A 136,991-nucleotide genomic window follows, 5' to 3' on the forward strand; every position below is an offset into this window, starting at 1 on the left:
GGGATAGATTGTAGATCTTTCAACAGTGCGATGATACGACACAGGAGCAGCAATGTTATCCAAACCGCTGCTTCTGCTGTTGCAATCACTCCATGGTTAGGAAACACTTTAATTTCTTGCTGTGACAATGCTGACCTCTAGTGGCAAAACGGTGGAGGTGTTCAAATGTTCCACAAGGGGGCAGTGTGTGTTAGCTGAGACAAATCCACTGCACAGCCAAATCCACTGTCACTGTCTGTCAACCAAAAGCGATTAGGAAGTGGGAACATTTCTGAGACAAAGCTGTAAGTGCTCTTAGTTGTGAGGGATTTCAGGAATCATTCAGTTAAACAGTGTCATTTTAAAACTGAGTACATTGCTGGCGAATCTATGTGAGGAGAAATGCCATTTGGCAACAGCATTAAAGTAACACAGAACTTCTTTTCCTTATGCAATTCACTCCTGCAGTATTCAGAAAAGCACCTTTGAACCTTCTGTAGACACTTGTTACAGATTGCAGAGAGAGACCTCTCTTTCTTAATGGGCCTTGCTCATTTGAACTTGTCAAATGTAGGGCTTCATCTGTTGGTGCTCCCTTGGTTTTACCCATTCCCTTCTTAAGCTCTACTCACCCACTCAGAATAGGACAGCCCAAGGTGAGAGGCTCTGTTTAAATGACCACTGTTTGTAGATTATATAAGGTTAAATTATAATCAGTTCTCATTTTACTATATTACTACTGAAGGCATGTCAAAACGCACTTCACAATTCGGACACACATTACATTGAGTAATCAGTTTGAATACCTCGGGTGTTACGGCGGTTATGTAATGCTGAATAATCCTCACTGCATTAGAGAGAAAGTTAAGAGGTAACTGGGGTGTGCATGCAAGCTCTTTTTAGAAAGCAAATGTTGTGTTAGTGTTAGTCCAGAAGCCCCAGAGATCTCCGGCGGGCAGAACAGAGAATGAGACTCCCAAACCTGAGGAGGAGACAGCTGCAGGGAACACCACACAGCAGCACACATCTACTGAGCTCCTGAGGAGAGTGGACCATCCACTTACTGCCTTTGTCTGAATGAAGCATTGGTTTGAGGCAATACAGATGACTGATAACTGAATAAAGGTTGTGATTTGAACAAATTGAACCTATTCAATTGACCCTTCTCAAACGACTGGAATAAAGCTTCTTTTTCAGATGTTTACTCTAATCTTTGAGAGGCATGGGTTATGTTGGGTGGTGTTTCCCTGCAGATGACCAATCAAACAGCAAAACAAAAAGACAGATATACACTCTTGTGCTCACACAGGAAGGTGTGTCTTAGAGCTCGGAAAAAAAGCAGCGCAGAGCCCGCTCACACACACGCAAACACACACACACACACACACAGAGCATCCAGTGGACCTGAGGGTAGCCCGCAGGCTTTGAGAGCCACAGGCTGGCTCTTGGTCACCAGGTGCAGCAGATTGAATCCTGACATCGCTGCTGCTGCTGTGGCTGCTGCTGCTGCTGCTGTTGTTGCTGCTGTGGACAGAGAGCGCAAAGACACGCGCCCACAAAACAGCCCACTGGGGGGCGCTGCTGCTCACGCTACAACACAAACAGAGGCAAGGCAGAGGAAGGAGAGAAAAACACAACACAGGTCAATACAGCGGTCAGTTACAAAGACAGACATGAAGGGAGGCCAATCCATCTGTGCGGCACAGTGGACTTGGCCAATGACATTCATGCAGGGGCTGGGTTTAAGATGACATGGTCATGATGGGACAGGAGAGAGCTGGAGGAGAATAATCGGTATGACAACACAGGCAAACCAGTGGAAAACAACATGACAGAGGCTTTCCCAAGTTCCCATAGGAATGGTAAGGAGATTGGAGGTAGATTAGATTGATTGGGTAGATAGGGTTGAGTAATTTGTTAAAATGAGTTAGAGGAGAGGAATTATTAGAGAAATGTTAAGAGTGATTAACTGACCGATAATCAGGCCCGATATAAAACTGATTTTCTTACCGATTACATTCTCCATCACTATGAACATTTTAATGAGACTGCAAGAAACTGCAGCGAAATGTTTGTATGTGACTGGTCTGCACCTCTGATGCAATAATACATACTGAACGAACCTCGAACTGGTCAAAGTTGCAAAGTTCCTAATACACCTTTGACACAGCAGATGAAATAATTGTGATAGACAGTGAACATGAATATTTGACGTAAGGGTCACATGAAATGGGGGCTGTGAGCGCAACACAAAAGATGAGCACAAACAGGGCATGCTCACGCGCAGTGTTGCTGACAACAGTAAGATGATCCCATCTCGCTCGCTCCCATGCCCCGACTCATCCATTCAACACAGCGTCTGTTCACATGGCTGCAGACTGAGGGACAAAGCAGCTGGTGCGACTAACGTATGCCAGGAACGCAGGAAACTCCAGACTTGACCACTCCAATGAACACTGATGCAGTTGAAAAGACCGCACCAGAAGCACTTCAATTTGGGATCTAATTTCAAATGGGCTGTGCACCCACCAGCACCAACATGAATAATACTGTGGCTAGCCAGTCTGGAGTTGTCCATCTCTGGACAACGGCTTTATGCTCTACATCACAGGCTATGTGGAGGACTGACCAGAGAGCTCATAGCACCCCCTCACCCACCCATAAGCACCCCGTGGTCTAGTAGCCCGTGGTTACAGTACCTAGCGCAGCAGTGGGCAGAGCCAAGAGACGCCCGGCGGCCTTACAGGAGCTCCGGCAGTGCCTGAGGGCAACGGGGCCCATGGGGACCATGCATCTGAGGAGAGAGGCTGCCATCCAGGCCTAGGGCACGTGAAGAGCTAGGGGGGAGAGAGGGGGCAGGGAGTGGGGGGGGGGCAGCATCACTCGCAAGTGTGGAGGGGGACAAGGCGGACAAAGATGACTGATGTGTGTGCACATGTGAGAGAGAGGGAGAGAAGCAAGTGTGTGCATGTGTGTGTGTGTGTGTGTGTGTATGTATGTGTGTGTGTGTCTGTGTCTGTGTGAGAGAGACAGAGAAAGAGAGAGAGAATAGGAACAAGTGTAGAAATGTGACTCTATGTCAAGTGTTGAGGTCTAATAAGAGACTGGTTAGATTACATGAAGTGGGCCCTTTTGTGCATGGATGGTAGAAGCGCCAGTAGTTGTTAGTAATACAGAGCATCATCAGACAGCCTTACAATTCAGAGGGTTTTTTTCTCATGAACTTCCCTATGATACCTGACTAAACAAATGAAACCACACCAGCCATGAACCTGAGCACAGGACTTCACCCATCACATTTCTTATAGTCATGTTATGAAAAAGCTTCAGGGTTCCCACTCTAAATCAAATGTAAAATTCCATGACTTTTCCCTGACAAAAAAACTGAATTTCCATGACTTACTATATAATGAATAGTACAATATATCGACAAATGATTTCAGAGCTACCGCGTAGTGTTCAAGAATCTTTTACTTTTTTTACTTTAGAGCGGGAGATGAATAAATGGGCATTGAATAAACAAAGTTGCCCTACTCAAGCAAGAAGTAAAGTTAATAACCAGATATACACCAATTTTTCGTGGAAATATATTTGTACTAATATATTTTGGCAAGTAAGTTATTGAAAAATTGCTGCAACAAAATTCCCTGATATTCCATGACTTTGCATGTCTGGAATAGACTTTCAAAAATTCCATGATATTCCAGAAATTCCATGACCCGTGGGAACCCTGAGGCTTATAAAAGATGTCACTCTTGCCTACCATACATCACAACAAAAATGAGTCTTCAACAAAATATAATATGCCATGCACTGGAAATAAAACTACAATTACAACAAAAAGTGATGTATGTAATAAGATCAATTGCATATAAGCATTCTTCTCTTCCTGGACGCCTGTCCTTCATCTAAACATTCAGGTGCAGATCTGACATGAAGCCAAGGTTAAATCAATGTATCTGTAGAGAGGGCTTTGAGTGAGGCATGTTTTAAAAATAAATATCAGAGGTCCACTGGTATTTATAAATAGCTAGGCAGACTATCTGCTACTTCCTGCTATGTCATACCGGATTAGAGATTTTTCCCAAACAGTAATCTTAAAAAAGACTGTCACCAGCTCTCTCTCTCTCTTTCTGTGTAGGGCTTTTTCTTTATACCAAATCCACGGTCAGATATGTTTTATCTACCAATGCTAGATATACAGCTCTCCTGTAACAGGACCTCAGATGCTAAATCAAAAGCAAGACCTCTTCAACTTCAGTAAATGGTCAATTACATATCACCTTGACTAAATGATCTCTAGTAACCGATAAAACTACTTTTTCTATAAACACTGAGGTCAAACAAGTTGAGAAAAAAGTGACTTCACTTGTATTTATCCGTCTTCAGACCTTAACAGGGTTATCTGAAGCCCTTAAACCTCACTGTGGGTCTGATAGCCAACAAAACTTCACACAAATGCTCTTGCATGCGTTGTGTTGATTTAAAATATACCATGAAACAAGAGATATTGTAGCTAAAGATAAATCCCCACACCCACTGCACTCACGATGGCCTTGGTTGCAGCAAACAAAATGCCTGCAAAAGCTGTTTCTTTGTGTTAGCTAATATAATCCTTTAATCTATTGGGTAAGCATGGCAGGAGATTCCAATTGTGAGATACACTTGCAGAACAGTTTGCAGACACCTGGACCTGAATTTAGACCTAGCAAATGGGGAAGCCATTTCACCACACATGCATTTTGCATTATCATAAGCATATCACCACACATGCATTTGCATTAAAGACTCTAAACAAGTTAAGAATGATGTCGCAAAGACATTATCACATTGACTTATTTGAATATGACAATAACATTTTTGTTTATCAGTGGATATAAACAGGCAGAAATGGATCAGCCTCTATGGCAAAGCTAAGAACCTCATGCTGTTTTTCATACTGCCATATAAGGCAATTTCAGCAGAACATATTTATAATATGCAAATAAAAAAAAAACCTAGGCCCAATTCAGTAAGGTATGGGTAAACAGAGATCTCAGTGGAGAGGCTCAGTAGAGTGATTCATCGCCATTTTAACTGGAGGACATTTTAATAATCAGACAAAAACAATAACATAAACAATATTAATAACTAAACAGCACATTTGCAGGCCAACTACATCACACTTGCAGGCTAAATATTGTACTGTCATTAAACCCATAAATTTGGGTAGAATTCCAGCTGGGCATTGCCTTTGAGCTGTGTTGGATAACTAGCTAAAAGGTTTTTGGATTTCAGATCATACATCGCATTAGGGCAGTGTGAAGTGGGTACCATTCAGGGTGAAAAGCAGCTTTTGTTTAAGACACAATAGACACCATTACAACATAGAGAATGAGACAACCTCAGCTCTTTGCTGGTTGGCACTAGAATGGTCGGTCAGTCGTTGACAGATGGGCACACAGCAGCACTTCCAACCTCACACAAAACATAGCCTACACCAGGCTACATATGGCTTACAGCCCAAATCACCTTGTATGATTATGAAGAATGCAATGTGCATGTTAGTCTACTGTCTGCATTAAGCCTATGTAGTTGTCAATTCTATAATTACAAGGCTGATTGACTGTTTTGCTAAGAGTTGGGGAAAATCAGACTACTTGGTTATAATAGGATTAATGCAATGCAATGATTTTAATGAGTTAGGGACCGATGATGAATATTTTTCTAGAGTCCAAATGATAGTGGAGTAGGCTAGGCGACTGATGTAGCCTAGCTAAGAGTCTATAAATAATATCTTGGTTCAAGTGTCCTCAAAGACCTCTTGCATACGACCACGGCGCACAGTCATAAACATAACCTATTTCGCTAGGTCAGAACTCCGATTTACATCTGTTTACAGCTTGCAATGAAGTGTCAAGAGGTTTTGAACAATGTTTCCAACCATAATGTTATATTCGAAAGGGGTAAGGAACAACCAGTGCGCCATATTGAAACGTAACCCAATATTTGTGACGGGACTATAGTGACTTTGCTTAAAGCTAGGGTCAACTGTCTCAGAGTCTACTCCTACTCTTGCCTAACCTACCGAATATGTTATGGATATTTCTCCATGCACAAATACATGTATTTGTGCGAGACTGAAAAACTGCAACATCTAGCCTACTCACTAACTGTAACGTTATGTGGCTACTACGCTGCCTTTAAACGAATGACGAAGGACAAATATTACCTTATCACTTTCTCGTCATCATTGACTCTTCGCAAATAGTGAACGGTTAGTCACAATGGCATTTCATAAGCTATATTTTTCATAGGCTAAACAGAAACTTTACACTAACAAATGTGTCACAGACACGAATAGAACTGCCTGCCTACATAGCCTAATAACAGCGTAGCCTAAATCGTCAATTAAAGTAGGCCGTGCAGTCATGTAAAGCATTTTGGGAAGAAAATTATACATACCGAGTAAAAACTGAAAGAATATGATATAACTGAAGAAGGAAGAGTGTCTGGCAATTCTGAGCCGGTGCATTGGACGCTGAAACGGGTATGCTCTGTAAACGCTGGTTTGTGTACTTCTTAGGTAATGACAAGTGGGAAAGTGCATTATGGGAAATTCCTCCGTCCGCCCCAAACAATCTCCAAATATGTCCAAGAGGGTCAGCCTACATAGACAGCCAGTCAAATTGTCGTGCAGAGTACTTTGGGAGAAAAATCTCTAGAACATTAAAGATTTTTATCACTGCAACAGTCAACTACACCACACCGGACAGAACAGAATCCTAAACGCTTTCTGTGAGGTCTCTCTGAACCACTCAACTCATCAGAGGCGCATACATTTCAAACCATTCTTTTTCCTACGAGGTTTCCTATGTGGATTGTTAGTATACAGTATACCGTTTAGTAGTAAGTAGAAAGTCCCATTTCCAGATCACATCTAGGATTGGAACTTGAATTATACTTTTGATAAAATGTGTTTTACTAAAATGTATCACAACCATGATGTTTTATTTAACTGATGTAGCAAAATGTCAGCAGAATAGTGACAACTAAGAAGCTTGCTCAAACATTACCATCCATGTTAGGATTAAATAATTAAGTAGAAGCTGCCATTTCTGAGCTATGCCTCATCAAATATATGGTCTTTACCATGACCAACTGAAACTTTCCATGTACAAAATTGAACCAAAACAAACATTCAAAGTTACATATACCTCTCCAAATATTAACACAATCACTTTTTCAAAACCCTACCAAACCTTTAATTAGACTTTAAACAAGACAAGGGACAAATTACATTAAAGCATTTGAACTTTAAAATGTCTGCATTGCTGTACACCTTCCCCTCTGGCTAGCAGGTTAGGAATATTGATTGACGCAACAGTACAATTTCAGTCCTAAGCTGCAGAATAGTACATACTAGTTACATAAATGTACAGTGTACACATAAATACATCAGATTACACCACACTGAGGACCGATGGCATGACACTAACCCAACATTCATTCTCTGTACAGACAGATGCAGCACCAGTCAATTGCAGACCTAAATAAAACAGGAGGGATAAACATAATATACAGCAAGGACAACCTCTGACTTTATTTTTTATTTTGAGTTTTTATTTATTTTTTACATAACATTAGCTCTGTGCAGTTGATCGTTTAAAAATGAATCTAAGGTCTCCCTAACTGACAAAAAAAGCTGACAAACACAAGTGTGCGCAATCTGAACAGATGAAGAGACAGATCAACACACATTATTTTTTAAAACTTGTGAAAAGGCATTTGGTTGGATGCAGACACTATCATTAAGCAACTTCCAGCATATTGCTGTCAGCAGAAGGAAAAAAAAAAAAAAAAACATCCAACCAAACCCCCTGTGTAGAGTGACCTTATCTCCTCTTAAACGATTATACCCATACTGACACCTACGCAATCCATATACATTCCCCAGAAATGCAGTGTCAGTCTTTTAATAAAGCACAAAGTTAAGGCACAATGAGGTTCTCTGCTGCAGGTAGTGTGCACCAGCCTTATGACATAGTTTGTGCATCAATTGTACGCTTTGCTGCAAATACTGCACCCTGTGATCAACTACACTGCATCTTCCAAACGAGAGAGAGAGAGAGAGAGAGAGAGAGAGAGAGAGAGAGAGAGAGAGAGAGAGAGAGAGAGAGAGAGAGAGAGAGAGAGAGAGAGAGAGAGAGAGAGAGAGAGAGAGAGAGAGAGAGAGAGAGAGAGAGAGAGAGAGAGAGAGAGAGAGAGAGAGAGAGAGAGAGAGAGATCAATGACAGCAGCCAGATGAACCTAGTAGCAATTCTGTAGTAAGAAACTATTCGAAACATCTCACAAGCAACTGGACATCACAGGTGAAGTGTTTAAAGACTACATGGGGCAGAGGGCCAGGAAACTGTATCAGAGACAACAGCGATACACCACAACCCCACCCACCCACCTACCTCAAGGATTTAAAGATGTGCTCTTGTCAACTGTCCAGCAACCTCCCTCCTCGAAATAAAAAACAATACACTGAACAGAAAGCAAGCTGCTTCCAATGTCCACAATAAAACTCACATCTAATCTGATTCTATCCATTGCAGGCCATACCATCAAGATAAACTGTTTGCCTGACCAAGGAATCTGAGCCTACGAACACAAGTCCAAACAGGCTTCTTTGGAATATTTGATCAAGAAGTTATATTGCATGGTCTCATTGGAGGGAACAATCTAACGCTCTCTATGAGACCAATGGCAGATGAAAAGCAACAAAAAAAAAATAAAATTCTTTCGCAATGCATTACGAGTGTTATTGTTCTCATGTACCAGTAGAGGTCTGTGTAGACAAATGTCAATGTCATCCTGTCACCAATCATAACAAATAAACATAGTTGCTAGAGATAATATAAAATATATATAACCATGGAATACAATGGAATATAGTCTGGCTGGGAGGACTTCAGTGAATACTGAGCGAGATACATGTAGAGACGGGATAAACCCAGCAACAGCATGCTGAGGACAGCCGCTCAATCACCAGTATTTTCCTCTCGGGAAACTAGGCCGAGGTGGATCTCATCGGGTCGTTACCCTCTCAAACAACCATCGAGCCCAGCACAATCTTAGTCAATACATCTCCCTCCATCTCTGAAGAATGGATGCAAACAGTGTTACTATTTTCTTGGCAAGAAACAGAGAGCTTATGTGTTTTTTTTGCATTCTATACAGACAAATTCAACCTCCACCATTCATACATTATATATTTACAGTACCCCCAAATAAGCGTTTGTGCATGCCTTCCTTGTTTGACTAAAACTACAAAAAAAAAGGATTACATCACAAAAAAAACATCTGTAAGAAATAAACATCCACATTTTATGTTACAATTCAAAGCTTAAATATAGGCATACTTTAACCAGCACATGCAGCTATGCAGAGCCCCGACTTACTCCACTGATCATCAGGAGAGAAAGGGACGTTTCATAAAAACAGTGGGAAAGAGAGCGCGCACGCGCGAGAGAGAGAGAACTGCATCTCTCTCATATATACCTTTTTAAATATGAACATTATAACTGGAAGCCACATCTCCTTAGATCCATAGAGTTTATGTATTATAAAAAAAGAGGAGATAGAAACTGTGTCCACTGCACCAGGGAGGAGGTGAGCAGGAAAGCAGGGCAAAGCATTTGCTCGCTCGCGTGTAGCTCCGACTAGTCAGTCACCCCTTCAAGAGCACGTTCTGGAGAGGCCCTCAGGTGTGCCCTAGCAACCCCTCCCACAGCTACTGGCTGGCGGTGCCCGGCAGAGCGGCCTCCTCTGCGCTCCCCATCCCCCCCCCTAAATATGGCTGCCTCGGCCCGGAGCTCTCACGCCTCCTGGTCAGAAGAGAGGCCCGTGTGCAGCGGGGAGCGGGGAGGAGGGAGGGAGGGAGGGAGCGGGGGGAGTGGGGATGGGGGAGGTGCGAGGGGAGGGGGTGGAGGGAGGCGCAGGGCTCCTCAGGAGAAGCTGAGGGAGTTGGCCGAGCTGGTGCGGTGGCGGAGGCCGGACATGGTGTCCATGTGGCTGCTGGAGGGCTTGAGCGGCGTGGTGCAGCCCACCGCCTGTGGGAAGCGCTGGTGGTAGCGGTCGAGCCGCAGGTACTTCACCGTCACCAGCTTACCTGCAACACAAGCACACACACACACACACGAGGACTTCAGACATGCATACACACTTACTTCGATTGCATACCCATGAAGAGGATATCATGGAAACGGTTTAACTGTAGTGGGTTTGCTATAGCTGCAATATAATGATACAGACTTTCTACTTACTCGATTGCATTTTTATTGACCCTGAATACACTACAAAACTGCATAGGAAACTGAGCAAACTGATTTCCTGAGATGATACTAACATAGTTCCCCATACTTCACCCATCTGAATGTTAACAGACGTTAAGAGCAAGTATTTAAGTTCAAGGCCTTACCGTCAAACCATGAGCCATGCAGTGCCTTGAAAGCCTTGCCCGAGTGCTCTGCTGAGAGGCACTTCACATAGACGCAGCCCTGGAAAGGACCAGAGGGACAGATAGTTTGGTGACATTCGAAGAAATTTTGGGTGTGGCCATTCCTGGTCATTTTTAGCTCCCAAGACTCAAGTGATTGAACAAGAACAATAACACAGGCTTTACGCAAACAATCATTACAAAACCAGAACCCTTAAAAAGAGTCAAAGTCCTTTTAATCATTTCAGTCAGACTGAAAGAGAGCCTGAGTGATCACCAGTGACCGGGGTTCATCCCAGTATATGTATAGCACGTCATGAGGAGCGCGACTCTTCAGGGCCAGCAAACGCAACCCACCTCTCGGGAATTTTTGTCAACGGCGATGTGCACAATCCCGTCGTTGTCGCTGCATTTCTCAAGAATGGCTTCGTGGATGGCCAGGTGCCAGTTCTCCCCAACCTCCCTGAGTGGAAGGAAGACCAGAGGGAGTGGTCAATGCAATGCCATTAACATGTGCTACAGTATATTATGTGTAGTAGAGCTACTATGGAGTAATTCATTGTTTACTCACTAAAGAATCAATTACTGCATAGGAGTTCCATTACACATAATATAAAATATATAAAACTAAAAGTTTAGTGGATAGCCTGTGAGCATGTGTAAAGATGAGCTACTCACATGACAGGGTCAAACATGTTGCGGATCTTCAGACATGGCGTTAAACTGTTGGGTGGAGAGTTCCTCTTGTCCAGTGGGAATGCTGAAATAGGACACCAAATCAGGCAAGAATTAATGAACTGCATCCCAAAAGTGTTTGCATTCAGTCATTATGCAAAGACCTTACGTGAAATATCAAAAGGCTTGCAGAACCTAATGGGCAATTTAAAAGGGCTAAAGGTTGGAAAAGGGCTTATCAAGTACAACAGGGTCTGAGTGTGAACAGCAGCTGCACTGCAATTTGATTACAAACAAATACTTTGACTTGACCATGTCATGGGGCTCGGACCAGGCAGGTACATGCTGATTCTGCCCTCCCAGAATGGGACCGGTCAGTAGTGAAGTGTAATAGTCACAGACACGCAAGAGGACAGATCATCAAATCTGCTTTGCAAACCTGAAATCTCATCTCAACCTCCCCTGAAACAAGGTCATAAACGGCTAAAATGACTATGCTTATGGAATCTTTTCTAGCAAATGACATTTTGTTCATCTCAAACAGGGTATTGTACCATGAACGTATCATAAACCAGCAAGCCTGTTTCAGAACATTTAAATGTTTGTGTAAAGGCCCCAAACTATCTGAATAGAATATTCCTAACTGCCCTGTTGATGCATTTATCATATGGGGGGACAGGCGTACCTATACTTTGCATTTATTTTTTAACCTGTTGAGGAGTACGGTCACAAATATGTGATTAGAATGTTCGCGAACCGAGAGTTCCACATTATGATGTCACAATTACCCTCAGAGATTTTCCCCATAGACTGTATAAGGAACACTGAAACTATAGATTGTTTGCGTAGAATTCTAGAAGGAACCAGGAAAATAATTCACTCCTCAACAGGTCAGGACACTTGAATGCAGCTGGGTCAGTACCTTTGCCTTGCCACTGTTTGGAGGGCATCATGGACATCTTATCGCAGGACAGAGGGGGCTGCAGCCAGCGCCACACCTCGCGATCAGCTCCCTCCACCCTCTGGGTCTCGGTGCGGATGCGCGACTCATTGGCCGCCAGGAACTTCACGGATCGGTCCCACACCTTCTTCATCTTCTTCCTGTGGAAACAATCCCAAACGCACACACACACACACACACACACAATCGCTGTTATTCAGTGAGCAGGGGTCAGCCACACACATATCCAGTCAGCCAAAACAAATCAATTGCGTCCAAATGAAAAACGTGAGAACAATCAATTCTGTAAACTAGCTTGGACAGTGATTACATTATCTCTCATGTATTAAGGATGATCAACATTGCAATGATGGTACAGTTAAAGCCTTCAGAACACAATAGTGCCAACTGTTTGGAAACAATATTGCCATCTAGCATGCTAGGAGGCTTTAATAAGCCTTTTTGATGGTTAGTTCACTAGTTTTAGACAAATACTCCATAACGCTGCATCAAAACGAAGTAGGTAGCACAGGACACATCCATATTTGGACCCATGAGTATTACAGAAGGGCAAAACCAGGCGTAAACAGAGTGACAGTAGGGTTTTATCAAATGCTTCACACGTGAAGTTGTTTTCCATAAGATTGCAGACAAGGGACTGGGAAAATGCATTAGATCACTTTCAAAATACATCTGCCTGGGTAGGTGGGACAGGAACATTCTCATGACAATTCATTCGCTACATGAATGAAATTCAGGATTGCACTTACCGTAAAACTTCAAATAATAGCCGAGTCCCAAATGGACGCCTGTCTCTTTTAAAGGCCTGGCATGGGTACAGGTTTGGGTTAAAGGCCGGTCTCCAATAGACGCCTGGTCTGTTTTTTAGTTCCGGGTTGTATTAAAACCCGTCAGATCGTCTGTTTAAAGCCCGTTGCAGAAAGGAGTTCCCAGTCAGCACACATACCTCTCCAAGCATGGAAAATAACTGAACAGCTTAATTACATCGCGTTCCATTTAGAACGTCTTATTTTGATCTTACAAACAGCGGCGGCATCTCACTATCAATGCGTGTCGTAGTTTTACATCTACTGGAGATCTTCTTGTCTTAATTATGATCGCGTTCCATTTAGAACGTCTTATTGGGTGTGAATTAGATGCTGCACGTCGTTGCAAGCTGTCGCAAAGCATTCACCATGTCTAGTCACATTTGCAAGGTTTTAGAATGTTGCATCAAGTTGCTGTAATAGAATGTTGCAGCTCATCTCGTTGCTAATCTTTGGTGTGATTTGGGCTTGAGTATGGTGCAGACTGCGCACGCTAACGTTATGATTAGATGGCATTAAAAAACTGCGTCTGCTTTCTGATCTTACACATCACACTTCACCAAGATGGTGGCCATTTCAGTAGATTTACTCACTAACATTGTTGTGGAAACACAATAAGCATGGAAACTAAATGCACACTTCCTGCAACTGCATTAGCCTAGGCCTACTTGAAAAGTTACTCTAGTAAGTATTCACATGAAATAAAACAATAAAGCATTGAGACCATTCAACAAAGCACACTGGGTAATAACAAATTCAACACATTAACTTGTTGCTATGGACTCGTCTCTAGGCTTCCTCAGTCATTGTAAAGCTGCCGAAGCTGAACATTATCCAAAACTCAATTTCTCAGACGAGCGTCAATTTGGGAGCTTGCTACACTCCTTCCTTCTCAAATGACTTGAAAAGGCCGTTTGCACAATTTCACAAATAATCACAGGGACCGAAAAATACCTAACATGCCAACTTTTTCCGGGTTTATCATTTTAACGTTTCCCCGCTGTCTTGCCTTTTTAATATTTTCCCGTAGAATATCCCATATTACTGTAATACTCTCATAACATTAGTGCTGCATTCTGGCCTGTCTCTGTGTTGTCCTGTTGTTACCCCTTGCCCTTCCAGTGAAACATATGTATTCAAATCATCGTTTTGCTTGCTTGAATGAGAACTCAGAGTGATGTTAACCTAGGCCTATTTAAGTTAACGACGTGGTTGTCGTGAACACGATTCATTAGCGCTTGCAGCGTTCGGCCGTAGGCTATGCCTACGTGCGCACCTGCCAGGCTACTCAGCTAGACAAAGAATTCCCCCTGTATATTCACTCCAAGTTGGCCTACCATAACTTACCAACTACACTGTAGACCATAAACTGGCTATTTATATGACCAAATGTATTTGTTCAACTTTATGAAGCAGAATTACGCACTGCTACTTGGAACGTAACACATTTTTGTTGGCAGGAGAGAGAATGACAGCATTAACAAATTGCACTTGTTGCTGGTTACCAATAAATACTATATATTTTTTTGCAAACAACAAAAACAGAAAGGATGGAGACAGCAAAGCTAGAGATGGGCAGGAACAAGGTCAATTGGTAGAAATGCTTGTCAAAACGTTAGGAGCTGGATGTGTGGATGAATGAAGCACAAGTATGCTTTATGTTAATCATGCACACTGTTTAAAGTTAGGCTACACGGTAAACTACAAGTAAACCAAAGTTAAATTTAGCTTTTTTAGGGCTGGATAAAGTTGACCAAATAGATATAGGCTGTTAGGCGTGAATAAAGTAGGCTACTTTGTTGCTCCAACCCTTCCAACGTTAATGGGGACGAATGTTGACATTTTCCGTATTTTGCGTGAGAAACCCGGGGAATCTCCCTTATTTTCATTGTTCAATGTTGACAGAGCTATGGAACGAAAGAGAACGTTATATGGTGACAGAAATCAACAATCAAACAAGCCACTTTGATTTTTTGCTGTTTTCATTAATACAAAAGATGGGTGACCCTCCCTCCTAGACAAAAAAAAGTTAGGTGACCCTCCCCTCAACAAAGAATAAAAAGACATGACCCTCCCCTATTTTCCTCCGGTGACCCCGTTTATAAATAACGAAAGGGAATTAAAGGCCTGTCTCATATAGACGCCTGTCTCTAATACTAGCCGGCGAAATTTGGCGATTTGGGAAAATAAAAGCCCGGGCTATTATTTGGAGTTTTACGGTAATTCAGAATTACACCATTTTAAACTTTTCTGAATCCCCTAACCCATGAATATCCAACAAGATCTGCAATTTTTCAACGCACAGCACTGAAAACACTGTAAGCATTCATCATCTCCTGACTGCTTTATGTAAGAGCTAAGGCTTCCTTCATTCAAGACAGCAACCCACCTCTCTTGAGGCTGAACCAGCGAGTCTCGCACATGTGGGATGGGCAGGTAGGGCAGTAGGTCTTTATTCTCCTGACAAGCCTCACTGTGGCTCCGGAGAACGTCTGGAAAACACACACACACACACACACACACACACACACACACACACACACACACACACACACACACACACACACACACACACACACACACACACACACACACACACATCATAGATCACTGTCATTTAGTCCAAGACAAGAGTAATATGCCTTCTTTTCCAGAAGACTGAGAGGAGGGCTTCCACTGTGCCATACCTATGATTCTCTCCACCATGTCGTACATTTGCCTGGTCTCCTCCTCCTCTCTCCTCCAACGGTACTTCATGTAGCTCAGCAGGCCCCAAACAATCCCAATGCCTGCACACACACGCACACACATAACCAAACCGAGAATGAGGGACTTCAACAAAGAGTCTAACGATCCAACTATTTATAAACTGTCTCAATGTCATTTCATTTGGGTGAAACATTTTCACTGAAACCCATCCACCAAGATTCTGGTGAGTCGACTGCGTACCTGCAAGGATGAGGAGCACTCGGAGGATGACCGTGAAGAAGGCCCTCCGGAAGCGGCACAGGAAGGTCATCTTGGGGTGCGTGGACTCCAGACGGCTTATCTCGGACACGTCCGTCACCACCTCCTCCGAGGCGCCTGGGATCAACCTGAGCGGCGGGAAAAGACACAAACTCTTTAGGTGGCCCACTCCCTGCACAAACCCCTCAGCCACGATGAGATAAAACAGAGGCCCAGGCGCCTGCCATAGTCTACTGCAGCCTATAACAAAGTAGCCTGGGATCCAAGGCTGCTTTATTTCCTAGCATCAGCAGTAATCATATTAGCACAGCCCAGACAATAATCTGCAGCTAGACTTGGCTCTTAACATTACATTTCATTACATTCAAATGCAATTACTTTTGAACGCTCACTGACAATGTATGTGCACTTATACTATAACACGCATCTATTTGTGCCAACTGGCAGCGTTCTGCCTTTCCAACATGCATGACAGAAATCACAGGATTTGAAGAAGAAACATATGTGAATTTACCGTATGCCAACATCCTCTCCAGTCCGAATTATCCATTCCAAAGCAGTTTCTACAAGGCCATCATAGGCTGCATTTTGAAGCTAAAAGGGAAGAAAAAGCAATTGACAGATTGATTAGATGTTGATGTTCTACTCCAGTGATACCAGAGACATTTGTTTGCTATGGGAAGAAACTGGTAGTAAAGTTTACGGCTCTGCTTTCATACTTAATGCAAAACAGCAACCAGTGTTGGTTCAAATGACTACCCAGCCTTTGCATTACTAGGGTAGAAACAAACCTTTAAATATTCTTTAGCATCGCTCATGGTCAAGCTTCTGTTTAACACAGCCTTCTGATCTCCACAGTCATATTCACCTGTTGGATGTCAGCCGCACAGTTGGTTAGAAATGGAATCAGTCTTTAAGACATACACTACCGGTCAAAGGTTTGGGGTCACTTAGACATTTCTATTCCACTCCATTACAGACAGAATACCAGCTAAGATAAGTTTTTTTCAATCAGGGCAGCAGTTTTAACATTACATTATGTGCTTGCATAATGGCACAAGGGTTCTCCAAAGTTTTCTCAATAAGCCTTTTAAAATGATATCAGATTAGTAAACAGTTTGTGCCTTTGGAACATTGAATGAATGGTTGCTGATAATGGGCAATGTAGATATTGCATTAAAGATCAGCCATTTCTTTTTACAACAGTCGAGAACCCTTTTGTAATTATGTAAGCACATAATGTAATCTGAAAACTGCTGCCCTGATTTAAAAAACAATGCAACTGATCTCAGCTGGTATTCTGTCTATACTGGAGTGGAATGGACATTTCTAAGTGACCCCAAACTTTGGACCGGTAGTGTACAATGGAGCCAAATAAATAAGTTTTGTTACAAAGTTGTGTAGTAACTGAGACAAGCATCTTACCTGCAACACTGGCAAGGTGATCATGTAAATGAAGCAGTAGTTTGAGGATTAGGTCTTTTTCTTTGTTGGTCTATGGAATTCAAGATAGATGATTTCATTATTACAGCAATCTGACAGTACTGTCAAAAAAGTAAACATTCTGATTGCATAGTGCTTTGCAGCACATGCACATAGGAATCTTAAAACCACACTTACATAACTTTCATCAAATGCTGTGCCAAACGGGTGGTTCCGAACTGCAAAAGAGAGGGACAGAAATTCTGATCAGACGACGTTCATGTTTTTCGAACCCAGCTCCAAAACAGTCTGGCTCCACTTAAAGGGTTACATCATGTAAAAGATGAGCATCTTTCCCAACAGTGCCTTGAGTGGGAGTGACTACTGTGCAGACGCTGGTCGCCTCACACTTGAGTCACAGTCTGGACATGGAGATCACTCCACCGGCTGGATCCTGCCCAAGCTGAGCTGGGTTACAATGTGCATGCCCCGACCACAGGCACAGACAGCGTGTCTGCGGCGGCCCCGACAGCCAACACTGGACCTGACATCTGAGGACTGCCGACAGGAGTTTCATCAGCGGAGGACGACAACAAACTGTCCTCATGACCAGGAAACGCTTCACAATTTACATTCAACAAGCTCAAAGTTTTGCAACTAACATTTCCATGTATTTTACATAGAACCCATACACTGAGCAAGTGATGGTCTTCTCATTTGGGCAAAGATGGTGTAAGAATCTAACAGCGTGTCTTGTCGGCTACAGACTAGGCCTATTCCAGAAAGTCGCCTTGATAAAGATTACACTGGACGACAGGTAAGGCTATGTAACATTAAACGTCCTTATCCTGTAATAACAGAGGCTGTGTGTGTGTGTGTGTGTGTGTGTGTGTGTGTCTAGGGCTGAAATCAGGCAAACAGCCAGGGAAAAGGCTGGTCACTCACTCGCTTTCAGTTAAACGAGCCCAGACCCATCTACTCCTGGCGTCTTTGGAGAACCAAACAATTAGGCCACTTTAGCTCGTCTGTGACCTAGATGTCTGCCACTCACACCTCCGGCGTAACCCTCTCCCTGCACAACCCTCCCAGTGCACCTATGGCCCAGGCCAGGCGAGGCCAGGCGGCATTGCTCAACCACCAGAGCCCCGACTATCTGTGCCATCGTGCTGCACAGCGGGAGGCCTGAGAAGAGGAAACAGGTGCGAGCCCTATCCATGGCAACCTTATCAGGAGTCAAAAATGAGAACAAACCCAGCACGTCTGTTTGCACACGGATGTATTACAACTCTGCAAATAGTGCCCATTTTAACTGCTCGTGTATGCTTCTAGCGTCATGCTCAAGCTAACTGGATATCGTAACGATAAGCTCAGGTGTAAGCACAACAATATAGGCTTACTCAGAGCCAAATGTTAGCTAAATGAACTTGCACTTCACTGAACCATCCCAAAACCAACCTGAGGGATGACTGGCTGAAAACTGAGAGAGGAGACTTGGGGGCCTTGGGGGGAGGACAAGGCATTAGCACCTGGCAGGTGAGGTTTCCCCCAACGACTACACCACCACATGGACTGGACACCATGTCCACCATGGACTTGAGGGCACTCGCTGCTTTTGAGTGGAATGATTTCATTAGCTCTGGGAATCATGCCATACATAAAGGTAATGCTCTGTTTAACAGGTCAGAATTATCTGCCCAAAGATAATTGTTTGAGGGTGATTTAGTTTCTGCATACCACCATCATCTGAGAAGGTGTGGCAGATAGGGTGACACACCACATACCTGTTCTGGCATTCTGGTATTCCAAATTGACTCATTATTCACATTAAAATGAATGCCACACCAACCACAACTATTTTGGACATGCCTCAGACTGCAGCCTAAACATTTCAGATAGACAAAAAAATACATTTGAAATATTGGAACCCTGAACCTGAAATGACTTTAGCATAAGGTTTGGACTGTAGCATGTAAAATATAACAGCCTGAACATGAGAATATATGCAGTATTTTAAAGAAACCTGAAGTATTTAGGCATACTTACTGACAACATCCCCATCTGAAGCGCCAGACCCTCTCATGCGCAGGTACATGAGGCCAAGCAGCACGAAAAACAGACAGGCAGCAATCAGAAGAAACATGGAAAGGTAGTGAGCACTGAAACCTCCAGTTGTTGAAACCTCTTCCCTTTTAAATTGCTGCAGAAGCTCTTCTTCCGGAACAGATAGCTTCTGTTTGTGGGTCGGCTGGCTGTATGCATGGTTCGAGCCCGTGTGATTCGAATGGTTGGGCCGGTAGGTGCCCGAGAGGCTGTTGTGAGGGGAATACCTATGTTTGAACCCGATACTAAATCTGCTGCTGGTAGTTGCCCCATCTCCGCTATCAATATGATTTTTGAGATATCTGGATGGACTACTGTTACTTCCCTCCCCTATGCTTTCGTCCATGATTCCTGAGGCGTACACAGACCTTCTGGGATGGTGGCGGTTGAGCAGGCCACTGCTCAGGGAAGACTCTCCAACGCCCGTGGTTTCGTCGTCGTCCTCCTCCCCCCGCGCCCTGTCTAGACTGCTAGCGTCTGAAGTGTCATTTACTCGAATTCCGACTGCCATTTTTCCCTGACCGCTTAGAGAGCCCCTGAAAGTTTTGTAAGGAGAATGTGTGGCTTTCGTATGACTTCGCGAGGAAGTCAGTCGGCGTTCTCGCTGACGCTCTTTCTCCGTGCCCCCCTCCTCTTTCTCTTCATCCGAATCCGAGTAATCCCCGGGAAGCTTGCTGGTATGCAACGTATAAGACGCCCTGCTGCCGTTCAGAGCCCGAGTGTCCCTCTCAGTCTCCTCCTCGTATTCGTCGTCTTCATCGACTTCACCGTAAGCCCTACCGTCTGTCTCAGTGCGTGCGGTTAAGGATTTGTCTCGATCGCCCCACCAAGAAGATCCGGTGGCGCCTCTCAGACTATCTAGGAGCGCGGGCGAGGAGTTGTTCACACTGACTCCTGGGCTTCTGCGAACGCCAGTGGGTGTTCCTGTAGGCCTTGTCTGCTGGCGCTGCGAGCCGGAGCCTCGGTCTCTCCTACTACTGCTATGGTTTGGGCCTTGCTTTTTCTGAGAGACCTCGGCATCCGATTCATCGGAGCTAAATCCCAAAACGAACTTCCCACCCCCGCTTGTACGCTTTTCGTTCAGGGTCGGGCGCCCGCCGGGGCTCCGGCTTGTGCTCAGGTGCGTGACGTCATTGCTGGCTGGCCTGGCTTTGGGTCTCGAAGCTCCCGCCGCTGTGTTGCTGCTATTACCACTGCCACCGCTGTTGTTGTTGATGCTGCCGCTGTTTCGCGTTTTCCCGAATCTAGATCCACGCTGTTGTTGCTCTTCACGTAGTTTCTTAAGTTTTTTCAGGTAAACGGGCCGTGTATTCTCCGAGATCGGACCTGGGAAGAATCCAAAGCGCTTTAACTCAGAGAAAATCTCCTCATCCGTTAACTGTGCAGACGCCATCTTAGCTCGAAACTCACACAGAAAGCTGTGGAGGAAGTGACGTAGATGGAGCAAACCCAGACGGTAAACTTGAAGAAAAAAAGTAGTTCACTGAACTTCCACAGCGCAGCCGATTGTCTGCAGATGAACAACCACCTGCCCAATTACATTGCAGGGTGTTATCTTTTGTTAATACACTACGCGGCTGAGGTGCAAAATGTTTATACAAAACGGCTCTATAAGATTAGGTTAGATATGCATCCATAGTCTTTTTATTTTATTTTAACCGCATTAGCTAAGAAGACACACACCATTTCCCCCCCACAATTAATCATGCCCTGTAAAGCAATGGTAAGAACAAAAATTCATCGATTAGCCTACAAAAACCTTAAAATCACACGCTGCAATAAAATAGACGCTTCTCTGACTCTAGTAGGCTACATATGATGCTAGATGGTTATGGGATTTGGAAGACGCCTCCAAAGTGACATGCAAATACAAAACAATATAATAGTCTTAAATTTAACAGGGAACAATTTACAATGTCGGTCAGACTACATTAAGGAGAATAGCAACAGGCTAATTAACAATAATGTCCATTCAATCAATAATATAATAACAATAACTAGCATGGTAAGACTACATTAAGAAGAATATCAATAATAAACAACACTGTCAATCAACAGCCTAATGAAAAACAATAGGCCTACAATACAAACCATAACGCATAAAAAGTGCTTGAACTAAGTTGTTGAGATATGCCTTTAGACCCCTCTTGAAAGACCTAAAACTATCAAATATAAGATAGGGTAGCCTACAGAATTTTTTGTCACACAGGGCTAAATAACATGATTCGACATGATCAACTGGCATTTTTACCTAAGTCTGTGAAATAAAGATTCATGTCCATCATGTGAGAATGGAAGTCAGCCTATTTTTTAGTCCAATTCAGTTATGGCTCTTTTCTTGAAACAAATTATTATTTAGCAACAGGCTGTGTCATGACCGTATGATATTGATATAAGTGCTACAATAAATACTGTGATATTGATATACACTACAATAAATACTGTGATTGGCAATATCATATAGCCTCCCAATTGTCTTCTTGCGCCACCTTGTGGAAGACTATCCATCCTACAAAGCCCTTTGAATACAAGTAGCTTGCGACGCAGTTCTGGCATTTCATTCTGTCAATCCAGGACTAGAGGCATTCAGTTGTAAGGACACGAGGAAGAGACCCAGGCAGAGACATCGACCATTTATAGCGCAATTTAGAGCTACCTGAGCGGAATGGCTTCTAAGACACCTGCTTTACTATTCCGCCTAAAGGCGAGCTTTATTCTACTTTTGGGAAGTTTGGTAACCGAGGCTGCCCAAGAGCAAGGAAGTTTGTACATGTGGATCGATGCCAACCAGGCTAGGATACTAATTGGTAAATGGCGAAAGCAATGCAATTATCTGCATCATAGTCCCGAAAGATGTGCAACTTTGAGTATTCTTAACTACGAATTAATTTTCTGCAATAACCTGAAATATTCTGCATTACTTTTACATAGCCTACTAAACTAAAACTCGTAGCATACCTTCTATTCGTCATGTGTTATGCATGTCTCTAAGGTTGCTTAATGATTCCACAGGTTTTGAAGAGGACATTTTAATTGTGTCAGAGGCAAAAATGGCCCCATTTACTCACGACTTCAAAAAAGCACAACAGAGGATGCCAGCAATTCCTGTCAATATACACCACGTGAACTTCACCTGGCAAGCAACAGGGCAGGTACTGTATACTTTCAGTATAGCCTAGCACTGTTATATAGAGATACTTTTTATATTTAACGACCTTTTAACACGAGCATATCATAACTTTTCATGACAATGACTCATGATATGACTTGTCCAACAGAAGCTTATGGTGAAATTGAAGTTGTAGGATAGTCTTATAAAGCTGTTGCCATGAAACTGTCCTACCGGCAGTCTTGGCAACTGCTATGAGTTGAAATTGCCTAGGCTACAACTTCCGAAAACATGCGGTCTGTAAACAGATGTAGCCTATACTGTACACTTGCCATAATAGAGGGTAGGTTAACAGAGATGCTCCCCTCAGGGGTTATTTAAGTGCCACCGCATTTTCAGGTATTTATTGTTTCATCCTGCCCAAAATGTTGCTTAATCCTTTTTAATAATGTAATTCCCATCTCTTGCGGTATTTGACATCTTGGTGTGGTAGACCTGCGTCCGAGGATCAAAGCGAAAAGCTGCCGAAATCCCGCCTCTGCGGGCATGTGCCAAACATCTGGCCCATCTGCGCATCGAAAACATTGGTCAAATTCTCAGACGCGTGCCAGAAGCTCCGCTTTATTGGAAGGGGAAAGTTCCATTTGGGATCACTTTGTGTGTTGTTATTGCTTGTTGATAATCTTTTGTTAGTCACAGCTTTGGGAATGGTAGTGACAAAATGGTTAACTACAGTCCCTGTGGTGACGGTGTATCCTTATCGCATCAAAAGTTAACTGACCTGGTTTTAGGGAGCATTATGCAACCATTTCATTGTAGGCTATTTCATTATTGTTGTAGGTTGCAGATAATTCCAGGAAAGCAATACGTTTATATACAATGCAACAAAACCTTAAAATGTTTTACTGGACATTCTCAGGGGAATTGTGTAATGTAATTTTGCAGCACATCTGCTTCAAGGGAATCTTTTAGAACTCCACCCACCTTGTTGTGGTTGTTTTCTTACTCCAGGGTTTCTTCTTTTTGTTGTGGTTGTTGTTGTTGTGAAAACTATGGGGTTAGTCCCCTAATGAATGATGTGAATGAGCATTTTAGAATCCACAAGTTGCATGTCAACTAGGTGCATGAGAGAAGGAGAGAGAGAGAGAGAGAGCAAGAGAGAGAGAGAGAGACCTTGCTTTCCTGGGCCCTGTTGCCCCCACACTTCAAAGCCAGCCGCCAAGGCTTAAGAACAAAGGCTTCAGGCATAAAAGGCTGGCCGCCAGTTATCTGTGTTGGTTATTAGCATTCAGCTGCAGGATTAGCATGGCTCTCCACACGGGCTGTGTACTTTTTCCTTCATCAAACGTTGTGCTGCTTTTACACAGTGAAATTGGGAGAGAGGAGAAATCACTGCTTTTTTCCTTTCATCTCCCTTTGTGTGTTTCGCAGTTGCCATCGCTGTTATTTGACAAGTGTGTAATTTTCAAAAGACTTGAGGACATCATTTAGAGAGGAAAGACTAATGGCATGGCAATAGATGAACTTTTTCACAACCACACAAATCTCTCTCAAAGAAGTGGAATGGCTTATTCATTCAGATCTGTAGACAAGAGTGGAGACTGTACATTTTCAGGTGATATTTTCGGTTCGCTCACTCATTCATTTTCCACAGAACAGCATAAATAAACATGTGCGTTCCAAAGGCATTTCTGGTGGCACCGAAAATAACATTGTGCCAATGGTAACTTGGAGATGTTTTAATGTTGACATTTTGTAAACTAAAGTCCGAATAATTTTAGTAGTGGAAGTATCTGCGTTGGTTTTCAGTGTTTCAACCGGAAACCTAGGAACAGAATAAAATCACAATCAGCTTTATTGGCCAGGTTTGCGTATACAAACAAGGAATTTGACTCCAGTACACACTGCTCTCAAATTACACAATAATCACTTTACATATAAGAATAAAAACAGAAAGGACAGTAAGAAATATACAAAATAGGCTACTGTTAACAATATACAATATGGCAATACAATAAAATATACAAAAAATATACAATAACAATAACAATTGAAGAGAGGGAAGAAATAGTGCAATGTTAATATAGACTGAGATTTTAGATTTAAATATAAATATAGTGCAAGGCAGTTCAGTGCAGTGTATTATAACAATATTGTAATTGTAATATAGCCTACATTGTAATTGTAATTGTAATATAGCCTAGATGAGCGTAAGTTCAGTGTAAGGGTGGGGGCTATTTCTGAGAATTCAACAGAGTGACTGCATGGGGAAAGAAGCTGTCTTTGTGTCGGCTGGTTTTGGGGAACAGTGCCCTGTATCGCCTACCTGAGGGAAGGAGGTTGAACAGTTTGTGACCAGTCTGCAGAGATTTTTGCTGCCCTTTTCCTGACCCCGGACCAGTACAGATCCTGGATGGAGGGAAGGTCATCTTCAAAGATCCTCTCTGCAGCCCTAATTGGCCGTTGGCCGTCTGGCCCTGTCCCATTTGGTGGCTGACCCAAACCAGACAGTGATGGAGGTGCAGAAGACAGATTGAATGATGGCTGAGTAGAAAGTGGTCAGCAGCTCCTTAGGCAGATTAAACTTCCACACATTGAAAGGGTCTATAGGAAAAAACACCTTACACTGACTAGGAGCTGAGCATGGGTGAGAGTGGAGAGCCATGTGGTTTTGTGGCATCTATCGTTACATTGTTGTTATACTATGCACGACTATTTTGTTTCATCTTCATAATACTGCTTCAACAGTGAGTCTCCAGAGGTTTTGTGGGATCATTAACCATTTTATTCTGTACCATTCTGCATGATTATAGGACTTGAAGAGCTTTCAAAATTAACAAAGTCTCCATGTTATGTTTATTTATAGGCAGAATATTTTTACGAGTTCCAGACCCTTCGCTCTCTAGATAAAGACATCATGGATGATCCAGTCGTCAACGTTCCTTTACTTGGCTCAGTGCCACACAAGGCCTCAGGTTGGGATACTCTGAACATACAGATACATTCATCTCCTTTGGTAAAAGAAGTGATATAATGTGTATCCATAGCAAAGTATAACAAAACATGTTTTGATAGTGAATAGAGATTGTGATAGTGTTCTGTCCAGCAGGTTTCTAATACCCCATGTCAGAATACGCAATAAGAGAGCTTTGAAGACTTCAGAGGGTTTTTCATGGAGATGAGCCAAATTCTCTCAGTGTACTCGACATATTTTATACTGTGTATTGTGCTTTGTAAACAAATACAGCTTAGAGATGAGGTGCTTATATGAGGCTTATATGAGATCTGATTTCAGTATAATGCATTCAATGGAAATCTGTTTTGTAATCAGTGGTTCAGGTGGGCTTTCCCTGCCGAGGCGATCAGGATGGCGTAGCTGCCTTTGAGGTCACCATACTGGTCATGGATGGTGGTGGCAACGTCATCCTGAGGACTCCACACAATGCCATCTTCTTCAAAACCTGCCAGAGAGGTGAGATTCCAGTGTACGTTGGACGTTGGGGACACTGGGTAGGGAGGACTGTGAAAAGTACTCTGTGTGGTCCAGAGGTTGTTGGACTAAGTCTAAGCAACAGCACGTCCAAAAAGAGTTTGAATCCTTGTTCCCCACTGTAAACAGAATATACACTTAAAACATTCCGGAACACCAAAGGCTGTACCTCAGACACACAGCAGAGATGAAAATGGCTGCTTGAGCGGGGTGTTGTCTACCCATTCTTATTGTAAAGGCTTCTTTGGCCGTAGTATATAAGTATAAGATGCCAAATTAGGAGCTGAATCTCCACAGCAGTCATGATGAAAGTACCGGGTTTGAATGGGAACAGGGACAAGGAAGATCTCGGGACCCAGTTTGATGACAGACAATTGTTGCGGTCTGTGGCCCAGAACACAGGGACATGTGCAGTGTAATAACACATCGCATCTGCTACTACTCATCATGCCAACAGTTAATTTAGAGAGCCACATTTTAGTGGTCTGACTGCTGGAATTCAAGAAAAAAAAAAAGAATGATGTGCCAGAGTCCCAAATCAATGCATTTGTGATGATATGAGTAGATACACCCGTAAATACTCTCAGCGGTCGTCACACTGAATGAGTATGAAACACACTGGTCACTCACTGGTTCGCACTCTGCACACTATGATGTGGAGCTGAAATCAATGTGTTGGGCTGCATACAATACAATGAGACAATGGAATACAATACGTATACACTATACAATAACAAAGACATTAGACAATACAATTTAATGAATTAGCTTTTGGATTATTGCTCTTGGGTGTATGCACAATGTTGGTGCACTTGGAGTACCACTCAAGTGAGAGCTGATAGTGCAGATGGTAATATGCAAATAATATAATTATAAATAGCATATATAACATACACTCAGAGAAGTAATTATCAACACAAACTAGACTTACTATGATGTACGATTATTTTCATTTATATTAGGTTAGACCATGACATTTCTGATTACACTTCAACAACAACACTCGTATACAGCACAACCCAAGTTTACATACTATTACACCTTATATGTACATATACACTACCAGTCAAAATTTTGGGGCCACTTAGAAATTTTCATTCCACTCCATTATAGACAGAATACCAGCTCAGATCAGTTGCATAGTTTTTTAATCAGGGCAGCAGTTTTCAGATTACATTATGTGCTTGCATAATTGCAAAAGGGTTCTCCAATGTTTTCTCAGTTAGCCTTTTAAAATGATATCAGATTAGTAAACAGAATGTGCCTTTGGAACATTGGATGAATGGTTGCTGATAATGGGCAATGTAGATATTGCATTACAGTTTTTCTCGATCGTTTTGATACCTGTGTCAACTCTGACATCACATTCTCAAAACAGTTAACACGCGTGTCTGAACAAAAGCACTCTGGACAAAATGACACATTTTGCTTGCAAAAGGCTGTTACTCTCTCAAAACACTTAAAACATGCAGCAAAAGCAAATCTTGCCTTCAAACACTACAACTTGTTGCCAATTCAAAAACACTCTTTAATCAATCATTACACACTTGACAACAAAATGCAAAATCTAGTTCTCAAAATGAGCATTTTTGCTATGTCTGTTCCATTACTTAGTCATTTTTCTGGTATCAGAAAAAAACTGTGAAAAGACAAAATTTACTGAATACTGTAAAAAAATAATTTATTACAGTTTTTCTCGATCGTTTTGATACCTGTGTCAACTCTGAAATCACGCTCTCAAAACAGTTAACACCCGTGTCTGAACAAAAGCACTCTGGACAAAATGACACATTTTGCTTGCAAAAGGCTGTTACTCTCTCAAAACACTTAAAACATGCAGCAAAAGCAATTCTTCCCTTCAAACACTACAACTGCCATTGACATGTAAGACATACAGTAAATACCTAGCAAGATACAGTAAATTTCATTGAACTACAACTTTCATCGAAATAAACCTACAGTAAACACCTTTTGTACTGTTTTCTCCACCAAATAGGCAATACAGTACTTTGTCTAAATGTGCATTAGATCCATACTTGCAAATAGCAACACAAAACAGACATCTCTTATGTATAATGAATGATTGCTGATTGAAGAATTGTGCAAAGGAGTTTCACACAGGTGTATCAGAGATTTAGACTTATGCAAGGAATCTATACCATCTGTGAAAAGATGTTTTCCTTTTGTTTAGCATGGGAAAACCAATAGAGTTTGGGGCTTTTGAATGACACCTGTGCTAACTGTTTTGCAAAAGGGTGTGAGAAATGTGTGAACTCAATGAAAATGTGTGAACACATTCACAAGAGATGACTTCTGCTGTGCAAAGAAAGTAGTCATGAAGACCAAGTGGGTTCCAGTTTACTTAAGCAGGTAAAAGCAATCGAGAAAAACTGTAAAGATCAGCCATTTCTTTCTACAACAGTCGAGAACCCTTTTGCAATTATGTAAGCACATAATGTAATGTAAGCCTAGGTTGTGCTGTGTAAGAGTGTTGTTGTTGAAGTGTAATCAGAAATGTCATGGTTTAACCTAATATAAATGGAAATAATTGTACGTCATAGTAAGTCTAGTTTGTGTTGATAATTACTTCTCTGAAATAGTGCTTGAAGTATACGGAGATGTTTAAAGAGAAGTCACACCCTTTCATGATTAGAATGAATTAGAGAAAGAGAGCCCATAACTGAGTGAGTGGGTAAGTGAGTGAGTGAGTGAGTGAGTGAGTGAGTGAGTGAGTGAGTGAGTGAGTGGGTGAGTGAGTGAGTGAGTGAGTGAGTGAGTGAGTGGGTTAGTGAATGGGTGGGTGAGTGAGTGAGTGAGTGAGTGAATGAGTGGGTGAGTGGGTGAGTGAGTGAGTGAGTGGGTGGGTGAGTGGGTGAGTGAGTGAGTGAGTGGGTGAGTGGGTGAGTGAGTGAGTGAGTGGGTGAGTGAGTGGGTGAGTGAGTGAGTGGGTGAGTGAGTGAGTGAGTGAGTGAGTGAGTGGGTGAGTGGGTGAGTGAGTGAGTGAGTGGGTGAGTGAGTGGGTGAGTGAGTGAGTGGGTGAGTGAGTGAATGAGTGGGTGAGTGGGTGAGTGAGTGAGTGAGTGGGTGGGTGAGTGGGTGAGTGAGTGGGTGAGTGAGTGGGTGAGTGAGTGAGTGAGTGAGTGGGTGAGTGAGTGAATGAGTGAGTGAGTGGGTGGGTGAGTGGGTGAGTGAGTGAGTGAGTGGGTGAGTGAGTGAATGAGTGAGTGAGTGGGTGGGTGAGTGGGTGAGTGAGTGAGTGGGTGGGTGAGTGAGTGAGTGAGTGAGTGGGTGAGTGAGTGGGTGAGTGAGTGAGTGGGTGAGTGAGTGAGTGGGTGGGTGAGTGGGTGAGTGAGTGAGTGAGTGAGTGAGTGAGTGAGTGAGTGGGTGAGTGAGTGAGTGGGTGAGTGGGTGAGTGAGTGAGTGAGTGGGTGAGTGAGTGAGTGGGTGAGTGAGTGAGTGAGTGAGTGGGTGAGTGATGTAGGATGTTTGGCACTCCTGGTTCTTCGCAGAGGCCATCATTACTGCTTAATGATGTCATGTGAACTTTGCCAGCTGCAGCTTTAGAAGTGAGAGAACTCTTCTCTCCACACACACACACACACAACCTTCATTCACTCCACACACACACACACACACACACACACACACACACACACACACACACACCCCTCATTCTCTGCACCCCTCCAGCGCACCCCCACATCCTCACTCACATCCCAGATCAAATGATCCATCTTGACTGAGAGGAAGCAACATCTTTCAGGGGTGACAGCTGAGGACTGCCTTGGAAAAACGTTTGGGGAACAGCGGTCTCGTGGAATTCCTCTCAAGTCTCCTTATTGTAATTGTAGGCAAGAGAGTGGCAAAGTTAACATAGTAATTAGCGATGCTATGGTTTCGAGTCAAGCCGTTTGACATAGTATAGGGCTTGATTACTGTGATTAGAGAGGAATGATGTGCATAGGCAAGAATTTGAAGTTAAATAAATATTTGTTATGGAGTGAACGAAAAATAAATAATGCTTTGGTAGAACCTGGATCGGCCAGACAGGATATGTTTTGTAAGCTCAGGAGACAAAGGCAGTGTTTTATAAAAGACTAGACGGCTTGTATTTCCGAGACGGAAGGACTGCTGCCAGATTTCCTCAGGGCAAGCTGGTCAACAGTTGTGGATCTCGGAGACATTGCTTTTGTTGGTAGAATGAGAGGAATTTGGGTAAAACCAAGTCTGCCAGGTGCACCTATGTCTTTGACTTCAGACTGTTGTGACTGATATGGTTTGACTTTGGACATAATATGAGTTAAATGGCCCAGAACATTCAACAGATATCTCACACGCTAATTCGGCCAGTCACACCAACCATCCCTTTTAACAGCCTCACTAAAAGCACCTATTTAACACCCGCAGAGGCCATCTCTCTTTGTCTGGAATTCAAAGACATTTCCACACTGTAGTTAACAGATGATGGGTGGCTCCTTTAGGATGGCAACAGACAAGTAAATATTTACTATATGTCTTTCTCTGTTCCCCTCATCTGCAGCAAAGTGTCCCGGTGGATGTCGCAATGGAGGCTTCTGCAATGAAAGACACGTCTGTGAATGCCAAGATGGTTTCTATGGGCCACACTGTGAGAAAGGTACAGCTTTAGTCTCATGGTATTTTAGGTCCAATGATCAGGGGCAAGTCTAGCCTTGTAAAAATGCCACAACAAAACCAGCATAAGACAGGAACAAGACCACTTTCCTCAACCCATTCAGTCTGGCTAATATTCTTTACATGTATAAAAAGGCATTAGTTTGTGGTTGAAAGTGTGTATAAAGGTTACAGCTGTGGTAATTCTGCCTGGCCTGCAAGCCACACATCACCAGGCATTGTAAATTACATAGTAGTGTTCAGCCTGATACATGCAAGCCGTGGAAAAAGAAGGCATATGTATTTTGAAAGTTTTCCAAGTCGAAAAAAAATAATACCCAGCAGGTTGTGTGGCACAAACATATGTTTTTCATCTATTTACAGCTTTGTAGAGTGGTTTCAGAGAGCTTTCCAGAAGAACTGAAATGCTTTTAATTTCCTTTATGCGCCCCTTTAATGCGCACTGCCACGGCACCCAGACCAAACTATCCAGAAACAGCATTTTTCATTTATCCATCCTTTATAATGAACCTTTCAGTTTTTTAATTAAACAAGATCATGAATAGTTTATCTATATATCTATATATATATCTATGATGACTTAAAAGAAGAAGAAAAAAACAAGAGGAAAGACTATAGGTGTACAAATGAGCCCATGCATATGTGAAATGAAAAGGTTAATGTGAAACTCATTTAGAATCAGTTTGGTTTTGGTTAAGCTTGGTTTTGCTTAGTTGTACCATTTGTAATGTTGTAAGTATGCAAGTTTATCTCTGCCTGTGTACATCAGAGGAAAAGTCATTTTTGTAAATGTGAATGACTCAAAAGAGAAAAAAAAAACATAAACAGGAGACAACTTAAGATCTTTAGTGCCTCCTGCAGATGTCTGTATGAATTGGTAACACTAGAGGTAGCAGAGATTGTCACCATATTCCTGCATCGGCACTACTCACTCACTGGTCACTTGTGCTCTGGTCATCCATGTGCTGTCTCTGTGTGTGTGTGTGTGTGTGTGTGTGTGTGTGTGTGTGTGTCTCTGTGTCTCTGTGTGTCCTGTGGTCACTTGTGCTCTGGTCATCCTGTGCTGTGTGTGTGTGTGTGTGTGTGTGTGTGTGTGTGTGTGTGTGTGTGTGTGTGTGTGTGTGTCTCTGTGTGTCCTGTGGTCACTTGTGCTCTGGTCATCCTGTGCTGTCTCTGTGTGTGTGTGTGTGTGTGTGTGTGTGTGTGTGTGTGTGTGTGTGTGTGTGTGTGTGTGTGTGTGTGTGTGTCTGTGGTGTCCTGTGGTCACTTGTGCTCTGGTCATCCTGTGCTGTCTCTGTGTGTGTGTGTGTGTGTGTGTGTGTGTGTGTGTGTGTGTGTGTGTGTGTGTGTGTGTGTGTGTGTGTGTGTGTGTGTGTGTCTCTGTGTGTCCTGTGGTCACTTGTGCTCTGGTCATCCTGTGCTGTCCTGTGGTGTCCTGTGGTCACTTGTGCTCTGGTCATCCTGTGCTGTCTCTGTGTGTGTGTGTGTGTGTGTGTGTGTGTGTGTGTGTGTGTGTGTGTGTGTGTGTGTGTGTGTGTGTGTGTGTGTGTGTGTCTGTGTCTCTGTGTGTCCTGTGGTCACTTGTGCTCTGGTCATCCTGTGCTGTCCTGTCCCATCAGCCCTGTGCTCCCCGCGGTGTCTTAACGGGGGCCTGTGCATGAGCCCCGGCGTGTGCCTCTGTCCGCCCGGCTACTACGGCGCCAGCTGTGACAAAGGTACGTGCTGTCAACACGGGTCAGTATCATCATACACTGCCCATTTTGTTCCGTCCAGTGCAAAACTTAAACCATACATGGGGTTTGTTTGTAGCAAACTGCACCACCACCTGTCTAAATGGGGGGACCTGCTTTCACCCTGGAAAGTGCATTTGCCCCGCGGGCTATGAGGGAAGCCGTTGTGAAATCAGTGAGTATATATATACATACATACACACACACACACACACACACACACACACACACACACACACACACACACAGACACACACACACACACACACACACACACACACACACACACTACACACACACACACACACACACAGAGACACACACACACACTCACACACACACACACTCACACACACACACACACACACACACTCACACACACTCACACACACACACACACCACTCACACAGAGACACACACTCACACACTCACAACTCACACACTCACACACACACACACACACACACACACACACACACTCACACACACACACACACACACACACACACACACACACACACACACACACACACACATACACACACACATACACACCTGGGTTACATGTGGTACATCATTACTCTATCTGTCACCATCCTTGACAGTTCCACAGCCATCTGCACTCATACGAGCTCTGTGTGGAGAGACAGGGCAGTTTTGAGCAGGTGAACCCAGTGATGGTCTGTTTCTCCTGCAGGGGGGGGGGGGGGCTGGGGGGGGGGGTTACTGGGAGAATGAGAGAGTGGGTGGGAAGCATTGTCTACAGATGACATCACCACCCATATAACACCCTGTGCCCAGTTTCCCAAATAAACCCAACGTGTGTTCTCACTCTCGTGCCAGGGGCTCAGGCCTCCCTGTGTTGTAGCCAATGACGCCATGCAGTATCACCACTGGGGCTGTTTCCCGTCCTCCGTCGCTAGGAGAAACTGGGGCTCCCTGTTGGCAATGCATTAACTATATGCATTCATATGCTGCCCCAGGACATCGTATGACCAAGGAGTGTACACTCAGAGTTTTAATAAAGCATGTGTCATGAATAATAAAACAACAGTCCGTTAACTGCTTTGATTAACATGGGTCTTGAAGTTTGTTTGGATTGCTGTAAAGCCGGCTTACTGGCCCGGAGCTCGTGTGGCGGGGCCCTGTCCGAGTGGCCCAGACCCACGTCCAAATTGCATCCTGCTGTGTCCAACACAGGATGTTTTCACTCTCCTGAGTTTAAAGTTCAAAGTGTGGCATATACCAGCAATTTGCGTAATCTCGTCTGGTGCCAGAGGACTGTTGGAAAAGAAAACACAGCAATATCAAAAAGCCCTCTCTGAAATATTTACATGAACACCAAGCCTATTAATGCCCTCTGTTCGTTTATCGTATCATGTTCGGCTCATGTCAAAACTGGCTTTGAGGTAAAGCAGTACCAGTTATGGTCCCTCAGACGTGTTTCTTTTAAGGCGTCCCCTATTGTCTCTTTCCACGGATATGGGTTTCAGTGATATGTGGAAGAACAAAGGGGCCATTGAAATTTCAGATGGTCTTGATCAAATATGCAGGCGTAACGGGATCCCCGAGCGTTTAGAAAAGATCAATCCACTCACGGCAGCGTTGTGTTTTTCAAGCGCATTGAGTTTCCTCTTCACACATCTGCTGTCGTTTCTCTCTGCCTCTGCTCCGTCCGACTGGTGGACTGATTTCCGCTTTGACTGCCTAAGTGAAGAGTCGGATCCAGAGCCATACTTTCAAACAGTCACTATAAAGCAGCAAGCATAGCTGTAGAAATATATTTGTCACCGACTTGGTATGATGATTTACTTCATTGGTATTTCTCGCTGCTTTTTTACATGATGAAGAATGTGAATGAATGCACTTGTGACTGATTGAAATCACATTCTCTTAAGAAAAATGTTTAGTGGTGATAATGAGCACCTCTGTCAAAGAGTAGATTCACTTTGTCTGACAGCTTTTGTTCCCCCACCTGTGTCCAGGTAAATGTCACCAGCAGTGCAGAAATGGAGGCAAGTGCATGGGGAGGAACAAGTGTAAATGCAGCAAAGGATTCCATGGAGATCTGTGCTCCAAGGGTAAGACATTAGACCTGGCTTACACAGTACATTACATTATATTACATTGCATTACATTGCATGCTTACCTACAGACACCAGTGTTTCCCACAGAATTGAATTCTATTTGTGGTGGTTGGTTTGCAGAATTAACTTGAATGCAACAGTTTTTAACAAATCAGTTAAAAAAAGCGCAGTGTGGTTATGATTCTAACCACATTTAAGTACAATTTAGTACAACCTGGAAAAGTTATTGTGTGGTGGTCAGTGTTGATATTGTGGTGGGCCGCCACAAATAAGTCAATGTATGGGAAACACTGGACACACATAAGCATATACTATATTTACTTTAAGTGTCATTACGCATGCATGGGTGAACAGAGGGGCAGTCCATGGGGTGCAAGTATTGGTAGTGTTCTTCTGAACTCTATTTGACTGACACCATGCATGTAAGTCCTGCATGTCTTGGTCTGTATAAGACTAAACAATGTGTCTCTCTGTATGTTGACGTCTGTGTACATGATGTACTGATGTATGCGTGTGTGTGTGTGCGTATGTGTGTGTGTGTGTGTGTGTGTGTGTGTGTGTGTGTGTGTGTGTGTGTGTGTGTGTGTGTATGTGTGTGTGTGTGTGTGTGTATGTGTGTGTGTGTGCAGCTGTCTGTGAGCCCAGCTGTGGAGCACATGGGACGTGTGTGGAGCCCAACAGGTGCCAGTGTAAGGAGGGCTGGCATGGACGTCACTGCAACAAGAGTGAGCAGGAAACCCAATCACACCACAAAGAGTTCCTCCAGCCCCGCAGAGCCTTTCCCAAGCTCCAACTGTTCATTAGCATGTGTAAACGGATGAGCACATATAATCCACTGTAACGTTATATCCGGCCATGGTCTTCACGCAGAGGCTAAATGCCACTAGCTTAAGTGGATGTGGATAGGTCCGGATGTTTTTAAATGATTAAGTCAGATAACTGCACCGCATTTTAAACTCACATTCATTTATTGGGCAGAACACAATGTATGCCTACAGCACAAGCAAATGGCCCTGCAAAGGAGCTACAAATGTCCTAAAGCGCAAAAGAAATGGCACTGAATGCAAACATGCACAGATAAACAAGATGTTTTCAGATATAAGTGGACTAGGATCTCCATGGTTGTTCCAGGAGGCCTCATTACAGATTGACCTCCTACTTTCCTGACCGCTTCTTCCTTCCTTAGGGTACCGAGGTGGTGCAGCCAACAGTCACCGATCATCCAACCCCAAGATGAGGCCGCACGTGGCATCAACCAAGGAATCCAAGGACACCACTGATACCAGTCAGCCTGCGGAGTCCAATTATGTAGTATGAGCATTTCAACTTGCTGCTGCTGACACACACACACACACACACCCTCCACACACACACACACACACACACACACACATACACACACAAACACACATAGAAAAAGAAGCATGCACACACAACTCCTCACACTCCTTGAAACAGCCTCGCCCATTGTAAGGATTCACCATTACCATGGTGATGCCAGTCTGACTCATAGGCACCCTGTGGGATGTTGAACCACTGCCTCTTACCATAAACCATGCAGTGGGCCAGTCTTCCATCTCCCTCTTGTAGCGCTTCCCCTTCATTTATGGTAAATCCATCTGAAAAGAGTTAGTACAGAGCTGTGCAGGTGCTGCTTTGAGACTGGTAGGGAGTTTCCTTAGGGCCTCCAAAACACAGCTTGTAGGCCCACTGGGTGAAAGCTAAATAGGACTTACTGTTGCTATTCTGTGGGTTCATCCCTTGTGATGTTTGTTGCCCTTGAGTCAATGAGTTAGGAAGTGAATGAGCAGCCATGGAATGTATTACATTTCAAAAGCATTCCTTTGCTTTGCTTTTTGTCAAGTGATCAACTATTGTAATTGTCTGTGTATGACTAATAGGCATATGTCTTTTTTTTATTATTTTGTTATTTTGAAGTGTCAGAGATGGCATAAATGGAGAACATTATGGTGTAAACCCACATTTATAAATTTAAAAAAAGGAAAAACACCCAGCTGAATGACTCAAATTACTGGCATACAGTAGTTCCCCTTAGTTTGTCCTGAAGCCTTTTCACATACTCCTCAAATACTTTAAAGAGAAGCTATGTAGTACATACATGCCAGAAGAGAAGAATTCAGTTACCTGTTGCTAATACAAAGCTCCTTTGGCAACCAGTAGTCTAGTCATTACATCCTGCTGGGCCAAGCTGATGGGATTTCTGTAATCTTTCTTAGAAACCTCAACTCACATAGATACCAGTCACTTACACTGGCAAATCTGTATTACACCACTGCCTTAATTTTCAATACAAATACTGTAGCTTGTTAGCTCTATATTTGTCCAGGTGATTTTTCAGAGTATTTATCTTTTCATATAATTTTATGTGAAGCTGAAATATATCTTGATAGTTTCATATTAGAGGGCATTGAAGAAGTACTTTGCTTACATTATAGTTTCAGATAATGAACATTTAGTACACAAATCTTAACATTTGAGATTTTCACTCCACTGTAATTAATGTATAACTGAAATAAATGATTGTAAATGCTAATGTCGGCTATTTGTTATTTATCTGATATCACAATGTGAAGTCGACTGAAGGATGGTCATTGCATTAGGTGCCACTGCATGAATCCATTCATATAGAGAAGGGACTGTTGTATATGGTCAAATGGGCTGAAAGTGAAGAGCAGGGACTTGGACTAAAAGGTTGAAGTCACTGCGTCAAAGAGGTGAGATATTATCAAATGTATTATTTACTGTTCTTTGGTTCTCTGTAAAGAATCTTTAAGATTAAGGCTCTTGTCTGCATGATATTGTTGGTGACCACAGTTGGCTACAGTAAAGCAGGGATGCAACCAGTAGCACCAGTCTACTTTCCAAACAAAACACTTTTTTGGTAGCAAATACACTGTTTTTCCAGCACATCATGCAGTAGCAGATGTGTTATTAGTGTTATTTTGACATCAGTGGATATAATCATACAAACAATAGTATTTTTACCAGCATCTGGTTCAATAGTTACTTATTTCTGCTTTCTAGTTATGGTCTTCTAGACCAGTCTGCACTTTCAAATGACTGCCAATCCCTTACACCTCATAGGGTGCAGATGGATAACACGTCAGCGTTATTTTCATTGAAACTTGTTTTGTCATTTTTTCCAGAGGGCGTTGGGCCATAGAGACAATAAAAAAGGCGGGTCAGGTTTTACAACTGTGCTGCTCCTGACAGAACTATGAATGACTGTGGTGGGTCTAGTTCTGTCTGCTGGCAGTGAAAAAAGGGAACCCTTTGGCTCTAATGCCGCTATTCTCACAGAGATGGCTTACTTACAATACTGACACACACACACCCTCCCTGCGTGTGTGTACATGTGTCTGCATCTGTTTCTCCATAACAACCCACATTTGATTTTAATTACAGATACATGGAGCAATAAAAAATATATACATAAAATTAAGAGATGTTTGGGCGGCTTGTTACATTTAAATAGTTCCTGTTTTCATTTTGGTATCATTTTTAGCACAAAAATGTGTGCTTATATCCTTTTGATCCTGTGTTGTAAGTAATCTAAGTTATTCTCACTAGGTAATCTATCTGCCTTCACATGTTTGGCTGTAACACCTGCAACCAGAGACCCTTTTTTAGGAGCGTGCCTTGAGGAAAGATCAGATTTTCTGTTCCTCTAAAAGTGCTCTTTTTGACATTAGTCACTGGGTAGGAATTTTCCTGAACAAGTTCTGGCTCCCTGAAGTGGTTCAGTTTAACCACCTGCTGCTCCTAATGAACATGTCCTCTGATTCATAAATGGCGTATGGGTTTAACTTCACCGTCTTCCGGCTGTGGTGGTAACGCTAACTGACAATTACGCACTGACTCACAGAATGAACAGGGTCAGGCGCAAAACGGAGCTCCTACTCGCTGGGTTTCACCAGGACGCGTTTCAGGGATAGGCCAACCAAAGATGATTAATGTTTTATTTTTATTCCACTTTGAAGGATCATGTTTGGATAGGAGGTGATATTTGTGGCTTTATTTGGTTGCTTTAAGGTAGTATTGTAAAACATAATGAAACTCATCCGATTTTGCCCAGTTTTATTGCATGCATGCTTATGACATATGCGGTCCAAGCATGCTCCCACCTTAGGTGTGTTGACATTCAACTTGACACCTCAGAAAAAAAATATAGACCATTTCATGAGCGTATAGTCTAGTTTCAAATTTCTGTGTCGTCTCCCTGGAAAGGTTGAAGGAAAGAGAGCTTCAACTGTTCAGTTTCTGCCTGAGCAGACAAGTCTGTGATCTCTCACGTTATAGCAATTAACCTCAGTCTGACACCAGGGCCCTGCAATCAGCCATGTTCCTGCACAGCAGACACACACACACACACACACACACACACACACACACACACACACATTGCGCAGAGACGACAGGCGCAAATAAACAGACACCCAGCCGATTATTTGTACTGCTCAGCAGCACGTAAAGCAGCAGCCTGCCTGGCTGTCCTGCTCTGGGGGGGGGGGGGGGGGGAGTCACCCTGCCCCATTGGGTCACTCTTCACGGGGGAAATCAAACAATAACAAAAACACATGCAGGAATTTGAAATATGCACTGACAAATGGACTAGTGGTAACAGAAGAAATGCTGTGAATGTGTGCGTTTCTGTTTCATCTCTCTCTAGACTTTTTCTCGTTTGCACAAGCAGGACACCCAGCTATAGACTACTGCTTGAGAAGTAACAGCAAAGTAGCATCATGCCTATACCTCTAAATATCTCACCTCTTGTGATGTGGAGGTGAGTTTCAAGAAGGACAGCGGTTCTTCGGCAGCTCTGAAAATCAAATGCATGCGGATGATGTGTCTCCACAGCACCCCTCTCTATCTCCTCTCTCATTCTTTTCCTCAGTGTTGCTCTCTAAATAGCATTGTCCAAGCTGGCATTTTGTTATTCTGCCCTTCCAAAGGGTGGAGGCAGGGGTAATCCACTATTGAAACAACGCATTTTCTGCCCTCCTAATCAAAAGCAGGGAGGTGGTGCAAGAGGCTCGGCTCTTTTGCAGTGGGCCACTTTCAGCCTCTTAGGGTGGGGGGGTGATGGGGGGAGAAGGGCCAGCACTAGAACAACCAATTAAACCCCCTTCATGTGTGGAGAATGGCTATACCAACAAAGGCCCTGGGCTGAGCACGCCATACTGAGCATCCCATTCTTGGCCCAGTGAAGGAACAGGGCAGGATGCAGAGCCAGGGCAGCAGAGACCAAGACATCAAAGGCCCGGCCGCAGAATGGGCAGTCTTATCTGGGAGCGCCCCTCAGCTCCACTCCTATACACAATCACCCACTGGAAAATCAGCCAGATTTAAGGTAGCAGGTAGTAAGTAAATGCACTCGTGTGGAGATGTTAAACTAAAACCAGGGAAGTCAGCATTGGCTGCCTGCTGACTGTCTGTTTCTGACTATAGGGAGCAAAATTATAACCCCAACAGCACCCAATGGGGTGTGAGCACAGGAATGATGTGTGGGGAGGCTTTTATCACTGCTAATGGTCTTAACAGTGCCAGTGTGTCAGCCCCAGCCTGATAGCATGGATTTGGCCATACATCTCTGAAAACACACTGAAAAGCTGAAAGCAGACATTTCTAATGAATAGACTATGATTAAACCTTGCATCTCTAAAACAACAGCAAGTACTCAGATAGACACACAAAAGCATTCAGACAAAGGAGGAGGTGAAAATAATATATACAGCTCTTCACACCCCTTAGAGCTGAAAGTCCTAAGATGCCAAGTTGGCTAAAGGGGCTCAAAGCTCCCACAATATCCACTGAAATCTTTCAACTCACATCAGAGAGCACACACACAACATGGCAAAAAGGAAATAGAAAGTAAACACGGGCAGGGTTGAAAAGGAGACTGAAAAGGAGACTTGAAAGTGGTCCAGGTTTCCATGGGGCAGAGAAGATACAAAAAATCTTCATCACAATGAGATTGGGACTGTTAATTTAGACAACAGTCTGCATGACCTGATATTCATCTTTCACCAAAGAATATTACTGTGTTTCATCAAAATGCAAAATGTTCACACATGTTTAATAGCATTTACATTTACAGCACAATTCATGACAGTGGATGTGTGGTACATGCTTAAAGCAACACCAAAGAACTTTTCCTCTGTCGCACCACGCTATTTGTTTATCCAGCAACGGCTTTGCAAATAACGATGTCCATAGACAAGGTAGAATATGTTGCATGATTTTATGAAAGTACGATGTATTGCGACATCATGCAAGTCAAATTTGTAGTTTCTTATGTCTCATTCCATCGAACTACAAACCCGCTACCCGATCTGGCAAACTTACATAGTGCGGTTATAGCCGATAGAGGGCCGCGAAGCGAATGCAGAAGTGCCGTTCACCCTGTTACGAGTTGATGAACCACGGAAACAATTTTGGAAACATTATTTTAAGGTACAAAAAACTCTTTGGTGTTGCTTTAAACCTCCAGGGAAGCCAATAATTTTGTCGCATATGGAAGACTTTAGATTAGAGGGATTCTTCTGCAAGCCTCAGATCTGTTAAAAGGTTTAAAGGTTTTTAAGTACCAAAGGGAACAATATCTACACCCCCTCTCAGCTTCTGCCATGCCTTGAAACAAATCCTTGCCCTTTAACTGGTACAAGCAGAGAGACAGGTGTGCAATTTCCGCCGTCTCAGAGAGACGCTACGCTACAGGGAGTTGAACTCAGTCCCAACTAGTGCAGGAGTGCCACTGCAGCAATATATTGCCCTCTGGTCTAAAATAAGAGGAAGCCATTTATATTTACTGCATTACTCTGTCTTGATTTTATACATTTTAACAGTATTTCCATTCCCAGTGAAACAATAAAATGTGCTATAGACACTTATTTGCTTAATGGAAATGCTGAAAATGTGTTCATTGTGTTTTTACCAGTTTGGGCTTGTTAAATACAATGTCTCTCCAGATCATAAACTTATGACACATATGAAACTCATTAGATGCATTCCCTAGCTTTAAAAGTCATTGAAGTCCATAGTGATGGACCTATATGTCATAAACAACTAATGCTGGTCATAAGATAACTTGGAAGTAATTATGGCCTGAAAAAGTTTAAGCAAGCATTAATGCATCTAACCCCATCATAGGTTTGAGAGAAAGTGCATGATTACACTCTATCCTGCAGACAGACAAGAGCTGGGATAGTCTGAAATTTGCAAATAGACAGGAAGGAATAACATTCTTCACTGAAGTCGTTATCGTCATACCAATCAGATATAGCACTTAAGAATGTATCTTTCTGTTGTTTAATAAATTCACGAAAATACCTAAACCCTTTTAACTATGTCACAAATTCATATCTATTACATCTTTAAATTATAAAATGAGGTCTTCATATAAATCCATTCTTTCACAACATGGCAACAGTAGGCCTATTTCCTTAAACACACAAAGCATATTTTACTTAGTGTTCCACTGCTAATGTTTCTTCTTCTCAAAGAAGACAAAAACCTCTGACTTCAAAGCTTTGCTGTCACCACCCAAGAATTTCTCCTTGTCTCCCAGAAGAATACAGACCACCCAGGAATCCTAAGTGGATTTCTCCATCATCTTGTGTTTCTGAGTGGGTTTTCTCGTGGGCTGAAGTTGATTAATTCACTGCAGTCAATTTAGAGTGTGGCCAGAGTTTAAACCTAAGAAAGGAAAGCACTTTAAGGGAGATCTCTTCTCACTAAAATATCTATCTATCTATCTGAGCCAGCTGTAGGAGTGTCTGCATTGCAAATTGTACTGGCAAACTCTTCCAACAGAACTGTGGGTAAGAAATATACATCATGTAGATTTAGGCTTACTTACGGGACTATCACTGTTTTCACTATCAGCAAAGATGTGGTAGGTAGGCCTGGGTCTATGTGTAACCCCATCATGTGCACTATCACCAAGGCGACCTTTGCTTCCCCCACATACACATTGACAAATTCTGCCATCTTGTGTTGGATAAGGGTTTTACACTAACCTACACTGTACTTCCTGGTTCCCTCTGGTTGCATTTTCACAGAAATGGAGACAAGAACGCCACTAAAATCACTTAATTCTGACACCAGAACTTATGTTATCTTTATTAACAAGTCTAGCAGACGTGCAAGGGCATGGTGGCTTGATTTCAAAGGGAAGCCAGTCTCTTATGGCGACATATTACCGAATGGAACACTTCAAATGAACACTTTCCTGAGTAAGTTAAAATGTAGTGCCAGAAGTCAATCACGTCTATCTCTCATGTCGCCGACTATCTCTCACGAAAGCTTCTCTCACTTTCAGCGCATCCATGGGTTTTTAGGGTGACGGAGAACGGAGCCAAACTCTTAGCCAATCAGCAAGAAGTTTATTATCCAACTCTGTCAGAAAATAAGGATTTTATCACAGTGAATATTACAACACCAGGTCAGTTTCTTCAGTTGACTGTCATCTTCAGGTTGTCGAAAATAATAAGCTGCAATTCTTTCACACACACATACGGGTATTTGTGGGCGTTTGATGATGCAAACAAACGCTGCATTGCCATTGAGATAACATAGCTGGCTCAATTGGGTTATAAAATGTATAATACTTTTTATAAAAGTATTTTCTCGTGTTTAGTTGTAAAATGAAGTCACAGTTTTTATAGCCATAGGCTACATATCACTTCTGTCTCCTTGGCTATCAATTTGGTAATGATAATGTGCTATTTGACGTCTTTACACTAAACATCCGAGGTGTCAAATGTTGAGTTACTCCAGTCTAGATTTTTTGACGTAAGGCCTAATCACTGATGTATTGCTATTGTCCATCCAAAGTAAAATGCCTATTTTGAAGTTAACTGATGGTTAAATAACCAAAAATGCACCTCCAAATGGACGGTGACCTATACGTCTGTGACGCGAGTTTGTGTGAAAGAATGTCTGTTTCTAGAGTTATCTGCTTTCATGTCCTTGTGATGTAGACTTAAGAATGTTGTTATCTTTTGCAGTATACTCTTTACGTGAATGCTGTTTGATGGTGATCAGGAGATTAGTGAAAAGACGAGATCTCAACAGACTGGAAATTCCTGAGATGCTGAAGCATGACCTCGTGACAGTACCTGATTTATCGAAGGAGCTTGAAATAATGAATTCTTAACCTACGATCACGAAGCTACATTTTTAGGACGCGTTTTACAATTTTGCACGATGGGTGCATTGTCGTCTAGGCCCTAGGCCTACTGCTTTTGCCATTTGGTGCCATGCATTTAACTCTGGAATTGCCTGTACACGCAATCTGAGGGCTGAACATAGGCCTACATGTCCTGCTACTGCACCTTCTCTGTCTGACATGTGAAGGTTTATAGGCTACATTAAAGGAGAATTCCGGTGTGATATTGACCTAAAGTGTGTTGAAACATGATACCGAGTGTGAACGTATGTCTCATAGCCCATCTCGGCTTGTCCCCTGCACTCCAAAATCTGGCGCTAGTTAGCCGATGCTAACAATGGTGGTGCTCCGGCATCGGCCTAGCCATGCAAATAAATCACTGTTTTACACCATTTACGAGGCTCAATGTATCTCCACACTTCATTGGTAGACGTCCGAGGGCCCTGACATTTAAAACGAGACATTGAGAACTTTGAAAAAGCACTGGTAGTTTCCTTACAAGACGATTTATACAGACAGGTCCTTCACGAAGTATAGCGTTTGCAGACATCTTGAATTTAGTCACGATAAGTCGAGCGACAAGTAAGAATGAACAGGTATGATGGGATCAGATTCCAAAAATAATTCTTCCAGTAGCAGCAACTGGAATCCATGCATTTCCACGGAATTATTTTTGGAATCTGATCCCTGGACCTGTCTGTATAAATCGTCTTGTAAGTAAACTACCAGTGCTTTTTCAAAGTTCTCAATGTCTCGTTTTAAATGTCAGGGCCCTCGGAAGTCTACCAATGAAGTGTGGAGATACATTGAGCCTCGTAAATGGTGTAAAACAGTGATTTATTTGCATGGTTAGGCCGATGCCGGAGCAGCACCATTGTTAGCATCGGCTAACTAGCGCCAGATTTTGGAGTGCAGGGGACAAGCCGAGATGGGCTATGAGACATACGTTCACACTCGGTATCATGTTTCAACACACTTTAGGTCAATATCACACCGGAATTCTCCTTTAATTCTTTTCAAAACTGACAAATTTGTGTAATCTTTTTGTGCACTTTGTATGTGCAATACATAATGTATTCTATAGAATGTATAATATTGTATTGTACTGTATATTATGCTTTTCTATATCAGCAATGAACATATTTTACAAATATGGTGAGTGTGAACATGTTTGCATCTTGTTTTCTTTGCACATCTAGTTTAGAATACACATCATAAAGATTCTGTTGGATTATCTGGTTTCCACGGGCGAATGTTGCATTGTGTTTTGGTACTAATGTCTGTATTGAAGATCAAGATCATTGAGCATCAAGATAGGTGATTAGCTTATTTTATTGTAGATGATAAAACAATGAACAGATAAACCTTGTTGCTAGTAGAGGCAGGCTGCTGAACATCCGACAGTGATGCTCCCCGAGTCGCTTCCTCGATCTGTCTTGAAGCTCCTGAGACAAAGCTATTATATTAAAACCAGAATTGTAAATCTGTCAATGTGGCAGGTGTCCACAATTTCACTAAAACCGGACATGACCATAATGAGAAAGCTATGACCGTGGCCTAAGAACATCGTGCCTATATTGGTATCTGCAAGGTTGGCCTCCACACATGTTGTGGCTACCCACACAGCAAAAGGACTCCGCGGCGGATCCGCCGCGGATGTATGACGACATCCGGAACGGACCCGCGAAACGGACCCGTATCGGAGTCCAGATGCTCTCAGGAACGGATCCGCTACGAAGGCGGATCGCGGACCCGCCGTGGCTCCGCGCTGCATCCGCCCCGCATCCGCGATTAAAACCTTACCTCCGCGGCGGGTCCGTTTGGGACCCGTAAATTGATACATGCATCCGCCGCGGACCCGCAACGGACTCATAAAGGCTCATCTGGCCCGGGTCCGTTTCGGACCCGTTTATCTCATTTTCAAAATTTCTTCTGTTCTTGCTGTAGGATTAAATAGGATAAACTATAGGATAAAAGTAAAACTATCACTAGGCCTAGCCTAGGCTACTACAGCAAGATAGGCCTACGATTAGCATCGCCTCGTATTTTTAACTTAACAATACTGTCAATAAACCTAACAGAAAAGGTTTAAGTCAAGACATCAATTTACTGTACAAACGTGATCACTACTCAATGGAAATATAAAATGGACATTTATGGAAAGTTACAGGTTATAAGCTATTCTGTTTTTGTTAAGTAGCCTACGTTGCCTAGGCTACTCTACATTAATTTTGAGGTCAAAACCTAATTTAGTGCTTTATCAGCCTAGGTCAGTGCAGACATGAAATATTTTATCTAATAGGCTACAACTTCAATGAAATGCTGCGCTATGCACATCTAAAATATCAGAAAATGAATAACTGGTGAATGACAAGAAGTTAAATAAAAAGATTGTTTAATGCTTATTTCTCCTATTAATCCATTTGTGTGGATGGAGGCGGAACATGTCTCCTCGTTGCCCGATCCACCGCCAGTTGAAACACCTAATTGCGTGCTTGGTGACCTCAGTGTCCGTGGCCTACCGTGTCACCATGTTTTTCCTCACAGCACCTGTAATCAAACAGACAGATATGTTTATGTTTATGGTATGTAGCATCCAAAACCAAGTATGCTTACACAATACAATATATGATAGGTATTAAGGAGATTAAATTTAAAAAGAAACATGACTTACAAAGCTCCTCTGTTCGCTGCACGTTGAGGGCTGGTGTGGGGGTGGAGGGAGTTGAGGAGGGACTGCCATTCCTGGCCCATAGTGAGGTGGGCGGTGTGCGAGAGGGGGAAAAAATGTATTAAATGGTAGTCATCATTGATAATACACATGGGGCCTTTCTATTCACTAATATTTCAGAGATCAGATCCCTACCTTGAGTAACTCTCCGTATGTTAAATGCGGGTGCAGGTGCAGGGAGTTGAGGTGGTGAAGAGTGTTGCGGTCCTGCCCCATGGTGAGGTGCTAAGGGAGATAAATGGTTGTGATCTGTTAACCATGGTAGGCTGAGAGCTACAGGGCCAAACAATGGCAAACAAAAACAAATCTCTGGTCATACTGGACATGAATTTGTATGTTTCAACATTTTGGTATGCACTATCTATATCAACTCCATGGATGGATTAACATTGAAATCAATGTGTTTCAATACAATCTGATAATAATGAATTAACTTTTCAGGCAATATTGCATGAATGCAGATGTTTTAACTGACAAAATATTTGGCTGAGATTTTGAAAGTAATGTATGAAGTATGCAGAAAATCTGAGATGGTAATGCAGATGCAATCTGTTGATTTGAAATAGAGTGACTACTGCTGTGTTAATATAGATGGGGCCACTGTATTCAATTTTATTTCAGAGATCAGTCTTTACCTTAACAGTTTTCTCCAGGTTGAGGGGTAGTGACTCGGCTGCCTGCCACTCGGCAAGATGGTGGAGCTGGAGGAATAGATACAAGGAGAGGGGAATGTCTTTAGCACCAAGAATGTTAACCATATCTCTAATATTAATATAATGATTTAGTTATTTCAATGTTAAGAGATTATTACTTACTTTGCCAGTGCAATTGGCTTGGGCTTGAGGCTTCAACTGATATACCAGGCGAGTTGGAAGGTACCTCAGAGATGCAAAGTCACCATTTACTGGCTCTTCTTCACTCTCATCAGAGTCCCCGAAACGATGGCTGTTAAATAACCATATCATTATGGTTATTGCAATCCCAAAATTTCCAAATATACATATAGTACAAGCATCTCTGGTCTATTTTGGAATGCTATTGGAATGTGTTCACATTACATTTTAACAACCCAGAAAGTATCTTCATGAAGCGAACCCAACAGAGGCAATCATAACGTTAGATAAAAGTTGACGCTGCAGAACAAACAAAATAGAAGATGGGGACCAAGTTCCATACAGTTAAGTTACGTTAGCATAATAAATCACAAACAGACGCCAATACCCATTAGTTGTCTGAACCGACTTAAACAGTGATTAAAATGCCGAGGCTTTCATTACAAAGATGGCAGAAGGACACTAAAGTTACGTATGAGACCAAACTTGGCAAAATGCAAATGTTAATGCACAGCTAGCTAGAAGCTAGGGCAGGGGTGGGCAAACTTTTTGGCTCAAGGGCCACATTGGGTTTTGAAAATTGCCTGGCGGGCCGCACAACAACCCCCCCCCCCCCCCCCCACGACACACACATAAAAAAAAAAAAAAATTTTAATAGCCTATAATTTAGTATGAAAAGTATTTGTTTTAAAATGTGAATTTCTTAAAAATACTGCTCATTTTATGCTGTTTAACAAATGTACAAATTGTGCACTGTCGCTTTAAGACAGTCGCTTTAATTCACGTTTATTTCTCAATGATCGATCTTCTGCCTGCTCCGCTATGGCTAGTGCTGTACCTACGGCTGTGCCCTCTCACGGTTTTTAAATGGTCAGTAGTGGGAACTACTGTTGCCTTCATGATTTCCTTTTAAAAGTTTCTTATAAGAAGGACATACATATCACTTATCAACAATGACAAGCCAGAACCTGCGGCTCTCTTCCTCTCGTGAGTGCAGACGCGTTCCCAATTAAATGTAACGTTATCGCATAATGTTCACGTTAGATTTGCTGCAAAGGAGATAACTAAGAGTTAACTTAGTTTAACATGATGTTATCTCTATTTAACATGATGTTTTGACATTGACATTGTAAACGTTCTCTAAGGAGAGTGAAAAGCAGTTTGCAGTAGCAGCTAAAGCTAACCAACTATCGCAGGAAAAAAAATAGCGAGCAGCCTGATAAACAAATGAAATGCTCGGCGGGCCGGATGAAAGTGCCGCGGGCCGCAGTTTGCCCACCCCTGAGCTAGGGCTAAACCATTATCAGTGAGTCAACATGCTAAAGTTGTAGGTAGCTTTCATAGCAGACGAGTGCTTCACTGACTTCATTGACTGAAATACCAGTGCCAATGTATCAGCTTAATCAAGGATTGCATCGCAAACGTGATCTCAAACATATATATGTATAATAGACATTAGCAATAACTTATGCAATTGCGCTTAGCAGCATGCTAGCTATCGATAGCAGCTGTATGCCGCTAGCATAGTAGCACTATGGACTATGGACAACAGCAACACATTAACAGACAAGACCAGACTAACGTTAAATAACAATGTGTGTTTTTTAAATCACACTACCATAACATATTCTGCCGAAATTGCTAACCCATTTTAAATCAAATAGGCTACAGACTCATATGAGCATCACAGCTAACAATAACGTTAACTTAACGTTAGCCTGTTGCTCAAAATTACAAACGTCTGCACTAATATCAAACGTCATTACAATCAATAAACATGATAAGTATAAAACCACAAAGGCCAATGTTTAGCTATTGTGAATGTCGCAATATATTAATAAATATCACTTACTCGAGAGGGTTCAGCGCAACCGTGTCCCAGCAAAGAAAATATCCACTAGTATGACTCTTCTCGGCTCTTGGTGTACAGTCATATTCAACCGTTACAGTACAGGCGCGTCCGCGCCCGCGGATCCGACATGGGTCCACTCAGGACCCGCTGTTTGACAGTAGAATTTACGGAGCCGCCTGGAGGCGGAGCTGATCCTCTGTGCGGCACCAAAACGAATGCGACAGTCACGCGGGTTTGGCGACTTGAAGGCGGATCCGCCTAGGAGTCTACTGCTGTGTGGGTACTGACCTAAGGTCCCCGCGCAGCCTAGGGCACCCTGACCCAAAGGCTTATAAATCTGTGAGTTGTTGACTTGGGCTTCACTGAAAGAGCCTCACTTACTACATCTGGCCACATGTGTGTTCCAAATGATGTCAGGCATGGTCACACTAAGCTTATGTTCAAGGGAGGAAACATCTGCACGCATCACATACATCAGAATACTTCGGAATTCTACAATTCTAAATGGAATTCTTGAGACTGTTAGTCTACTCACACCTTTCCAGTTGTGAGGCACAGTTTTGTGACAGCTTAACTTGAAAGTGCCTTTAGATACCTTTATCACATTACAGGTATTGGTATAGTCCAGTGGACAGAAAGGTGAACACCAAAGTACACCAAAGTTTTATGATGGAAATATATAGTATGGGTCCACAGCATGCAGAAACTGCCGGATGCTAATTAGCATAAATTAGCATAATCACCTATATTGATCACATTATAAGAGCTGCTTGGCCAAAATGGACCATGTTAGTATGTTTTTAGGGGTTACTGGAGATGCTGAGTCCATATCTGACATTTTCATAATCAGTCCATGCTCACCGCAAGGAGGAGGCCCAAGCAAAAGGATCCGAAGAGAACCCTTGTAAGGGGTACTGAAAAGCTTACAGAGGCCTTCAGACCTTGAGCCCCCGCCGGACAGCTTTAGGTTGGAGTTGGCGGTGGCCCTGGCTGCGGAGCAGAGCAGAGGTGGAGCGGCAAGGAGGTGGTGCCTTGAGGACGGACGGTTGGCGGAGCCTGTTCGAGTCGGCCTGTTCGCCGGTGCTCTTTAGAAAAATAAGGGGGAAAAAAAGTTTGTTGTGTGAAATCCGATGGCACGAGCCAGAGAGGTCTAGGCCTTGGCGCGATCAAGGCGGTGTGGAGCGGCCGGAACAGTGGAGGACAGCTCTGCGACAAGGCAGCAGAGGAGGGACGCCAACGTCGGTAGCTGTAGCCTGATTGCGCAGCGTGGTCCGGCTACGATGGAACTGGAGTCTGCTGCCCCGACTGGCGAGACGACGGAGTGGAGCATCGGAGGTGCAGTGCCAGTTACGGTGCTCAGCGCCGGGGAGTCTGTTGCAGTGGAGGCTAGGCCCCGCCAGGTGTTGGAGGAACGTTGCGGTGGAGGCTAGGCCCCGCCAGGTGTTGGAGGAACGTTGCAGTGGAGGCTAGGCCCCGCCAGGTGTTGGAGGAACGTTGCAGTGGAGGCTAGGCCCCGCCAGGTGTTGGAGGAACGTTGCGGTGGTGCACACTGCGAAAGTGCGACCTGAGGGCGTTCACTGAAGGGAGCTGGGGACGAGAGGCGACAGACCAGGTGACTGCTAGCACGCCTCGCATTGGGCCGCTGGTGGTTGTGGTTCCCCAGGGTGAGTAGGGCTCTTGCGGTGTGTGCACCCCACCTGCTGTGTGGCAGTGCCAGAGACTAATTGCTGGACTGAATGTGGGAACGCCCGCGCCGAGGATGGCAATGGCTTGCTGGGGTAGCTGTGCAACGCCAGCGTGCTGGACTGAGCTTGAGATTCCCACGATGTTTAGCGCTGGGGATTCTGGGAGAACTGAATGATCATCTGAATACCAATGTTTCCCAAAAGGCTTGTCCCAAGGAGAACAGTATTACCTTAAACACATGAGGAAACTGAACAGTCCAATCAGTAGACTAGGATAAGTAACAACTATGCTACTTTGTTTACAATATTTCCAGGCTTCAACCAGACAGCTGAATGTGGTAGAGTTGTAATAGAAATAGTAGGCCTAAGCTATAGGCTAATCTGCATAAAGTATGCTGTCATAAATATCAGACATTCAGTATTCTCTCTTTTTATATCAGGATATAAAATAATACAGATATATTACATTGTAATCCTCTGGTATTCTAAGGTAGGCTATTGAAATGTCTAGCCCCCCCCCCCTCCAAAAAAAGAAAAATCGAGGTTTGTATCAAACCGTGGGTCAAAAATCGTGATACTAATCGAATTGTTAGGTTGGTGTATCGTTACAGCCCTACTGTATATCGCTACAGCCCTATCCTCCAAAAATCTGTCTAAATTGTACCAAAAAAAAGCTTAATGAGAGTAAAATGTGACCAAACCAAGTTTAAATAGTGTTTTTGAATCTTGATATGGACTCAGCATCTCCAGTAACCCCTAAAAACATACGAACATTGTCCATTTTGGCCAAGCAGCTCTTATAATATGATCAATATAGGATATTATGCTAATTTATGCTAATTAGCTCAATTACACAAATTGCCCAACATATGCAAATTAGCATCCGGCAGTTTCTGCATGCTGGGAACCCATACTATATATTTCCATCATAAAACTTTGGTGTACTCAACATTTCCGGGTCCACAATGGGGCTCTATGGGATGTCCACCGGACTAGTAATACCTTTATGCTTTTTTAAGCATTAATGCCTTTTAAGTGTTTTGGTTCAAATTTACCATTGAATTTATGATTCAACATACAGTGTCATTGGCGATAAGATCGAGAATTAAAGCAGCAGAATCACAGCTTCAGAAAGTTAAGGTCTTACCTCATATTTGTTTTAACCATTGCCTAAACTCTTAACCCAGGTAAATCAGCTAATTAGTGAGTGCGAGTTTAGTGTGTAAAATGCAAAAAAAAAGTTTAAACACATATCACTCTGATAACTGTATGCTGTTCCTGCGACCCACAGCACTAACTAGGAGTGTCGTAGATGATGAAGGCGCAGAAGAGGAGAGAGCCCCTGCATAAACCAGCTCCACGGTGTCATTGTTGAAGAAGAGCTGTAGGCCTATTGGTGTTTGCTAAGCCAGCTGTAGGACTGTCTACATTGCAAATTGTACTGGCAAACTCTTCCAATGGAACTGTTAAGAAATATACATCATGTAGATTTAGGCTTACTTATACAGGACTATCTCTGTTTTCACTATATAAGCAAGATGTGGTAGGCCTGAGTCTATGGTGTATTTCCAAATGATGTGCACTATCACCACGGCAGCCTTTGCTACCCCCATAGTAGCCCTATGCACATTGACAAATTCTGCCATCTTGTGTTGGACAAGGGTTATACACTGAGATGTTATTATAGGCTACAGCCTGCATTATAAGCAGAGACTTTCTAATGAGGAGACACAGCACTCAAAAAATCCTCCATAGAAATGCATGGGGCTAGTTTGTAACGCCAATATGGCCGTTGTCTACACATATCCCACCCCTTCCTCGGCAAAACATCGACATGTGAATACATTGAGCCAATCATGTGGTGTGATGTGAATACATTGAGCCAATCATATGTTGTGTTGTGAAGACATCTTCCCAATCATGTGTTGTGAACTCGCCACTGGAGCAAGATTGGTGTCGTGAAGCCTTGCGCACGCGCATTTCTGCTGAATAGGATGCCCGATGAGTGCCCAAAAAGCATTGCTATATGGCCGCCGAGTGGAGGGACTTGCCTAAAAGGACTTTGTTATAAGCCAGTACTGCCTCCTGTTTTCCTCTTTGGTGGTGATTCCACAGAAATGGAGACACAAACGGCACTAAAATCAATTAATTCTGACACTAACATGTGTTGTCTTTGTTAACAAGACTAGCAGTCGTGCACGGCCATGGTGGTTTGATTTTTCAGGGAAACCAATCTCTTATTGCGACATAGCACCGAATGGAACACTTAAAGCTGCAGTTGGCAAGATTTTTTTGATCATACTCACTGAAACCGACACTATGCTCCAACAGAACAACATAAATCAGCCTGTTTTAAAAAAAAAAACGCATTTCTACCTCCACCTAGAGCCTGTTATTTGTTTTGCAAAAATCCACAGCTCCCGCTTCTTCTGGTCCAATCAGAGCAGGGCTGTGTGAGATCTGACTGTCAATCACAGTCTGGTGTGCACTGACGAGCACAAACTCGATGAGAGGGTGCTCGGTGGTAGTGGGGGAGGGGCATGAGAGTTGTAAACATTCAACAATTTTGGCTAAGTACCCTCAATCTGATAAGACTTGCCAACTGTAGCTTTAAAGTGAAAACTTATCTGAGTACCGGTAAGTTAAATTTGGCTGGACGCAGTAGCATCATGCATTAGTCTATCTCTCATGAAAGCATCTTCCACTTTCAGCGCATTCATGGATTTTTAGGGTAACGGAGAACGGAGCCAAACTACTCGCCAATCAGGAAGAAGTTTATTATCCAACTCTGTTAGAAAATACGGATTTGATCACGGTGAATATTACAACACCAGGTGAGTTTCTGGAAAATAAACTGCAAAACGCCTATGTCTGTTTCCAGAACTGATATCTGCGTTCATGTCCTTGTGATGTAGACCTAAGAATGTTGGTATATTTCATACTCGAATGCTGTTTGATGGTGATCAGGAGTTTAGTGAAAAGACGAGATGATCAAGAAAGTGGACTTTCCTTAGGTGCTGAAACATGACCTCATGAGAGTCCCGTATCAAAGTAATATGAGAAAATGTGTGATCTCGAGTGGGAAATTTCACATTTAATCCTGGAATTGTCTTTGCACAAACAATCTGAGGGCTGAATGTTCTGCTCCTGTGCACCTTTTCTGTCTGACAATGTGAAGGCTACATTAATTCTTTTCAAAACTGTTCATGTAATGTTTTTGTGCACTTTTTATGTGTGCAATTCATGACCATGTATTCTATTGTATACAGTAGATTATATTATGTTGTATTATATTGTAGCCTATGTATACTATGCTTTTGTACTGTATGTCAGGAGTGAAATTATTGTAGCCTACAAATATAGCCATACATCCAAATTTATTAAAGTTGTAATTAAGTCATGATTTTTGTAAACATATGATCGACTGCAAAGTGCAAAGTGACTTTTTATAACCTAAAAAAGCTACATATTCTTTAAATAACCATCTCTTGTTCAGATGAAGAACAGGAATTGCCATTTTGCCAAGTCAAAAGCGTAACATCAATATTACTAACTTGTTTTCTGTGCAAATGTAGAACTAGAATTAAAGCAGAAGTGGACATCACAGCTTCAGAAAGTTTAGGTCTTACCTCATATTTGTTCAAACCATTCCCTAAACTCTTAACCCAGGTACATCAGCTAATTAGTGACATCTGTCGTGTAAAGTGCAAAAGTAGAAAGAATACATGGCAGGACTGTACCTTTCTGAAGCTGGGACGGCCACCTCTTTATTACAGTAATATCAGATTATCAGATTGTGTGTTGAAAGCAAAATAAGGCATTGTATTATCAAACCTTAATTAAACCATTCCAAGTAATAAACCATTAAAAACATGGATAAGATCTATTGACACCAAATTTATTTACATGACCATGAACATACACTTTCCATCAAAAGTCTATGTGCTTAAAACATGTTCTGTCCTAACTGTTTGTCTTGTAATGTATCCGAAAAATATACTGATGATAAGTCATGTGAGTCAACTGGGCAATCAATTGTGAGCCAACATACAGTAACCATCACGGATCAGCAGACTTTCATTCCAAGCATAGTTGGTGAATCTCATTACGAGTCCAAGAGGACTCAAAAGAGGACAGAGGGCTCAAATTGTTCTTTAGATGCAAGCTAAAACTTTTGATGGGAGTGTACATTAACAAGTGTACAAGCTTATTTAAATTACAACACTTTAACGCTGGCACAAAAAAAAAGTTTACACACCCTTCATATCAAACACTGTCTGGTGTTCCTGCGACCCACAGCACTAACTATTTTAGGTCTCCTAGGAACCTCTGGATAAGATCAACTCTCACTACTGGATTGAGAATTTGTGACTGCACAAATCACTCATGGGGAGTTTGATAAGGGTTAGTAGACCTAGGAGAGAAGTTAGGAGCAGTTACTTGTAGGTCACAAAGAGCAAGCCAGAGAAACAAAACCAGGCAGGGTTCCCATCTCCAAGACACACACCTATGATTCCCAACGTTAAAACAAAAAAAAATATATTACTGTGATAAAAATGGAATGCCTCACACTCAACATTAACACTGGCTCATCGGGGCTCAGTGCTTCTTCATGGAGTCCAGGATGCGGAGGATATGCAGAAAGAGGTTGACGATGTCCAGGTAGAGATTAATGGAGGCCAGCACGTGCTCCTCGGGGGAGAGCTGGTGCATCAGGAGGTGGGTGTCGTAGATGATGAAGGCGCAGAAGAGGAGAGCGCCAGCCCCTGCATAAACCAGCTCCACGGTGTCATTGTTGAAGAAGAGCTGCAGTGAAGTTAAGGGATGGAGGTAGATAGATTACATGGACCATAAACGCAGAGAAAGAGAAAGGCATCCAGCGTCACATTCTAGGTTCACACAGGTTTCATAATGTTCTGTGCGCACAGGGTGGCAAATTGAGGCTCTGACGAAGCACAGAGGAAATTACTCTGGGAAAAGAACAATGATTTCACACTCAACAACAAAACTCACCTTCATGAAACCAGCAATGATCAGTATCCACAGACAGGCAAACAATCTTGGAAAAAAAAAATACATTTCATGTTAAACGTTTCAAGATTAATGCCAGTGTCACCTAGTCATCAGGAAGTTTAGGTCAGAGTCTGTCAATTGACTTATAAGAGTAACCATATTCAGAATGTAAATTGAATTCTCATTTAAATGTATTGAATCTACAAAGAGATGAGACATGATAATTCAAACTAGAACAATGCTACCATACCCTGCTCCCATTTTGCTGAAGTCCCTCTTAGACTGGTAAGTGTAGGCAGTTAGCCCGATGAACACAGCCGAGGTGAGGATAAATGCTTGCAGGACGGTGGAGTACTCATAGAAGGTTACTAGAAGTGGACAAAAGAGTATGACTTTTAAAAATATACTGCACTTTTGTATACTATTATTTCAAACTGACAAGTAGCACAAACACTAATAACTGATCAGATTTCTTACCAGCAGTTGCAACAGAGACAGCCTCCAACAAAGTCTGTAATCATTTCAAATAAATATCACAAATACACATAATTGGAAACAACTGAACTATTGATGTATGGAATTGAAGGTATGCTATAGTGATCAAAGCTGATTGCTGTTTAAAGATATCAACCAAAGATATAACTAAAGCTCCCTAGTGTTAGTAGGCTAATAATAACTCTGTACACATGATATATCTTTAAATCCCCTCCATATGAATGTGGTAAACATCACTTACAAAACCAGCAAGTAAGTAGAGATTGACAGGATGCTGGTGTCGGTAAATGAACAAGGCAAAGATGAGAACCAGAGAGGCCAGCGAGGACACCAAGACAACAGCTGGGCTACGGGGCAGAAGCAGAAATCAGAGAAAAGATTAGTCCGTTTTTATTTTACAGTATTCTGGTGCGTTTCTGCACACTGTTTTCTTCGTGTGTTATGTCCTGATGTTGTAGAATTCTGAGGTATCCGGACTGTATTCTGATGTGTTCCTATTTACTCCTGTGTGTAAAATATGTAATGGGCAGAGGTGCGCTCCATTGTACACAACCTGGTTTTGACCAAGAGCTTAACCCTATGTGGATCCCTGTTCAGGGAGGCCTAGGCCTGTGTCACAAACAACTAGGATTTACCATCAAGGGTCATAATGCCATGCTGGCTGGAGACATCTCCGAGGGCTCAGCCAGAACATGAGCCGAGTGAGATATCGCCTTGTTTTTGGGCCAGGGTCACAGTGTTTTCATTTATGGTCACGCCCGGTTTTGTGCAATGGTTGGTACCTGCCACGTTGTCAGATTTGCGTTTTTATGGTTTTAGTATAAAAGGCTTTGTCCCAGGATTTTGACTTCGAGACGGATCGAGGAAGCGACTCAAGGAGCATCTTCTGTCAGAACGCTCAGCTAAATAACAATCAGACTGTTAGGCTCTGTGCAGTTTTCCTGTTCGAGCCTGTGTTTTGTTATTCACTGTTTTATCAATAGATTTATTGAGGACACATATGCAGTTATGGGACTTTCCTCTTGGTGTGCTACACAAGGGCCCAAATTGACAGCTAGATACAGATTTACTAGTTAACAGGTCAGAGTGTCACAAGCACATGGTCTGCAGTCATAACAGATGTACAGGACTGGCCTTGCTACATCAAATTTATGGTCGTGCCTGGTTTTGTAGGCTACAATTGAGGACCTCTGCTATATGGCAGCTTTACAGGGCAATTCCACGCAAAACTGTCACATCCATAACGCCAACACAATGCCATAGTATTTAGTTGGCGATATGGATGTGACAGTTTTGCGTGGAATTGCCCTACACCTTCTTGTTTAGTTCACCCAGGCTAACAGACATTGATACGAAAACACAACACAACATTTCCTTAGGTAACCAAAGACTCAAACAGTGTCAATGACACAGTGAGGTTTTAAAATCATAGAAGGATACCTTGCATGAAGAAATGTTTTGATGGGTTCACAGAACATGAAGAGAGCAGACATTGCTGTGGTGAGGATGATCTGCAGTGATAAAATGGTATACACCTTCCGCAGAAAGTCTGAAAGTAAAATAAAAAAAAAGTTTCATGGTCAAATACAACTTTGACATAAAAAGATTTCTGACCAATACAATGTATTTTCAACGGAACTTTGAACAAGCAGACATCCCAAGTCTCCCGGAAGTTCCGGGAGTCTCCCGCATATTGATAGCGGCTCCCTGACGCCCGCAAATTAAATAAAATCTCCCGACAGGGGAGAGAGAGAGGGGTGGTGGTGCATGTGTGTCTGAGCGCATCCAAGACAGAGAGCATCCTGATCCTGATCCTAATCAGTTCAGTGAATCTAGGAACAGGAGAGTCACGACAGAGTCAGTCCCCCCCAAAAAGGAAAATGTAAGACCCATTTCAAAGTGTACCCTTGTTTATAAGAGTAAAAAATAATGATAGGCCTAGTCTTGCATGCTGCACTGTTTGTAACAGTGTTAGCATTGCCCATGGTGGGTTCAATGATTGCAAAAACATGTTGAGGTGAGTTTAACTAGTGTCAATTCATGTGCATATTATTCAGGCCTATATTAGATGGCTTAATTGCCAAGGCTACATGAAGACCAAACTGCAAGATCTACATATTTTATTTTCACAATTAGGCTACTATCTATAGGCCTTCCTTATTTGGTGTATTGTTATTATGGTTTTTAGTATTGTTATTTATTTATTTTTATTTTATTTATTTTTTTTGGGGGGGGGCTTCGTGATACCTCCCTGAAATGACTTTTTGCAGGTTGGGATGTCTGAACAAGTATCTTTTGGGACAACTAAACATAATTCAACAACAAGATATGATTAGGTTACAATTAATTCTAGCCTATTTCTACAATATAGATATGCTCTATCTTGTTAGTAGTTCTTCAATAGGCTACTAATAATTTGTTATTTGTGTTTATGTGCGTGTCCATTTGACAGAGCAACACAATTCAAACTAAAGGTATCATAGGCTTGAAGATGTACACAATGCTGAAAGGAGATTCTCTTTTTTCTTTTTTAATCATGCTCTCAGTTTTGTTTTCAGTCTGGGCCTTTACATTTTTTGGTCAGAAAAAACAGGCTTGGCTACATTGCACCTGTGACGTTGTTGTTATTAGTCATGCACATTGCAATTTAGTACATTTGTATCATTCTTTTAATCCGTATCATTATGAAACTTGAGCTGTAGGATGGGCTAAACATCGCGAAAACCCCTTATGTGCGTTGTTTGGACGTCGTCTTCTGGCCTTGTCATTAGGCTAACTTTACACCACGTCTGGCTATATCTAACACGATCTCACATTTCCAATAACCTTGACTCATACTCACCCATTCGGATTTGGACGCTTGCCGTGGCAACATTGGTCCCATAATTGAAATCATCCTCGATTGAGGACCTAGGATATTTCTCTGTACTCATTTTGGAAATTGATAGATTCCCTGCGCCGTTGATCTTTGAGCTGGCTTTCTTCCTCTACTTCCGCTTTACTCTTACCACGTGATAAATACACGTACTGTAAACGGTCAGTGCGTGTTTTTACATTTGCTGCCGCTAGGGTGCGTCTAGATTTCTAGGCTATGTTTTTTCCTCAAAACGTGATAAAGGCTAAAGCAATTTCTCAATGCACCCATGCGTTTTAATTTGGAAATTTCACTGCATCAAGAACACCTGTATGATCCACAACAGCTGTCAATACGTTATTTTCTCTCTTTAAATTGGAGGGGGCTAAGAAGGTTGAGATCACAAAGAGCTGGATTAAGTGTGATCTAGATAGCAAATGCAAATTTGGGCCATAAAAGGCGAGGCATTTGCACACGTAGGCGTATACATTTGGCACATGACTAACACATGACTATGATGTGTATGTGTCCTGAGGTTGTAATGTTTTTTTGTTTTACAGAAAAATATCACGTATGCACAGCATAACAGAATTATGGTTGCAGAATTTTCTGTAAAAAGAAAAGAACAGACAAGGGATATACATTAGCCTACTTGAAAACAAGACGGCATTTGTCATGGCAAATTACTGGTCGGAGCAACCTTGCAAACAAAACAAACAACCGGTAGGTGGCGGCCTTCTACTGTAACAAACACCCGACCAATCAGTAGAGACGGTCACTGCTGAGACTAGTGTGATGGACAATAAACTCAACATTTTCATGAGATGTGAAAACAACACAGCCTGAAGTATAACAATTACTTTTTATTTGTAATACCATATATAATGCAATTGCATATCTTTGGCAAAAATAAACTTTATAAACATTTTATGAACAAAGGTTAGCATACAAAAACCAAAGGGTCAGGTAGGTCAATCAGACATGGCAGACAGGCAAAATTATAGTGGTTTGGCAGCTCTTAGTTAGTAGAACATTACATAATAATAATTAATAACAAAATAATAATAACAATATGCTTGGATCTTCTTTTGTGATGAGATTAAATACCCGTGTCTTCTTTGAGAAAGGCTACAAAGGTGCTACAACTGCACAATACCTGCATAACCCACAGATGTGTGATACTTGCCTTCATTCTGGTGACAACATAAGCAGACGTGCAAGAGACAGAAGCAGACGTGCAAGAGAACTTAGTAATAATCTTTCATCATCATGTCTGCCAACCACTACTCGGACTGGTCTCAGTCTGGTCAGACTGGTCTTTCTGTGTCAGCTGCCACTACACCATTGTGATCACAGGCGTATGCAGTTTTTAATATAGCCTTCCTCAAAGGATTTCAGGCAAATTCAATAACTTATCACTATTTTCCTGTGTGACTGAGTGAGGGGGGTGGTGAACGCTGCTCTGCGTCGACGCAGGCTGGGTGGAGGACTGGTGTGCCGTGCAGACAGAGCTGGCTCTATATTGCTTAAAACCCATCCGGCTGGTCTGGAGCTCAGCACACACATGACGGGGTTCGGGGGTTGGGGGGTGGGAGGACTCGGCACGGCCACGAGGCCCACAGTTCAGAAGCTGCTACCAGAAGATCGAGACCGTTCCATTCACAGTTCCATTATGGCACCTCCCTTGTTCCTCGCCCGGCACATTCCACGTTCCTCGCACGACACAGAGCCCGATGCTGACCCGTTCTCATTATCAGTCTCTCCCAATAGCAGCTCTGGACACATGCTCCACAGGGCTTCATCACTACTCACAGCAAAAAGTCATACCTGGCAGTATATGGGGGGGCAGCATTCTGAGGGGGCTGCTGCTTTCTACTTCAAGGACTGGCATTGGCTTTCCTGTGTAATCCAGAAGGGGTTGCCTGCTCCCTGGACCAACAGAGAGCCCAGAGGCTTTCACCAGCCACTGATCCAAGAGGCTCGAAGCAGAATCTGGCACGTCTGACAGCATCTACACTTCATGGCTATACCACAAGCTTTTTCTTAACCAAAACAGCTATCTCGAGGGGGGAGGGGGGTTACAGAAAGCACAGGTCCTTTGTTGGTTGGTTGGTTGATGCCACACTTTCTGTTTCACATTGTTTCTAGATTCCTCCCATACATTAGAACAAAGTGTCCTGCTTCTGCTGGATCCAGCAGTGTCATTTCACGCACACAAACCGGTGATCAGGCCGCAACCTGGAGGTCCAGCACTCTTCTGACTGTAAGAGGTATTACTAAAGAATGGAGAGAGGAGACGACAGCACCAAATGCAACGAATGCAGACATCAACAACATCAATTCATTCTCACAAAGTAGACACACACACACACACACACACACACACAAGCGCTCACGCATGCACACACGTATACGCGCACACAAACACACACATGCACGCGCACGCACACACCCTGTGGCCTCAGTCTGTTGGTCACAGCAGACTGCTGACTGACGTTATGGAAGCAGAGGTGGCTGGTGAGCACGGAGGGGACTGCCCATTTGAGTCAGTCTCTGGGTCTGATGGCAGACGTGTCGGACCTGGTCTTCACACTCGGCTCTCCTTTCAGTCCTCCTGGGTTGTGCTCCATTCAGGCCTTGTCTGAGCTGAATGCTTGATTGATTCTGCTGAATAATGACACAGGAAGAGGAGTGCTTCCCCTCAACAGTTACTTCCTCTCTCTTTCAGCACTCTCTAGGAGTCCTGCCAATCCCGGGGCGCCCAGCCAATCAGGAAGTCACATGACATCACCAAGACAAAGGTACAAAAATAAAAGAACTACAGGTATGTCTGAATCAATGAATTATTGCATCTGAACCAGTCTTAATAATTAAAAGTCAATGGCACTTTCACTGTTCTTCATGTTCATATGTTCACGATTAAGAAGGACCACAAAACTCCTGAAAGATTGATTGAAATCCATGCGCTCGTGTTGGTTTTCTCAAGATGGAAGCATGCAACTGTCCTTTGAGGGATTTTTTTTCTCTCACAAATCCAGTTAAGAAAATGTCATGTGATATTAACTCTCTTGACTCGCTTTTTTCTCCCCTCCCATTTCGCTTTGTGACAAAACAAACCAAAGTCATTATATGGCTTCCAACTCCTGTGAGAGTCCGTATTGCCATGTGTGGTGAATGGGATGGCAGATCAAAGGCAGGGAAGGCTTCACTGGAACCTAAGGGGAAGGGGTGGAGACTTAGGGGTCGAGTCACAGAGAGAGGGAAGCTGCAAGGAGCAGGGCAAAGGTCAAAGGTTGAAGGCCGGCTGGGGGTGGGGTGGGGGGGTTGTCACTTCCGGCTGATTTTCCGGCTCTTGCGGCCGCGCTGCTGCGCGGGGACCTGGGGGCCAGGCCGCACGCCGGCCAGGTGTAGCAGGGAGCCGGCCGCCTCCTTCAGCTCCTCGTCCAGCTCGGCGGGCCGCGGACGCACGCGCTTGCTGCCCGCACCGGGGCCCGGGGTCGGGGCCCGCCGAGCGGCCGCGTCGTCCAGGGAGACGGGGGGCGGGGGACTGCTGCTGTAGTTGTGGTCCTGCTGTGGGTCCCGGCTCACAAGAACCACCTCCCCCCGCCGAGACAGGTCAATGGGACCCTCCTGGTCATCTGTGATAAAGGAGAGGGAGGACAGGAGGAGGGACAGCAAGAGGGACAGCGAAGAGAGAGAGAGAGAGAGAGAGAGAATATGTAGACAAATGGGACATTTCTATTATTAAGGGATATGATGGAGATCATTACTCAAACACACATTAGGGTACAAAGCTAGACCTAATGGCAAAGAGTGGGAATACAGGAAGCTAAAATATGGTGGGAAAATATCCAACAAAGATGGCCACAAAGGCAAGAGAAAATAAGAGACAGACATATAGGTGGGAGATGATAATGATGATGGCTCTTACATGGATCCGAGTGCTGCTCAGAGGCAGACTTTAACAGCATCATGGCCGTGGCTGCATCAAAATCAGACTCTGCAACAGGAGAGAAAGGTTTGACAGCCACTGATGTTGGCAACAGACTGCTTCCTGTGTGTGTGTGTGTGTGTGTGTGTGTGTGTGTGTGTGAACATGTGTGTGTGTGTGTGCCACACAAGAGATTCACTCTGTCTCTGCCTTACTCTCACCAGTTGTCAAGGTTACAGAGACCCAGAGTAGAGACAGCTCAACTCAGTAAGATGTTTAAAGGCGATGGAGGCACGGGTGTGTGATATATCTGACTGAGTGTGAACAGCTAGTGGTGGTGTGTGTTAAAGAGTGAGAGTGAAGGATGTGGTACAGCTATCAGTGTACAACAAAAAGGGTGTGCCAAAACAATTAGAGAGGTTTCTGTGGAACTCCATAATTGTGCAAGTGTGAGTGTGCATGTGTGTGTGCGTGTGTGTGTGTGTGTGTGCGTGTGTATGCGTTGTGTGTGTGTGTATGCGTTGTGTGTGTGTGTGTGTGTGTGTGTGTGTGTGTGTGCGTGCGTGTGTAATAACATGTTTGAGTGTGTGTGCCAGGAAATGCCAGTGGCATGGGATGCGTATGGCTGAGTGACATGTGACATATAGAATGTGGCTGATGGTGTTGGAGCGGAGATGACTGGCGGCTCTGTGGGGGATGGCATGTGTCCACGCTGGGTGGGGGGGGCAGGGGGTCGTCGGAATCTTACCTCTCAGAGCGCTGCCCTGTTCCAGCAGCAGCAGGTGGTGCGGTGGAGAGGAGGCACTGTGGACAGAGAGCACGCATAGCTTACAGGACTGCACGCCGCACCAGAGTCAACATTCCAACAGTCAACAAGATCTGCAGATCCGTTTCAACAGCCATGCTATGAGGGAAGGGTCTGCACCTACAGATAGCACCAGCAGACGGCGTCTTTCTGGGCTAAATTTCCTCAATGGATTAGCTAAAGCATGTTCAGTCATCACCGGTAATTGTTGGAGATGTGTGTACAGGGCTTTTAAGATCTTTGTTCACATCCTGTGTTGTGTGTTAGTTTTTGTGTCTGCATGTGTGTGAGTGTGAGTGTGTGTGTGTGTGTGTGTGTGTGTGTGTGTGTGTGTGTCTCACCTGGGTGGGGAGGCTGGGGGGGTGTAGAAGGCGTGTGTGTTTGGAAAGTGCTGCTTCCTAAGGGCCTGTGCCAGGGTTGGCCGGAACTCAGGGTCCACACACCACAGAGAGCCTTTCCCATTGGTCTAGAGAGGGAGGGGAGGAAACGCCACTATGAGCCAGATTATATGACATCAACTAAGAGACGGCTGAGCGAGTGCTGTGATTGGACCCTGTCTGGTGGAATGCAGGCAATGTGATTAAGGGCCATCGGTGTACTGGAGGGTTTACGTGTTGACCAGCTTTTAGACCGTAGAAAAACCACCCAGAAAACTGCAGAGCAATGATGTGATCCAGAATTCTGATGGACTACCATAACAAACCATGCACAGAGATGAATGGAGTGGTGGCCCATTTGTCCTGTGTCCCATGGTCATATTGACTCCCACTCTGCTCCTTTCTCTTCCACTCGAGAGCGAGAGATCCATGCTGTTCACGTATGTGTACGTGTACATATGTGTGTGTGTGTGTGTGTGTGAGGCGTGGTCCTGCGGGGGGATATGACCTTGACTCACTTCAGCAGCCACACTCATAAACAGGAAAGAGGAAACATCACCATGGCAACAGACACCAGGCTGCGCCATATGAAAGCCGCAGATTCTCTCTCGCTCTCTCTTTCTCAATCTCTCTCTCTCTCACACAAACACACACACACACACACACACACACACACACACACACACACACACACACACACACACACACACACACACACACACACACACACACACACACACACACACACACACACACACACACACACACACAGCCTCTGACATGTCAACATGCATCTCTCCAATGTGCCTTGCCACCTACGACGCTGCCCACATTACCAAGAACAAACCAGGGATAGCTCAACACAGTACCCCATATAGATATAGGATATCTTTTTCACCCTTAACATCAAAAACCCACGCAAACACCTCCCCTAAAAAGTGTAGCAATAAGCCCTGCTGGTTACCATTGAGTAATTCACACTTCACAACCTTCTAGTGCACAGAAGGAATACATTTCATTAGTCGTTCATTAGCCTACCCAAAAATAATGTTAGACCAATCATTCTAAAAGACAGCCACCAAAAATTATACACTCTACAACCTCCCCTAAACCAGTTTCATTGAAATGTTCTCAGTAAATCATAAAAACCTATAAATACTATACATGTATATGTGTAGTATTTTAATTATTTATTTTTTCTCTTTCTAATCGTGGCTTCATCGTGTACAGCCATACTGACCATCATGTCCAGTGATATAGGCTGCTCAGTTTGCCTGCTGTTTCCCTGCCAGCCTGAAGGGAGGGGGCATCCATCCTCCAACCCTGATATGAGAGATTTATTGACCAGCACATGTGCTGCTCAGCATCTTTCTGAATGAATATGGCTGGGGAGGGGCTGAAGCATCTCAAAGAGACGGCACAGAGAATGTGTAGATTTCACACAAAGAAAACCCCTCATTCTAGATCCTTCTAACCTGAAACAAAGCACGTGGAAGTCTTTGTTCTGAAACTGTGCTGAATGAGCAGCGCACTGTTGAGCAACGAGTTTGAGCCGTGGGACTTGAAAAAATCAGTTGAAAGGACATGCATTACCATGAACGATTAATGTGGGTGAGTAGTGTGTGGCATGTTGAGAGTGTGTGTGTGTGTGTGTGTGTGTGTGTGTGTGTGTGTGTGTGTGTACACAGGTTGACGTGTGAGAGCTGCTTGTTCTTCCACTCTCCCTCGCTCACCTTGCCGAGGCTGCGCTCCACCTTGCGGAAGCACTTGTTGAGGGACAGGTTGTGGCGCACCGAGTTCTTCCAGCCGGTGGGCGCGCTGGCGAAGTAGGGGAAGTGCTGCAGGATCCAGCTGTAGATCTCCTTCACCGGGAGCGACTTGCTGGGCGAGTGCTCGATGGCCATGAAGATGAGCAGCGAGAAGGAGAAGGGCGGCTTGGACTTGAGGGGGTCTCTCTCCGCGGCCGGGCCCCCCGAGGTGGACGAGACGGACGACGCGGACGAGGAGGAGAGGGCGCGTTCGTCCGCCGAGCCCTCGATGTCCTCGGGGCCGCCCAGGCTGAAGTTCTGCAGGAGGTTCTCGTGGAGCCAGTTGAGGTTGGTCAGCTCCTCGTCTTCGGTGGCTTCGCCTTCCGCCACCGCGGCGCCGCCCGCCGCTCCGCCGCGGCCCAGCCGGTCCAGGCTGGTGGCCAGTGGGCTGGAGGCGCTCTCGGCCTCGGGGAGCGTGCCGGCGCCGCACGCCCCGCCCTGCGACCCTGGTGACCCTGCTTTCTTATCCGGAGACATGCCGACGACCGGGCCCATCAACCCCGGAGGGTCTGAGGAGAGACAAGACAGGAACAGAGAGCGGAAAGAAAAATGAATATAAAAAAAAGATTTTAGCGATAAACAAACAGCAGATTTTCACTTATCCCTTAGGGGACTTCCCACAGCAGCCAAACCTCACAATGTCACATGCAAGTAATCATTTCCAACAACCTGGCCTACACAACCACCATACTAATACTTAACAACAACAACAACAACAACAAAGAGAGTTTTTCACAGGGGTTGTCAAGTGGGTACCTTCCATTATCAGTTTACACTATACTAGCGCAAAATGTAGCCTACATTTTCAACCACAGTTAAACCACTGCCATCGTACACCTTTATGGAAAAGGGAAACTAAATGTGCTTTCAGTCAGCAGGTAAAAGGCTACCTTTATAAGCACTACTAGACAGGTCTTGAATGTGTTTCCCTCTAACCATTCATTTAGCTAATGACAGCCCACTGGCAGTCAACAGCCTCCCTCCACATTAGCTCTCGGCCTCCTCCCCACACCTCTCTCCTCTGAGGGCTCACAAGATGAAGGGCCTTTCTGAAGCTCTCAGCAGTTAGTGAAGGGCCTCTTGGGTGTCCAGTCAAGTGCCTGAGACGGCTCTAATCTTGCTCTCTGTGTGGAGCCAGCTCGCACCACGGCCGGTCGGATGCCAGAGGAGTGGACAGCCTGTAAGCAGCATGCAGGCTACTCACATTCAGCACACTGTGAACATACAATCACCATCCACACACTACCCACACACAGTGACCTGATATGAAGTCATATACGACTACTATTGCCACCTTGACATGAAGCTTTCATAAATAACCATACAAATAGACGTGGGAGTAAGGATCACCAGTGTGCTTAGGTTCAATCCGCTACACTCAATATCAAAGACTGGTGAGAGATGGCCAAACAATGTTGCCAAGGGCCATTAAGTGCCTTCAACTCCCCTGATAGACAGCCCTGGACTGTGTGTCTAAGGGCAGAGAGAGGTCTGTCTCTGGGCTGAGTGAGGTAGAGAGAGGTCTGTCTCTGGGCTGAGTGAGGTAGAGTCTCTGGGCTGAGGTAGAGAGAGGTCTGTCTCTGGGCTGAGTGAGGTAGATAGAGGTCTGTCTCTGGGCTGAGTGAGGTAGAGTCTCTGGGCTGAGGTAGAGAGGTCTGTCTCTGGGCTGAGTGAGGTAGAGAGAGGTCTGTCTCTGGGCTGAGGTAGAGAGAGGTCTGTCTCTGGGCTGAGTGAGGTAGAGAGAGGTCTGTCTCTGGGCTGAGTGAGGTAGAGAGAGGTCTGTCTCTGGGCTGAGGTAGATAGAGGTCTGTCTCTGGGCTGAGATGATGACGTCTCACTGAAACCACCACGGAAGCCCAGCGGCCCCCTCTAATGGAGCAGCGGCAGTAGAATCCTGCTGAATATCAATAAATAAATCATCTCTATAGAGTGCAGCAGGGCTGTCGCTCCAACTAGCCATGTATGGGCTAAAATCTGCCACTGCCCTGGCAACCATACAGCCCATCAATAAATAAATAATCACCTTAAGTGCTCCTCTGAATCTCTTCCCCTCTCTCTTCCTCTCCCCTGACCATCCCTCTCTTCAGGTTTCTCAGGAAAGTGCAGCGACAGAGGAGAGCATCTTCCTCTTTCAGACTTCCTGTTCTCATGGGGATTGCACTGAAATCCAATCCCTCAGTATTCAATTTTTACACAGCAAGAACACAGAAGCAAAACACCACACTACTGTGGTAGACCAAAGAAAATCAGACATCAAAAGGTACAAAATAAATATGGCATCTTTCTTTGGAACGTCAATAAACTCACTGGATAAAATAGTTTGTTTCTGGAACATCTTAAAGTAATAAAGCTGTACAGTATGTGATTTCAATCCTAAGAACTACTGTAAAATGTTTGTACAGCCAGAGTAAAGAAAAGTGTGTCCTCTTCCACAAGGTGATAAACCTGCTGGTGCTTTTACAGTCCCCCAAAGACACCAAAACAAAAAGACTCCTAACAATGGCAAGGGCCTCATTAACCTCCATTAGCAAGCCAAAGCAGAGCGCCTCTACTGCCCGATCATTAGCATGCTGCTATCTCTCTGTTCACACATACCCCTCCACCCCTCCACACACACGCACACACACACACACACACAGTGCTTACAGCCTTTAGCCACTTCACACAAACAAAAGCCCATTAAACTATTGTCTGCGGGTGGGGCACCTTTACAGTACAAACACAAACCCACACGCAGTCAACCCACACGCGGTCTTTTTGTATTAAACATGACTGTGCAAGTATCCACCCATTTTTGGGTCAATGTGTAATAATACAATCATTTATTCTGACCTTGATATGATGATTAGCTCAATATAAAAGACCTGTGTACTGGTTTGTGTGTATCAATGTTTTGGTATTTACATTGAGTCTACTAAGCACATACCGGTATGTGCAACTTAACATCATTTGTAAGGTATCCCCAGATGCCTGCCGTTTAACAATGTGAGGGGGAATTTATAGCAAGGAGCATTTTCTAAAAATAGATTCTCTTTCCACAACATATCCCCCTCATCACCAGTGAGCAGAATTTTCCTCCTTTTGCTCAAGTTCTCCCTGCATGGGAACAGCCCTCGTCTTCACCATGGCCAGGGTGCCAGACCCAGCCTGCGAGACATGAGGTGGTGAAGAGGACCCCTGACATTAACTACAAATGAAGCATGCCAAAGCTTTTCAGATATGCTGCTTCTGATAGCAAATTACACATGAATGTTCTCAATATACTTTTTCCAACCTACATTGGAAGCAAACTTATCAGGAAGCACACTTATGTTACTTTATCCAGCAATAAAAAAACTAGGTAATATATTTGGCATATAGGCTATGTTACAATTCAAGGACAAAGAGCACACTGTCTCCTTCAAACAGTCCTGTTTCCTATTACGGAACAGCACTTTGCAAGTGTTTCTGCTGAAAGTCTGATCTGAAAATCCAATTATTTTGAATGTCCCAATATTGCAAAAGACAGACATAATAACAGATACTGTGAAGATGACAATAACAAGATTTTTAGAGATGTAGGCCAAGCCTATAATCCTTCAAAAAAGAAGAAAAAAACATATCTTCAGAGTGACTCTATGAACCTGAACAATATCCTTGTAATTTGCTATATGTGTATTCAACCTGCTAAAGGAGACTTGCTGTATATGACAATACCTCTACACATTTGATCTGATTGATGTCTCACTGAAGACCATCTATTCCTTTCCCATTTTTCTGTAACTCTTGTGCTAAGGCTGCTCTGACCAGACAACAAATCCATAGATTTCCTCATCCAGCTTCCTCACCCAGTCTTTTTTTAATCCTGGAATGTTGTCTATCTCCTTCTGTGCAATTTGACTTACCTTTTCCCTCAGTAGACTGTCTAGAGTCTATTCAATTAGGTTGGGACACCAAACTCCAACCATCTCACACTGTCAAGGCAGGGTAAAAAGGAGAGACAGAATTACTATTGATCACTTTTTTAATTTTCCACCATCATCATTTTTATAATCACGTACCACCACCATTGTACATCACTGACCTGTTGTGGTCAGTCTGGCTAACACTTCATGGTAACAAAGAATCTCTTGTTGGTTCCCTTGTGTGTGGGTATGTGGTCACGTTTAAACACCCAAGCTTCTTAAATCTGCTCAAGCTTGTGAGAGCTGGGATCTCAAAGCCTACAACCACAGAATCTACTGCCATTTCAAACCACTACTCGGTACAAAACGTACACGCATTTAACCAAAAGAACCAATACAAATTCTGGGACAAAACTAATTCTCCGATTTACTGCTTGGTATGTAGCACACAGGTTCCCCAACTACATGGCTTCCTGGTAGCGTAGCCGTGAGGAGCATGGATGCTAGTCACTCCCATGTATTTCCTGCCATTGTTGTGCTTTCCGCCTCGAGTTGTCCCCAACTGGTTTCAGAAAAACACTGATTTTATCCTCCTGCTTGTGAGTTGCCAGTATTGGGAACAGCAGTCAGATTAATGTAGCGCAATGTCACTGGAGGAGAGAACAACCAACTGTTTCACAGTGAGAATGGAAAGAGATAACCGAGAGGAGAACAAAACAGAGGCATCGTGGCCAAAGAAGGGAGGACTGGGGACTGAAATCCAGGCCATTTGCTGCTCAAATTCACAGTTGCCACTGTCATTACATTACCAGTCTCTCGTGTCCCCACGTCACTATGGCAACCCCCATGTTGCAGCCTCCTGGGGCCACTAGCTATGCCACTGGGGGCCCCCAAACAGGAGGCCCGACAGCAGAAAAGGCATATGCAGCTGGAGCTATTGTGAGAGGTTTTGGGGTGTGGGGGTGGGGCCATGTAGAACATAAAAGAGTCGAAATGTAGAACATTTGCCAAATTAATGTGAGACTGTATTGACTCCTGTGCCAATTTCAATTAATCAAATTCTATGCAACACTCCAGTCCGACCTGGGACATCAAAATTCAGAGGGCAGTGAAGAGGTTGTCAATGGCAGATTAATATCAGGATATCAGGGTCCCAAGAAGCCCAATAATTTGTTTATTACAAGAAGCAGGTGCTGCACGACACTTTGTCAGTCTTTCAGTAGCAACTATCTTCATATGCACGTGTGCGTGCGGTACACACACGTACACACGTACACACGTACACACACACACACACACACACACACACACACACACACACACACACACACACACACACACACACACACACACACACACACACACACACACGATCATATCTGCCACAGTGAGGGTTGTAATGAGACTAATTAATTTCCCTGCCAAGTGTCAGGAGAGCACTGAGCAGGGGATTGTTCGCCCTGTCCTACAGAAGACCTCAAGAGAGGCTGGAAATAAATACACACAGCTGGCTCAGGGTTAAACTATGCTAAACTGGCACTCAATAAGAGTAGCTCAGACATAATGAAAGATCAAAATAACTAGGCTACAATCTTTTATGGTTCCAATACTGCATTATAAACACTTTTTAAGGCAGGTGTCATAGTTGTCAGTAATACATACAAAACAAGCTGGTAACTTCAATTACGAAGTGGTGATTATGGATTTGAATTACAATTTGGAAAATACCCCTTATTCCGATTAGCCTATAAGGAACAGAAAGTGAGGGCAAATTAGAGCTCTGACCACGAAGTGACATGTCGGCCGTGCCCTCGTCGTAAGTGGTAAACAGTCAGAGGCATGAAACCAGAACTAAATGACATGATCATGTGACAGTCAGAGCAGAACGACGGAAACAAGTCGCCTACTCGTCCCTTTCCATCGGCCATCGCTCATCTACGCGGTGCCTTTGACCACGTGTCAATGTCACTCACACAAATAAGCTGCCAGCTCTGCCGGAAATACACACGAAGGCTCACTTCTAACTCTCCATTTTGACCACCCTATACTGTTAAGCATGAATCGCTTTACTGAAAAAAACTGTGATTGAAACAGAGAGTGGTGGCAGAATATGAAATCAATGGGGAAAAGGAAACAAAATAGCAGCCCCCACCCTCCGTTCTCTTGTTACATAGTTGCCCTAGATTCTCGCCAGTCTCCATTCGAAACAAAATGGATATCTTTCTAACCTTCACTTTTAACCTTTACGGATACATTGTTGAAAAGCGCTGTCGAGTTTACAGTGAGACTCTGACCGACCATGGGAAAAAGAAGTTCCTCAAACTAAATCGACATATATAGGCTGACAAATCAAGTAGAAGTCTACCTATTTTTGTTGAATAACGCAACCTGAAGTTCATGTTATCTTATGTCAATAAACATTGTACATAAGTAGTCAGGAGGAATACATTTTCATAAATGTGTATTGACGAGCAACATTAGCCTATACATTGAGGCTAACAAACTGGCTAATGCCTTGCTAACCGAGGTCTCTCTCTCTCTAAACAACCACTGTCAAAGCTAGTTGCTTCACTTGTAAAAAGAACCCGCGTATTTTGTCCAATCTTATTCAAAACAATATAGGCTGCGTAATAAATTAGAACGTCAAGCTGTGAGCTCGCGGCTAACACGGAGACCACCACTTTGCGTCTCGTGTCAGGCAGAAAACACAACGTGTGCTTCCACAAGCACATCGAAGTTCAGTCACATGGTGGAAAATGCGATTAAATATGTAATGGCAAATAATAACCTATTATTTAATGTCTAAAGAAACGAAACATTATACAGCTTTAAGGGTATACACTTGTCAACATAAGTCCTTAGGTAAATACCAGCGCATGTTTTGTTGATCTTAAAATAGTTTCAAGGCTTTCAAAATGCAAATCCAACATGGCTAGTAGTGTTAAAAATATCAGAATAAAATTGGCTAGTTTCTTACTTACATTCATGCATTCCAAGACTCTGTCCGCGAGGAGAGATGATAAAGAATCAGTGTGTTCATGCAATTGCTTTTCGTTTGCAGCCGACTGTGTCAAAAGCTTTGCAGCTGCTTCCTCCATCCACGCAGCGCAGAGATCACGCTGCACGGTAACGCTACGATACCCCCCTGCCGTCGCCAAGGTAACAAGGCCACTTCAGCCAATCACACCCCCTCCTTTCCGATATCCCCTGACAACTGCCGCAGCGCAGTAGCACTTTTTTAGCAGAGCTAAGCAGTTGCGCCGTGCGCGCAGTTCTGTGCAGTCTTTACTAGCGTCAGAGGCGTGGATGCAGCTTGGAGTATTGTATTCTGTTAAAACTGTTTCTCTCATAATTTTAGATTCTCTAAATTTAGCTGTAGTAGCCTAAGTGACGTCAAAGTCGTTTATATCCGAATAAGTTTGGCGGACAGAATTTTCAAGGAAGTGATGGGTTAAGCAGCATCAAAACCAGGTCAAACATAGTGCGTCATTTTGACGAGGGAGTCCTGGAGGCAGACTCTGAAATGGAATTGCATGACGTGACGTAGGTCTGCTACACAATGAAGCAAGCGCCCTCACTTACATAAGTGTGTTGTGTTCCATAGCATCGCAGGGATTCTACAGATTAAGCTGGCTTTATATAGCTGGCCTGGCCATTATGGTCTGTTACTGATAGTCCTGTTTTTAATTTTGTATTTTAATGTATTCTTGACGCAATCAAATATGGGGTCAACTTCTTAGTCAATTGGAATGGCAATGATAGGTAGTAGTAGTGCAGTCATAATGTCTGAAATGCCTAATGCCTAAAATACATCACTACCAAATTCAGCCCAATTACATAACATCAAAATTTGACAACAGCCACAGACAGAGGGGGTTCAAGACAGCAGTGGGGGTGAAGGGGAATTCAACAAACATAGGCCAGTGTTGAGAAGATACTCAAACACACATGTATGCTGGTTTAGAATCAAACACACCGAAATCAAAGAAAAGGGAACAACATGTTTAATATGCTATACTGTACAGAAGGTGCTTAAGTGTAAAAAAAATGCCTTAATATGGTTAATCAATCACAGGGTGGGTGATTTTGTAGTGGTGAAACATTAGAATAAATCCCACTTCAGTTCTCTCCTCATTTTGTCAGGTAACCAACATGACCTCCCATCTTAGATCTAGTTGGAAGTGCCTTTGGCAGCTCCATGGAGAGTTTTGACCCAATCACTGTCCTTTGGGCAAAATATGGCCTGGCCGTAACTCGGGGACCATAGGAGAGGTCCACTGTGGTCTAAACTACCGGTATTCAACAGTACTTTGCCGCAGCTTCAGAGCAAAGCCCTTCAGCTTCAAAATGTCCCAGAGAATATGATCAGTTAAGGGACAACATTTATGTTGTTCTAACATCTCTCCCATCATTCAGTTGGATTAAAGGATCTTCTCATATTTTCAGTATTTGAATGGGAGAGACCAAAGGGTGTGAGGTTTAATGTCCAAACCATCGTGCTAACTCAGCTCTGTGGCTGAGATAAGCACCCCAAGGCCATGTGGAGTGTGTGCAAACAAGGCCTCAGGCCATGCTGTTGGGCTGTACAGGCCTCCACTTCTGTGTAACCACCTCTCCACTTTTAAGTGTGTGTGTGTGAATTAAAGATACTTAACCGTATGTATGGTTGTTTCAGGTATTGTTTCCCCAGTGCTGTTCAGTTCAGAAAGGCCTATCCAAAATACCCCTTCCATTAGGAAGGGTCTCAGAGTGCTCACCACCATGCCACAGGAAATCCTAGGTCACTTTAGGTCTCACTGACTGATGCCTTTGGGTAGATGCCCTTAGATGAGGTCGTCTCGGATTCTTTGTCACATAATATGGGATTTCAGCATCAGCACAAGCAGCATCAGGCATTTAACTTTGTCACCGAAGAAACACACTCAGAACAAATATTTTGTGTTTTGGATTGTAAATATTGTGCACTTTAGAACACTGATTTAAGTTGTTGATCACAGAAAGACCTCACTGGGCCAAATGACCTGTGAAACTACAAATCATACATTCAGAATGTGTGTAATTGTCCAGTTGTCTGCCATTCCTGCTGGCATGCCCATAGAGATAGCTGTGTCTAAAGGCCACTTGTTGGGCTTGTTTGCCTAGCGGACTCCCATATTTACTCGTTTTTCTGTAAAGCCCCGGTTTTATGAACAATGTCAATACCAGCACAGTGGTGTTATCGCTATAGCAATAAAGAGCTGGCGAAGCGGCAGTAAAAATCTCCAGGAAACACACATAATTGGCTCAGCCTAAGGTTCATATCTCCTGTTTACCGACAGAACATATAGTGCTTATTCGCTACTTCATACAACTCTGCAGAACCAGATGGATTCAGAATCGATCAGAACAACAAATACAGGAGCATTGGCCAAGCTCCACAAAACAGCTGGCAAAGGGTAGCAGGATAAACCATCCAATAGAGGTACGCTGCAAGTAAATAAATCATCCAATTTGAAAAGATGCGTAGTAACTGTTAATAATTACCAGTCCAGTGCATATACATATATATACCAATAAAGCACAACCAACACCGATCTAATAAAGTTTATTTCCTTAAAATGACCAGTTTTTCTAGGAAATTAAACCCCTTTCAATTAATTCTAGCATCTACATAATGGTTATTGAATACTTCACAATATATTAAGTCTAGATGTTATGGTACATGCATACAGTCCAGGCTGCATGAGGAGCCAGTCACAACAGTACACACAGATGAGCAGGGGGGAGGGATACTTCCCTCACTAATCTCAATCTCCAGCATGGCATCTTTGTGGATACCCTCGAAACACATACCATTCAACACAAAACACACGGAAACAGAACGGAAATCTGACAGGTCTTCAGACCTAGTGAAACACAGATGTGTCATGTAAGGATTTGCAGTATGATGTGGACGCACTATTGTGAAAATGTTGATAATTGAACATAAAATAACATAAATGTCAGCTAATGTGACAAGTAGCAACTCTGTCAGCTACAAGGTCCTTTCCTTTTCCACCACATTTTGACAGAGAACATTTCTCATCTCATCTGGCTTTTTCCATCTCTGAGGTAAATCATGTTGGATTCAACATTCCAAAGTTCCAAGTCCTCCAAAGAAAGACACTACATTGAATAACTGCCCATTTTAATTTGACATGACCACAATGTGAGAGGAAGTTGGGAAAAACATACAAGAGTAACATGGGTAGCGTAAATAAAAATCATCCACACACACGCACACACACACTTTCACTGTCCATTTCAAACACACTGCCAGGTCTCCTACATCACAAACCAAACACAGCCTACCGTTTCCAAACACTACAAAGCTGGAGGACATACTTTAGTGTTCAGTTTCCATTTTTTTTTTTCTTTTTGCAGTAATCCTCTTTCACAGAAAGAACTTAACTGCTGGGACAAGAGTATGATGACAGCAAGCCTATGGTGTGCCAACAACGACAACAACAAAAAAAAAAAATATTAATAACAATATGAATAATTATAATATATAATAAAATAAAAGACATTCAAATACAGTAAGATTTTTTTTTTGCTGGAAAATACAAAACTACATGAGAAAGCATTAAATCATATTTGTTGATCAGAATACCATATTAAAAAGGCAGAAGTGCTAATCACGTTGTTTATTTTTTATTATTACATTTTTTTCTTTAAACATACATAAACACCAGCGCCTCTGTTGCCTAAGAAACAGATGCTACGGTGGCCATGTCCCCATGCCTTCGCATCCGGTCCAGGTAGCCCCCTGTTCTACCGGCGGGGGGGGGGGGGGGATGGGGGGGGGCGGGATCTGGCACCTTTAGCCTCTGCCATGGGCTCTGTACAAAACTGCAGCTCTGCCTCCTCCAGTCGATTCTTCACACACTGGAGCGGTCAGGAGGGTGTGGTGGTGGGGTGGGGAGCAGTGACAGTCTCTTCTTATGCCCCAACCCCAATGGACACCTGGAATCACATCCTCCTCCTCCTCCACTATCCCCCCCAGTCCTGAGTCCACGTCCTGCTGTCCAGCCCCCCCCCCCCCGTTAGCGGCTCTTTCCCACCTTTAGTTGCTTCCAAAGGCCACTTTATGGAGCTGAGCTGAAAGGTCAGGCAAGTCTCTGGACGTCCATGCGCGTTGCAGTGAGCACTGGTGTGGTCTCTCTTCCACCAGCGCTGGGACATCGAGGGCACAGCTTCCCCCGTATTCTGGCTCCTTCCTACAGCTCTCGTTAGGGTCCCCCCCCCCCCCCCCCCATCCCCCGCCCGCCCCTCCCGTGTGACAGTCATTACAGAGTCCTTCTGGGTGCAGGGCAGCAGAAGCTCATGTCCAGAGGGCAGCCGGGTGTCGGCCAGGCCGAGGAGGGACCAACAGGGGATGGGGGGGGGGGGGGGGGGGATGGGGGGGGCAGGGCTCAGTTGTGCTGTAACGTGTTTGACTCAATAGGGGGCGCGGAGTCGTACAGAGTGTCTGTGTCGTGCGTGGGCTCTCCCGCCAACGTGCACGGATTGGACAGCGTTCCCGCACCGCAGTCGCAGAAAAACCTAGAAAGTTTTCGGATTACGGACAGAATTAGGCTGGGTCTACAGGGATTAGGCAGGAAGATAAGACAGTACGCACTGCAAACTGACAGTGGAGCTGCTGTGGAGCTGCACACTCCCATATTGTCCTGCTTTTGTCACTTCAACTGATAAACTATGGAAATAGCTGGCAAAATCTAGAACATCTTGCTCCACCTACCAGCTGCACAGAGTAACAGCTACACCCTGCCACTGCAGTACACTACATTGCTTCCATTGGTATGGGGGGGGGGGGGGCAGGCAATGAGGAAACGGATGGAGACTCACCTATCGTGCCGTATAAACTCTACGTCGTGTCCTTGGTGACACTTCTTAATGCAGTTCACACAGATAGCATTTCTGTCCGTCGTATTACAAGTGTGACACCTGAGAGGAAATGAAAAAGGCACAAAGGCATACAATCCTGTTTAACACTGCCGTCTTCCAAACACATGATTGCGTTTCGATCCAGATGACTGCTTGAGTGCTCACCTGTAGAAGTCGTGCATGGGGTAGCTGGTGTAACTGGAGATCTTGTACAGGCACTGGCCTCGGCTCACCGCCTTCTCTATAGCATCCTGATTGTTCATTATTTTATTATCTGCAGGGAGGACAAGATGTGGATGCATGACGTCTTTGGGTGGGAAAATGGGCACTTTTACAAAATCCTGTTTGAACGTGTGCAAGTGGATTTGAACTTTTGTTCCCAACAGTAAAAGTAAAAATGTCTAGAAACGCATGGGTACAGGTGTTCTGACCGATGTAATGTGTGCAATGTGCTTTAAATTGGTAAGTTCTCAAACCTCAGGACAAAAGGTTAGCTTCTGAACAAAAGAGCACTCAGCACTACAAAGTATTTAGAAAGATCTCTTGCGGTCAGCCCTGCTTGCCTGACCACTGGCGTTCCACCTAGTAGACCATTTCACTTGTGTTGAATACCTTAACTTTACTAGAGCAGGCGTAAATGAAAATTAAATCTGAGTTTGAATTTTCACATTTACAAGTGACAACCCCAGGATGAAAACACAAGTCAGGTGAGATGTTCTGCTCATACCTTTCATGGTGACATTGACGCCGGATGCAAGAAACAGACCGCCAAAGCGGTTGTTGAAGATCTGATTACCCTCCAAGGTGGCGGTAGCATGGTTTGTTATTTCGATGCCTTGCAAGGAAGCAAAAGCGAAATTGCACAAATTAGATGGCATGATTTTAAAAGTGAGTGCACACTTAAACTAAACCCTGGTCTAAACCACTTTACAAGTAAACAAGCAAGACGCACGGTCCGTGTGATAAATGCTGCTCAATTGAGCTAATGCTGGTGCTCTCCACCGTCACCCTGGAAACACGCCAGCAGGAAGACCACTGACCTGCAGCAAAGCCATCGAAGATGCGGTTCTTGCGCAGGACAGGGTGGCTGTTGGTGCTGATCAGCACGCCAGCCTGTGCGTTCCGGAAGATGTCATTCTCCTCCAGCAAGCCTGTCAACGCCAGAGGATGGGCTCATTAGAGAAAGCATACATTCAAACAATGCATACGGCCATTCAAACAACACGCATGCACAAAAGCAGAGTCTCTTTCACACACACTCACACATACACTCACAGATACACACACAGAGTACATTTATACACACCAAACACAGCTGCACACAACTCTGCATGCGCATCTTACCCCTTCCACCATTGAAAATGCAGATCCCGCCATCTCGGCCATCATGGATCTTGTTTCTGCGCAGTGTAGGATTGCTATCCGTCTTGATCCAGACCCCAGCCATAGCATTGTCAAAGATCTCATTGTCCTCGATGAATCCCAGGCCTACAGAGGAGCACAATGAGGACTGTTATTTGAGAGGCATTGTCCTCAAATGTCAAATGGAGATCAGCACAAATATTGTTACAGCAACATTGAATAAAAAAAGGAAACGGAACAGCGCACACAGGATGTAAGTTTTAATACTAGCAGGTTAAAAAACACTGTACTGGATGTACTGTAGATGAACAACTTAGGTTCAAATTTCTGCAATACCATGTGGCTTCCAAGCCGGTATCAGGGGAGCTAGCATGACTTTTGGAAACCAGCAACATGGTAGGTCCAAACTGCATGATGTCCATCATGATTCATTCACATTGATATTTGCAGATTGATTAGTAAACGTATTGCACACAGTGACATTAGGTACATGTAACGGTTATCATCTAGCACTCACGTAAAACCAGTGATTATATATGCGCTCTGGGTGTAAAATCTGTTCACTTACCAGAATTGTAGACAAGGATGCCACCGTTCTGCCCACCCCAGATCTTGTTGCGCCTAATTTTAGGGTTACTGCCAGTCCTGCACACAAAGAGGTTCACTCCATTAGCCACCTCTATTTCACACAGAACACAGAGTGGGTTTGGCCACAGGGTTTCAGAGAGGCAGGGGTCATGTACCTGATCTGCACTCCAGAGTACATGTGGTTGTAGATGTCATTATCCTCCAGCACTCCATGGCCATTGTCATAGAAGTACACACCGACCTAAAGAAAAATATCAACTCATTACCAAATGAGAAGAATAAAGGGCTGTTCACACCAACAACGCTGACTATAACGATAACGGCAAAAATGTATCGTTCTTGCTAATATGAATGACGATGTCCACACATAAGCTATAAAGATAACAACATGAAGAACAATATCGGGGATCACTTTCAGAGCGAATTTGATAACGATAAAAAGCTGGCAGCCAATCAGAATCCATAAAATTTTAGTAATCGCATTCATTGATGAGGAGAGACTTTCTTTACCGTTGGTCAGTGTGGATGCTTTTATTGTTATAGTTATAGTTAGCTTTATAGTTATCGTTCCTTCTGTGAACGGCTCTTAATGCATTCCAGCATGCTTTACCTCAAGGCTCATGAAACACGTATGTAGGGATGTAACGATTACCAGTATAATGGTAAACCGCTGTTGACGATAATAATTACTGTTTTCATTTCAAACATCATGATTATCACTGTTGATTACCGCGGTGTGGAAACCGTGTAATCCTTCCCAGCTTCATCCGAGCCTGCTTTTGACATACAGTAGGCCTGGTACAATGGAACAAAACTGGTACCCTATTGAGTCTGTTGTCTAATTGATGGTTTTAACTACGATTCGGATTAGGCTACACCTGATTTTAAAAGGCGGAACTTTTTCACCGCAAAATGTGCACTGTATCATGTAGCCACTCTGCGTCTTTTTTATGTTCGCGTCCACATTAAATCCATTCCACTCACGTTATCAGGAGAATACAGTAGCCTAAAGTTTTATTTTAAACGCTTACTTTGGTCTCACTCATTGCATCCAAATAACAGAAATAGCAAACTCCAAGTTATGGTAGGGTAAGTTAAGCTATAAGCACATAGCCAATTAAACATGAAGAAAAAAGTGAACGGGACACTTCTTGAAACTATTTCAGCTTGTGTAGGCCTATCAGTGCTTTCTGAACATATTGAACACACTTTTAGAAATACCGTGATAATACCGAAAACCGTGATAATTTTGGTCACTATAACCGTGAGGTTAAATCTTCATACCGTTACATCCCTACACGTATGTGAATAAAACAACCAAGAGGACAAAAACAACCAACGCAAAGTTACACCATCATGAGTAAATGACAAAGTGAGAAGCAGATGCTTGCAACGTCGATCCCTTAAAGTCCTACATTTTGAAATCCAATCATTGGGACACAAGGTTGTGTGTGGACAGAGAATGGGAGGTGTGTGGACAGAGCAGTGTTTCCTCTACGTGATTTGGTAGTGGCGGCCCCCCACGGTTTAACTTTCTTCCCCCACGGTATCAGAAATGGGGCAGACGTACAATAGTCGCAGTTGCCTTTCAAAATTCATTGTGCAGACCTGTTGTAGATTCTCCAAATATACAGCTCAATCACAATTGAAAATAATGCCTCATTGTGTGTGAATAGAGGTGAATACATATAATTGTTTGTGTTGCAGCGAAGTGTCAGTTGTCAGTTCCGTGGGACAGGGGGACGGTGGGGGGGGGGGGGGGGGGCAGAGATGGGAGGTGTGTGGGCAGAGATGGGAGGTGTGTGGACAGAGATGGGAGGTGTGTGGACAGAGATGGGAGGTGTGTGGGCAGAGATGGGAGGTGTGTGGACAGAGATGGGAGGTGTGTGGACAGAGATGGGAGGTGTGTGGACAGAGATGGGAGGTGTGTGGACAGAGATAGAGATGGGAGGTGTGTGGACAGAGATGGGAGGGGTGTGGACAGAGATGGGAGGTGTGTGTGGGAGGTGTGTGGACAGAGATGGGAGGTGTGTGGGCAGAGATGGGAGGTGTGTGTGGGAGGTGTGTGGACAGAGATGGGAGGTGTGTGTGGGAGGTGTGTGGATAGAGATAGAGATGGGAGGTGTGTGGACAGAGATGGGAGGTGTGTGGATAGAGATAGAGATGGGAGGTGTGTGGACAGAGATGGGAGGTGTGTGGACAGAGATAGAGATGGGAGGTGTGTGGACAGAGATGGGAGGTGTGTGGACAGAGATAGAGATGGGAGGTGTGTGGGCAGAGATGGGAGGTGTGTGGACAGAGATAGAGATGGGAGGTGTGTGGACAGAGATGGGAGGTGTGTGGACAGAGATAGAGATGGGAGGTGTGTGGACAGAGATGGGAGGTGTGTGGACAGAGATAGAGATGGGAGGTGTGTGGACAGAGATGGGAGGTGTGTGGACAGAGATAGAGGTGGGAGGTGTGTGGGCAGAGATGGGAGGTGTGTGGACAGAGATGGGAGGTGTGTGGACAGAGATAGAGATGGGAGGTGTGTGGACAGAGATGGGAGGTGTGTGGACAGAGATAGAGGTGGGAGGTGTGTGGGCAGAGATGGGAGGGGTTTACCTGTTTGCCGCTGTGTATTCTATTCCTGCGGAGGACTGGCGTGCTCCCCGTGGTCACCCACACTCCGGCAAGCGTGTTACTGTACACCTCGTTCTCCTCAATCACGCCCTGGCCCTTCTCATGCTAAAACCACACATACACACACACACATGCAGGTTTAGCTCCTCTGACCATCTGAACATCACACTTTTCTGTTGTGTACATGTCCATGTTGTGATATGTTTACTACACCTCAGTGTGTAGATGGGTTTAACTATATACACACTCACCACGTATATGCCTCCATGTTGGCCGTCGTGGATTTTGTTGTGCCTGACGATGGGGCAGCTATTGGTTCGGATCTGGATGCCTGCTAGTGCATTGCCATAGATGTCATTCATCTCGATGAGGCCTCTCCCATCACCAAATATGTACACGCCTCCTTGGTTCCCGTTGTAGATGGAATTCCCCCTGCATCGAGAATGACACGACTTCTTTGAGATGCATCAAAAGCAGTTTCAGCATCAAAGCGCCATTGGCCTTGCAAAAGAATATCAATTAATGGCCCCATGGACCTTACAGCCAAAACAGGAAGAAAATCAAGGACAAATTAAAAGGCAGGAAGGATAACTGGTCAGCCGAAGGCATCTAGAAGTGTGTGCCCTGACCTGATGGTGGGGTCGCTGTTGGACGTTATCCAAACGCCAGCAAAGTTGTTGGCATAGATCTTGTTCTCGATGAACTGGCCCCGGCCCTTCTCGTGCACGTAAATGCCGCCCGTCTGGCCGTGGTGGATCTCACAGCGCACCACGGTGGGATTAGCGTAGGCCTTCACTTCAAAGCCAGCAATACGATTCCTGTGGATGTTGCAGCTCTCAAAGTAGCCCTGCAGAGGGAGACAAAGACACACAACTCCAATCTGGGACTGAGCTACTGGTCTTCCTCATCCTGTAACTAGGTAACTCAGTGAGGAGTAGGAAGAGAGGGCAGATAACCCTGTTCTGCCTGCTATGGCCACTCCACTCCATCATCCACATATCACTCACAGGAAAATAAGTAACCTTTCAGTATACAAGTAGCATAAAGCTCAAAGCTTTTTTACACACATGGAGTCGTGCTCTTACAGAAAACAATGAAAAGATTAGGACCATTGCAAGACTTTAGGTTTTAGGTGTTTAACAACAATTAATCCCTCGTAGATGCAACAACAGATAAGACATAATGTTAAATCCACATGGAGGACTCAGAACTCAACTCACCATGCCATGGTCAAATGTGAAGACGCCTACATCCCGACCATGATGAATGTGATTCCGCCTGATGATGGGGTTCCCATGGTTTTTCACCCATATACCAGCAAGGGCATTGTTGGAGATCTCATTGTCTTCATATATGCCCTACAAGAATAGGACACAAAATGGAGAAAGACAAACTCATAACACTGAACGCCACTTACAAGTTATTGCTGGATTACTGACAAATAACAATGTCCAAATGTTTGTTTTGAGAGTAGGCATCCACCAATCAAAAATGTAATAACTAAATAATACATTAAGTTATGGTTAAGGTATTTAATGTCATAAATTTGGTCTCCAAAAATATTTTGACTTTTTTTCCTCACTGCACACAACCTACTTGGAACACCATCACTACGCAGAGGTTTGTCTAAGCACTAAATCGCTACTCTCTGGTGTCTAGGAGCAGATTACACTCAGATTACAAGAGAAGTTGGAAGTGCTGAGATGCCACAGCACTAAGGGAGGCTGGCAGCATTCACTGAGAAGCCTGAGGGGATTGGGTCAGCCCAGTAGGAGAGCTGGCTCAAGAACCATCAACTCCAAAAAGACACCACCAAATGTCACGGCCATTATTTCTGGGGAATGTTACAACAGTCTGATGTTGGAATTAACAGTACCAAGACCGCAACTCAGACACCATCACAGAGTGTCATACCAAAATGTCTGGCAAATGTCAACAGCCTAGACACAAGGATCTTCAATGCAACTTCACTATTCTACTGTTAAGGTAACAGAGGTTCATATGGTACATTCTGGGGTGAAAGGTCAAGAAGGAGTTGTTCCTTTAGGAGGTGTTCATGTGTGTTAGACCTGGACAGCAGTGAGTACTCACCTGTGCATGGTCTGTGATGTACAGGCCTACGTTCTCACAGTCACTGATGTTGCAATGTTTAATGGTGGGGCATGCCCCCTGGCCACTGACACATACCGCTGAGCCAACTTGGGGGTTGAAGAGAGAGAGGAAGAGGAAGAGGAAGAGGAAGAGAGAGAGAGAGAGAGAGAGAGAGAGAGAGAGAGAGAGAGAGAGAGAGAGAGAGAGAGAGAGAGAGAGAGAGAGATTTGACATTTGTCAATGTGCATAATGTTGCCCACCATCGTCACCCACCGTTGGTGTACAATTGTTACAAGAGAGACATACATGAGGGCAGCATGAGGTCATCTAAACATTATGTTAGCCTACCTGTACAGGTGCTGCGAATGATACAGTGGTCAATGTTGGGACTGCAGTTGACCGTGATCTCCAGGCAGTGGTGGGCGTTATGGTGCTGGGCTGACTTATCGTCTGGATTAAACTGTAAATGAGAAGAGGACAGGAATCAAATCGGGCATTCACTTTATATGCTGATGGGGTCATTTCAAACGGATTCCTATACGGGGAAGAACACTGGTATATTTGTAGGAAAGGCATATACAGTTTTTGCTGCATTCAGCTCACACACTACGTACCTTGATGGTCATGTAGCCAACATAAGCATCTTCTGACCCCTCCATGAACACAAAGGTGGAATCCCTGGTGTTCTCGATCACCACTTTATCAGCTACTTTACCTGGAGCTAAAGAGAAACAAACACACATTTAAACATCTAACAGCTTATCCTACCTGCATGTGAGCGTCTGACTGTGGCATAGCATTGAGCTCTCTCTGAATACATTAAACATGCAGTTCTATTGGGTCATATTTCTCGTTCAAAATATCAGAACGAGAGTGATAGAAAGAAAACAGAAACGGGGCATCCGACAAAAGTTCTGCTCAAAGCGTCACGGCACATCGCACTGCACTGTGTGCCGCGCAGCGTCCAGTTCAGGCATTCCAATTGAAAACAAAGCAATCAAGTGGTCACTGGTCACTAACGCTCACTTGCATCTGATGCAGTTCGGACACGCTGCAGTAGCACAGGGTACAGTGTTGTTTGAAATATTTTCTTTTGGTTAAAAAAGGCAGAAATGTCATGAACCTCACGTCACTGGGTATTCAAACTATGCAGGTCAGTGCGTCTTGGCCTCGTATGCAGGCCGGCTGCAGGCAAGCTGGCATTTCCCCAGCATTGTTAAGAAAGGTGTAACCCAGAGGAAGTGTGTGTTATTCTAAGTATTATGACAGTATTAACACACTGGACACCACGGAAATAGAGATTTGTATAGAGACTTGTATAGAGATTTGTATTCACTCATTGTATTAACTGGCACTTTTACATTTACAAACAGATCTACATACAGCAATTGCTCTGCTGTCAATGTCATGCCATTACAATAACAAAACAGTATGTACAGACCAGCAAAGGCAGAGAGATTTATTTCACCAATGACATTTCCCTTTTGACTTTTAAATACCTTTGACTTTTAAAAAGGAATGGCCCTAGACTCGATAAGCGAACAGAGGGAATAATCCAGCACACTGACCGATAAACGTAACAGTCTAAATGCGCACCTGCTCCGATCATGGTTATGGGGGACTCTATGTAGATCCACTCATCTGTGTAGATGCCCGAGTGCACGAAGATGAGGCCGTCAAAGTGCGCCTCCTGGACTCCACCCAGCGCATCCTCAATGGTGTCATAATACTGCAAGCAAAGGGGATCCGGTTAGTCTTAGTCCAGCGCTTTGCTATGACAGACATCACCTCCATATAATTTTATATTCTTTATTCAGGACTCAATTCAGCTTGTTCATTGCATCTCTAAAATGGAATTGTCCATGCAAAATTGAAAATATCTCAGTGTCATCCAATGGGAGTTTGAACAGTTATAAGTTATCTGATCTGGATGGCAAAGTGCATAAATCATGCCATAGCTCTCTTAACCATATCAGACCATTTGTGAATGCAGGCAAGCAAAGCTGTACAATACAGGAATATAAAATATGAGGCTGCTTACCAACATATTTTCTCTCCCTTTGTACCTGGCTGGATTGCTGTAGAAGTGCTCCGCAAAGCCCGGCTTCACATGTGCACCCTTGTACTGAAAGCAAAACAAAACACAAGCAGAATGTTCACCATGAAGCCGGCATCTGCACCATCAGCAGAGCCAGAGAAACAAGCTTCGTATTTACATCAGGATCCCTCCGCAGAGCTTGGAGTCTGCGAGGCTTTTTTCCCCCCATTAGTAATCACAAACATATGAGTGAGGCAGGGGAGAGTCTCTACACTGAGTCAGGAGAGCGTACCAGCTGCTGAAAGCTCTCCTTCCAGGGGTTGGGCTGCTCGTATTCTTCAGGGTTGATTTGGTAAAACTTCCCTGGCTCCGGATGCATCATTGGACGCGTGTACTCAAACACCTCCATGTAAAGCCTCTTCCTACAAGACATGAAGGAGCAGAGCAGACTTTAGCACTGAAGCGGTCTGCCCATCACCCAGTCTCTCATCTCAGCAATGGGACCTCACACCAGTCCAGTTGGTCAAGGTTTCCCTTGAGGACTGAGAGAAGAGGACTCACCAAAGGATGGGGTCATTGGCCAGCTCGCTGAACCGTTTGCACACACATGCCGCCTGGCACAGGTCCTGTTCCAGCAGGTAGGAGAATATCTTCAGGACCACCTCATCTGGCAGCTTCTCCTGGAGGTACTGTTCTGCTGGGGCCGCTAGAAGAGAATAGCAGTGGTCATGCTCGAGGTGACGAATGTATATCCACACCTCAAAAAGCACAGCATGTACATCAGAACTGAGCCTACATATATACACCAACGATGACTGTAGTTGTGTACATTTTCTGGTAGGTGCAGTATCTAGTGAATGTCCAAGTGTGTGAGTGGCTCAACGTGGCCAACATTATTACGGAAACGGACCTGGTGCGACTGACTCACCAGGTAGGTCCTGGGACTTCCCAGACACACGAGCTCGCTTCGCTCTGTGGCCGAACGTTTCTGTCGTGGATGTGGAGGCACCCTAGACAGACACATAAGAGGGTTAAAGGGCCTGTGGTGGGCTTCATGCTGGAGAAAGAGAACAACAGGCCGCAGCGGCATCTTCCTACCTCCATACTGCTCTTCGTGGGACACGCTGATCTCTTGGGCAATAAGGACTTTCTGCGGAGTTGATACGGACTGTTCTGAGCTCCTGGACCGGATTCTTCTGCGACCATATCTGCAGGCGCGTCCTCATCTGCACAGAGAAAGAGACCAAATGCTTTATTAGCCCGTGTATTCATAGCCTTAACGAGAAATGCTGCCTTGGACAGAGACAGTCCAAAATTCTGCATCAAAAAAGGAGTAAATCATTTTGAATGAATACAATTTCAGGTCCGCCTTTTAGCTGAATGGACAAAACAATGTTTATGGACTAATCCCTGGGTCACACCCAAAAATAAATAACTCTCACTTCAAGCAGGTGGGGGTCTTGGATAAACAGGCACAAATGGATTAGCAGCTACAGTGATGGGTACAGTAAAAATAGCTCAAGCCATCGGGCTGAGGGCACACATTCATACACACTGACCGGCTGTCTAAAGACACCCACAGAACATTAATAGTCCCGGTCCTCCCAAAGACGTGTAGCTTGGGCAGATTTCCCTTAAGCCCCATGTTGATCAAATACTAGTTTGACAAGATTAACACGGATCAGATCAGTTACAACTTTCTGATAGTTTGCTCACTGTTTTCCTCACACGTATCCAGCCAAGTCTACAAAGATTTTTTTGTATATATGGTCACCTGAAGGCTCTTTGTTGTATATGCATATGGCAAAGAAAATGTGAAAATGTTTATGAATGTTCAAATGCATGTATTTTGAACGTAACTGCACTGTTACCATTACATAAAGAGGCAAAGAGGCTTAGAAAGCACTATACTTGCTCAGGAGCTGTTGAACTAGTAACCCTACCTCTCTGAGTGGATACTGTTTGAAGACCCTCAGATTATTATGCTCAGCTAGCATCCTCTGTAGCCTTGGCACATGGACTGCTCAACAGAAGCAGGCCCTACAACCTGACGACCACCTCCCTACCTACCTGTGATTACCTGTTGTACTGATCACCTGTAGGCTACTGTCTGTCCTTCTCTACTGCATATTGGCACCTGGAGACAACAGTTAGAGGTGACACGTGAGACATTCCACACTGCCGCTGCATTTTCAACTACATAAAAAAATTCATCACAAAACATCCATCTTGGTTCTGTCTGATGCACCACTTAAAGGTGATGTAATCATGTAATGTTATGGGCATTGAACTCCCTTGGTCAAAATGCCTGAATGTTGAGGAGTTCATGTGTTCTGGCATTGATATTTTGTTCTTTTCATCAATCTAGGTGCCATTTCACATAGTTATGTAAAAATGAGCAAAGAGGATTTGAGTCTGTGTCAGCTTTTAGAAGAGTTTATATATCACTTGGATTTTATTCAGATAGGCTATACAAGGCCCTTCAAATAAGGCATCAGACCCACAAGAGCAGTAGTTCTCCCCAAACCTTTCCCTCAACAAAGATTATGTTTATGCAGGAGAGAAAACAGCACCCCAAACACTCTCAAACAGTTTAACATGAAGTGGTGTGAAATGACAAGGCACTGGTGCCCACACTGCTTCTAACAAAAACAAAGGAGGTCTACAGACAACACTAGTTATTTACAGTGATTCATGGATTATATATATAATGTAAAATCTCACGTGATTATAAATGTGAAGAGGATATTTGTGGCCACTTTGCCTAATTATTAGATTCTCCTTTGTTTGAGGCCAAGAGCCCAATGACAAAAATAATCTAAACTTGTAAACTGAGGAACAGGCACACTGTTAGCTGACCGAAATATGTGTAGATTTGATGTTAGCAACAGAAAAGTGGTTGATCAGAAGGTGCCTCCATGAGCAATGTTGACATTTAATGTTAACGTTAATCATTATTGGATCAATGAGTAATGTTAAAAAGGGTAAGCATTCTTGATGTACCTAGCTATGATACAGATTTGCAATTGCAACCATGACATTTGCAACTGATACATTATTTTATCTGCTGGCGACTGCTGTGCCCAACGATCCCTAACAATTGAGATGTGAAGACAAAGGTTTCTGATTGATCAACGCAAATGCACATCCGCAACAGAGGAAAACCTTGGCTTAACGTTAGCGTAGAATAAATTCATATTAGAACAAGGAAACCATAAAGCAAAGGCAGCTGAGTAAAAACTAGCATTTGCGTAGTGTTTCTGCTGCCTACATACTTAGGCAGTGCAAAACCGTTTCCAACCCCCACTATTCCATGTTGGGTAAGCCGGGCATACCCTGCTTATGGTAGCAAAGTATGTTCCTACCGTGGTTTAGGCAGATGGATACACAACTGCGTAGCCAGATCTGTTAGCAGCTAGTCCTACAGTAGCTGGCCCGTTAGCAATTGTGTGTAGACCAAAAGGCTAGCAAGCTAGCTGTTTTAGATATCTTACAAACTTACAGACTGGCTTTACATGCCTCTAAACTGCAAGGAACTACAATGTTGTGACAGACGTGTTAATAACAACAGCTACAAGAAAATCACATTCTAGACTAACCACTGTCTAATCAAAAGGCTGAGGCAAACAAACGTTGATTAAATAGTAGCTTGCGTTAACACCATCATATCTAATGTTACGTTCAGGCTAGGTAGTTAGCAAGCTAAACTACACCCCAAAAATGGCAGTCCCGTTAGCTAACGTTAGATAGCTATTAGCTTCTACGCAACGCAAACTAGTAGTCTGTGTACACAACAAAAAGGCACAACAGCTCTATAACAACAAATGTATAGCAACCCACGACCATGTTATTAATTGTGTACGTTACACATTTCATCTGAATGTTAGTAAACTGCCTCAGCTGTACATAAACTGACTCCACCGAACATTAGCATAGCTGTGATTGTGGTCAGTCAAGCCAAACAAAGCGCGGCCTGGCAAGAAGGCTACGAAACGAGATCTTTGGGGTTCCCTACCTTCTTTACAGGGGAAAGAAAAAAATTAGAAAATTACCCGATATTATTGTATAACGAAGTAGTAGCATGTATATATGCATCTGTTTGTAATGACACGTCGTACCTCTTTCACCGTTGTTCCGTTCCGGCTGCACCGGGCGCGGCCTCGATACTCGCCTGGGTCTTCTGTTGGTTGCCCTGACGGAGTTCATTTGGTGAGTTGGTAATTTAAAAAATAGAATGTTTTGCTCCAACGTTCGTTCCTGCTTTTTGGACCCCTAGATCCAAATCCGTTGTCTTTTTTTGAGAATCATAAAGACTATTGCGATAGTGATCAGATCTTTTTCGGGGTGTTATTTGTGTTTTTCGGACAGCTCCCCCCTTTGCTCCTCTGGACGGGCTCCGTCTCTCTCTTTAGCAGGAGGAGCCATTAACTCACACGGGGACAGAAAGGAGAAAAAAATCACAAGGGAGCCGTATCCACCAATGGAATAGTATGATCCTGTCTCCCCTTACAGCTCCAAGTTGGAATGCTTTCTTCAAGTACTGAAGGCTGACGTACATTTGAGTAGACTACCCTTTCCTTTAGTGTTGTTGACTCGAAAAAGTTTAAGACTAATGTAACATTCAGCTAATAAAAGCAACACTGCTTAACCGCAGATCATAATTTAACAGGTAAAACGGACGAAGCAATTGAGTGGTACAATCTGAAGGGCAATTTATTCTTCATAGTTGGATAACATTAACACTGCCCTCCAGGGAGTAGCCTGGGTGGGCATGCTAGTTTTGTGGCACTCAGGGAAGACAAGCTGTGTTGGTGGTCCTTGTAGTTGTACAAGACTATTATGTGCAATTTACGATCATGCCTTTGCAAGTATCTTATCCTTTTACGGATAGCCTACCATTTTATTTCCTCACTAAAATGAGAATTTATTCAAGTTTTGTTATGGTGCCCCCTCACAGATGTTTTTACTGCTCCTCCCACCAATCTTATGCATATGATCTGATTGGCTGAAGGCAGCAGGGGGAAACTTCTGAAGTTTATTTTCAGGCTGCAGCGTTCTGCGAAATACAGGGAAGCCTGCCCTATGATTCTCTTCATTCTTCAAAATGAAACCGTATGTCTTTCCATCATAAAATCGGGAATACACAGAAAACAAATTATTAATGAGGTAGGCTATTGGTCTATTATGGTCTAAAAATCACAGGAATGTTGTAAAAGGTTGTGACCCAGAAATTATAGGACCTTCAATGATCACAACCTGGGTGCAAAAGCTAGACAACTAACTACAACTATTTTTTTATATTTATTTAACTTAATACACTGTAGGCCTAAATGAATTGCACAAACCCTTCAGCAGGTGAGTTTTGAACATTTTAACAGAATATTCTGTTAGCAACAATGTAAGGTTCTAAAATTCCATGTTAGTCTGGTCAGTTTAGGGCAAATGGCTACAAAAAATGATTAACATTTGAGCCAATGTTTTTCTGCTCATTTAGGGCCTAATAAACAAATAAATTCAAGAAGCCCAAAAAATTAGGTGGGGGAAGACCCTGATAATATATTTTATATATTATAAAATATATTATTTTTATTTAACACAGCACTATTTACATACACTATTTGTCTGTCCTTGTATTGTGTTTTTTTTGTCTTTCTGTTGCACTTTGTGTTGCCTGCATGGAGAAGACCAAATCAAATTCTCTGTATACATGGCGAAATAAAGTTGAATTGAATTGAATTGAATTGAATAAGAATTATAGCAGCAGTGCAAGGATAGGAAGTGATTTGAAGTAATAGGATATCAGCCATTGGTCAAGTATAAAGTTAGACCACAGTCCACAGTGGAGGGAGGGGTTGTGCATGTGGGCTAATACTGCCCATAAACAGTGTAGACAGTGCAAGCAGTAAGACAGTGGGCGAGTGGACAGTCCGTACACAACATTGTTATAGGAGGTCATACAAGTGTAGAAGAGGGTGGAGAGGCAGATAGACTAAGCAGATAAGCCAATCTCTTCTCTTCCCTTTTGTGAAGCATTGAAGAGTTGTATGTCCTTTGGGACAAATGACTTCCTCAGTCTGTCAGTTGTGCATGGCAGTGAGCGTAGTCTCCAACTGGTCAAGCTCTTCTGCTTTGGAGTGGATGACTGGTCTTAGCAGTGTTGAGTTGTAGGTGTAGGTTGTAGGAGTTTGCACCACTGCACAAAGTCCTCCACCAGGCTCCTGTATTCCTCCTCCTGTCCATCCCTGATACACCCCAGAATTGCAGTATTATTCGAAAACTTCTGCATGTGGCATGACTCTGTGTTGTAGCAGAAGTCTGACATGTACAGGGTGAACAGGACTCCGGCGCTCCGGTGCTGCTGATCACAGTATCAGAGAGGCAGTTCTTCAATCTGACAAACTGTGGCCACTCTGTCAGGTAGTCTGCAATCCAGGATATTTTGAGCATCCCCACCCATCTGCAGGAGCTTGTCACCCAGTCTGAGGGGTTGGATGGTGTTAAAAGCACTGGAGAAGTCAAAGAACATGATTCTCACAGCACTTTTCCCCTTGTCCAGGTGAGAATGCATCCTGTGTAGGAGATATGTGATGGCATCGTCCACGCCCACTTTCTCCTGGTATGCAAACTATAGCGGGTCTAGTGCATGCCGTACCTGGGGTTTGAGTATCCCCAAAACCAGTCGCTCCATGGTCTTCATCACGTGTGATAACTGCTGTCACCTTACAAAAACCTATAATTTTTGGACTTTCACTTGGTTGTTTCTTAGAAGGTTGTTGGGGTCCTCATCTAACAAAGAGCCATAATCAACTTAAGCACTAGTATGCCCAATGAGTAGATTTAGAGTTTTTGCCCAAACAAACTGCATGGCTTTCATGAGTAGATTTACAGAAAAAGGTGGCTTGGGCGCTGATTGATTCAGTGATAAAAAAAGTTTTTTCACGAATATCTCAGAAATTAAAGGTTTTAGGGCCTATGCTTCTTCATAACACTAATATAAATGTGGCATTTCCGCATCTTTTAAGCCGAAAACCAACTCTCTGCGACCTTCAGGAGCCGGGATACAGAATTTCAGGTCTAAAAAGTGGGCGTGGCCGTTTCAGGGCCTTACCCCACCTAATTTTTTGGGCTCCTTGCATTTATTTCTTTATTGGGCCCTAAATGAACAGAAAAACATTGGCTCAAATGTCATGATTTGCAGCCTTGACCCCATTTTTGCCCCAAACTGACCAGACTATGTTGAATTCAATGATGAATTCAACCCAGATATTCCATAGAACAGAACGTTCAACTTCCAACATTCTACTGACTTAAGGGCACGCAATCATACTAGAATGGTTGAATTATAGTGTTGAAATCTGTACAATATCTCCGCGATAGTTTATGCTAGAAACACCTATCAAAAGAGTGGAAAATAAGCTTTCCGATGATACCTTGATTTTGCATGTAATCAGAATTTAATGCTAAATATCGTCTACCAATTCCGAAGATGAGGTAAAAATATTATAATTCTAAACGTTCTTGTAATCAGCCACATTCTTTTCCACTTATTTGACATTAATTGTCAAAAAAACAAACAATGAAAATATGTTTTATCAGATGAACTCATAGCCTATTTGAACTAGTTTCACTTACCACATACTGTAGCAATTATGGCCCATCACACATAAATATTTCACTCAGTGACAGTAGCCTATCCAATTTCTAGTTTCACTAGCCTAACTGAAAAAAGGGGTCACAGTTGAGATCGGTTAGGCCTAATTGGTGTTTGTAGTTATGGTTTTAGTATAGTTTTCATATTTATTTTAACTTAATACACTGTCTATTAATTGCACAAGTCATTTTCTGTTTTACAAAGTAACAAGTTCACACAAGCAATTTTCTGTTTAAGTATTAAAAAAAGAGATGGCTCTTCCATTTTGTCAAGGGCGCAGTATGTGGGGGAGATATAAGGGATTAGTCCAGTCTCTCTCGTTCATAAAGTAGCATAAATTGGAATATAGGTGCATGAGGAGTACGCCTACATTAGAACATGCAAGCGTGCAGGAGCGCACACCACCTATTCTAAAACATAGGCTACAGCACACATAAATACACTACATCAATTAGGCTATATTATTTCCAACCATGGCCTATCCGCAGATATATAGTATTTCAATGCATGGCCAACCCATATGAAACAAGGTGGCAGTTTGGGCTACAAAGATCAAACTGTCAAAGCAGACAAACAAATCCTCCTATGTAGGCCTATCAAAACTTGTGGTGTTGTTAGCTAACTGTTTCCTGTTACAGTTTTTCTCAGTCGCTTTGGTGCATTTCTGAAATCATCATTATCGAATTACAATTAAGTATAAGTGAGTACTCCTTTGATCCCATGAGGGAAATTTGGTCTCTGCATTTATCCCAATCCGTGAATTAGTGACTCACACTCAGCACACAGTGAACACACAGTGAGGTGAAGCACACACTAATCCCGGCGCAGTGAGCTGCCTGCTACAACAGCGGGGAGCAGTGAGGGGGTTAGGTGCCTTGCTCAAGGGCACTTCAGCCGTGCCTACTGGTCGGGGTTCAAACAAGACTATTATGTTCGAACCGGCAACCCTCCGGTTACAAGTCAGAAGCGCTAACCAGTAGGCCACGGCTGCCCCAATTTGTTGACAGTTTGAGTCACACATGACGCAGAATTTGTTGTTCAATTTGAGTGTCACATTTGGGGCAGTTACTTCAGAATGGCACAGACTGGAGAAGGGGATTTTCACCCTGTACTGTATCTGTGAGCCTTTTCGCCCTGGCCATGAACATGCTGGCCAAGTCAGCAGAGGTGGAATGCTGAGGCCCCCTGTCCAAGCCTGGTGTCGACAACCACCAACCTGGGCATTTGTGGACGATCTAAAAGTAACCACAACATCAGGTCACGCAGGTGATTTCTGAAAGGCCTGGAGAAGCTCATCTCATGGACACGGATGAGCTTTAAACCAAGAAAATCCAGGTCCCTGGTGCCGAGGAAAGGAAAGGTGGTCGACCAGTTCAGCTTCTCATTAGATACCATCAGTCTCAGAGAAGGTGGTGAAGAGTCTAGGCAAGGTGTTCAGCAGCTCCCTGAGAGACACTGAATCCATCAAAGCCACAGGGCAAGAATTGGAGAAACAGCTGATGGCAGTGGACAAGTCTGGTCTGCCAGGGAAGTTAAAGTCCTGGATCTACCAGCATGGAATTCTTCCATGAATCCTGTGGTCTCTCTTAGTGTATGATGTGCCGATGTCTACAGTCGAGTGCTTTGAGCGGAAGATCAGCCAGTACCGCCGCAGGTGGCTGGGGCTACCTAGTAGTCTAAGCAGCAATGCGCTGTATGGACACAAGAACAAACTCACACTCCAATTCAGTAGTGTGAAGGAGTTTATGGTCACACGTGCTAGAGAAGTCCAGGGATCCCAAGGTAGCTTGCGGCGGAATTGTTGTACAGGCAGGAAGTGGAAAGCCCAGCCCGCAGTGGAGCAGGCCGAGTCCTAGCTTCGGCACAGGATGCTGGTGGGCCATGTGGCGTCAGGAAGGGCTCAGCAACCCACCAACGTGCCCCAACCTGATCAGCAGCAGGGGGAGATTCAGACACCAGTTGGTCCAGCAGGAGATGAGGGGAAGTATGGAGGAGGAATGGGCCACCAGAGCAGTGGGGATGAGACAGCAGGGAGCTTGGACGCATTGGAACCAGGCAATGGACTGTACACTATCTTGGTCCAACTTATGGTGAGCCGAACCTCAGCACATCAAGTTCCTCGTCCAGTCAATTTATGACGTACTTTCAACTCAGTCGAACCTCTTCCGCTGGGGTAAAGTTGAGACGCCGCTTGCTTCTTGTGTTCTGGGGTTGGGACCCTGGAGCACATTCTCAGCTGTGCCCAAAAGCCCTGGGAGATGCCCGCTATCAGTGGCTTTGCAACCAGGTGCTGGAGAGAAGCCCAGACCACAGCAAAGGGCTTCGTCAGGTCTCCTAGCAACTGCCCATGACTGGCAGCTGAGGGTTGGCCTGGAGAAGCGGCTCAGGTTCCCAGAGGCCATCACAATGACCACACTGAGGCCAGACATGATCCTCCTGTCAATGTCCACAACACAAATGGTAATTACGGAGCTTACTTTCCCCTGGGATGACTGGATGGAGGAGGTGACGGAGAGGAAGCGAGCAGACGAGTGCCGCAGACAAGGGTGGAGGACATGGTGCCTGCCCATTGAAGTTGGCTGCAGAGGATTTGCGGGGCGAACCCTCAGCAGGGCATACCATCTCCTAGACATCATAGGTGCCTACAAGTGGCAGGGCATACCATCTCCTAGACATCATAGGTGCCTACAAGTGGCAAGGCATACCATCTCATAGGTGCCTACAAGTGGCAGGCCAGTCGCAGCACTGAGGCAGCAGAAAAGTCCTCAAGATGGCTGTGGCTAAAGAGGAGTGAACTGTGGAGAGGTGCTGCTCAGACACAAGTCGGGGTCTGATCAGCCCCGGCTGGGTCGCCCAGATGAGGGTGTATGATGTTTAGAGACCTGAAACACCCGATGAATCCTGGAAACATTACTGAAGATGTCTGAGTGCATCGCAATATGTATTTAGGAGATAGACATCATTACAGTTTAAATAAAACAAAGGCTTTTACAGCATTGTGAAAAGGAAAAGAATACAAATTGCAGTCTGAAGAATGTGTACATTTATTTACAGCAAAGGTAGGCCCACATACATACAAGGTGGAATTATTGTCAAGAATCCCTGATCAATGTCATTGGTTAGGCTGGACTAATGATTTCAAACTTAACGCTGTGTCTACACCCGTCAGCATGCTAGTATTAGAAAGGTTTCCCAATCGTGAGTGTTCAGACTTTATTCACAAAGTGAATGTTTACAAATAATGCATACATAATTTGCATATGTAAACATATGATTTCTGAAAACTTGCCATACAAAAAATATTTGTCTTTACACGGGTTAACAACTGGACAAGTTTCATGGCGATATCTATTAGTTACAATTTTACCCTATTCACCTGTGGTGATTGCCTTTTGATCAGTTCAATTCAATTTGGTGCTTTATGTGGAAATTTGCAAATTCTTTGTTGGGCTCTTAGGCTAAACTCATTCAGTAGGTCCTAAAGAAGCTTCATGTAAAATATGATGCTTTTATCCACAAGACTAATAGACCAAGTTAAGTTTGATGTATATAAAACACAGCAATAGTAGTAGAACGTTCTATAAAATTATCAACAGCAGTTTAAGTATTTTGTACAACTCTTTGTTTTAGTACTTGCATAACCAAAGCATCATTTGAAAGCTCATGATTCAAAACAGTCATGAACCAGCCTTGTAGAGGAGGCAGGGCCATTTTGTCAGCAGCCACGGCAAGAATCAAAGGAGGTCTCTTAAGTTTGATAGCATCCTTGGATCACCATCCACATCCACCATTACACATTGCCTCCATGCCAACAAACTGGAGGGTTACCAAAAAGGGGTCTTCCCTATTTTATTTGTATTGATTTATTTTTTTAAATCACAAGCAAAAGTGTTTGGAGCAAAGAACTTAGGAAGAAAAGAAGAATCCTAACTCCACCGTAATCCTCTCTGCTTGGGGTTTGCTAGACGCTACGGGAACTTTAACTAGGACAGGGTGGTGTCGTGACACAAAACAAAATGCATCTCTGACTCCAAATGTTCAAAGTGAGTTTGGCATAGAAATAAAGAGAAAGCTCCCATGCATACCATACATTAAATGTGGCAGTGGAGTTGAGACTGTGGGGCTGTTCCTCCATCAAAGGCCTTGGAAGTGTAGTTCTTCATGTGACATTATGGATTCTCAGCAGTACCAGCTGATTTTAAATCAAAACCAAGCTGACCAACCTCTGCCAAGAAGTTTGGTCATGGTTTGATCTTCCAACAGGACAATCCAAACCACAAAGGAAAATCCACTCAAAATTGGTGAAATGAACACAAAAATCAAGCTTTTGGCATGGCCATCCTGACCAAAATCCCAAATGGAAACCTGTGGGTTCAGTTCAGGGTGACTACAAAACCCAGGACTCTGCAGGAGTGGGAAAGTGACACTGCGAAACTCATGTCATGAAATATCACACAAACCAATCTTAGATTGTGCAGAAAATATTTTTACTCGGCGAAAAAAAGTACATACACAAACATGGAAAAGACAATTAATAAGACATTTCTAAAACAGCTCACTAATGTTTTATCTAATGTAGATTATAGGTTGAATGTAACTGCTGTACAGGTGGGAGCAAACATGTGAAGGCAGGAGCACCCGACCCTTAGGTGGTGACCAGCTTGCTGCCAGAAGCCCGATTCACGATCTCGTTGACAAAGCTGTTATTGTGAGCTGTGAGCTCAGCCTTGAGTTCAGAGAGTCGTTGCTTGACAGCCTCCTCAGTCAAGCCCTTCAGGGGCAAGGCCTTTACCTGCGCCAGGAAACCCTCGATCAGACGCTCCCCCTCCTGAAAATAGGATGGCTAGTGGTCATTCATAACATCTAAAATGGTTTTCAAACAAACCTGTTTTTAACTGTTCGCGGTTTTTTTAAACTAGATGTACTGCATAGTGGAAAATAATTACAACACCCACATGGTACTGTGTGTACTATCCAAAGAAATGAAAATCACGCTGATCAACTTCTCTCCATCCCCTACTCCTGTAATTCCTTGTAAACTATTACATGCTCTCCCCTTGGTTGCTCAATGAATGTTGATGCTTAGGTGTACATGTACATTTCACAAAATGTTCAGATTTTGTACAAAAATGTGTATTCTAAAGTCACACTGATCATATTCTCTACAAGGTCACAAACTTGTGCGCAGTACCTCAGTAAAAGTATTCTTTGGTGACACTTAAACGTATGTTTGTATTTGCATTGCACATGTACAGTATATTTCTGCCATTATATTACATACTGCTTTGCAATATGTTGATGTTTACCTTATTATCCCAGTGTGTGCGTGCATATAGAGGTTGTGCACCTGTGGGCATGCGTGTATATGTGTGTATATGTGTGTGTGTGCGTGCGCGTTTGTTTGTGTCTGTACACATGTGTGTGCAATGCTTCACTAATATAAGGCAAGTCTGCAACAGACATAGTATAATTTGGTGACTCCCAAATATTTGTCTATATCCACATTGTACAATTCTGCCATATTGTGCATGTGTGTGTCTACACAAACTTGTGTACATTGGCAAAAAGGCTACAACATGAAACAAACATTTCGGGCCATTCAAAAGGAACGGTCCTCTGCACCACTAGTGGCTGCAGTTCTCACCTGCTTCTGAAGGCAGCGTCTCTTGGCCTCAGGTCCCTCAGTGTCGCCTTCCCCTTCAGTCTCCCGAGGGGCCAGGTCCTGGAACTCCTCCAGCTCCAGGGCTTTCTCCCGCGCGCTGGCGATCACATGTGGAGGGAAGTTGGCCAGTTCCGCCACATGGATCCCAAAGCTCTGATCGCACACGCCTAACAAAAATCAGCAAGAGACGGTCAAGGAGAGCTTTTGATCTGGCAAAGGTCTGATTCTCAGTTTCGTTAAATGCTGTCTGATATCAAGACGACTGCCCCTCACCCTTCTTGACCCTGTAGAGCATGGTGAGTGTGTCGTGGGAGGTCAGGGCAGTGACATGCAGGTTGTGGACGGTAGGCAGCTGCTGGGCCAGTGCGGTCAGCTCGTGGAAGTGCGTAGCAAACAGGCAGAAGGAGCGCAGCTCGGTGGCGATGAACTCCGAGATGGCCCAGGCCAGGCCAAAGCCATCATAGGTGGAAGTGCCCCGGCCCAGCTCATCAATGATGATAAGGGAGTCTTCTGTGGCTGAGCTGAGGGAACAAACAGTGGCAAAAATGTTGTGAGGCATTGTGGGTCATGCATAACATCTATAACTAAACTGTTTAAACCAAGGTACTAGGTGACATCAATGTATACACCCAAAAATACAAACGTACACACCTTTGGTATGGATTTAGGGTGTGTTCAGACTAGTGTTATTTTTGCAGCATTTACAATATAATCCTATGGAGTAGACAGTGTTTTCAAAAAAAGTCTGTTCCCTGCAGCTCAGGGTGTCTTTTTAAAATTAAGAAAAGTCCAACTTCTCAGGAAAAAAAACATCACACAATTTTTTGACAGCTGACCAATTACAAGCGGAGTAATGAGACGTTTGTATCCAGCACAACGGTAGACGGAAGCAGTGAAGAAACTTATACATGGATTTCTATGCAACATCACGAAAACATGCGTGCGCAACTAAGAGGCAGAAAGCACCATAGAACAGCATAGAGCAGTGCTCTCCATGAAAAGAATAAAGTTTGTTTTTTTGCTGAAAACTGCACCAATTCGATATCACGATGGTTAGAGAATGTTCAATATGTTCAATATCCCTAACAGAATGCATGTCTTCGCCAAAAATGACAAAATACGATGTTATATTAATAATGCAAATGAACGGCAAACTCTGAAATATAGCCTGAAAGGAGATGTCATCATTGAGACAAAAGGGATATACAAAAAATTCCGATTGTAGCTTACAGCAGCCGACTATTTAGGTTAAGTTTATAACGTTGTGGACGGCGTTTTCTGCCCCACGGCTGCACGCGCATCTAGTTTTGTTGGTAAACGGGAAACCTGTGTATGATGATCGACTTTGGGCACAATGAGCTATGACATGAGAGTTGACCTGAATCTCCATATTCATTTATGGAGCTAAACTGGATGCGTCCCAAATTTTCTGGTTAGCGTGTCTTTATTTCAGTCGTTTGAAAAACTAACATGTTAGCCATCATTATTATTGACGTGATTAGCACACGTTGTTATGGCAGTAGAAACTCCCTCAACTGCTTTTTGCTGCGACGGCTTTGCAGTGATAAACAAACATGTTGCATTTGTGCAATTTCAGCAATACACAGTATGAAAAACAGCACCCTAAGTAGTAGAGTAAATGGAGTCAGAAAAATCAAGTATCTCACTAAGTGCACTAAACAAACACAAGTGTTATTACTACTGATTAGTATGAGGCAGAGAGGCTGAGGAACAGGTGAATAATTGCCTACCGGAGTATGGCTGCCGTTTCCAGCATTTCAGCCATGAAGGTGGACACACCCTTGATCTGACTGTCTCCAGCACCCACACGTGCCAACACGCAGTCCACTACGCTCACCTCCGCCTCCTCGCACGGCACAAAGCAGCCGATCTGCGCCATCAGCACAATCACTCCCACCTGGCGGATGTAGGTAGACTTGCCCCCCATGTTAGGACCTGTCAGTCAACAATAAAAATTTATTTTAATCAACTTTAAAAAACTTTATCCACTTTGTTTCAGTGGATAAAGTGGATACTTTGTTAAGTCATTGACAACCGATGCATCCATGTTATACTTCATCTATACTTATGCCTTTAATAGTGCCACCAGCTACAATATCAAAAACAATGTTCAGTATTTAATACAGAATAAAATAGTTTTTACTAGTCTCCAAAGTATTTGGATCAGATGAATGTGAAAACTGTAGCAGTAGCAGATGATCTGGAAGAATGTTTATGTTGTTATTGTAAAGAGTAATAGGTGAGATGAGGATTCGATTAGATTCAACAATCTATTCTTATCTTATACTGGGAATCAAGTGGAGCTGGGAACCCTGAAACTATAGATCGAGATCAGATCGACTTATTTGCACATCTATGTTGTTCCTGAAGTGACTGGCTGTACCTGTGATGATGTGGAAGGTCTCCTGGGCGCGAGTAAAGGACACATCATTGGGGATGAAAGCCACATCATCCTGTGCCTCCACGCAGGGATGGCGGGAGCCCTTGAGGAACAGGCGGCCTGAGCCCTTGTCCAGTATGCGTGGCCGCACGTATGGCACCGGGGCAGCGTTGGACACCAGCGCAAAACTCACCACTGCGTCCAGCTGGGCAGTCACCTCGTTCAGTGTGTGCAGCGGGTCCATGTAGCCTGCGGGACAGTTATCAGATTCAGAATCCTTGACTAAGATCACCAGAACAATCTAAAAACGCCAAACACAGACTACAACACCGAGGCAGCCCAGGGGCCTGTACTACGAAGGGAGCTTAACCTACCCAGATGTAACCCAGGGTTACTTTGTTAAACCGGGATTGACAAAACCTGGTTATCTTAAGTGGTGTTAATCGGTACTACGACGCTGATTATGAAGTTGATTTGTTGAGCCGGGGTTAACCTAATTGGAGTGTGTGCGCGTTCACATAAAAGGGGCGGGTTGCAGCGCAAGTCACCACTTTCAATGATGACGCAATCACCTAATTTTACGGATGAGGAATGCACAATTATTATGAAAAGTTATGAGGAATTAAAACCCACTCTACGACAAAAATCAAATACGTCGGCAGTGAACAAAGCAAGGCAAGGCTGTTGGCAACGTATTGCAGATCGGGTAGCCTAAATGCCTAAAAGTAAAAGTTTTATTTCCACATGTTCTTCAAATATGTGTTACGGAGGATTAATAGCTTGCGGAATGTTTGAAATGAGTTGAAATAATTAAATTGCCTATTTTGAGTTCATAGAAATGCCTACAGATGCAACACAATTCAGAAGTGGGCATATAGATTACAGTAATAGGATATGAATATTTAAGTAGCCCCCATTGACTGATTTAGTGTATGCCTAATCCTGTGAACATTTCAGATGCAACACCATTGCCAAACGTACATGGCAGCAGGTGAAAATGAAACACAAACACATTATTCAGAATAGTAGGTTTATAGGCCTATAGTTATAGCTTGCATTAATATTTCTTAATTATGAAAACATGTAGGCCTAGTATGCTTATAGCCTTCACTTGGCCTCTGTTTTACAGCTAACAAGAAAAAGGTGTCTTTGAACACTACTGTAAGGAGTGTTTTACAGTATCAAAGGAGTTGGCCATCGCAAATAATAGTGGAAGGCCGATTGTGGAAGGGGTTGAGGGAGGCATTCGGTCGGATTCTGGTGCTGTGGAAATGTGTAGCCTTTATGTGCAGGGTACAGTAATATGACATTCAATTCAAGAAGTTTGTTAAAATGGTGATTGTAATTTATTAGGCCTACTGTAGGCCATGTCCGATTTATTTTAGGCTATTCTTGCTCAGAAGTTCAGCATAGGCCTACTGTAGGCTAGGCTAGGCCTATGTCCGATTTATTTTCGGACATACAGTATGTCCACGTAAGGGCATTGCTATGACGGGTGACATTAGAGACTTCTAGATCATCTGACAAAGATAACGAATTCCCTCGGCTGACAATCTATATCTTCATAGAGAATATTGTCCGGATATATATATATATATATATATATATATATATATATATATGGCGGTCTCTAAAACCCCTCGAAGAGAGCACCTCACGATTTGCGCTCCAATGTCGTATGGATCATCCAGGTATGCCGACATTGTCTCGAATTGTTAGTGGAGGGGTGGTACTTATAAAGGGTGTGGTTAACGGAAACCTCGGGTTAACCAAGAACATAACCTGCTCGGAGCAGGTTTGAGATGCAGCGTAAATTGGCATGGCACCATACCTCGGTTAAAACCTATCCACATTTCATAGTATGGGTTAATCGGGAAGTTACGCCGCACGTGATCAAGTTACTCTCGAAGTTACCCAGATAAGCCAGTAACCCCGCTTCGTAGTACAGGCCCCAGGCGTGGTCACTACCAGTGTAAATGAATGGCACCCGTGTGGTTCGTCATGTGTAGGGACTTGCCTGAGGCAATGCTGAGGATCTCCTTCACGATGGCATTCTGGGCCTCTTCATACTCCTCTCTGCTCTTCGTGTACTCTTCATTTAGTGAGCTCAGTTTGCTGCAGAGCAAACACATCACACCTCAGTTTGCATCGGTCACCTGCCTGGTCATTTGTGGTCATCAGATGGCACAGCAGGGACAAATATTTCTGACTCAAGCTCAAATCCTTTTTCTCACAGAACACGATTCGGTCCCACTCACTTCCTATTACTGATCAAATGTATGGTGTATGCAAGTGTTTATACAGGTACTGACCAGAGACAGTGGGCCTACAGTAATGTATCCTCCTCTTCATTTCCCAGTATAGCATATGTATGTGCACACAGTTAGTTTGATTTATACACTTTCTGTGGTTTGCCCCATGTAAAATTGTCAGTTGTGGACAAGTGCTTATGAGAGGTGAATTAGAAGAATTATTTGAGGTGATCAACTTTGATTTTGCTGCTCAATTCTTTTTCTACTACATCATGGAAAACTCTCATTCTCAAGACACAAACATAAAACATATACATACAAGCATGTATTACATTTTCATGACTGCACATACATGCATACATCATGTTCTTTGTACTTTTTCAATATCTATGGGTTATGGCTAATATATGAGAGAGGGCCTCGGACCTGTTAGTGAAGCGGACGCCATTCTTCTGTACGTCCAGTGTGGTGAACTTCTTGTTGTTCCTCAGACTCTTTTCTTCCTTACAGGTCACTCTGAAAAAGTAGCCAATCTGGGCATTGGACTCCAACTTCATAGTCTTTCCTCCATCCAGGCCTGTAACAGAAATTACAATGGCTTCCTTCAGATGACAAGGAAGAAGACCCCACAGGTTGGGACAGGCTTTAGGGGGTTAGTTGAAATGTTTGTTTCTTATTGGCTGGTCTCAATCATGCAATTCATCAAAATCTGTCAGTAAGCGTTTTCATTATTCTGTCTGATGCATGAGCGAGTAAGTAAAGGTCAGTGACACATACCCAGTTCCCTGGCAGCACTGGTCAGCGCTGACTGCATGCCCTTCTCCAGCCTGTCCATGTTGTCCCTGAGCTCGCTCAGTGTCGGGTCAAATGAGGGCTTCACCAGGAACTCATGGTGCTCAATCTGCACAGGGCGTCAACGAGATGGTGAGCACTTTCCTTCCAACAATCTAACTAGCAATCAATCTAGCTAGCTACCTACCTACCACGGGGCAGCCGTGGCCCACTGGTTAGCACTCTGGACTTGTAACCGGAGGGTTGCCGGTTCGAGCCCCGACCAGTGGGCCGCGGCTGAAGTGCCCTTGAGCAAGGCACCTAACCCCTCACTGCTCCCCGAGCGCCGCCGTTGAAGCAGGCAGCTCACTGCGCCGGGATTAGTGTGTGCTTCACCTCACTGTGTTCACTGTGTGCTGAGTGTGTTTAACTAATTCACCGATTGGGTTAAATGCAGAGACCATATTTCCCTCATGGGATCAAAAAAGTATATATACTTATACTTATACTAGCAAGCAGTCACTCCACAGTTGCATTAACAAGTGCAGGTGCAGGAAGAGCAGTTACAAACTGAAGCCTATTGTGCCGATCCCAGTAGAACTGTAACTGAGTAAATCAGATCAAGCTGAACACTTTCATGGCCTAATAGCTCCAGTATGCAATTCCACTGCTAACCTGATTCATGTCCAGCGTGGTTTCAATCATCTCCTGGAACTTGGAGAAATCGGAGATGAGGTCATTGAGTGGAGTGATAAAAACAGCATTCAACAGCACCTCGTGTTTCCCTAAAAGCATGAGCAGAGAGATGGAAGGGATAAGAGGCCAAAGACGTTCATCTCCATTTTCTCACTCACATATTCTCCCTTCTCCCTCACGCACCCAGGGAGAGAGATAAAGAGGAGACTACGCAGTGATTGCGTTTTAATGGGCAAGCTGTCTAAAAGGGCGTGGGTCCTGCTCACCACTGTAGCGTTGCAGGGCCAGGACCAGCGCAGGGAGCTGACCCACGGCCTGGTAGGCGCGGTAGCAGTCCTGCAGGGTGGCACTGTGCCTCTGGAACTTCTTGGCCAGGCGGTTGAGGTCAGGGAAGCGCCGGAGCAAGTCCTCCTGACAGCTCTGCCTCAGTTCAGAGTCCTCCACAAAGCTTTCCACAAGATTCAGCCTGACACACACACACACACACACACACACAAAAAGTCTCCAGTTCAATGTAGGATGGATATCAGACTTCAATACACAGAATATCTTCTCTGAACAAATCAAGGCAAACAAAGCGTGGCTCGGCTCACCTCTCCTCGATCTTATTCTTGTCAATCAGAGGCTGCTTGATCCATTGGTTCACAAGGCGTTGGCCCTGTGGGGTCCTGCACCTGTTCAGAAGGCCTGAGAGGGAGTGGGAGCCCACAGTCGTGTCCGACCCCTAAAGCATTTTAAACACAGTAGTAGACGTTAAAGAGACACATCCCATCATGTCCTCGGGGAGAGCGAGTCACTAGATAAATCAGCACGGCGATGTAGCCCATGTCAAAGTCTTATTCTTACAGGGAAAAGGTTGAGCGCGTTCACAGCAGCATTGTCCAGACGCATGTACTGGTTTAGGTCAAAAGTCGTGATCTGGAAGGAGTTGAAGTTTGCTTCGTCAGACAGAAGCTCCAGGAACTTGATGACTGCTGCCAGGGAGGACATGGCAATCTGCAGAGAACACACACATTCCTGATTTCAGGGAGGAACACGGCTGCATGTATGACAGAGTGTGTATTGTGCTGTGTATTGCCTTGTTGTATTGTGCTGTGTATTGCCTTGTTGTATTGTGCTGTGTATTGCCTTGTTGTATTGTGCTGTGTATTGCCTTGTTGTATTGTGCGGTCATTAATAATGTTGGCCTCACACCTGTTTCTCCATCTCAGGCAGGGCAGCACTGGAGACAGTCTCACCCTTGCGAGCTCTCAACAGTCTGTCCAAATCCTGGACAATGTCCTTTGTGGTAAACTCGGACTTCTTTCTATCCGACAATAGGATTCCTCCTCGCTGGACAACCTTCATAAAACCAGAGGAGGAGGGGGGGGGGGGGTGCAGATACAATCAAGCAGCCATGTACAAACGAACATCAGAATTATACCCCACTGCTCTCCAACTCCAGCACATAAACATTACTGAGCATTTTACACAAGCACACCTGATTCAATATTATGAGTCTCATTCATAAACAAATGAAAAAGCCATCCCATTAAATCAGACATTAGGCATAGCTTTGTCCAGAGTAGATATCCCATGATGGGAGTGATGTGTTGACTATGAATCTGCCATCATAGTAGTGTACTGACACTGACCTGTCGGAGCTTGCCTGTGTCTCCCCCTGCGTCCCCCATTGGCAACACACACTCCTTTGGTCCCATCTGCACCAGCAGGGCCTCCAAGTTGGAGAACTGGTCGTTGTCGGGGAACTCACAAACACCAACTTTCCTGAGGGTGGAGTCAACATAACCCACGCCGACCACACGCTGCCCATCAGGCCCAGAGCCCACACGCACCCCGACCACACCTGCCACACCTTCCCCTGGAGCCCCACCACCACCAAACAGGATCTCTTCAAACTGGGCCAGATTTCCAGGTGATGCCTGTTCAAGCGATGTCATGATCAAACATAATGCACTTGACGAGCACAATGAAATAATGACTGTCCAAAAGACTTATTACCAATCAAGAACATTCATTGTGGGGATGATTACATCTAGACAGCATGTTTTAACAAGCAGCTGCGCAGTAAAAGCAAAGTCCTTCTCTGTTAGTATGATAATAAGAACAGAAATCATGGCGCGGTGCAAGTAAGACCTATTCCGCGTCACGAATGACTTACCTTGTATTCCACTTGCCAATCATGCTCTTTGGTACTCTTGCCGCCAGCCTTGTTCTTGTACACTTCGACGCGGTACTGGCGAACGAGGAGCAGATCTCTCACAAAAGACTCGAAGTTCATTTTACTGAGGACCACGCTCTCAAGTTTCTTGCTCCCTGCACAGACAACACAAGTTGCGTGAAAACAGACCATGCAGGGCCTGTTTGCAGCTAAAGCTAAGCAGGTCAAGATAGCTGGCCATGTCGAATGCTGTCGGTAAATGAAATGTTAATTTGCCAGACCACATCCAGAACCAAGGCACATAAGGTATTCATCAGATGTATTTTTCAGATTTACAACGAGCTAAGTAGGTAATAGGTAAACTAACCAACCGAGTAGAACACTTTGAATTAAGGCAAGATTAGCAGTCTCCAGTTAGCAAGTTACAGACGTTACCTGATCCGAGATTTTTGATGACTTGATTAGTCTTGAAAACCTCTTTTGCTGCATAGATGGCATCTTTTCCATGCACAGTGTAGTAATCGTTGCGATCAAAAACCCTAAATGTAGTGTCTGGTTTTTCCGGCATAGAGAAAAAAAAGTTTAAGAAACCCGATTCGGACGCACTGTCCATAGACAGGTTCTGCTTTGGTTGCACCGCCATGCTGGAATCTCCCGCCAGACTGTGCACGCAGTGGCCAATTGAGAAACGAGGTCCCGCCTTCTGAGTCACAGGGGTTTTCTGTTTCCTCTTGTGAACAGAACTTTGTCAATTTTACGGATAACAACCTGGGAAATTATTCGTGTTGCTTATATTCATTGCGAAAGCAATGCAATTATTAAATTAATTATTCAAACCTAAATTTGTCTGCGTCACTGTCACCTCTGCAGGGCACTTGGATGCAAAAACATCCAAAACGCTAATGTAGTTTGTAGTTGATGTCAACACTCGCCTTTACCTGGAGATGGCAGCACTGCTCCTCTCTGAGTCGCACAGCCTACAACGTCTTTGCCTTCGCATCAGTTAAAATAGTTTGTTTGTGTTGATAACTCATCGACTCATCTTACTTTGGCACTTCATTTCCTGGAGACTTCGTTGGCTCATAATGCATCCACTGGGTAAAAAAATACTTTTATATATTTCTATCATCCTCCCTTTACCCCCCTACACAGGGCACAAATATCCATCACCATGGAAAGACCATGTTCATATTTCTCAATTCATTCCATTGATGCTGGACTCAGAGGTAAAATGTAAGGGTGAGAGGCCTCCTGTGGCACAGTAACTCACATTTCAGAGCTGAACAGAAGCTAATGATCTGGAGATATTGAATTTGTGTTTTAAGGCCTAAAGTAGGCCTAGCTAATTCCCACGTACAACATTGCTATCATCAGTAGTGGTCATGCAGAACATGAAAAAATAACATAAGAACATAAAAATGGATTGCTTTCTTGCTCATATAATAATGATATCTCTCGTGTTTTTGGTTGTGACTTTTCACCATGGCTTTTTGCTCTTAGCTGTTTCATTACAGCTATACTGAAGCAGGTAAAGTCTCAACATGACAGTGACATTGTTCCACCTTGTTGCCACTGGGTATGTGTATCAGGGGTCCCTTTTGCTATCCAGCTCCTCCAGAGCTCGATCCGTTGGCCAAATATAGACAGGAAATACTTCCTGCTCTCCAAACAAATGGCGTCATTTCACTCTGTGGGGACTTCACTCCTTATGGAATTCACAGATCAGCAGAGTGTGTCGTTGTAAACAAACCTATCTGTCTGTGGAGTAGATGATGCCTCATCATGGAAAATACAGTGTGCTATATGAGTGTGGTAATATTCTGCTAAATGAATACATGTAAATGTAAATATGACATTTTAACTTCATATGGATATTATAAAAACAAAAGAAACTAAATATAGCTGCAAGCAGCAATGAGGGGGCCAAGCAGAATAGGCCGGAGTAGCCACGGGGACAAGATAGAACTCAGCAGACATCGTGATCAACACTTTCAACAAGTGTCACATCAAACATAACTGATTATGTAGGGCTGAAACAGGGCTGAGTATTGCCAGCGCCTCCGCCAGCCAGCCCCCCCACCTAAAATGACGTCATAAGATGCGTTGAACTCGGCTTGGTCCAAGGATTCATTTTTGACAATCGGGTCAACGGGTCAAAAGTTACGTGTGTGAACACACGTCCAACTTTGGCCTGTTTGTGGCGCTAGAGCGCTCAAGGTGCCGGTATGAAACTTGGTGAAATTAATCATGAGACTGTCCTCAATCAGTGTGCCAAATTTCACAACTTTTTACCAGACGATTCTATGGGCTGCCATTGACTTCAATGACGGAAGCGTAATAATAATAATAATAATAATAATAATAATAATAAAACTAACAAACACAATGGGTGCCTTTGCAGCTTCGCTGCTTGGCCCCCAATTAGAGAAGGAATATTCATATGTGAATGTAATTCAGGCTATGAGTCTATGGGATCAGAAGTAGGCAGATATTTCAACTGGCTGTGATGCTGCTGTTTGACCACTGGAGGGCAGGCATGGACTTGTGCCGCAACTTGGTAATGGAACTGTCTTTGCAAGGTCTCCCTGCTCACAGGAAAACTTACATTCAACAGACTCAGGCTGAAATGCTTTACCTTATCATTAGAGAGTACTTTTACAGAGAAGGAGATATTTAAGCCAGTATAAACACTCTGGCAGTAACAGCAGTCTGAGACCACACTGTCTCATATTTGAATGAAATCAGATCAGTGGCAGAATAAACCTCCTTTGCTTCAAGGCGTTTCAGCCTCTGTGTTGCTCCTCCCACTGCTCTCTCTCTCTCTCTATTTGTCTCTAACTCTAATTTATCACTTCAGCCCACCTCACTTTTTTTTTCTCCATGGTTCTCTTGTTCGCACCATCCTGGTACTCACCACCTATTCCTCCCTTCCTTGTCATTTCCTCTTATTCTTGATCTTCTCTCTAGTGTTATTGCTCATAGACAGTGGATAATGAATGTAGCGTTAGGGCTCTGTGTGGCTGTTAGAGTGAACGCTTAAGTGTGGGTTTGGAGAGATGTGAGTGGGCAGCTGCTGATGGTTATATTTAGGCTCACTCTTAGCATTTCCCATACTCACAATGTGTTCATATTTGTCTGTGTGTGTGTGTGTACTCACATGTTCTCATGAATGTTTGCATGTTTGTGTACCAAGGGCCTGTTTGTCTCATTATCTTTTTATGGGTGTCTTATCTATGTATGACAGGCAGGTACGTGCCTATTTGTGTTCTTTGCTGTAGTCACTTTCTGCATGTAGATTGGTGTGAGGTAGGTGGGTGTCGACAGCTTGTTGCAGGGGGCTGGATGATGCCTTGTGCAGCGCTGTTCACAGAAATCCTTTGCAAACAAAACGTCACACACCTGCCACACTCAGCACACTGGTTCAACTGGTCCAATCACTGACCAACTCATTATTTCGCTGATCAAACACACACACACACACACATACACATGTATACACTCTTAGACACACAAGATGTATATATGCAATGCATGCTTTGTTGACTATTTCCACTGGCATACTTCTACACTGTAGAAATACCACCAACACATTTCTACAGCTGCAGCCTTAACTAAAGATAGGGTTATTAGCCCATGAAACTCCAAAGCAGCCTGCCTAAATCAGGAGCATATTATGAGCAACAGAGCATATCAACATATCATGAACATCACATGATGTTCAAGTTGCACCAACAAAGTGGCCAGCTTCTGTTGTCATGATAAAGATATCTGAAGTCAAGAGGGTACAAAGTCCATGAATGCATCCCATTTTCAAACTGAAACTAATTCTGTGTGCCACACTCACAGAGATTTCATTAAAACCACAAAATATGACCTCAGAGAATGTTATCTCAGCACTCTGTGAACAAAGCATTATCTCAGAAACAGATGAACTTTGGCAGACAAGAGACACAGGCCAACTGCTATAAAACAAGAACATGACAAAGAGAAGGATTTCCATGAACCAGAAATGGTTGTGTTCTAGCCCTCGTCTAAGTGAATAAATATATTTTACATAAGTCCACATCACATGTACACTAGGTCAGGAAAAGGATACAGACTGCCCAACAGATTACGATGTTAAATTCGCTATACTGACAACTTAACGTTTCTATTAGTGCCCAAAGATTATGTTTGCTTCACTCTGAAATCTTTAAGTCTCTACTTATACTTAGAATACGATGTTAAATGTTTGATTCTCATGAAGAACATTGTGTTATTTTTTGGAATAATTTAGACTACTTGGAACTTGGAATTCTATACTTGGATTAAAATACAGTGTGATGTGGAAGAGGAGCCATAATGATTTAACTTACAGACCAGGACTAAAAGACCTTGGCTAACTGGTTCACATAAAACACCCAGGCCTATAACCTTGAGCAGTTTCTTGTTTTTCTTGTTTAGGGGAGATACATTTCAGATTACAGATCACCTTGTTTAGGGGAGATACTTTTCTGATTACATCACCTCTCATTCTTTCAGTCATTTCACCTGTTATTCATGAGGGTTCAGTGAATGAACGTGAAATGTGAATTCCTGAATCCGTATGGTGGCTGACTTACAAACAGTCAGACTGTTACCATCTGAGGCTTCTTGCTGGTGAGTAGGCCTACTTGTCTTCATGACATGACCCTCCACACAGCGTAACCAGCACTTTCTCTCAACAGGATACATTAACCTTTGGCATGTGGCCTTCATTTACAGTGGTCATAAAAGCAGGCTTTTTTCTTAGACAGGTCAACATCAACATACTACAAAATTCCTTAACCCAGCTTTATTGCTGGTCTTAAAGTACAGTGCGGCCTGCAAATTAATTTAATCAATGTGTGTGTGGATTGCTGCACAGCTGGTGATATCTGATGGATATCAAGGATGTCAGATGAAAGATTCACCATGCAGGGTAAAACTCAATTACTGCCTAAAATATACACAGTATCATACACACAGATGTATACAACCCCCTGCCCCCAACCTACCCCATAATATGCTTAACATTCAAGGACCCTCCAAAGTGACCCCAGTTTGTCTGGGACACCAAGTGAGTTTTCTTCACCACTCCTGAGGAAACACAATCCCCTGGTTGTGGTGGTGGCTGTTTTGCATCACAAAGCCCTGCAGACCATTAAGGGGCCGTGCACACGACACCGGTTTTTGTGAAACCGGTGAGGTTTTGTTAACGGTTACGCCTTGCATGTACACGACGCCGGCAGTTTAGGAGACTGAAACCGATAGCTTTTGAAACCGGCTTCCGAAGTGGGAACTTTTGAAACCGCCGGCTAACTTTCGCCGTGTAGCCTGTAGGTGCGAAGCCGGCAACTTTATGACGACATAGCCCCACCTCAACTCAGCCACGGCACTCGACCTGACATGTTGCTTGTCAAAACAAACCAAACCATTTATTTATCATATTAAAATGTTTTTCTTTCCCCTGTCATGATTTATGTGCACAATGTAACCTATCAGCCTTTAGTGGCTAAGTTAGAAGCACACGTTAGCTTAACTTAGCTTAACATTAGCTTACTGCATGTTAGTGTTTTCTCCAGTGGTGCTCACACCCAATGCAGTGCGTAGGCTAAGCATTTGAAATTTCACATAGCAGTCACATACCTTGACAATTTTATTTAACAGTTGAATTGAAAACCGAATTGTCTGTAGTCTCCTTATTTCATGCGACTGCTTAACCAGAGCACTTATTAGACATTCTCTGGCTTAACGAACTGTTTCAACAATGTTTTCTTCTACTTCTATGTTCTATGCTAAACACATTGTTGTTGTGTCAGCACACACCTGTATCACCAGGGCAATTCATAAGGCAAACACTAAACAGGGTTCCAGGAGGGCACGTGAAATATAAAACACCTTTGCTGTAAGTTTCTTCTGTAACTATAGGGCAAGAAACACCAAGAACTTGTTTGGAATTAAGCTGGATTGTTTGGAAAACTCCTTTAATATATTTCAAAGGGGCTTTGAGTATGCAGGATAGCAACCACAGATGATTGGTCTTGTGGGGAAGCTCAGCATGCTATGCTTGATTGTGGGTAAATAATGCAAGATGCTTTGCTGTTGGTGTGCAATTTTAAAATGTATGTGGGCCATTCACCCAGGGGTGCTGCTAGAATTGTTGGGGCACGTGAAATAATATAATAATCAATTATCAATAATGATTATGTTCTAGTGTTAGGCCATTGGGATTGTCCTAACTTTCCCCTGCCTCATGATGAGAAATTGATGAGACAAGCCAACAAAAGTCCAAAACAGAAAATTGTCCACAAGGAACAGACATTGATATTAATATTCCAGCTATGACAAAGACCAATAAATTGGCATTAAAAAGTTTGGTAGTAAAGGGCAAAAATATCTCATTGTGATATAAATCCTCATTTAAATTATGATAGCTGCTGTGTGATAACACTAAGGTGACTCAGACATGTGTGTGATAAATGTATTTACTTACTTTACATCATCTCAATAGTTCCTCAATAAAACATTCTCATGAATACAATTTGAAACTTCAGATAAGGAAGGTGTTGAGGAAGTCTCACCTGATTCTCACATGAGCACTAATGTAATACACCAACAAACTGTTATACCTTTTGGATAATTCATGACTTATTTTTGATAATAAATTGACTATATTTGGTCAGTCCTCAAGAAATGTGTTGCCTTAAGTATACAGATGCTGACACTGAGGAAACAGACATGTTGTCTGCGTGTTAGGAGCAGTGGTTGATGATTCACTGTTTCCTCATGCTTTTTTATGAGTTCTGGCTTCTGGTACTACAGACCCACCCATGCAGCGGGCTGGAACTAGTGCAGGTTTAGCCTGCTTTCATCTGTCCCTAAACTCACTGAAAGGCATGTAAATGGTTTTGTAAACTTGCAGACCTCTTAAGAATGTTGATTATGCCACACACATTTGGAGCTGCTTGCATAAATCTTGCAAATGGAGACAGGTAGACCAGACAATCCCGTCTGTCAGATGCCAGCTACTGGGTACTGGATGAGCTCCACTGCTCCATTTGGTTACACGTCTTCAGGTTATTACCAACTCATCCCCATATTAAGCCAGCACTGACCTTCGAGAGATGGCAAGGTGTGGTATTATCAGAAAGACAATAATTTTGTATGGGGGGGGGGGGGCTGAGATACAAGGGCTTAAAAAGTAATTATTTCAACAAGGCCTAACGAGAATCCATCTGGACTCAATTGCTCAGGTACTTATGGCCCTGTTTATGTTTGTCATCCTATTAGCAACACATTTCCAGAGCGGACATGGATTAATGCATGGCACAATTCTTACTAAATGAGTCTCAAGTAGCCTGATTGTGAAACTCTTCTGTTGTTGAGTAGGCTAGCAACGAACAAAACACCACTAAGCAACAGGAGGCATGTTTTCATGACACGCAAAACTACTTGGCTCTTTTGTGATGGAAACAATTAAAGGAATTTTACCCAAAGTCATCTGTGGGTGTTTCAGGCAGGAAAACATTATCTGTGGCACCAGCATTGCATTAATTAGGTGTTGGGTACATAATTCTCTTTAACACATTAAGCGGCGTGAGATTGTGTGGTGTCTCTGGATGTAGGCCTAGGTCTAGATCCATAACTGCTTACCTCAGCACACAAAACCATCAGAGGCTAAGTGGTTGGCTGTCCTAACTACAGTCCAGTCCAATGCACAGGCCTGGTAAAAACTTCTCAAAGTCCTGTTTGAAACCTTAAAAAGACCAGCAAAGGCCATGGTTTTTATAGTATTAGGTTAGCATCTATTAAAACAAGGCTACATCCTCCAGAATGATTAAATACTGACCAAAAAGGGCTTCATCATGACATGTCAGTTGAAGCCATCTACCAGTGGACAGATTTCTGCTTGTCTGTGAGTGGTTGAGCGCTACGGTGCATGACAAAGGAGTGACGCATTGCGGGTACGAACGGACCAATCAGAGGAGACCATACGGCCAAATTGCTAAACATAATCCTACGCTATCAAATAGTCCTTTATGTGTTTAGTATTTAAATGCAGACATTCTATCAGAATCCAACTTGTTTTCATACCACAGCGAAACACGACACTTAAAAACAAATATCGTTTTAAAAATATTCTAATTGTGGCTAAAGCAATTGGTATCCAGATTGAAACAGAGCAGGCGGATTGACACAGGTGTAGGGGAGGTGTTTATGTACAACCGTCAAGGCGGGTCTGAGTTTACCGACGTTCATACATTTGTGTCTGTGGCGGAGTGTGGAGCCCCGAGTAGTTTGAAAATGGTAAGTCCTTAACTAAAATTTGAAGTTGCTGAATGTTTTTTAGAACACAGTAAATATTACATATATGGTGCATCAGAGAATGTGTAGTAGGGGCGATGAATGGTTATGTTATAATAAGGCAGTTTTTGAAGTTGGCCCAATTGTTTCTTGAGCCGGGAAATGGCGGGACCCACACAGTTGGTTAAAAGTGGGTGCTCCTGATTTAAAGTACTTGACGGTGCTTGTAATTGTGGATGCATAAACGTTGCACACATAATGTAACATTACTAACGAGTAATCCGCTAATCGCAAGGTTATACTTTATGGATATAACGTTCATGTTAATCTGTCAACGGGCGTGTAACGTTAACGACAAATGCGCTTCCCCCTTCAAGCTTGCATGAACTTGCTAGCTAACGTTTGCCACTGCGTGCCTTTTTGGAGTGTTTGAATGAGTGAAGTTAGAGTATTCACTGACTTCTTTACAAATTGGTTAACCTTACATTAACTGTATTCTAGGTTGTTAAGGTAATTTACCCTCATTGAGGTGTTGCATAGTTTAGCTACGTGTTTAACTTCGACACGCAGAGTTGGGCAACCCGTAACGTTATGGCTAACTAGCTTTGAAACCTTTTTGAAATAACTTATTTTTTTCTTAACATTTAGCTTCTAGACTATCTGCTAACGTTACTCATTGCGGTAGCACGCTAGGATGGTAATTTAGCTTGTCAACACAAGTGTTGACAATACGAACAATACCACCAGTTTGTTTGGGGTGTGTCATAGTAAATTAGTTAACGTTAGCTAATAGTTACGCTTCTTAACTAAGGCCTAAATGTTTTATAGCACCCTAAAATATTCAAACTAATTTAGCTGCTAACTTTACTAGTTTGCCAGCGGTGTTGATGATAACTTGTGCATTGATGGCCAGTATTAGCAGATGTTTGACGTTAACGTCAGTTAGCAACTGCTAATATTAAAATGTGCCAAGGCATAGATATATATATGTGCCAAGGTAACAGTTAGCAGCTAGCACGTTTTACTATGCGTTTTACTACGCAAACGTTAGCGTGAACGAGCTAGGATCGTCTTTGCTGGCTAGTTATTTATAATTGCAGATGTTAACGTAACCGAAAATCCTTCATAGCTAGCGTAGGTTACATTTGCTAATGTTAGTCGGAATTTCTTTGCGAAGCCTGAGTAGCTAACATGACGTTAACAATATTATTGACTGACAGTGAAGATGGGCAGCATTAGCAGACATGAGTGCTGCCTAACATTATGCTGTTGTCTCATAATCTTAGCAGTTAAAGCCAGTGTTACAATTTTTAAACGTTAAAGTTTTAAAGAAGCCTGAACTCGCGTTAAATGTTATTCATGCAAGTTAACCTGTAACGTTATGCTTATTAGTGTTCAACTTTATACACATCTAGCTAACGTTAACACATTTGTTCACAGTTTTCCATGTTAGCTGCTAATTTCGTCTAACGTTAATATTAACGTTCGCGACTTTGGACCAGCCCAACTACGTTTAAGCAGCCCTGATTTCACTTCCGTAAATTAACGTTAGCATTGAAGTTCACCTAAATATGGTCGGTAGGCCAAAGCACTATGCGGAGGGTTTAGAGTGAACCTTTCTATCTTTAGCTGACGGGAGGTAACCTATCCTTGTCCCGGCCACTGCTAATGTGTAAATCTGCTGCGGGATGCCGCTCAAGAATGCCATGCAATGCCCGTTGAGCACTTTCGCATGATTACTAGTAAGTTACATCGATGGCACGGTCACAACTGGCCCAGAAAGTAAGGGTGCATGAAGACTTAGCATAAGTGTGTTTGGAGTAGTTATGAAGCCCATTGGTGATGATATGTTTTCCCCCCTTTAGGCTGATCAACTGACAGAGGAACAGATCGCTGGTAAGCACTTTCAACCCTTGTGACTTATTATTTTTCTGCCTGTCTTGTCAGATTGGGTTTTGGCCAAGGATTGCCAACTTGCCATATTTATTGGTGTGAGGGTTTACTTTAATTCAGCTGTCTTTGCAGAACCCCTACAAATGTTTCAAAATAGCACATACTCAATTTTCTTTGGAGTTTGAGTGTTCAAGTAACCCACATTGTTGAACTGTTAAGATGAGCAGAGCACAGTTCTGCATTTTGTGCAAGGCCTTAAGACCGACCCATCATATCCCCCTACTGGATAGTGCTGGTTTCCAAAGGTCCTAGAACTGCCCATATGCTGCCATGTACCACCTCCCTAGTTCTTCCACCACAGTCCAGTCACCTGGAAGTGTATAACACTCTGCATTTGGTTCTGCTTCAAAGGCTCAACTCCAAACCATTATGCTGTGGTGTAAACACTAGGAAATGTTTTGATGGATACAGGAATATTTTGTACACAGCTGATTGTGTCACTGTGACTTTGAGTGCTAGACTCATGCTTTCAGTTTAAGTTTGACGTCCCAGTGGCAACCTGTATATAAGATCTTAGTGTGGAAGCTGGCTATGTGTGTGTGATGGGCTCTCAGCTCTTGTACTTCATTTCTCTCTTCTCTACAGAATTCAAAGAGGCATTCTCGTTATTCGACAAAGATGGCGATGGCACCATCACCACCAAAGAACTGGGCACAGTCATGCGCTCGCTGGGCCAGAACCCCACAGAGGCAGAGCTGCAGGACATGATCAATGAGGTGGATGCTGATGGTAAGCGCACGTCTTCCAGCACACGTTGCTTTAGTAAGGCTTTATGACCATGCTGGAGTCTAATGTACTCTCTTGTTACACCCTCCTTTCTAGGTAACGGAACAATAGACTTCCCTGAATTTCTGACCATGATGGCAAGGAAGATGAAGGACACTGATAGTGAAGAGGAGATCAGAGAAGCCTTCCGTGTATTTGACAAGGTAGCCTTCTTGAGGGATATTAACGTTTGTTAATGTTTTCAAGTTTTGTCCACAAATGTACACATGGTTGCCATGTTGGAATATGGAAATTCTTCTTGCAGCCTAGTAAGACAACCAATGTGTTCTCTTGTAGCTTTGGAAAAATCATAGAATATTATGTAACTGACCCAAATATCAGCCCATGATTCTACATGTAATTTATCCAACAGCAACTTTTATGGAACTAAGGACTACTGTAATGTAATATTAGAATAATGTAAATATTATCATTGAGATTATGTGAAAGTCATAGAACATGTTTGAGATTTTGTATTTTACACATTCAGCTCAATGGGCACTGGAGAGGTATTGATATTGGGGAAATTGTAATATCCTGTTTCAGACTGGGATCTGCAAAGCTGTTAAACTGTTATAAAAGTAATTCATTTAGCTGTTTTAAGTGCAGTAATGCTTATGGTTAACTTGTAACTGGTCTTTTAAATTATGTGTGGTGATAAATGCTGCCTACAATTCAGTGTTGATTATATGATCAGAATATTGAACTGTCTTCATGGCTTCCAATGTATACTCACAAGGTGTTTCTGAAAGGGCTTAAGATCTTAATCACGTCTAAACAACATACTTTATAATGTGCAAAGTCCCTTGCAAAGACAAGTAAATTGTTCGTGTTGTATTGTAGGAGGTTGTTTGACTGGTGTAAAGGTGGCTGGTGTTTGAACTGTGTGACTAACCAAGCATCTGTCCACAGGATGGCAACGGCTACATCAGCGCTGCAGAGCTCCGTCACGTCATGACCAACTTGGGAGAGAAGCTGACAGATGAGGAGGTCGACGAGATGATTAGAGAAGCTGACATTGACGGAGATGGCCAAGTCAACTATGAAGGTAAGGGACCTGGGGGCCATGGTAGCTCCTACTGAAACTGTTTGCTGATGTAATGGTACATAATCACCTGACCTCACTATCTCATTGTGCTTCTTTTTTTTTTTTTTTTCTCTACAGAGTTTGTACAGATGATGACGGCGAAATGAAGGCCTTGTACAGAACTTCTTGTAAAAAAAATGACTTGCCTTTTTCTTTGTTTGTAATATCTGTAAAATGTTTTAATTTGATGTCTCAGCCCCAGCCCATACCCCAGCTGTCCAAAGGCTCTGCATGTTTACTGCTCTAGAGTCCTCCTGTCTCCTCCTGTCGCCCCATCAGTGCTCAAAGACACCGAAACGGCTCTTCGCTGCACCTGGGCCTGCTGGCACCCCAACTTTTTTGGGGTCCCTCTGTTCACTCCTGCTTGCCCCTCCCAGATTTGGAATGGTGGTAGGCGGAGGTTACGTCTGATGGAGAGTTGGGTGTCTTGTGACTGTTGGCATGTTTCCTTTTTTTTATTTATTTTTTTCCTATCTTTTTTTCTCTTTTCTCCCCTTTCTGGAGGAGCCTCTGCATGGGCAATGGACTACGCATATTAATGGAAACAAGTCCTCAGCATTGCAGTGCTGCAATCATACACGAGTTAAATACTACTGGGTTTAACCTTTATGGCCAAGTACTCGTACACTAAACTCTTTGTATTTGTTGGTCTCTCCAGGTTCTTATGATGCTTTTTAATTAGTCACCTTTCTTTTCTTTTTTTATCAGCTTATGGCACAGCCATGCCTCAAAGAATCCATTCCAAGTTGTATATTTGTTTTCCAATAAAATGAACAATTAACCCAAGCAGAGATGTCTCTTCTGTCGTACGGTTTGAACATTATTGATTTCTTGAATTGATTTTATTGATCTGTATATTGGGAGATAGAAATGGAAATCATGATTAGGGTGCTATTCATTGTAGATGTAGACCAAGGCTTCCTTGTGGAGTTTATTTGAAATAAACATTCTGGGTGACTTTAAATAGTGCAGTGGGCCCCATTGCACTCAATGGGAAAACTTAGATCTTTTCTGATTTTGGGATTTGCCTAAAAATGGAAATATTGTAAATCAGTGTTTAGACACAAGGGCAGTATCTTGGTACAAACAGTAGTATAGTTACTTTGATGCTACTCCATTATATAGATACAAGAGAACTTATTATGATCTGAGTGTTGTGTTACACTTTACTGCTGTAGCTTTGTTATTTCCAATGTGATCCCTGCTATATGGGGCAATTTTTTGAACAATGTTCCTCATTGTGGTTCTGTCATGTTCATGTCATTGGTATTGGGCATACATTTCTTTGCTGGGGAAATTCTATCATCAGTTGGCAAATTGCCATGAGTATCCAATCAGAATATATGGAACTGGTTAATGGTTGCCCAGCAACATTGCTCAAAAAGTTGCCCCATATCCTCACCTTTAGAGGAAAAGCTTTGTACCTGTTGGTGGTAGCCATTCATTTGCCATGGATGTTGTCACCAAGATTTTCATTTTCTTGTAGCTTTAATGAAAACTGGTGTGGTATGAACATGGCTTGGTCTTTCTCAGGGGAAAAGGCAATTGTTAGCAGAGCCTCTACGGCTGAGCTGGGATGGAACTGGAGCCTTAGTGGTAATTCATCCTCAGTCAAGCATGCCCTTAAAAGGGTGTGGAGAAAGCAACACCGGCAGCTTGGCCTTTGATGAACAGTGATGGTATGCTTGGTGCAGAGATGTCTGGGGTGAACGGGAGCTTCTTTCAACCTGGGGAGAGATATTTCAGAGCGAATGAGACTGTTCTTCTTGAGCTTCAGAGATAAAAGTGCCAAGAGAGTTGCGCTGAAGCCAAGAGACACTTTGTGCAGGCAAACATGAAAGGGGTTATGAACATGGACAGTGCATGCTCGGAATCACCCTGGCAGCCTTAGCCTTGGTTGACAGGCCTGCGAGTCGTTGGCTCGCGGAAATCATCCTCCATCACGTAACCTAGCAACCGTGAGTCCCATGAGTTGAGCTCCCTTCCTTTTCAAGTGTGGGCTTGGAAGGATCCTACTCTGATGAGAAGAGCTCTAGTGGTGTGTGTCGGATCTCCACAGGGAGCAGAACACATTGATATCATTTGGAAGAGCCTAATACACAATCAACAATGGGTTGGAGCTCACCTAACAGGCCCCAAGCAGAAATCATTCTTAGACCCCAGATCTCAAATCTGTCTATTGCAGCTATGGAGTTTTCACACCTTTAGAAATCCTCACACCTTCATCACTTGAAGTTTGAACTTAAAGATAATTGTTGAAGCAGCACCATTCTTAGTCACCCCCACACATGATGTCAGCTATTTGAACACCTTGGGCACTTAACTACTAGGCCAAAGACATTTTGACACATTACCGCCAGCCAGGCTAACAATAGTGCTGCTCCTCTTTACTGTCCTGCCTCTGGTGGATGATAAATCTAAGCACTTGTGCATAAAGCAGTGCTAGCTTGCTCAACAGTACCACCCACTTCCCTGATATGCCCCATCACGGCTTATCTCATGAATTACATCATCCTCTGCCCTGACTGATATGAAACTTGTATTGAGTCCAACCGCTGGTAAACAATCACTGGAGGATATTAGCTCTTGGCCTAGTAAACTGTCTGTTAGGGAATGTAACACTGATGTGACCGAAAGTAGACCAACAGGTGCAGGCTATTTCAAGGCTTAAGACCTCCTTCCAGTATGGCAGGCAGACTATACCACATGGGCAGCTTTGAGGAGAAGTGGGCTTGAAAACAGCACCCAGACAAAGGAAGGTAAACATTTCCGGGCTGACTGCTGTAATCATCTGCCAGTAGGCTCTGCATCAGTGGAGGCAGTGCTACTAGGCAACTTTCTGTGCAACTGCTCAGGGTCATGTAAAGTTGACAAAAAAAAACCTGCCACCAGTAATATGATCCAGAGTTTGCTCTTCTTCAGTGGGCTATCACTGTGTGTTAAACACAAATGTTTACTTTAATAAGAGCTGGCTGCACTTATTTTACTAGCTCTGATGATTTTGCCTTTGGCCATTACAGGCTTGTGGCTGTTCACCTGCTAACGCATGGTGACTCTGCAGGGCACTGGAGGCTTTGCTGGCATGACACTGATCACAACCACGAGCAGCATACACTGTGCCAGCCATTCCTTCCTGTATTCACTCACCGCTTGGCCTTCCTACCTGGGCTGTTATTTCAGTAATCCCCCGAACCCTACGCTGGCCCGGCTCCATCAGGCATGCCAGTGTGACCGGCGTGGCTGTTATTAAAGGCTGCTGAGGGACATGTGTGCGTGTTTGTATGCATGTGTTTGGGGTCGCAGCTTGCAGCTGCTCCTTTTGTTGTGCCATCATAAATGAATGGCAGCGTGAGCAGAGGGCCATTTGTTGCTACAGGCTTTCAGACGGGGTTTTTTCCTCTTCTTTCTTTTCTGGGGTGTTGCTTGTTTAAATACCATGGGCAAAGTTTTGTCTTTGAATGTTATGCTTTACTTTCATTAGTGAGATGTGACTTTTAAGTTATACTGATTCCCATGGCCACAGCCAAGTGCAATAGTGATTGTAGGCCAGTGAAAGGCCACTTGATACTGGTGTCAGCAGACACCCCTTAAAACAAGAATGCTAACATCTAGCTTTGTTTATATACTAGAGACTGATTAGTCTACAGTGTAGACTCTACACTAATGTGTGTAGCTGTCGAATTATTTGATAGGCCTTGATAGGGTCATGGGTTAGGAGCATTAGTGGGGTGAAAGAGTTAAGCTGATGAGTAGATGGCTTTACCTCAACATTTGCCAAAGCAAACACTGGATTAAGAGTGTCATGGCCACTACTCTAGCGTCAGGGTTTGAATGAAACACATCCCCGGAGTCAAATGACAGGGTCATGCCCCTGTAACCGGACGGATGGCATTCAGTCTGTCCACAGCTCTCTCCTCCTCTTTTGATAATGCAGAAGACCTATCGGGGCTGATTTTTTAAACAGAGCCTGAACTCAGTCTGAGAAACAGAAGCTTTCTGTCTTTGGGGCGGATGGCTGGCAGTGGGTGGGCAGGCACGGGACATGCTCGGGTCAGGGGAACAGAATGATCCGCCTTGTTACTTGTTCATTTCCCAGAAAGCGAGCGCAAGAGAGAGAGAGAGAGATAAAAAGAGAGAGAGAGTAAGAGAGAGGGGGAGAGAGAGTGTGAGACGCACATGCAGGGTGTGCTAGTTGTGACAGCTATGGTAAAGGTGGGAAGAGAACGCGTGGGTGTGGGTGTGGGCAGGGATAGCTGAAAATAGAGGAAAGCAATTAAAAACATCGCAAAGTTCATTGCTCTAGGGAAGCACTGGTGAGCTTGTGAAACAAAAGATCTGCTCTGAGCAAGACAGAAGATGGTACATTGACTACAGCGGGGAGCAGAGTAAGGGGGGGGGGGGGGGGGGGTCAGGGAAATGACAGATTTGTGATGTGACATAGGAATGTCACCTTTGGGGATTGAAAGCCGTGGGGAGAGCAGTTGTTTCTGGCTCAGTGGCTCCGAGAGCTCTCTCCAGGAATGAGGACGACAGAGGCTGAGAAGCCAGCCGTAGCTTAAGTGCAGCGTGAGAACGGCAGCAGGAGGCAGCCGTGGTGAACTCCTAACCTGCAGCTAACTGGGTGAACTCTGGGCTCTGGATCTGGGCTGGCTGAACGGAAGGCTTCCCCACCCTAGGGGGTTCCAATGGGGGCAGAATTCAGATGTGAATGTGACAAGGGAATTATTTTTTTCAATGTTATTGATGCCATCTGTCTGAAATGCTCACATAGTTTTAATGGTCGATTAACCCTTTTTCATAGTGTAAATCTTTCTCTCTCTGTCTCTCTCTCTCTCTCTCTCTGGTCAGTCCAAAATGCTGTGACAGCCAGGCCAGTGACTCATAAATGCCAGATACCCAAGCAACCAATTTAGCACAACTACTTGACCTTTGCCCTTTTATTGTATGCACGTCAGTACTGTTTTACTGCCACTGTTACACTGATTGTACACATATACGGAAGTCCCAAATCAGTACACCATAAAAACAGTAAGGAACAGCTTACACAACGAAAACACTGTGGTTGTGATTGCAGCCATGGACTATCCCCAATATATATGTTTGTTGCTATGGACTGACAGTGGGTGGACCAATGTTCTGAGGTCACAACCATTCTTGTGTAAAACAGAGATGCTAAACCCTCACAATGCACAATTTCAAGGCTCCCTCTGTCAGTGTAGACCTCACATGGACATATATTATGGTAATTCTCCCAGTACATCAATTTGTTTGAACAGTAGATTCTTTGAAGTTTATCCACTGGAATCAATTGAGTATTGCTGTAAGCCATGTGGAACCTGCACGAGTCCCAGCATAATCCATACCATTCAAATCAATACAGTTCAGCCTGGAAACAGTAATGGTCCCTCTGGGACTCAGATACCCAGAGCAGTTTAGTGTGTATGTGTGTGTGTGTGTGAGAGAGAGTGTGTGTGTGTGTGTGTGTGTGTGTGTGTGTGTGTGTGTGTGTGTGTGTGTGTGTGTGTGTGTGTGTGTGTGAGTGTGTGTGTGTGTGTGTGTGTGTGTGTGTGTGTGTGAGTGTGTGTGTGTGTGTGTGTGTGTGTGTGTGTGTGTGTGTGTGTGTGAAGTGAATGTGTTGTTCTGGATTTGTTCCCATTATACAAATAGCAGATGATGTCAACATTTACAATATCAGTAACATAAACTAGGGGCCATTTCAGACGTGACCTTGTGTCCTTCTCACCCAGTTGTTACTTGCTGCTAACCTACTCCATGTCACAAATGCCTTCTCCTCATTCTTCTTTTTCAGCAAAGCTCATTAATTAGCTGACTACCTCAGTGTCAAATGGCTTCACACTAATAATTATACTCAACATGTAATTTGGGAGGTGATAATTTGATTTCTAGTGTTGCCTCCCTGTGGATATCCAATGTATCTTGTTTCAGTAAAAGTTCACCTCTCAAAGCAGCTAGAGCTGAGTTGATGTAATAATTTGGCACACATTAAAAAGTTAACTTGAAATAGCAAATTGTTGTGTATTTTGCCTTAATACTCTAGATTCCCTTATTATATCTTGTCATCATAAGTGTAAGTGGTGATGCCTTGAGGGACTTTCTTCAAATTTGGTGCAAACATTGACTTGAACCGATTAGAATTTGATGGTCAAAGTTAGCGTGACCTCCCATTCATGTGACACAAAATATCAGGAGAACCTCAAGGACATTTCTTCAAATTTAGCATCAACATTCAAATGGTCTCAAGGATGATGGGAGAGATTGTGGTGGTCAAAGGTCAAGGTCACTTTGACCTCAAAAAAAGGTATGTACACTGAAATAAGAACTCGTTCACGGAGGTATATACTGCGGTAATTGATGTTTCCAGATATTCAAGATAAGAACAGTGCAATGTCTATTTCACGCTGAGCCTCTTTCTGTGTGTGTGGGTGGGTGTGTAGTGTGAGCATATGCATACATGTGTTCTTGAGACAGAGATATTGTTCTAATCTCCTCTCTATAAAGGCAGAATCGCTGGTAATCCCAGTGATTGAGGGTGGTGTCAGATGAATAAAATAGGGGATTAGACTTCTTCCTAGCACCAGACCTGTTGCCAGGGAGACGGAGAGGCTGAGCTTAGACCTGAGATATTTTAGAGTTTTGCGCATCATGCTCATCTATGACGTCAGCGGACTCATCTGCAACTCTAAAACAAACAGCGTTTCCTCAGGGCACTGGTGTTTGCTTACAATCCTCTTCTCTGTGGCCAGAATGGGACAGCAGCTCACATTCCTACACATTCCACATGTACGGCTCTCAGAACACCAAGGGCAGAGTTGGTGGGAATTTTAGAGTTCACTTGGGGACAAAATTAAGTCTTTTTTTAAGAAATTAAAAAAGATATGTTGAACTGAAAAAAGTAATTATGTAATAGTTACATGAGAAACGTTGGTCATTGCTGCATTCCAGGCTGTTTTCAGTTGTGCGTTAGACCTTGTTACAGCACTCAGGCTGTGTGTTATGATCGCTGCTACCTTACTTGAAGGTATCTACTATCTACATAAGAGTGACATGACACTGTCATACATAACTCTATCACTAACCCTAACCCTAACTTGTCATGACAAAAACCGAATGACTCTTGACAGAAGTGAGTGACAGACAGAAGCGAAACGTTTATGACTTGTTTATAATGTTTATGACACGTTTATGACGGTGTCATATCACTCTTATGTAGATACCTTCAAGTAAAGTGTAACCATTTTGTGTCAACGATTCCCGGGACACTGAAAGACCTGGCTGCATGAAATTTGAGCATGTAGCCCCACAAGGATAACACAGATTGATTTTCGTTTTGATCCGTCGCCCCCCCCTGCTGCACCGGGCTTTCCGAAAGGAGGGTAGACCGGACACAGTTTTTTCTGTGAATATCTGTGATCAAACACACACACACACACACACACACACACACACACACACACACACACACACACACACACACACACGTACGCACACCCCATTACCCCCACATACACTCTCAAGGGAACACACTCAGAAGCATATACACAAAAACAAACACACACTATGCACACACTCATTTACATACGCAAAAGTTGAAAGAGTAAGGGGTAACACTTGGTAACACTTTACTTTAGGTTATAAGAGTGACATGACACTGTCCTAACTCAAACTCTAACCTTGTCATGACAAAAACCGAATGACACTTGACAGAAGCGAGTGACAGAAGTGTGTCATATACATTTATGACTTGTTTATAATGTTTATGACACGTTCATGAGTGTCATAAACATTCATGAACCTTCAAGTAAAGTCTAACCGAATCTTTATTGTTATTGCACATCAGGAAATTGAAATTGAAATGAAATTGCAGTGCTTCTTCGGCTAGTGCATAATAAATATGTAAAAAAGAAAACAGTAAAACAGTAAAACAGAAATAAATGAATTAATGAAATAGTGAAGTAATAAAATGAGAGAAGTAAGAAATATATGCATCAGCTACTCATCATAGCGCACACACACACATTATGAATTCAGGGACCTGATGGCCCAGTGAAAGAAACTGTTTATGAGTCTATTGGTCCTGCTCTTGAGGCACCTGTATCTCCTGTTTATGAGTCTATTAGTCCTGCTCTTGAGGCACCTGTATCTCCTGTTTATGAGTCTATTAGTCTTGCTCTTGAGGCACCAGTATCTCCTGTTTATGAGTCTATTGGTCCTGCTCTTGAGGCACCAGTATCTCCTGTTTATGAGTCTATTATTCCTGCTCTTGAGGCACCTGTATCTCCTGTTTATGAGTCTATTAGTCCTGCTCTTGAGGCACCTGTATCTCCTGTTTATAAGTCTATTAGTCCTGCTCTTGAGGCACCTGTACCAGAGGGCAGTAGGTTGAACAGGTGCTGTCCTGGGTGTGAGGGGACGGCAGTGATTGCCCTAGCTCTCCTGAGACATCGCATGCTGGCAATGTCTTCTAGCGAGGGTAGGGGACTGCCAGTGATACGTTGTGCGGTCTTTGTGACCCTCTGCAGGTTCTTTATGTCCACCACAGTGCAGTTGGCATACCAAGCCGTAATGCAGTACGTCAGAACGCTCTCGATGCTGCTGCGGTAAAAGGCTACTAACAGTTTCTCCTCCAGATGGTTCTTTCTAAGTATCCTTAGGAAGTGGAGTTGCTGTCGGGCCTTCTTTACCACCACGGCTGTGTGATATCAGTGGGATGTGTGGGTTTGCCCAGAGAGACTCCACAGACTTGGGGTAATCTGTGTGATTTGATGGAATGACCCAAGCACAGGGCAGCAGATATGGTCCTAATCTCTGACATATGCTCCCAGCCAGGATTAGAATGCCCCCAATTCCTGCAAGATAGACTTCATCTGAGGAACAAAATACTGAGAGAGAGAGAGAGAGAGAGAGAGGGAGGGAGAGTGAGAGATAGGACGAGAAGAAATGAGAGAGAGAGCTGTTAATGAAAAAGCAATCTCTTGAAATCTCTTTGACCTTAGGTCACTGGCTATCAGAACTATTCTATATGTCCAGGACCATGGAGCAGGTAGGGGTTTAGGTTATAATACTGTCTATATGTCCAGGACCATGGAGCAGGTAGGGGTTTAGGTTATAATACTGTCTATATGTCCAGGACCATGGAGCAGGTAGGGGTTTAGGTTATAATACTGTCTATATGTCCAGGACCATGGAGCAGGTAGGGGTTTAGGTTATAATACTGTCTATATGTCCAGGACCATGGAGCAGGTAGGGGTTTAGGTTATAATACTGTCTTGAAAAAGACTAATAAAGTAATAAAAAGAAAACGTGTCTTGAAAGAGATTCACAAATTGAATCGTTTCAGTAAATATGGAGAGCAAATGAGAATGGATGTTTGTACCGTATGTATTATGTCAAGACAGGATGTTATTGGGCTCCCTTGTCTTTTTTTGTTCAGTTTTGCATGTTATGTTTCTACATCTTATGGACTTCTGTGAGTCCTTCACACTCTGCGGAGTGCAATGCTAATATTATTGACAGCATCCCTGATGCGGCAGTCTTTCAGTCTTTCAGTATTTCAGCCTCCCAGGCTGCCAGAGGCTCTGGAGGCACACAGGGGTTTCCTCTCAGCAGGTCTTCCTGCAGAGCAGGCACCTCAGCAAAGCCTCAGATCAGCGGTGTAGTCACTGATTAATGACTGAACCCGGCTCCGACAGATGTTTCCTCACGCATGAAGCCATGGCTTTAGCCCTACAGCCTGTGAGCCTTGGAAAAGGCAGTAGGGCTGCATGGGCTGGGGTGGAAGCTTACATAATACACACAGGCCAACTCAGTGTGAAGATTGAGAGACTGGAGCAAGTGTGTGTGTGTGTGTGTGGGGGGGGGGGGGGGGGGGGCAGAGCGGAGGCGGCAGCCTATAGGAACAGGCAGGAGGACATATGAATGTTTGTCTCGTTTCACTTACTGTCTGATGCACTTCCTTGGGAAGAAAATGTGTCTGCAACATTATGTCGGGAGGGGTGTGTGGAATGAGTTGCATAAGGACTCCAGATGACTGAATAAGCAGCTCCAGACATGTTCCAAAGCCCAGTAGGTGCCCATCTAGCGAGTAGAGGAACTCCACCCTGTGCCATGCCAGGGCTCCCGCCGAGCCACACTCTCCCATTCTCTCTGGCACTGGGCTCGCTGCAGCGTGGGACATGTGTGCAGCAGAGAGGAGAGTTATTTTTATCGCCACCATTACATAAACCCTCCCACTAAAACAGAGATTGTCTGCGATTGCCTGCTAGAGTTTGACCTCCCTCAGCACTCTCTCTCTCTCTCTCTCTTTCTTTCTTTGTTCCTCTCTTTCACTCCATCTCCTCACTGTTTTTGCCTTATCCAGACATTCCCTTAGTGGAAGAAGATTCTCAATTATTCACACCACTGTTGTGTGGCCATGCCGCGTGGTCCGCATTAGACATTAATGGAGGCGCCTGAGTGTTTGTTCTGAGCAAACAGCCTGATAGCCTTCTGCAATCTCTGCCTCAGTTGGCCCACTCCCCCTTCAACCCCCACCCCCCCGCCCCAGTGCCGCAGTCATCCCTCTCACTCTCTCTCTCTCTCTCTCTCTCTCTCTCTCTCTCTCTCTCTCTCTCTCTCTCTCTCTCTCTCACTCTCTCTCTCTCTCATTAAAACTGTATGGAACTGCCCACCCAGAGTCAGTGCAGAAGACCTGAGTTCAGGCTGACCTCTTTACCACATTTATAAAAGCCAATAATAATTTTTAAATTAAGCACTTGCCCGGACTCAAACCTGCAAACAGCAGCACCTCAGATCGGGAGTCAAGCGTGCTAGCAATCGAGCTAAAAGCCCAGGCTGCTATTCCTCTCACTTGCAGAACTCTTAAAGCGTGGGAGGGAGGTTTACACACTGTACGTACTTCACAGCTAAATAACCCCCCCCCCCCCCTCCCCAATAAGAATAGGCCTATAAGCAGACATTTTTGACCAATTTGTCCTTACTTTTAGACACAACTGTCCTTCTTTTCAGAGTTGGTGGTCACCCTATTTCCGCTACTTATAGCACACATGTAGCCTCTACTTACAAATGATGACTATCAACTGGTCTTTTCAATGTATTTTTGCACAGAACTGCTTGCATGAAGTGGAAAATAAGGGGAAAAATCCCTTCTATTCTCTAGCTGGGTTGCTGTTGCAGCACGGTTGGAGCTGCGCCTGAGATGTGGACATGACTGAGGCAGTGTGGCTGTTGTAACCTGTTCACACGGGTTCTGAAATTCAAATCAAAACACAACAAAGCCGTTCCGCAGGTGAAACACATGCGATGTGTTTAAGCTATAAATCATATGAGAGTATGGACGTTATCTTACATGCCATCTTCCTTTCCAATCACACAAAATATTGCACTGGTTAATCCTATTAACGGTGCGTAAAAAACACAAACAATACCATCATAAAGCATAAAGTAGGGCCTGTGCCTGTGTGTGTGCATGTGCATGCATGCGTATATATGTCTACTGTGTGAGTATGTGTCATACGTAGGATTACTGTGAATGTATGTGTGTGCGTGTGTATCTGTTTATGCACATGTGTGCATATGGCATGGGTTGACATGGCCCTTTGAGATCAACATACAAAAAAAAATGGTCCTCCTAAACCCTACTGTTCTCGAGATATTCACAGAAAACTGTGTCTACCCTACCCTCCTTTCGGGGGGTCCAGTCCAGCGGGGGGGCTACAGATCAAAACGAAAAAAGGTGGTTCCATGCTATCCATGTGGGGTTACATGCCCACCAAGTTTCGTGTACCCCGGTCTTACAGTGTCCCGGGAATCCTTGACGGAAATTTGGACATGTGAAAAAGAAAAAAGAAAAAAAAATCTGACTAAACCTATATGTCGCTGCGCGGCGGTCATAATAATAATACCACCCCTAACAAGCTTATTAGAAAGACAAAATGAGTTGGATTCCAGTGCTAATGAAATGAGTGCATTGCATTCAGCTCTTCTGCTGGGTTCAGATGTTCACCAACCAGCAGCAGAGTGTCCATAGTGCAGCAGGCAGCATTACGAGCCTGTTCAGCCCAGCCCAGCCCAGCCCAGCCCAGCACAGCACAGCACAGCACAGCCCAGCCCAGCCCAGCACAGCACAGCACAGCACAGCACAGCCCAGCCCAGCACAGCACAGCACAGCCCAGCCCAGCCCAGCACAGCCCAGCACAGCCGGAGAGGGGATCCCTCTGGTGAGGAGCAGCGCCGCTCTAGTCTCCTTCTCTGGTGGTTCCTGCTGAATAATGCAACAACTGCTCTCTGGTTACACAGGACAGGCAGCCATCATTTTAAATGGGTGTATCTGTGCGGCAGCGCCGGCTCACATTAAAGTTTGACAAGACAAGATGAGGGATGAGTAGGAGAGATGGCTGAGGTACAGTGACAAGACTTAGAGGAGTTCCCACGGAAATGAGGAATATAAGGCCTGGCTCTCATTGGTCCACCGTTTCACAACAGAGGTGTTTTTTATGATTGGCCAAATATGAGAGTAGTTCTGAGGAGGTAAAGTCCATTGCAAAATAATTACCAATAAGGACAATTTGACATCCTAAAACTTGTAACCTAATAGTAAGATCAGGCAAACTTTTCAGACATACCTCTCTTTACCAAAGAGTGCTAAGGAATTGCACACCAAATTAAGATGTTTTCCAACATAACCATTACGGGAGTTCAGAGAGAAGTGCCCTTCTACTCGATATGCAGGATTCAGCGTGGCCTGACCAGCCCTGGACATGACCCTGCTGGAGGGATACACCAGGCATGAAAAGCCAGATACAGTTTTGTGTGTGTGTGTGTGTGTGTGTGTGTGTGCGTGTGTGTTTGTGATTATATTAAACCGAGGTTGTCCAGGTCATTCAGTGTCTAATTGGATTGTGGATCTCTGATTAATTACTCATTGCAAATTAAAAAACAAAACAATGGCCGGTAATCCACCTGCACGCACAAAGTGGTTTAGAATGTGGAGTATGCTCTTGTTACATAGGCTACATATCTAGTGTCCAAAGTTCAATGTATAAAATTAGATGGAAAGCCTTTACACACCCCTTATGAATATGCATGCATACTGTATAAACACACACACACACACACACACACATACACACACGGACACAGCCCTTTGGATGCATGTCTCCATGTTGGCCTGCTCTGGACACCCCGTGTGCCCACCAGCGGTTACTTAGGGCTTACAGGAGCTGTCGGATGCCTATACAAAAATACACTGACCAGCTGTAAGGCCTGAAGCCATTCCTCAGGCTACACTGCGCTGCTGCTGCTGGGTTTAAAGGAGAGCAGAATCCCGGCCAGCTGCCCCTGAGCTGTTTACAAACACACCTCACGCACAGCCTCTCTCTCACACACACACACACACTTATATACACACACATACACACACACACACACAGACACACACAAACACACACATATACACACACACAGACACACACAAACACACTCTGTGTGACCACTGCTGCTTTAGACATGTTCAAGTGGATCAGATGAATCAGTGAAAGCAGATTATCTGACCTTTAATAACATATCCTGTTCCCTCCTCCACCTCTATCTCTCTGTGCTCTCCATTCTTCTTCTCTCTCTCTCCTTCTGGCTTGTAAAGCCCTCCTTCTCGCTCGCTCGTTCACAATCTCTAGCTCTCGGTGGATTAAATTAGTCAGGATCCTGGAGGCTGGCAGGGAGGGGATGGGGGGGGGGGAAGACTTATGAAAACTGTATCTTGCATGATCTAATCAGTGGGCAACGCTTCCTGTGCGACAGGGCGACTGCTCTTTCTCTCTCCGCGGAGAGCGAGTCGTTGATCCATCTCTCTGCAGGGGAGAACGAGGACATGAGATAGAGAGCATGTGGAATGAGCTGAGACAGAGGACGTGGTGAGCGGGTTCAGAGGAAGAAAAAAGAATGGCGCCTGCACTAGATGGCAGATGCACAATTAGGCAGCGAATTCCTGGTAGCATGGCCGTCTCCAGAGGTTTGAGAAGAGGACCATCATTTTTGCAGCTAGGTCGCTCTGATGTGTGAGACTGAGAGGGAAAATAAAATTGAAAAACATCCCACATGCTGAGGTGCTCAGACACGCATGGGAATATTTCTATGTTGGGTCAGCTCTCTACTGTATTTGAATGAACAATAACATGTTTTTTTTTTTTATCAAGAACAACCTCCTCTTAAAGCAAAACAAAATCAGGCCAAGAGGTTATTTCTTACCTTCACATTAATTAGAATATTTCTAAAATGATTACAGACACCATGGAATGGTTAAGATGAAACAATTGATTGCCTTACTATTTAGATTGCTATTTGGAATTTTACTATTAGTAATATACTATATTGTCAATTGGTGGGAAACTGATGAACTTTAACCATACATCATTGCAATGAAATGATCTGAATGGCTACTCATATAGATAACCTTTCCAACTATTCTACATCCAAAGTGATATGCATGGCCTACATCATATAGGCCACTGGACACTCATATCACCACTACGAAATGCTCTGTGGCCTTTTCTAGCCATAGACATGGCTGTCAAAATCTTGTTATTATATAAAATGTGTTCTCAGATCTAATCATCACTCTCATTCCATCCCATGTCTACCTCTTCAAGGTCAGTGATCCAGCTGTATCAAGGATAGAGTGCTAAAGGTCAGATAACCTGCTTTCGCTGATTCAGCTTACACACTTCAAGCATGTCTAATGCAGAAATCCTCCAGCATTTCAGGGCTGGTGCGTGCCGTGAAGTGTTTGTAAACAGCCTGCAGGCAGCTGGCTTGGGCTCTGTGTTGTCCCCCCCCCCAGCGGCCTCCTGCCTGAGTGGCCGGTATGTCCAGAGGCCTCACAGCAGGTCAGAGGGGTGATGTGCCAGCCTTAAAATCTTCATCTGACCAGATTACTTTCTGACTAACTTGTGACAATCTGAAATATAGTCCAGTTTACCAGTCTCTGTTAAGATCTGTCAGCACTGATGAACACAGAGACAGCCTGTCACTGTTGCCTCATAATGCACACGTGAGAAACAGCTGCAAAAAAGTAGTCACACCGTGAAGCATGGCTGTCTCACCCTGTAGTTCAAGCACTCTACTTTGGCCATGGACCAGGGCTGCAACAGACTTTGAATGGGCGAATGAACTAAACCTGCTGATAGTGTTCTTGTATGCCAACGGCAATCAAACTGGACCAATCATTTAAATGATTTAATAATTTGGTAGCCTGACGAGCCAGACCCACATTAAAATGTAGGGTCTGGGCACTCACCGTTCGCAGTGCTCAGTCCGAGGGGCGGGATAATCGGTTGTCTTTCAAATTCCCTCTGCACGCAATAGGACAGCGCTATGAGTCCGATGTGTTTCCCACCAACGGAGCTAGTTGGTTAGTTCAAACTTTTGTGCAACTTAATAAAAGCTTAACCCGTGTCACACTGACACTCGCCAACAGCAACATCCATCTTATTTGTTTTTAAGTAGCAGGGAATTCAAGCCAAACCGTTGCAACTCTGCCATCAATCATTATGTTAAGCCCGCCTAACGACTCTATACACGATTTGATTGGCCTGATAGAAATTTAATTTTTCGAGCTCACAAGCCAACGGAGAGTTGCTAGACTAGCCCTGGCAGCAAATGTAATTTCCTGCCGCTAGGGTGCGTCTAGATTTCTAGGCTAATAATTTGGTGCTCTGCCTCTCAATCGCTCTCTTTGCACTAAGTTGACTCATTATCGAGCCTTTTCTCAATGGTTGTAATGCAGTCTAAGAACAAGCACTTTATGAATGTGTCCCTGATGAGTGCATGGGGATCAGTCAAGAGGACCTGAGAGATGCACATGGGGGATCTATGTACGTATTTATGTGCGTGAGAGCTCGAGATACACAGTCTTATTTATCATATACGAGATCGAGAGCCAGAGAGGTCACAGGGGTCACAGGGCGGCTGAGAAAAGAGCTTCTCTGCCTTCTTCCCACTCCATAACACACGTCATAAATAGGCACTTCAAATATTAAATTCACACACACTCGCACTTTGGCTGAGAGCATGTTTCAGCTGCAACAAGGAGTATTTTGTCACTGGCTGCCCGCTTCGGCGAGTTGCCTCGGCTGAACCCTGTCGAGCTGAAGAGAGAAGAACTTCAGTGGTGTTGGTTCTCTAGAGGCCGCAGAACTCGGCGGGACCGGAAGTGAGTTGTGTAAGACCCCGGGCCAAAAATACAGCCCCCTCCCAACTCCTGTGCTTAGTCACGCGCACCCCGACCAACCACCCTGCCAGCTCCGTGCTCTGTCTGCTGGTGGGAACGTCCTCACGGCAGAGCTGGGCTTTGCTGAGCATGGCGTGCTGTACATCAGCCCACGTCACAGGCGCACAAATGCATACGCACATACGCACACACACACACACACATGAAATATAACTGCGGCACAGCATACACCTATTTATGGCCATTTATGGAAGACATTTGTCTCACTCTTCCTCTCTCTCTATTTACACACACACACACGCACACACACACACACACACACACACACACACACACACACACACACACACACACACACACACACACCACCACACTCAACAGCCTTGCAATCACTCATTCCATTTTAAGTGATTACAGAACCTGACTCGACCCAGTGGTGACTATGGAATGACCTGCCCTTTGTAGACCCGGTCTTCTTACAGTTTTTACCCAGTGGTGACTATGGAATGACCTGCCCTTCATCTAGACCCGGTCTT

General features: G+C 43.8%; 8 protein-coding genes and 1 long non-coding RNA gene across 20 annotated transcripts in view; 2 read left to right on the forward strand and 7 right to left on the reverse strand.

Moving 5' to 3' along the window:
• msrb3 (methionine sulfoxide reductase B3) overlaps positions 1 to 6,547 on the reverse strand; it is a 17,007-nt gene extending 10,460 nt beyond the window's left edge. The window contains exons 1-2 of one of the 3 annotated variants that reach the window (XM_076296332.1): positions 6,424 to 6,546; positions 2,679 to 2,816 (exon numbers count right to left, since the gene is read on the reverse strand). In XM_076296332.1, coding sequence (XP_076152447.1) covers positions 2,679 to 2,793 — 115 coding nt within the window. In that variant the 5' untranslated portion in view covers positions 2,794 to 2,816; positions 6,424 to 6,546. Of the gene's footprint in view, positions 1 to 1,383; positions 1,570 to 2,678; positions 2,817 to 6,423 lie in introns of all 3 variants that reach the window. The other 2 variants (XM_076296333.1, XM_076296331.1) reach the window with 2 other exon arrangements.
• Positions 6,548 to 7,537: 990 nt separating this feature from the next.
• On the reverse strand, positions 7,538 to 20,774 carry lemd3 (LEM domain containing 3). Its single transcript, XM_076296335.1, has 13 exons — positions 19,319 to 20,774; positions 17,474 to 17,514; positions 17,279 to 17,348; positions 16,645 to 16,721; positions 16,368 to 16,447; positions 15,836 to 15,981; positions 15,574 to 15,675; positions 15,276 to 15,378; positions 12,042 to 12,220; positions 11,123 to 11,204; positions 10,802 to 10,907; positions 10,427 to 10,505; positions 7,538 to 10,117 (listed from the first exon to the last, which is right to left on the reverse strand). The coding sequence occupies exons 1-13, from the start codon at positions 20,766 to 20,768 to the stop codon at positions 9,954 to 9,956; spliced, it is 2,679 nt and encodes an 892-aa protein (XP_076152450.1). The 5' UTR covers positions 20,769 to 20,774; the 3' UTR covers positions 7,538 to 9,953.
• Positions 20,775 to 21,954: 1,180 nt separating this feature from the next.
• On the forward strand, positions 21,955 to 36,977 carry wif1 (wnt inhibitory factor 1). Its single transcript, XM_076297269.1, has 10 exons — positions 21,955 to 22,182; positions 22,388 to 22,527; positions 25,351 to 25,459; positions 25,816 to 25,956; positions 30,515 to 30,610; positions 32,247 to 32,342; positions 32,437 to 32,532; positions 34,344 to 34,439; positions 35,075 to 35,170; positions 35,632 to 36,977. Exons 1-10 carry the CDS (start codon positions 22,041 to 22,043, stop codon positions 35,760 to 35,762), a joined length of 1,143 nt encoding a protein of 380 aa, XP_076153384.1. The 5' UTR covers positions 21,955 to 22,040; the 3' UTR covers positions 35,763 to 36,977.
• A 9,167-nt stretch (positions 36,978 to 46,144) lies between these two features.
• Positions 46,145 to 49,300, reverse strand: LOC143136552 (uncharacterized). Of its 2 annotated transcripts, none has more exons than XR_012989339.1 (6): positions 49,052 to 49,300; positions 47,182 to 47,311; positions 47,002 to 47,067; positions 46,502 to 46,591; positions 46,310 to 46,380; positions 46,145 to 46,185 (listed from the first exon to the last, which is right to left on the reverse strand). It is a non-coding gene; the product is annotated as an uncharacterized LOC143136552 (long non-coding RNA). The 2 variants fall into 2 exon arrangements; XR_012989338.1 differs by lacking the exon at positions 49,052 to 49,300 and adding an exon at positions 47,425 to 47,714.
• Positions 49,301 to 54,098: 4,798 nt separating this feature from the next.
• Positions 54,099 to 59,246, reverse strand: tmbim4 (transmembrane BAX inhibitor motif containing 4). The gene is made up of 7 exons (XM_076296336.1): positions 59,087 to 59,246; positions 57,685 to 57,793; positions 56,486 to 56,591; positions 56,227 to 56,260; positions 56,000 to 56,117; positions 55,750 to 55,795; positions 54,099 to 55,542 (listed from the first exon to the last, which is right to left on the reverse strand). The coding sequence occupies exons 1-7, from the start codon at positions 59,175 to 59,177 to the stop codon at positions 55,336 to 55,338; spliced, it is 711 nt and encodes a 236-aa protein (XP_076152451.1). The 5' UTR covers positions 59,178 to 59,246; the 3' UTR covers positions 54,099 to 55,335.
• A 695-nt stretch (positions 59,247 to 59,941) lies between these two features.
• foxn2b (forkhead box N2b) lies at positions 59,942 to 73,330 on the reverse strand. Of its 6 annotated transcripts, none has more exons than XM_076296338.1 (8): positions 72,885 to 73,330; positions 69,904 to 69,972; positions 68,043 to 68,179; positions 65,945 to 66,528; positions 64,176 to 64,300; positions 63,778 to 63,833; positions 63,030 to 63,098; positions 59,942 to 62,736 (listed from the first exon to the last, which is right to left on the reverse strand). In XM_076296338.1, exons 4-8 carry the CDS (start codon positions 66,512 to 66,514, stop codon positions 62,426 to 62,428), a joined length of 1,131 nt encoding a protein of 376 aa, XP_076152453.1. In that variant the 5' UTR covers positions 66,515 to 66,528; positions 68,043 to 68,179; positions 69,904 to 69,972; positions 72,885 to 73,330; the 3' UTR covers positions 59,942 to 62,425. The 6 variants fall into 6 exon arrangements, with proteins under 6 accessions (XP_076152453.1, XP_076152456.1, XP_076152454.1 ...); XM_076296341.1 differs by lacking the exon at positions 72,885 to 73,330 and adding an exon at positions 70,083 to 71,203; XM_076296339.1 differs by lacking the exon at positions 68,043 to 68,179.
• A 3,978-nt stretch (positions 73,331 to 77,308) lies between these two features.
• Positions 77,309 to 91,033, reverse strand: fbxo11b (F-box protein 11b). 4 transcript variants are annotated; one of them, XM_076296345.1, is made up of 23 exons: positions 90,628 to 90,672; positions 88,580 to 88,646; positions 87,608 to 87,735; positions 87,438 to 87,519; positions 87,071 to 87,215; positions 86,802 to 86,931; positions 86,513 to 86,596; positions 86,068 to 86,200; positions 85,086 to 85,192; positions 84,820 to 84,931; positions 84,472 to 84,578; positions 83,601 to 83,738; positions 83,010 to 83,227; positions 82,632 to 82,812; positions 82,363 to 82,485; positions 79,914 to 79,999; positions 79,739 to 79,815; positions 79,153 to 79,296; positions 78,849 to 78,959; positions 78,536 to 78,643; positions 77,974 to 78,082; positions 77,770 to 77,868; positions 77,309 to 77,466 (listed from the first exon to the last, which is right to left on the reverse strand). In XM_076296345.1, exons 3-23 carry the CDS (start codon positions 87,713 to 87,715, stop codon positions 77,337 to 77,339), a joined length of 2,532 nt encoding a protein of 843 aa, XP_076152460.1. In that variant the 5' UTR covers positions 87,716 to 87,735; positions 88,580 to 88,646; positions 90,628 to 90,672; the 3' UTR covers positions 77,309 to 77,336. The 4 variants fall into 4 exon arrangements, with proteins under 4 accessions (XP_076152460.1, XP_076152459.1, XP_076152458.1 ...); XM_076296344.1 differs by lacking the exon at positions 88,580 to 88,646 and having other exon boundaries at positions 87,071 to 87,203; positions 90,628 to 91,033; XM_076296343.1 differs by lacking the exon at positions 88,580 to 88,646 and having other exon boundaries at positions 90,628 to 91,032.
• Positions 91,034 to 98,625: 7,592 nt separating this feature from the next.
• Positions 98,626 to 108,753, reverse strand: msh2 (mutS homolog 2 (E. coli)). The gene is made up of 16 exons (XM_076296348.1): positions 108,539 to 108,753; positions 108,104 to 108,258; positions 107,577 to 107,864; positions 107,137 to 107,283; positions 106,789 to 106,938; positions 106,536 to 106,666; positions 106,209 to 106,408; positions 105,922 to 106,031; positions 105,253 to 105,376; positions 104,902 to 105,052; positions 104,241 to 104,338; positions 102,227 to 102,472; positions 101,574 to 101,778; positions 100,096 to 100,343; positions 99,805 to 99,989; positions 98,626 to 98,988 (listed from the first exon to the last, which is right to left on the reverse strand). Exons 1-16 carry the CDS (start codon positions 108,744 to 108,746, stop codon positions 98,806 to 98,808), a joined length of 2,829 nt encoding a protein of 942 aa, XP_076152463.1. The 5' UTR covers positions 108,747 to 108,753; the 3' UTR covers positions 98,626 to 98,805.
• A 7,508-nt stretch (positions 108,754 to 116,261) lies between these two features.
• calm2b (calmodulin 2b, (phosphorylase kinase, delta)) lies at positions 116,262 to 120,998 on the forward strand. Its single transcript, XM_076296349.1, has 6 exons — positions 116,262 to 116,410; positions 118,273 to 118,303; positions 118,946 to 119,089; positions 119,183 to 119,289; positions 120,038 to 120,173; positions 120,291 to 120,998. Exons 1-6 carry the CDS (start codon positions 116,321 to 116,323, stop codon positions 120,317 to 120,319), a joined length of 537 nt encoding a protein of 178 aa, XP_076152464.1. The 5' UTR covers positions 116,262 to 116,320; the 3' UTR covers positions 120,320 to 120,998.
• The last annotated feature ends 15,993 nt before the right edge of the window (positions 120,999 to 136,991 follow it).

This window comes from Alosa pseudoharengus, unplaced genomic scaffold, assembly GCF_046254945.1.
Source record: "Alosa pseudoharengus isolate Yale_2024_CS ecotype anadromous, Long Island Sound unplaced genomic scaffold, YU_APseudo_1.1 YU_APseudo_1.1_scf_20, whole genome shotgun sequence".
Lineage (NCBI taxonomy): Eukaryota > Metazoa > Chordata > Actinopteri > Clupeiformes > Clupeidae > Alosa > Alosa pseudoharengus.

What these genes read in the sequence shown, in the direction of transcription:
- lemd3 (XM_076296335.1), bottom strand. Translation starts at nt 20,768, where the DNA reads ATGGCGTCTGCACAGTTAACGGATGAGGAGATTTTCTCTGAGTTAAAG. An exon ending in CATGGTGGAGAGAATCATAG is followed by an intron (nt 15,379 to 15,573) that starts GTATGGCACAGT and finishes TGTGTTTTCCAG; the next exon opens with ACGTTCTCCGGAGCCACAGT. An exon ending in CAAACAGTGGCAAGGCAAAG is followed by an intron (nt 11,205 to 12,041) that starts GTACTGACCCAG and finishes GTCCTATTTCAG; the next exon opens with CATTCCCACTGGACAAGAGG.
- wif1 (XM_076297269.1), top strand. Translation starts at nt 22,041, where the DNA reads ATGGCTTCTAAGACACCTGCTTTACTATTCCGCCTAAAGGCGAGCTTT. An exon ending in CCAGGCTAGGATACTAATTG is followed by an intron (nt 22,183 to 22,387) that starts GTAAATGGCGAA and finishes ATGATTCCACAG; the next exon opens with GTTTTGAAGAGGACATTTTA. An exon ending in CGGCGCCAGCTGTGACAAAG is followed by an intron (nt 32,343 to 32,436) that starts GTACGTGCTGTC and finishes GTTTGTTTGTAG; the next exon opens with CAAACTGCACCACCACCTGT.
- tmbim4 (XM_076296336.1), bottom strand. Translation starts at nt 59,177, where the DNA reads ATGAGTACAGAGAAATATCCTAGGTCCTCAATCGAGGATGATTTCAAT. An exon ending in TGTCTCTGTTGCAACTGCTG is followed by an intron (nt 56,118 to 56,226) that starts GTAAGAAATCTG and finishes GTCCACTTCTAG; the next exon opens with TAACCTTCTATGAGTACTCC. An exon ending in TCATTGCTGGTTTCATGAAG is followed by an intron (nt 55,543 to 55,749) that starts GTGAGTTTTGTT and finishes ACTTCACTGCAG; the next exon opens with CTCTTCTTCAACAATGACAC.
- foxn2b (XM_076296337.1), bottom strand. An exon ending in CCCCCAGCCTCCCCACCCAG is followed by an intron (nt 63,834 to 64,175) that starts GTGAGACACACA and finishes CTCTGTCCACAG; the next exon opens with TGCCTCCTCTCCACCGCACC. An exon ending in TGAGCAGCACTCGGATCCAT is followed by an intron (nt 62,737 to 63,029) that starts GTAAGAGCCATC and finishes CCTTTATCACAG; the next exon opens with ATGACCAGGAGGGTCCCATT.
- fbxo11b (XM_076296343.1), bottom strand. Translation starts at nt 90,715, where the DNA reads ATGAACTCCGTCAGGGCAACCAACAGAAGACCCAGGCGAGTATCGAGG. An exon ending in CCACGAAGAGCAGTATGGAG is followed by an intron (nt 87,520 to 87,607) that starts GTAGGAAGATGC and finishes GTGTCTGTCTAG; the next exon opens with GGTGCCTCCACATCCACGAC. An exon ending in CATAACCATGATCGGAGCAG is followed by an intron (nt 85,193 to 86,067) that starts GTGCGCATTTAG and finishes GTTTCTCTTTAG; the next exon opens with CTCCAGGTAAAGTAGCTGAT.
- msh2 (XM_076296348.1), bottom strand. Translation starts at nt 108,746, where the DNA reads ATGGCGGTGCAACCAAAGCAGAACCTGTCTATGGACAGTGCGTCCGAA. An exon ending in CAGTGCTGCCAGGGAACTGG is followed by an intron (nt 105,053 to 105,252) that starts GTATGTGTCACT and finishes TTTCTGTTACAG; the next exon opens with GCCTGGATGGAGGAAAGACT. An exon ending in GATCCTCAGCATTGCCTCAG is followed by an intron (nt 102,473 to 104,240) that starts GCAAGTCCCTAC and finishes ACTGTCCCGCAG; the next exon opens with GCTACATGGACCCGCTGCAC.
- calm2b (XM_076296349.1), top strand. Translation starts at nt 116,321, where the DNA reads ATGTACAACCGTCAAGGCGGGTCTGAGTTTACCGACGTTCATACATTT. An exon ending in CAATGAGGTGGATGCTGATG is followed by an intron (nt 119,090 to 119,182) that starts GTAAGCGCACGT and finishes CCTCCTTTCTAG; the next exon opens with GTAACGGAACAATAGACTTC. An exon ending in TGGCCAAGTCAACTATGAAG is followed by an intron (nt 120,174 to 120,290) that starts GTAAGGGACCTG and finishes TTTTCTCTACAG; the next exon opens with AGTTTGTACAGATGATGACG.